Source organism: Psittacula echo, assembly GCF_963264785.1.
Source record: "Psittacula echo genome assembly, chromosome: 15".
In the NCBI taxonomy this organism is placed as follows: domain Eukaryota; kingdom Metazoa; phylum Chordata; class Aves; order Psittaciformes; family Psittacidae; genus Psittacula; species Psittacula echo.
In genome coordinates, this window is record NC_137751.1 from 4,340,991 (window position 1) to 4,472,285 (window position 131,295).

At 52.0% G+C, this 131,295-nt stretch overlaps 6 protein-coding genes across 18 annotated transcripts; 5 read left to right on the top strand and 1 right to left on the bottom strand.

Moving 5' to 3' along the window:
* Window positions 1–8,996: 8,996 nt before the first annotated feature.
* On the top strand, window positions 8,997–11,165 carry FZD9 (frizzled class receptor 9; the record flags this gene model as incomplete). The annotated part of the gene is made up of 1 exon (XM_080629902.1): window positions 8,997–11,165. One exon carries the CDS (start codon window positions 8,997–8,999, stop codon window positions 10,746–10,748), a length of 1,752 nt encoding a protein of 583 aa, XP_080486028.1. The 3' UTR covers window positions 10,749–11,165.
* A 3,764-nt stretch (window positions 11,166–14,929) lies between these two features.
* On the bottom strand, window positions 14,930–63,746 carry BAZ1B (bromodomain adjacent to zinc finger domain 1B). 10 transcript variants are annotated; one of them, XM_080629833.1, is made up of 20 exons: window positions 60,028–63,377; window positions 57,527–57,634; window positions 56,515–56,631; window positions 54,298–54,442; window positions 53,229–53,427; window positions 49,314–49,435; window positions 48,324–48,521; window positions 45,270–46,965; window positions 40,821–40,959; window positions 39,690–39,820; window positions 38,037–38,148; window positions 30,088–30,186; window positions 29,480–29,657; window positions 28,266–28,451; window positions 25,440–25,587; window positions 23,757–23,904; window positions 21,860–21,981; window positions 19,395–19,546; window positions 17,667–17,770; window positions 14,930–17,083 (listed from the first exon to the last, which is right to left on the bottom strand). In XM_080629833.1, exons 4-20 carry the CDS (start codon window positions 54,334–54,336, stop codon window positions 16,717–16,719), a joined length of 4,140 nt encoding a protein of 1,379 aa, XP_080485959.1. In that variant the 5' UTR covers window positions 54,337–54,442; window positions 56,515–56,631; window positions 57,527–57,634; window positions 60,028–63,377; the 3' UTR covers window positions 14,930–16,716. The 10 variants fall into 10 exon arrangements, 8 of the variants coding, with proteins under 8 accessions (XP_080485959.1, XP_080485957.1, XP_080485954.1 ...); XM_080629831.1 differs by lacking the exons at window positions 57,527–57,634; window positions 60,028–63,377 and adding an exon at window positions 63,409–63,746; XM_080629828.1 differs by having other exon boundaries at window positions 56,515–57,634; window positions 60,028–63,378.
* A 14,213-nt stretch (window positions 63,747–77,959) lies between these two features.
* On the top strand, window positions 77,960–98,181 carry MLXIPL (MLX interacting protein like; the record flags this gene model as incomplete). Its single annotated transcript, XM_080630264.1, is given in 17 exon segments — window positions 77,960–78,255; window positions 85,879–85,985; window positions 86,099–86,181; window positions 86,376–86,465; window positions 87,209–87,253; window positions 87,545–87,743; window positions 88,422–88,499; window positions 92,609–92,822; window positions 92,824–93,443; window positions 93,983–94,056; window positions 94,482–94,656; window positions 95,318–95,430; window positions 95,607–95,726; window positions 96,031–96,158; window positions 96,515–96,638; window positions 97,534–97,663; window positions 98,063–98,181. Coding segments are annotated over 17 exon segments (2,715 nt in total).
* Window positions 98,182–98,753: 572 nt separating this feature from the next.
* TBL2 (transducin beta like 2) lies at window positions 98,754–104,769 on the top strand. Its single transcript, XM_080630337.1, has 7 exons — window positions 98,754–98,887; window positions 98,982–99,112; window positions 99,205–99,389; window positions 100,417–100,568; window positions 102,978–103,104; window positions 103,807–103,959; window positions 104,284–104,769. Exons 1-7 carry the CDS (start codon window positions 98,755–98,757, stop codon window positions 104,738–104,740), a joined length of 1,338 nt encoding a protein of 445 aa, XP_080486463.1. The 5' UTR covers window position 98,754; the 3' UTR covers window positions 104,741–104,769.
* A 553-nt stretch (window positions 104,770–105,322) lies between these two features.
* On the top strand, window positions 105,323–109,307 carry BCL7B (BAF chromatin remodeling complex subunit BCL7B). 2 transcript variants are annotated; one of them, XM_080629796.1, is made up of 6 exons: window positions 105,323–105,481; window positions 105,840–105,915; window positions 106,551–106,647; window positions 107,566–107,751; window positions 107,966–108,045; window positions 108,514–109,307. In XM_080629796.1, the coding sequence occupies exons 1-6, from the start codon at window positions 105,390–105,392 to the stop codon at window positions 108,604–108,606; spliced, it is 624 nt and encodes a 207-aa protein (XP_080485922.1). In that variant the 5' UTR covers window positions 105,323–105,389; the 3' UTR covers window positions 108,607–109,307. The 2 variants fall into 2 exon arrangements, with proteins under 2 accessions (XP_080485922.1, XP_080485923.1); XM_080629797.1 differs by having other exon boundaries at window positions 107,581–107,751.
* A 7,395-nt stretch (window positions 109,308–116,702) lies between these two features.
* Window positions 116,703–130,986, top strand: MKS1 (MKS transition zone complex subunit 1). Of its 3 annotated transcripts, XM_080630312.1 has the most exons (18): window positions 116,703–116,785; window positions 116,861–116,964; window positions 117,037–117,104; window positions 117,436–117,591; window positions 118,006–118,103; window positions 118,300–118,428; window positions 118,741–118,845; window positions 119,285–119,393; window positions 120,709–120,765; window positions 121,620–121,662; window positions 122,182–122,244; window positions 123,055–123,125; window positions 123,996–124,065; window positions 125,225–125,332; window positions 125,890–126,023; window positions 126,744–126,826; window positions 126,904–127,001; window positions 127,459–130,986. In XM_080630312.1, exons 1-18 carry the CDS (start codon window positions 116,712–116,714, stop codon window positions 127,563–127,565), a joined length of 1,677 nt encoding a protein of 558 aa, XP_080486438.1. In that variant the 5' UTR covers window positions 116,703–116,711; the 3' UTR covers window positions 127,566–130,986. The 3 variants fall into 3 exon arrangements, 2 of the variants coding, with proteins under 2 accessions (XP_080486438.1, XP_080486439.1); XR_013958096.1 differs by lacking the exon at window positions 125,890–126,023 and having other exon boundaries at window positions 127,459–127,502; XM_080630313.1 differs by lacking the exons at window positions 116,703–116,785; window positions 116,861–116,964; window positions 117,037–117,104 and having other exon boundaries at window positions 117,454–117,591; window positions 117,940–118,103.
* Window positions 130,987–131,295: the final 309 nt, after the last annotated feature.

Here is a 131,295-nt window from a genome sequence, read left to right on the forward strand (position 1 = left end):
TGGTGCTGCTGGCCTGACTTGCAGGCAGACGCGGCAGCATGGTGGAATGGGGCATTTTCTCATGCCCGTCTCTGCTGGAGGAATGTTTGTTTTGCAGTGCTGGTGTTTGGAAGTTTGGAGAGCTGACAGTGCCTGCGGGCTCTGCCTGCCCGTTGGACAGGGCAAAATGATGAGGGATGGAGAAGGAAAAGATAACAGGGGTACTCCAGGGCAAGGCAAAGGGCAAGAACAGGCAGGTAAAACATCAAAGGAAGACTGAGTTCACTTTTCATCCTCTGCAGATACTTAGATGGACTCCTCTTGCCAAGTCTTTCCTCTTTCAGCAACTTGAGGGATTGCTTTCTCTTGAACCCTTTCATTCCTTCCTCTTCTCTTATGTCTCATCCTCACAGCCATCTCCATCCCTTCCCTCCCACAGAGCTGGGGTCCCAGCTGGGTATCAGCTATCCTGCCTTCCCCACGTCCAGCAGAAGCATTTCATGATGTCTTGAGGAGATCCACCAGCACCCAAGGAGCTGGGACCCATGGTCTAGCACTGCTCTCGGAGGAGCTGTTATCTCCAGATATTGACCTTCCTGATGGCAGCCATCGAGCCTCCACCCTTCCCCATCTCCTCCAGTGATCTGTCACATGCCCCGAGGGTTCGTGCCATTTGCTGAGGCAGGAGAGGGGCTAGGGCCAGGGCCAGGGATGGAGCAGAGTCCCGCAGCCCACCCCTGGCACTGCTCGGGGACACCAGGGCATGGGTGACCCCCTCACAGGTGTGGTGACACATCAAAAAAGCACCTTTCCTTAGCTCAGGACTGATGCTCACATGTCAGGGGCTGCCAGTGGGGGGAAAGTGCCTGACATTTAAGGAAAGGCGGTAGGAGAGGTGGAGGGAGCAGAAATCCTGAAAGATTATTTGTTTCTCACAAACTATATTTAGGCACCATTGGGAAAACTTAGAAGTGCTGAGTTCTGCTGAATAAATACAGGAGCTTTGTGGTTCTTTCTCCCAGAGGAGAACAGGATTAGTAAGTTAACGGTAAATTGTATTTTGGTTTGACATACCTGAGGGTTTCCATTCCAAGTTGAGCTCTTGATGCCATGATGACGATGATGGACCTAAGGCAGCACTGCCCCATTTTGTGAAAAGGGAAGGTGGCAGCTGACCCCTCCGCCATGGCACTGCTTGGGCTTAGGGTTTGGGCTCAACTTTGCGTTCTGGAGTATTTTCATAAATGTTTGCATATTAGGATGTTTTCCAGCTAGAAGTAGGGTGAAGCTGGTGCTGCTCCCGTACCAAAGTCCTTCCGTAGTGGGATGCACAGCCCCAGGCTCCCTGTTCCCCCAATGTCATAAAAATTCCATGTGCCTCAAGCTGGCTCCACTGGGACGTCAGCATCTGTCTGGTAGAAATAAGGCACTGGAGTAATTCAGGCCCTTACTGCAGCAGCTCATTCACTGTAGCTCTCCTCCAGAGAGGCCCAAGTGGAGGCTTTGATGGAAATCATTGCACAACAGCAGCACCCTGATAAACAGATTAGAGACACAGCTGAAGAACTGTCTGGAGCTGCTCCTCTGAGCAGGTTAGAGATGATGGAGTCGTAGCATGCTCCACATGGAGAAGAGAAGATGAGAGAGGTACTCAAGGAGGATTCAGTTCAGGAAGAAGGCTGCTGGTACCAGATGGTTTGTCAAGAGGAAGAAGTGACCCAGCCTTGGGTAAGAGCCATCAGAAAGAGGGCAGTGACATGAACATGGACTGATTTGGGGCCTGGGAAGGAAAGAAGAAATTCAACACAGTGTTTCCCAGCACTGATAAATTCTGTCCAGTAGCAGGGATTAAAACAGTCGCAGGTGTGTGCCAGGGGCTGCAAACATGGGAGCCAGGTCTGGCCTGCTCCAGCCTGCTCACTACTGAGCTTTGCTGGAGGAGCTGAAACCAACACAACCCAAAAGCACTGCAGGTGCCAAACTGCCTCCCAGACCACTCTGATGAGTTCGTGGGGCTTGCAGGGTGCGTCTGCATCCAGCTGCCACAGCAGTGCTGGAGCTCCCAGCAAGCACAAGGCAGAGTTCAACCACAGCACTGATGGTGTTGCCAGCAAGTGGAGGCTGGCAAAAGGCCACCCATGCTATGGGGCACCCAAGGGAGGTTGCCAGGTGACATCTACTGGGGTTGCACTGGAGATCTTTGGTTTGACACAGGTTGAACTGGTGCAGATAAGCTTGGCCCATGGCACATTCAGAGGTGTCAGAGCAACGTGTGAGCCATGCGCAAGAGCAAGATGGGGATGCAGGAGCTTCCTGGAGCTTTCTGCTGGGCCATGGACATGTGCAGCTCTGGCTTTGGAGGGACAGGGCTTGAGGATTCTCCAATGCTTCCCAAATTACGTCACCTGTCAGTGTGCGCTTGAGCCCAGAACCCCCCCGTGTGCTGGGCTGCACCCCCAGAGCGTGAGCAGCAGCTCAGGGAGGAGATCCTGCCCCTCTGCTGTGCTCTGGGCGGACTGAGATGAGCTCTTAGGCAGCAGCTCTTCCCTGTGAGGGTGCTGAGGCGCTGGCACAGGGTGCCCAGAGAAGCTGTGGCTGCCCCATCCCTGGCAGTGTTCAAGGCCAGGTTGGACACAGGGGCTTGGAGCAAGCTGCTCCAGTGGAAGGGGTCCCTGCCCGTGGCAGGGGTTGGAGCTGGAGGAGCTTTAAGGTCCCTTCCAACCCAAACCGGTCTGGGGTTCCATGATTCTATGTTTCTATGATATGATTCTCTTCCAGCCCAGTAGCAGTGCAAGTGGCCAGGGTCCCTGCCTTGCTGAGCACTTGCAGCACCCCAGGTCTGCAAAGCTGCCTCCTGGATTGCATTTGCTGGGATTTCAGCTGCTCCTTGGAGAGACACAAGGAATTGGCACAGACCTGGGGAGCATGGACATCACGTGGGGCTCAGCTGCCATGGGACCCCATCCCCTGGTGCTGTGGGGCTCAGCCCCAGCCCATGTCCTGCCTGGCTTCAGGCTGCCCCATCGTTCTCCTCCTCCTCTGGATCATATTTATTTATTTATACGGTGAATGTAATAAAACTCCACCAGGAAACGGAGGCGATTCCCTGCCATTCCATGCAAGCCAGCCCTGGGCTGGGGCGAACAAGGAGGCTCATTGTGCGATACAGCCCTGCCTGCCAGAACCGAGCCACATGTGGGGCCAAGGGGTGAAGAAAGGGCTGTTGTGTGTCTGTGCCTGCACCAGGGTCCTGGGCTGGCAGTGGTGGCTTGGCGGGATGGGGAGTCCTGGGGAAGAAGCTGCATTTCGGGGGCAAGCAGGGCCAGGGATGAAAGGGCTCCTGTGCTGGCTTGGGACGTCATCAGGGAGCCCCACATGGCTTCTCCCAGCACAACGTGCCTCCTCTGCCCATCCTTGTCTGCCAGGAAACAGGGCTGGGCACTGCAGGTCAGCTGGGGGGCAGACAGTCACCCCATGGCTTGGGCTGGCATCCCTATGATCTGCTCTTCCCAGGGCTGAGCCAGCTGGGAGGCAGCTCCAGCCCTTCACCTACCTCCATCAGGAAGCTGCTGTAAACTGCAGATGCTGCCATCAGTAGGGTTCAGAGTGAATGCCTGCTGCCAAAGCTCGCATGAGTCCTGAACTTCCCCAGGGGGCCTGTATGGGTGAGTGATGTGGCTGGGAGCAGGACATGGTTCAGTTCAGCTTCTCCTTTAGTGAGAGAGGGTTCTCCATGGCCAGGGCCACGCATCCCAGCCCCAAGGAAGGCTGTAAGCAGTCTGTTGTGCTGCCAGCTGCACTGCCAGCATCACTGACAGCTCAGACACTGTCCCCTGCCCCTTGCTAGCCAGCTTCCCACTGTGCTCCGAGTGGCAGGTACCTCAGGCACCCCACTGCCCTCCTGCCCCATCGCTCAAGGCCCATGGCTGCATGTGATCCCCACCCGTGTGCTGGTCTCTCAGGGCTCCTGGGGGTGGAACATGCCCTGTGCTGTGACTCTCCTGACTGCTTCATGCCAACACTGCGTTGAGGGGGGTGTTGTGGCCCAGGGACCCTGTGGCCATTGTCCCCGGGGCCAGCCCCAGTACTATCCCTCTGTGCCAACCCCACCTGTGCCAGACACAGGGTGCCCACGGCTTCACAGGTGATGGGGTGACCAGGCTGCAGCAAGCACCCCTGAGGACCTTTTGACACCTCATGTCCCTGAGCCCGGGCCACAGTCTCCCTGCACCATGGGCTGGGGCTGTCATCGCACACACACGCAGAGGACTCAAGGCTAAGAGGTGACCAGGGGCCTGGAGACCCTGCCTGCTGCCTGCAGCTGCCTGCCCCTGCTCTGGGGTGGCTGGGTGACAATGGGGCGGTGGGGGGGGTGGGTGTTGAGCACAGCATATACCCCCTGTGGCTCCAGCAGCTTCCACTACCTGCAGCCACTCAACTGCCCGTTCAGGCAGGGAAGGTGATGTGGGCAATGGCCTCCATGGCTCCTGCGGGTACCAACACAGCACGCACAAGGGAAAGGCATGAAAACCTCCCAGCTCCCGTGGGAATGCTTCTGCAGGCCCCTCAGTGCGGTGCAGGGCCAGGCGCTGCTGCCTGGGCAGGCTGTGCCAGGACAGTCGGGTCAGCAGCGGTGTTAGCGAGGGGCACTGGGGGCTTTGGGAAGAGCTTTCCTTCACCAGGATAAGTGTACTGGATCAGGCCCTAGCCTGGATAGGAGGACAGTGGGGGGGGGCTGCAGCCCCTCAGGAACCCTGCAGAGGCTTTGGCATGGCTTGGGAGTGTTCCAACCGGGACACCAGGAGCAGCGGTGTGAGAAAAGGAGAGGACAGTCCTGTCCTGCAGGAGATACGTGCTAGTGTCCGAGTGCCTCAGCAGCAAGTGCCAGGGTATCAGCACCCAGCTGGGAGCCAGTGGAGACTTCCAGGATACAGGGCTGGGGTGCTGGGTGCTCCGTGCTTTGCACTACCGCTGCCCGTGCCCAGGGTGCCCTTCCAGGAGTGGGTTGCCTGTCTGGTGGCACAAGCTGTGGAGTTCTGTGAAGCCACCACAGTTGCTGTAGTTGGATGTACAGTGAATGGGGCTGGTTGGTAACTTCCCCGCACTGAGCGTCTTAATGATGTAATTAATGCCAGCATTAGGGAAGGGATGAGGTTTTCCCCTTCTGTTGGCAGTGGCTGGGGTTGGGCAGGATTTGTGCCCCATGTTCACCCATCTTCACCCACCCATTTGTTTAGTGTCTGTCCCCCAGAATCCTTATCTTCCCACCTGCTGCCTCCTGCCCATGGCAGGGGCTCTGGCAGGTCACTCACAGGGCCTGTGGGGCACAAATCATCCCTTGCCCCATGCTGTTCATGGGGCTGGCACACACGTGTGCATCTGCATCACACAGGACTGTGCCTGGGGATAGGAAGGGTTCAGGCTGGAGGATGGCTCCTGCAGAGACACAAGGGGGTGTCCCCAGGGCAGCTGCCCCCACAGGCAGGGCAGTGCCAGCCTGCAGCCCCCCAGGTGCCCGGCATCGGGTGGTCCCAGGACAGATCCCTCCACCTGCTCCCCAGCCCATCCGGCCCCAGCACTGGCATCCCTTTGAAATGGAAGCCACTGGCCTTTCGCGCTAGCTATTCCTGTGAAATTCTTCAGGAAGGGAATACCATCCCCCTGGATCACTGTGCGGCTCCTTGTGGGCTGGCAGGGAGAGCACGGGCTGCACTGAAGCCCAAGCTGGTCCCTGCACATGGCCCGTGGCCTCCCCTCCCTCTTTGGGTTTTCCCTCCCTGCCCCAGCCCCTGCCTGCAGACCTGCTCAGGGGCCAATCTGGGACCACCAGGGGGATGGGGTGAGGGTAGGACAGTGGGACCCTCAGCACCCCACAGCAGGTCCTGCCTGCTGCAGACAAGGTGAGGCAGGACAGCGCCCAAGGCCCCCTCCACAGCTCCATCATCCACTCCACAGCTCCATCACCCCCTCCCCAAATCCATCACCCTATCCCCTGCCCTATTGCCCTCTCCCCACTTCTAGCACTTCCTCCCCAGCTCCACTTCCCACTCCCTGGCTCCATCGCCTCCTTCACAGCTCTGTCACCTCCTCCTCTACCTCACTGCTCCCTCTCTGCCTCCACCATCCTCTCCCCTCCTCCATCACCCCTGCCCAGCTCTGTCACCCACTGCCCAGCTTACACAAGTGCTGTGCCCATCACTGGTGCTGAGGGGGATCTCCCAAACCCCGGGAACACCCCTCCATGGCTGGGCAGGATGGGCACTGCTGCAGACTCTTTGTACCCTGGATTGGCAGTGGGAGATTTTTCTCCACCCGTGTCCCTTCCTGCTCTCTTTCCTGCTCCCCTCACTGAGGCTCTTGCTGAGGTTTGCAAGGGCTGTTGATGGGAAGAAAGGAAATGGGGCAAAGCTGCTGCCAGGAACCACAGGCTCCTGGGCTCCTGCGATACGGCCCCGCTCCGCCAGCCTGGCTGCTTCCCGGGCAGGAATTCTGTGCAGCCTCTGTGAGCCCTTTCTTCCAGCTATTGATATTGGATTCCCAGCCCAGGGCCACTTCCAAGGCCGTAAATCTGCTGTGTTGCTCTACCTGGTGTTCGTGTTTTCACTGCGAGGCTTCCAGACCTGCTGGAGATCTCAGCTTCCGTGCGTGGCTGTGTCCCTCCCAGGCCGCTGCTGTGGTGCTGTGCCCTCCCCGGCTGCTGCACCCCTGGTGTGTGGGCATGGATGGGCAGGCAAATATCCCTGTACAAGGAAAGGGTGAATTCAGCCAACGCTGGTGGCGGCGGCCCCAGATACCCCTGCTCAGCACCACGTGTGGGATGAAGCTCCGGGAAGGGTCCTTTGCTGTCCCCATGCCGGTCCCTGAGGCTTGGGCATCCCATGGAGCACCCAAGGAGGGTGCTGGGGTGAGGGAGGAGCACCCCTGGGGTGAGGGACATCCGCTCTTCTGTGTGAAAAGAGCCCCTTGACTCTAAACCCCCACATATTGCTCTTGGCTGGGCTGCAGCACCTCCTGCCAAGAGCAACAGTTTTACATATTAAAGCAAAATTAAATTAAAAGACATTTGTTTGTGCTTTTGGCCCCTCCTTCCCCCATTAACCCTTTGCCACCCCGGCGGCAGGGCCAGGAGGTACAAGGGCACCCTTGGGGGTGAGTGGGGATGGTGGGACTGGCACCATCTGTCTGTTGCCTGAGCCGGGTCCTGAGACCTTTGGGTGTCTCCAGGTGATGAGTCCAAGTTTTCATAGCAAATGGCTTCCTAAAGGGAATCCTCGGTGGCAGGAGCTGGGCTCTAGGGTGCCCTGGAGCAGTGGCAGTGACACCATTGGGTCCCTTACCCCACACAGGATGTGAATCCTGGGGCTGGGGGGTGGGTGGGATGTGGGACCCTGCAGGGGTGCTGCCAGCTCCTCTGTGGTTGACAATTTGCCCCCAGAGATGGACTGTAGCACAAAATACCCCAAACCCACTCATTTCCGAGAGCATGAGAAGAGGAGTATTGCCTCAGCTGTGGCGTGAAGTCCCTTGATGCCGGCTGCTGCTCCATCACCTGGGCACATGGGATGGTGCTCCCTGGGATCCTCCCCGGAGCTGGTGGCCAAGGGGACAAAGCCCCATCCAGCATCCTAAATGTCCCAAATAACCCTTTTCCCAGGGCCCCAGAGCCGGGGTGAGCAGTCGCCCCGTGCGAGAGGGAAATTTTGTGGCGACAGCTTATCTCCCGTACCGTTAGAATAACCGATAAGTGGCTCCCATGGAATTTCCTTACAGCACTGGATCAGGGATGTTTGAATAACGCATGGCCGGGTGTCAGCGTGTGGCTGGCGATTAGGAGCCGCGTTGACAGGTTGTTATGTTGTTACTAAAGGAATTGCAGGGCTGCGGGGAATGCCTGGGAACGGCGCGGCACCCGGACCCCCAGGCGCCAGCCTGTGCCCACACCACCGCCAGCACAGCCAGCGCCCGGCATGGCACCCAAGCTGCCCCGGCGGGGCTGAGCTGCCCGTCCTCACAAGTGGGTGCTGGGCTGACACAGAGCACCCTGCACTAGCACACAAAAGCCAAATGGGTGGTCATCAGCTTCTGGACATGGGAGGCAGCTGGTGGCATCCTGTGATAATGTCACATCCGTGGCTTTAGTGCTGGCCCAAGCGCCCATGGCTCCTGCCAGCTTCTCCTTGCTGCCGGCGAGACCGGGTGGAACACTGGATTCTCGGGGACGGCAGCCCCAGCTGAGCCATGCTGACTTGCGTCCCCACCCTGGCCTACACCAGTGCCGGTGGCATTGCTGTCCCCAGCCCATGGGCACGGGCACCAATGTGTGCATGTGTGCGTGTGATGTGGGCTGGAGGATCTGTGCTCGTGCCAGCAGCGGGGAAGGAGGAGAAGATGCAGGTGGGGGTGAAGTGACCCCGCGAGCACTGTGCTGGGGTGTTCACCCGTGGATGCCCCGCGGCGGGGGGGATACAGCCTCTGCAAGGGGTGTGGCTGACGCTGCGGCTGTGAGTCCCGCTACCAGCCCCGGTACGGGTGCGGGTCCCGGTGCGCGCTGCTGGGCAGGTCCCGGTCGCGGTCCCGGTGCGGCCCTTATGCGGGTCCCGATGCTGGTCCCGGTCCCGGTGGTGGTCCTGGAGCGGGTTCTTATCCGGGTCTCTGTTCCGCGCGCGGGCCCCGCCCCGTCCCTCCCCGTGCCGCCCCGCTCCTCCCCGTAGAGGCGCGTCCATCCCTGTCCCCGCCCCGGGGGCGCGTCCCCGCGGAGGGGCGGGGAGGGCCGGTCCCTGCCCGCGGGCGCTGGAGGGGATCGCGGGGCGCTCGGCGGGGCCGCCGCATGGCGCGCGGGGCCGGGGCCGCGGTCGGGGAGCGCCGCCCCGGCGCGGCGCCGCCGCCGCCGCAGCAGCAGCAGGAGCCGGAGCAGCGGCGGGAGCAGCGGCAGCAGCGAGCGGCCGTCCCGGGGCGGCGGGGCCGGTGGGGCCGGGCGATGGAGGTGCTGTAGCCGGGGCCGGGGCCGGGGCCGGGCGATGGCGGCTCTGCGGCTGCGGCTGGCCCTGTCCGTGCTGTGGCAGTTGGCGGCGGCCGGGCGCGGACTGGAGCTTCCGGGGCTGGAGGGGCCGCGGGGCCGGGCGGCGCGGTGCCAGCCCGTGGACATCCCGATGTGCCGCGGCATCGGGTACAACCTGACCCGCATGCCCAACCTGCTGGGCCACGACAGCCAGCGCGAGGCCGCCCTGAAGCTGCACGAGTTCGCGCCGCTGGTGGAGTACGGCTGCCACGTCCATCTGCGCTTCTTCCTCTGCTCGCTCTACGCACCCATGTGCACTGACCAGGTGAGCGCCAGCATCCCCGCCTGCCGCCCCATGTGCGAGCAGGCCCGGCACAAGTGCGTCCCCATCATGGAGCAGTTCAATTTCGGCTGGCCCGAGTCACTTGACTGTGGCAAGCTGCCTACGAAGAACGACCCCAATGCCCTCTGCATGGAGGCCCCTGAAAATGCCTCGGCCACGGAGCCCCACAAGGGCCAGGGCATGCTGCCCGTGGCACCCCGGCCATGGCCACCAGGCACTGCCGAGGGACGGGGCCCCAACGGTCTGGAGGCCTGTGACAACCCTGAGAAGTTCCAGTATGTGGAGAAGAGCCTTTCCTGCGCTCCTCGGTGCTCCCCTGGGGTGGACGTCTACTGGTCTCGGGAGGACAAGGACTTTGCCTTCATCTGGATGGCCATCTGGTCCACGCTCTGCTTTGTCTCCACTGCCTTCACCGTTCTCACCTTCCTGCTCGACCCCCACCGTTTCCAGTACCCCGAGAGGCCCATCATCTTCCTCTCCATGTGCTACAACGTCTACTCCGTGGCCTTCCTCATCCGCTCAGTGGCAGGGGCCGAGAACATCGCCTGCGACAGGGAGAATGGTGAGCTCTATATCATCCAGGAGGGGCTGGAGAGCACAGGCTGCACCATTGTCTTTCTCATCCTCTACTACTTCGGTATGGCCAGCTCGCTCTGGTGGGTCATCCTTACCCTCACCTGGTTCCTGGCTGCTGGGAAGAAGTGGGGACATGAGGCCATAGAGGCCCACAGCAGCTACTTCCACATGGCTGCCTGGGGCATCCCAGCCATGAAAACCATCATCATCCTCACCATGCGGAAGGTGGCAGGGGACGAGCTCACGGGGCTGTGCTACGTGGGGAGTATGGATGTCAGCGCTCTGACTGGCTTTGTCCTCATCCCCCTTTCCTGCTACCTGGTCATCGGCACCTCCTTCATCCTCACAGGCTTCGTCGCCCTCTTCCACATCAGGAAGATCATGAAGACGGGCGGCACCAACACGGAGAAGCTGGAGAAGCTGATGGTGAAGATTGGGGTCTTCTCCATTCTCTACACCGTCCCAGCCACCTGCGTCATCGTCTGCTACTTCTACGAACGGCTGAACATGGATTACTGGAACCTCAGGGCCCTCGAGCGCGGCTGCCTGCACCTCCCTGGCCGCCGCGCCGCCAACTGCTCCTTGGAGGCCTCAGTGCCCACCGTGGCCGTCTTTATGCTAAAGATTTTCATGTCACTGGTGGTGGGCATCACCAGCGGGGTGTGGGTGTGGAGCTCCAAGACGCTGCAGACCTGGCAGAGCCTGTGCAACAGGAAGCTGGGCGTGAGGACGCGGGGCAAGCCCTGCAGCGGGGTGAGCTGTGGTGGGGGGCACTGCCACTACAAAGCCCCCACGGTCATGCTGCACATGACCAAGACGGACCCGTACCTGGACAACCCGACGCATGTCTAGAGCAGGGCTGCTCACGCCCCGGGACAGCGCGCTGGGGAAAGCGGCCTCACGGGTAAGGGGCGAGGGGATGCCGAGGCGGGCTGGTGGCATGGGGGACACACTGGTTTGGGGTGGCAAGGCCTGCGGGACCCCAGCACCCCTTGACCTGACAAGGAGCTGCTTTTTCCTAGAGATTGTTTTGTTGTTGTTGCTGTTGCCAAATCCAGTGACTTTTCTAACGCTTTCTTTGGGGGGGCAGCGGGGATGGGGCAGGGAGGGGAATAATCCAGTCTGTGTTTATTTAATTCTGTAATTTATTTTAGATTTTTTTTTTTTAATCATTAGCTGCGAGGAATGGAAAAAACAATAAACTCTGGATGTGTTATTTCAACTGAGCCTGGTGCTGTTCGCAGGAATTCGAGGGGGCCCGGAGCAGCCCCATGGGATGCCCCAGCCCAGTGGGTCCCTGTGTGGGTGCATGTGGGGCAGGGAGCTCTCTTGCCAGTGGCAGGAGGTGTGTGCTGTGCTGGCGAGAGCATGGTGCTGGAGGCAACCTGCGTCCATGCCCCCCCGTGACGTGGCGGTTGTGGTGCCCGCTGCCTGCCTCCCAGCGAGAAGGAGGAGGGTTTCCTGTGCTGTCACACTCATGAATCATCTTTTCCACACAGTGCTCCGTAGGTGATTTGTGTCAGTGCCATCCAGGCAAGGGGGGCTCAGCATGGCAGGCCAGGAGCTGGGTGATGGGCTGGGGGCTCAGAACCTTGGCATGGAGAGGGCTCAGCTTTGATGTCCCACGCAGAAGCCCGAGGTGTGGGTAATGGAAACTTACGGGCAGCTTTATTTATCCCCTGCTCTGGTTACAATCCCCGCTTTGCCTTCCCCATTGTCCAGAGGGAAATTCAAGCCTCAGCTGGTGTTGCCGGGGGAGCCGGCTAAGAGGTGGACAGCAGGGGCTTGGCTGCTGGTTTGCCCCAGTGCCAAGGGGTAGAGATGGGCTCTGCTCTGGCCCCATGGCAAGTAAGGGGCTGTGGGCAGGGACATGGGCAGCGTGGGACCTGTGGCAGGCAGGGAGCTGTAGCAGGGACACAGGCAGCCCTGGTGATGCTCAGACTTGGCCATCATCAAATTGCCTGTTAATTAGCCAGTGTGCAGGCAGCAGCAGCGCTGAGCCCTAAGAAGGGTCTATGGGGACCCTGGATCTTTCCCAGGGAGCAACAAGCTAGCAAGGGAGCCCCTCTCCAGCACCCAACTTAGCACCAACAGCCCCTGGTGCTTGTCCCAGGCAGAGCCCTTGTAGCTCAGAGCCCCATGTCAGGGCCACAGCCAAGGGAGATGTCCAAGAGAACCCCCCAGCCCTGAGCAGGGGTTGGGTTTAGCGGCCCCTCTCCTGCTGCTGTGCTGCACCAGGGCTTTGTTCTGCTGTGACTGATGCGGTGAAGCACCTTTCATCTGACCCCCCCCAGGGGTGCCCAGACAGCGGGAGAAGTTGAGCAACTGATGTGAGGAAAGCCTTTGCCTCCCCTGGGAGCCCCCACTGCCTGTGCAATGCTGAGTACACACCAAGGGGCTCACACCCCATTTGGGGTGCTGGGGGGCAGATGTGCCCTTGGGTGGGCTGGGGGCACCCAGCCTCTTTCAGCTAGGGCAGGAACCCATGCCGCTGGGGGGCTGCAGCCTCATAGGCTGCCCCGGCTGCACGCAGGGGGGTTTGTTTGGGCAGCCACAAGGGCCATGACCCGGGGCAGGAGAGTCAATACTGGCTGCAGGACAGGCTCCAAAGTCCAGTGCGGGCAGCCGGGCACGGCACAGGGTGGGGGGGCTTGCAGGGCCTTGTCCCTGTGTGGGGCACATCCTGTGTGCTGGACCCGCTGCCCCAGGCTGTGTGCAGGCAGCCCCACAGCACTGAGCTCTGAGCCAGCTCGTGGCACCTTTGGCTCGGCGATGGCCCCGGGGTGTGAGGGTGTCCTGGCAGGGACAGGCTGCTCTTGCCCTGGCACTTGCCAAGTAACCGGCTGCCTCCCAAGCGCCCATCCCAGTAAGAGGCCCCTGTTAGCAGCAGCAGTGGGGGCTGCTGGTGCCCAGTCAACCACTCACTATCAGCCCCGCAGCCCAACCAGCTCTGGATGCAGCCACCAAGGTGCTGGGCATGGCCAGCCCCGCTGGGGAGACAGAGCTATCCCACAGGGCCTGCCCCAAAGCAGGGCTGCCCCTTGGAAGGGCTCAGCGTTGGGACAGCAGCTGCCCCCTTGTCACAGCCACTTTCAGCCCTGTCCTGGGGAGGCTCAGCCTTCCTGCATAGTCCCCACCATCATCCCTGCATCCACTCCTCATCCTACCTGGAGAAGACCCAAAGGCAGCCAAACACCCAGTGCTGGCAGGGTGGGGGCTGCTGCAACAAGGCTCAGCACCCCTGGATCAGGCACTGCTGCCATGGCTGCAGGCCCCAGTGCAGGCAGAAGGGGCTGAGCTGGGGCTGCCGCTGGGTTAGAGCGGGCACAGGACACCCCAAGGGCCTGGTGCAGCCAAGCACAGGATCATGGACTTGCAGAATGGTTTAGGTTGAAGGGACCTTAAAGCTCCTCCAGCTCCAACCCCTGCCACGGGCAGGGACCCCTTCCACTGGAGCAGCTTGCTCCAAGCCCCTGTGTCCAACCTGGCCTTGAACACTGCCAGGGATGGGGCAGCCACAGCTTCTCTGGGCACCCTGGGCCAGCGCCTCAGCACCCTCACAGGGAAAAGAAGCATGGAAGTCAAGCTGGGTGCCCCCACAGCACTTGCTGAGCTGTGGCCATTATACCTAGCAAGGCAGGATGTTCCCTTGCGGTTTGGAGTATCAGAAGGGACGTTGCCGTGCTCTGGGAACATGCTAAAAATCGTGAGTTACGCAGTCTCAACTGGTTGATATTCCTGATAAAACCATGAGGAAGCCAAGCTCCAGGCTCCTCACCCACTGCACCCCATGGCCTCCTCCTGGGGCCTGATCACTGGAAGCACAGTGACCCCAGGGTTTGGCACAGGCCAGCCCCGGTGAGGTGGTGGGGAACAGGGCTGGCAACTGTCCCCCTGGCTGCAGGGCCATGGCTGCCAGGATGGGCACAGCTATTTATGGCCCCCGCACAGGACACTCGTGCCATGCAGGGGCTGCTATAAAAAGCAAGTCTCTGAAAAGGTCTCAGAGCAGATGCTGGTGAGAGGTCTCCATGCCAAGGCCTGGAAACATCCCAGCTGGAGTCACACAGGTTCGCCCCTGTCTTGTTGCATGCCCAGCAAAGCAAAACCTCTTGTGCAGGGTGGATGAGGCTTCTCAAGCCTGTCCATCACTGAGAGCTTTCGATGCTCCAACCCACCCCTAGGGCAGGGATTTCCTCTGTCCTGGCTGCTGCGCTCCCTGAAGACACCCAGGAACCCATCACTCCCTTGAGGTACAGCACTGGCACAAAAGCAGGCAGAGGGCGGAACACTGGGGTCACAGCTGACGGGGGCTACATCAGCTTGGGTTCATTGCCTCCCTGGGCCATGCTGCCTCAGAAGCTCACTCCAGGAGTCTGGGACAGCAGCTGGAGCCGTCCCTTTGGACACAGCCCAGCTCCAAGCCACAGCTCCCAGAGCTGCAGCTGCAGAACGTGTGAACGGAAGAGGGGAAGCATCCCCATCACATCCCTCTGGCAGTGCCAACTCTTCAACTGCCCCATCACCTGCATGCACTCCCTTCAGAACAGCAACCCGGCGCCACCCTGGGCACTGTGGCAGGATGAGTGTGACTGGCAGCCTGCAGGAGACAAGGGACCAAAGCGGAGTGCCAGCTCCCATACCCTGGTGCAGTGGCAGGAAGGGCACAGCCCCATCCCTCTCCTCTAAGGAGGAGGACAAAGGGGGTCAGCTTGGAGCACACAGCACGTTAGCTCTGCCTGGCACAGCTCAGGGCACAGGGTGGTCACAGCCCTGCACGGGGGACATGGCCCAACCTGGCTGCAATACCCAAGGGCTGCTATAACCAAAGCAGGCACTGGCAGATGGTGCTTCAGAGCTCTGAGCCGACCTGGCCCAGCCTTGCTGGTCCCTCCACCCCTTGCTCTGTGGCTCCATTTTCCCTCCTGAAGGCAAGAGACATCACATGTGGTGGGGGCTCTGGGGAAGGCCCCCTGACACTTCCACACAAACACAGGGCGCCCACAAAGGACTCACCGCACACTGGCTTTACAAACACAAGTACATAATGTTTATTTTTAAGTTCCCAATTTATTACAAGTACAGCCCTTGGCAGAAACCCCCTCCCCCCAGACATTTATGTTTAAAAAACGTACAGTTCCAAAGGTTTCACCATGTAGGACCTGCAGAAAATGTTCTCTATGACCAGGACAAAACCAAGCCTCTGGAGGAGATGTGCGAGATACAAACTTCAGTGCTAGTCTGAGGGGCAGGGAGCTGAGGCTGGGGAGACGGAAGTGGCTGGAAACCTGCCTGATCTCCACAGCCAGGGACAGCCCAGAACTGAAACAAATACCTGTTAAAAAACCCCAACAAACAAAGGTAAAACGTTCATAAAACCAATCTGCATTTTTTAATTAATGATTCTTTTCGTCTCAAATCACAGGAGCTGCAGCAGCTGCTTCTGCTTTTGTTACAAAACCCGTCTAGAGCAGCCCTGGGTCTGGTTTGTGCCAAATCAGAGTTCTGTAACAAAAAGTTTGAGCCCGAATTGTATGATCAAAACCTGTCATGGTGGAGAGGGAAAGGTGAGGAACAAACACATCCTTTCCTTAGAGAAAGGCGGCGCCGAGCGCAGGACAGGCCACGACAGAGCAGCCTCTGGCAGCACCGGGCTGGTCCCTCTGCGCAGGGCAAGGAAGGCCAGTGAGGGAAGGTGGCACTACAAAACATGGTGAGAGTGTGGCTACGGAGGGACTGGGAGACCCCCCCCCAACAAGTCCCCTGATACAACTCCAGCTACTGGTAGGAAAATGAGTTTTAAAGAGTGGCGGGCAAATATAAAGCAAACATGATTTCATATAAACTGTACATGTGCCAAAGCAAGACAATGGTATCTTACAGGTGTTCTTTGTACAAGATCACAGCTAGAAACAAGCCCCTTTTAACTAGAAAATTGATTTTAAGTGTTACACAGAACATGTTTCCTCTGCCCCCTTGCCCTGGAGCTCCCTGCAGGGGGTGCAGAAAACCACGTTCTTGGGTATGCTTCTGGCACTCGTTCATCCCAGGGGCTGCGTGCTGCTCAGGGGGAGCCAGCTGCCTCCTCTTCATGTGTGTGAGCTGAGCTCAGAACCACCCTCCGCCGGCGCTCAACCTCCAGAGATCACTCCCCGGGAAGAGAGAGGGGAGAAGCAGGAGCACCTCAAAGCCAGTGGTGTTAGGATGCTGGTGAAAGCCGGATCTCCATATATGTAAGTGCTTGCTTGCCCTATGCAGCCCTTCACTAGGGGCTCAGAATTAACACCATATAAATATATACATACAAGAACTAGCAGCCCATTGGCCTGATGGCACCCAGTCCTTCCATGAAGCAACATGATCCCCCCCTGCACCAGCCCCAGGCTGGTTTCACATCACAGGCAGCAGAGGCAGAAGGTCCCACCGCGCTCCAGCACCAGCTGCTCGTGGAGGGGAGGAAGCGGCTCATCCCAGGGAAGCCAGCAGCATCTGAGCTGGAGACAGCTTCATGCTCCTCCGCCTAGCCAGGCTTGGCCAGACCCTTCCTGTGCTCTCCAACCTTCCCCTCCTCGCAGGACAGGCTTGCCAAGAGCGTTGTGGATTTTGCAGGAAGCAGGATGGTCACCTCTGCTCACTCAACGGATGACTGAATACATGAGGAAATTGCAGAAAAGTTAGAACTAGGACAGGCCAAAGGGAAGGCTGGATTCATAGAGAAGTGCCTGCTGCTTCCCAGCTCCCTCCAGACAACCCATTCTGCTGCCCGGCAGCACCAGGAGGCCTGCTCCAGCTCTGGCTCTCCCCCATGTCTCCCCATCCCTCATTTCTTCCTTTTCCGCCCCCGGGAATGTTCAAGGGGCTCTGACTCACTGTCCCCTTCCTGCTCCTCCAGTCCCTGGCACCTGGCAGAGAGCATCCTGCGTTTCCTGCGTGCATACGTGTGGCCAGGCAAGTGTTTGTGCACCATGTCAATCAAACACTGTTCCGTCTTCTCCAGGCAGGACAGTACGTGACTCCCGTTCTGGTTGTAGCACTCGGCATTCGAGAACACCTGCTTGATGTCAGAGAGGAACTCCTGCACCGAGCGGTAATTGCCACAAGAGCACTTGCTCTGTATAGTTTGAAAGTCCATGGGGTTGCTGATGACCTCAAAGTAATCTTCAGCTTCCTCCGTGGTCACTGGCTCCCTGCCGAATGAAGAGCCACAACGATAGGAGGACAATGACGGCGCCGGCCACAAGCAGTGCAGGCTGTTGAGGAGAACCACAACCACCCCATCCCCTTCATTTGGGCAGCAGCCCTGACCCACAACCTGCCATGCCCTAACAAGCCCACACAGCACCTCGACAGCGCTCAACATGTCAGTCGTACATACAGCTGTGATGACAGGAAGGACAGCAGCATGTCCTGCTGCCCAGGGAGCTGGTCTGGGCACAGGGACTGGCACGTGGCAGTCACCTTCTCTGTTCCACTGCCTGCAGTGCGCCCTGCACACCCCAGGGGCTGCAGAGAGCTTCCTCTCTTTAGCCCACAGTGAACCACCCTCTGCTACACCACCTCAGAAGCGCTCCACGTCTTCAGTCCAGCACAGGACTGAGAGAGCAAAGGGGTTTCTTCTGCAGCAGCTTCACTCCCTTTTTTCCCCACCCATAACTTGTTTTTGAAACCCCAGTCTTGTAGCCCGCAAGAGGCTCTGTCAGGACCTCAGCATGGCCAACTTCCCCTGCCTGCAGCAGCCCTGTGCCCATGCAGGGGGCCACCCGCCCTCACCTGAAGGGCCAGCTAAAGCGGTACTTGATCAGCTTGCTGAGGATTTCCTCACACTTCTGCAACTCGAGGCTCTGGCGACGTGCCGTCTTCCTTGTTTGAAGGACCTGCCCACAGAAAGGATGCTGTTAAAAGAAGGGAACTGCTGTGGGCTTTAGTGTTCAGCAAACAGTTTTGAGCTGGCTTTTAGCAGTTTTCTTTTCGATCCCCTCATGAGCTAGTGTCTCAAGGGTTGGGGACATGTAGTACTGCTGCAGAAGCAGAGTTCAAGTCTTTAAAACACAGCCATCTTCCACAATAATCAAGAGGCAAAAAGCTCTGCTGCAGGACCTTTGATGGCAACAGCCAAGACATGCAGTGGCAACTTGAGTTACAGAACAGGAGCCCCATCCAGAAACTCTGGTGGGAATAACTCACCAGCAGCCTGTCTTTTTCTCCGGGGGCAGCAAAGCGTTTTCAAGATAGGTTCAAAGACAACATGGTCAAAACAACCAGCTAAAGAATAAATGACAGCAAATGGAGAGCCATGAGTTCCCTCCCTGCCTCCTCCAAGCCCCTTGGGGACAGCATGAGAGGCAAAGCACTTGTGCTGCTGTACTGACACTGCAGAGCCAACCATGCGCTTTAAATACCAAAGAGCAGCTGATGCCTCCAACACTGGCACAGGCTGAACACAAGGTCATTTGCCTGAGTCAGCCACCAGCACAGGGACATCCCCTTGGCTCCAGGTGCACAGCTTGCCAGGCACTGCTGCTTAGGGCATGTCAGACGATGGGAAGGCTTCACACACAGGACACTATTCCTCACCCAGCTTCAGTCTCTTCCCAGGACAAACAGCTAAGTGCAAGAGCCCCAGCAGAGTCCTCTTCCCCAAGTTAAGTGTTTTGTCAGCTGAACAAGTAAGACTTTCCTCACTTGAACATCCCTCTAAGCTGGCTGTGGCAGCCCACGCGGGGCTTGCCAATTTGGTTGCCCTCCAATCTGTAGCACAGAGCAGCTAAAACGACACTGCAGATCCAGCAGCCAGGCCACCCATACACAGTGTGAAGCAGTGAGACCAAAGACCATCAAAACCACTCCAGAAGTGTGTCAGGACACACCAGCACTACTAGCTCTGGTCAGTGAACAGATGGCAGATCTAACAGAGGCTCATGACACGGCCTGTGGGGCTTGCATATCCTCATGTATCCCCTGCAGTGTGTCCCTCCCCAGGACAACCAGCACATTACACTGCAGCTCCACCCCACCCAGCACACATACAGAGCACTGCTCTGTTCAGGAGCAGACAGTTTTATTCTTTAAATGTCAAGTGAAACCTAAACCAGCCAAATTATGTCCTGGAGGTCAGGGAGTGACCATATAGACAACAACTGTTAAGAAAATGGCCAAGGCTGGGGAGCAAGGGTCCAGCATTGCTGGCATTCTCTGCCTAGCCAGGACCCCCACCTCTCCGCAGAGACATTTGGATACTATTTAAAACCTTTTAACAAGCTGCAGGCTGCCTGCTACTCAAGGGGACAATGTATGAAAACGGCTGGGGAAGGATGCCTGGCATAGCTGTGCTCTGTTTGCACCGGGCCCTTAGGGATGCGCATCCTTTGTCAGCCCTCCCCCAGCAGGGGCGTCATGGTAGGATTCAGGGCATTTCTTCGGGAAGGGGAGGAAGCATGACACCTGCTTTGTTTATAACTCGTGATGGGAGCAGCCTCTGGGGAGCAGTTTGGCTCTTACCAGCTCATCAATGTCTGCGCCATTGACAGGTGCCGCCCGCTGCCTGGGTCCCCTGGCAGGGAGCAGCGATTGCTTCTTCCTTTGGTGCCTTCCCTGCCTCGAGGAGTACATGGCTGTGCTCTGCTTGCCCCGAGCTGTTCTCCTGGGTCTCACTGAAACATACAAGCCATGGCCTTAGAGGAACAGGTTAACCTGGAAGCAGAGACCACAAGCCCTTTGCCCAGCCACATGCCAGGCAGAGCCCTGCTCCCAGAGCAGGGAAGCTGGTGAACCCCTGGATGGCTGCACTGATCCAGCTCCAGTCCTCACGTGGCACATGCTGCTGTCAGCTGTGCTCTTGATACCCTCTCCAGATGAGATACATGGGTAATCACCTCCAGTCCAAAGAGAGGCCACTGCTATCTGGCATCAGCCTCCTGCTCAAGGGTGGTCATGCACAGCAGCCGGATGGCAAGACTCTCCAGCCCCAACCCGAGACCAGGGAGCTTCCAGCACCTCTGCCACAGGCGAGGCCCTGGGCTGCAACAGCCCCTCTGTCCATGGAACAAGTGCTGAGTGAGACAGTGCAAGGAATGGAGGAGAGGCAGTCGTCCTGCATAAAACCGTAACATCCCTTCTGAAAGCACTGGGAGCAGAAACTTGGGGTTTCTCTGGTTTCCTGCTGTCCCCCTGCTCCTCACTGTTTCAGGGATGGGTGCTTTTCCAAGCAAAAACACAGTGGGACAAGCCAGTTGCTGAGCTCCCATGAAAACTAAACTGCACGCAGAGGGACTGTTGAGTTACTGCACCAGGGAGCTGCTCCGCACTGCAAGCGGGCCACAGTGGGATTTTATTCCCCAAAACTGCTGCATTATATCCCACAGAAAAGCACTTGCCCATTTGTTAGTTGGCCTGTCAGAGCTTCACATTGATGGAAATGCAAGCGTGCTGGTGCACTCCCTTGTCTTAAGTTTCCCCCATGACCCCTTTGTAGCAGGGGAATGTGTTGGTCAGCTTCCCCAACTAAGCTCCTTCCACCTGGTCCCTATGGCCTAAGCAAGCTGTATCCAGCACACTGCAGCACTTGATGTGCAGTCCCTAATCCAGCCCTGCCCCATAAATCATCTTGCCGGGCCCCCTGCACAAGCAGTGTGTTGGGGCCACGGGACGTCTGCCTGCTGTCACTCTGCTTGTGTGTCAAGCGTGCAGCACGTGTCAAATTTCTGGCAATCCAGCATTCTAGGTTCTATCGCTCAGGATAAACGCCATGGGGATTAATGGGACTTCTCTATTAAAACAAAAGTTTTCCACCGTGACCTTTCCATGTTAATGCTCTTTAAAACTTTGCATTTAGCACTTTATTTTTAGTGACTGCAACCCTCTTTGCTATTGTTTGGAAACCTTGGCTCAGCTCCTGACTTGGCCTTGCAACACAGGCTGAATACGCTCCAAGTGTGGACATGGATACACCACAGAACAAGAAGCAGTGAACGTAGCCAGGGAATCAGTGAACATCCCTGAAACCAGAATAAAGCAAACAAATCAAGACTGATAGACCTGAATGGAAAACCCTCAGAAGAACATGGGGATAACCTTTTGGGTCCCAGTCTGCAGGTTTCACCATCTGCCCGGGTTAAATCAATCTGAAGTTAATTTTATGTCAGTCAAAGGCATTTTGACGAAGCACAGACTGCCAGTGTGCCATTCCAAGATTGATCTTTTCACCGCATCACATTGCTCAAATAAGACCAAGTCAAAGTCCCCTAAAACCCAAGTGGATACACTTACTAAAAAGTGGTGAACTGGAGAAGCAGTCAGTGAGAAGTCTAGAAAATCCTCTTTTATTCCACTCAGCTGCCCAGGAATGTACTAGTTGTGCACCCTTGACTGCTGTCTATGTGCAATCAAAGGGTGCTGGCGCTCCAAGCCACACCACACCTCAAGTACTGTGCCTTCCCACAGGAACAGGCAGAGGAAGCGCTAGTCCTGCTATCTGAAAATGTCTCCTTGCCGAATCACTAGGAATCCCGCACTTACTAGGTTATGAGCTGGTGAGAGGGGAAAAAGCAAGGAGGAAGGGTTGTGGTTAAAGCTCCATAAGCACCTATTGACAGCATCCAGTTTACCAACCAACTCTGTAGGTGCAGAGGCTGCCAACGCCAATAACTGATGATGCTGCAGCCTCCACTGCCCTTGCAGTGCTCTTCATGGTCTGGGCAGCGTTCCCAGGGTGGTGAGTGCGAGCTCAACATATCTTCCATTTCTGCTAACACTGATCCTTATCATAAGGGACAAGGGTTCCCTCCAGCTCCTCAGGTAATGCACAGCACCACCACAGCCTCCCCCCGTGACATCTCCCACCACTTACAAGCAAGACCCTGTTCAGTGTGAGGAAAAGCACAAGTTCCAAACAGGATTAATACTTTTGATACTGAAGGCAGAGTCTTAATATTTTCTGTTTCTTTCCTGCACGGTCAAAGCCTTACATTTCAGACCAGCAACTTCATAATCTTCTTCCTCCTCCTCTTCCTCCTCAGCATCCTCAGCTTCCTCTGATACGTCCTCACCTTCCTCACCTTCATCTTCAGCAGAATCCTCTGCATAGTTCCTACAGTAAGGCAGATAAACATATTTGTTGTACCACAGTGTGGGCACCAGAAGCTTTGGGCCCTCTACTGTGTGTTCACAGGCAGAGACTTGCTGACCACCTGGACAGCAAATAACCACCAGCCCCACACTGAAGCAGCTGACTATTTCAGAAAGTAGCAAGTTGCAGCTACAGCTAAAAGGGCATTTCCCAGGCTGTTGTCTGAACATCTGAGCTGAAAATCCCCAACAGCTGAACCTAGATATTTTTTGCTGGTTTAGGCACCTTAATAATGGATTTTAAGACTGCAATTGCTGTGCAATTACTCCTCCCTGAGAAGATGTCCTGCCCAGGTCTGTAGGCCAGGCCTAAGGAGTTTCAAGAGTGGGGCTCTTTGGTTTCTGCTGGAATATTTTCCATTTTATTCCTTCCCCTGTCATGCCACTTGCATTGCACTACAGGAAACAGCCCTCGTTCAGTAATATTCACAGCTAAGCTTGTATTTATCAGTGAGCAGAGTGTCAGGCTTCTTGTGTGCTGGTTTCAGAAACCACAGAGTCTCCCTGCCCAAGACAGTTCTGAGTTCTCACAGATGTCTGTTAAAGCATTCAAGCCATTACAAAAACAGGAAAACAAACAAACCAGCACACTTAGGCAAAAGGGGACAAAGGCAAAGCTGTTGTGGGAGTCTCAGTCCTCTGGAGAAAGAGGATCTTGAGCAGTAAAAGGAGTAAGAATACATTCCCACAGTACAGGGGGGCAAAAGCACTCCCAGGACAACATTTTTTTCCTGCCTCAGGTAGGAAGACAATAGCAGCAAGCAGGTAACCAGGCAGGTGATACCCCTCCTGATGGCTCTTGTCCAGGAGCCAGCTTGCAGGTGACTGCCACATCAAAGTGATGATGATCTCAGGCTAAAACAGCTGCATTGCAGCCCTGTCATTTTTGTACAAGCCTGATGAACCCTTAAATTGTGCCCAGGAAGTAAGTAATACTTGTAAGGTCATACACCACCTGCATGCTCCGAGGCAGTACACCTCTTATTGTGCTGCCACTCTGGAAGGGAGATCTGTTGGCTGCTTCTGTTTCAGGTGCCATTCGATAGCCTGACAAGCAGGTAGGTGCAGCACAGTCACAGTCAGCAGAGGACATAGATTGTGAACAGAAAAATACATCTTGCATACATTGAATTTCCAGCTTGCAATTCAAAAACTAATTTACCACCTTGCCCTCAAGAAGAAACTACTAATTTCTCCTGCATAGAACAACTTTGATTCAAATCATGTTCTCTCTGTAGCCCTACAAAGTTCCTGCCTTGTTAAGCTTTATCATGTCCAGAAAACCACGTAGACTGATTTTCAGTAGCACAGTAGGGGCTGAGCTGTAGCCTGGAGTAATGTCTGCTCTAACTTGACAAGAACACAATAGAACTCAGCCCACTGGACCACACTGCTGCAGCACTACCAACTGCTCTCCATGAAAAAGCCACCCAGCTTTCAGTTGAAGAAACAACAGCCCTCAGCACACCTGATCTCAGTCAATGATTAGTGCATGGCCCTGCCAAATGTAAGTTATTTATTAAAATTCCTGAGTTGTCATGGGTCAGTACAACACAGGTGTGCTGAACTTTCAGCCTGGAAAAAAGGCTTTCCTATTGTTCCAGTACCAGGGAGTTAACCAGGCTATCAAGAACCTGTTTTAAAGGGGCTCTGTTTCACACTGGTTTGGTTGTGCTGTGGAAGCACGGCCAGAACTGTGCATGGGTGGGAAGGCAAAGTGAAGAGGGAGGTACTCACCGGCCCCGCAAGCTGCGCCGGGCAGTGGAAGGCTGGCACGCTGGGCACTGCCATTCGCCATCTGGGATCTCGTAAAGTGCTGGTCTCAGGCAGAACAGGTGGAAGGCTTTGTTACACTCGTCACACAGGATCAGCTTGTCATCCTCACCTAGGAGAGTGCAACACGCTTGTAACAAGCATGACAGCCTTGCTCAACCTGAAGAGCAGAAGCTGCCACAATGCTGGAGGTTAGGACAAAGCAGGATAAAGATGCAGAGTACTCGTTGATGGCAAGGCCCCTTCCTTCTTGGTTCCACCACCGCAGTGGAAACCAGCAGCACTGAAAAACAAAACAATGCAGAGTCCCTTGCCTTGCTAAGCTTTCAGCTGAGGCAGAGGTAGAAACCTGCCAAATAGGTTCCACCCAGGCTAGATCTCAAACCAAACACAGGGAAAGAGAAATTTGCTGCTGATGTGCCCAAGAGCCCAGCAAGAAGTTATAATTGCAGGTATTCTTATTATACCCTCAATCTGGTTAACCTGCACAGCATCTTCTTTCAAATTAAGGCAGCAAGCCTACAAAGAAAATCAGTATGCAGCAGAACTAGCCTCTCTGTGCTTCTCACTAATGCAGGAAAACAGGGAGACAGTCCTGAGCCAGCTATTTCGTTTACTGAAGAAGGAAAAAAAGAAAGTACAGAGAGCATGCCAGCACCTCCCTTTTCTCTAACATCCCAGTTCTTAAATTCTGTGAAACTATGATCTGTTAGACTCAGGTAAGCCGCCTCCTTACATCTGCCCAGAATCCCCTCTCAACAGCAGATTGTACAGTTTTTGCATTGGCTTGGAATATCCCTGAGGCTCCACGGTGAAGGACATTGCCCCAATACAGCCATTATTTCTTTGAGGAGGTGGATGGCACAGCCTTTTGGTAAGCACAAGTGGTCCAGCATTCCTGCCTGCCCTCATTTCCCACTAATGTTTCAGCAAATAGAAAGTGAGACAAAAAGCACATGATGAGGCAGAATGTACTACCAAGCTCTTTTCTCCAGGCTTCCATCCAAAAGGAGAGGTTATGGCAGAACAAATACTAGCAGTCTTGTGGTGACACCCCTTTGACTCTCCCCTCCACCTGCAACACTGAAGCCCTGCACACTATAGAGTGTACAGAGAAGGCAGACCCTTGTCACTTACTTGGTTACTTCCCCAGCTGATAAGGCTTCCAGCCCACCAGCAATTCTGCTCCCACCCTGGCCTCAAAGTAGCATCATCCCACCTCACTCTCTCCCAAAGGATAACAACCTTCCCAACCTCTCCTTATTCATTCCTTCTGTAAGAGATGGGATTAACTGAAAAGGTTCAGAAACCCAAAGACCATTCCAACTGAAAAATGAAACCAGGAAATGGACAGTGGCACAAGTGCTTTCAGGGCGATTGCTGACGACTTGTGCTCAAGTACCCCAAGTACCCAGGGGGCAGCAACTCTGCAATGTTCTGTAAGACTGTGTACTAGTTTCGTAAGAACAGTTTATTGGAGTCAGGGTCAAATGCTTCTGTAAGATCAATGCTTCTGACTGCAAATCCTGATGTTCAAAACTCAAAATACAGCCAAAGACACTGACAGACTACAAGGGCGTATTGCCTAAGCAGGGCATGGAGACGTGACAGCGTCCAACTGTTAGGCAGGCGTGCGGCAGGAATTACCTTTCTTGCGACACACTTTGCATCTGGCATTCTCTGCTGACATATCCCACTTGATACAGGCATCCAGCATCCCGAGCAGCACATGCATACGAGAGAAGGTCTGGGCCTCACGGATTGCTGTCTTCCACTTCTCCATGGCTGAAGCAACCTGCAGACAGACCTAACAACTTACAACAAAGCACACAGACATAGCTCGCTACAGTCTGAAGACATTTTTATATCCTTTAGCTGAGGCCCTTAGTAACCAAAGCACAACTCTCTGTTTCTTTCCTTCTATACAGACTCAGCAGTCCTATTTGTGGTTTATTCATAACCAGCCTCACTGGATGGGACAGCTTGTTCGTAACAGTAGAGCCCTTTCGCATTTCACGGCCAGTCTGAAACAACCTACGTGAACTCCAATGAATTCTTGCTCTGAAAGTCTAACCCAAATAATCATTTGGCTAAGAAAATAAGAGGCAGAAATCTAGCACTGTAAAATGCTGGATGGAAGTTAGGAGACAGCTGGCAGCACAGTTCAGCATGGTGGAGTGGAGCAGCCTGTGCTGCCCTCCCGTGGGTACTGCAGAGGTAATCCAGACCAGCAGCAAGACCCACCACAGGCCTGGTCCTGCACGCTGGGCAAAGGGGACCAGGACATTGGCTACCATCAGGTTTGTCAAGCAGAGCATGTGGAGCTCGAGACAGGAAATCAGTCACTGTCTTGAGACAAGATGAGTTTGGGGCACGTGAAACTCCAGAATTAGCTGCAAGATGGGATGAAAGCATTAAACCTGAGATTGGTACCAAGGCAACTGTCGGAGCCTGCATATGTCAAGTCACATGTGGCATCTCACACTCAACTCTGAAGCTTAGAAACAACACTGTGGTAAATCGGAAAGGCACCAGAACAGAGATCCAGAGCCGCTTTGCTTTACAACAATGAGGTGATGGCCTAGACATGACAGGGACATAATAGGACTCAAGTTAATGATCTTCTACCCCAGGAAAGTGAAAAAAACAAACAGTGAAGTGTCAGATGGGAAAATCTAAACTCTGCAGCTGACAGCAGTTTGGGAGCCAAACAAAACCCAGGGTTTTTGCAGAGTTGCACATTCTCCTCTGACTGAATTTGAGGAAGCACAGCATATATTAGATGCTTGGAAAAACACACAAACTATTATAAAATGCCAACATCCTTGCTGCCATTGCTAGTGTGGAACCTGGAGTCCGAGACATTCAAGACAAACGGAAACCTGCACAGCCTCCTGCGGCAGATCACACAGCCCTGAGCTATTTGCAGAACATTGTTGAGGTGCTTCACATACTGTGCAATTGATTTTCCAAGTAACTGTTCCTGGGTTTTGCTGTTAATATACTGGGTAACTGCTGGGCCAAAATAAATCTGCACAAGCTGTTGGCAAGTTTTGCTTAGATTTTTCTCCCCAAGCCTGAGGAATTTAGCAGATTTTTAGTCTTGCTTCCCAAGCATCATGAGACTGTGGCATTTTAGCAGTACCATTATCAAGGGAGTTCAGACTGCCAACTAGGCAAACAGGAGACTGAGTTACTTAAATACCCTCCTGACTGGAGAGGAGCAATCTAGCAGGGAAAACAAAAAATACCCCACAAAAATCCCAAAGGAGAAGTCCTCAGTCACATTTCAACTTCAGTGACAGAAATCACCTTGGGTAAAGGTGGACAAACCTCCAGCTAGAAAGGTTCTCCCCCAGTATCCTAGGCAGATGTGGAGCTGCTCTTTGAGGTCTGCAGGTGAGGACTGACCGACCCCTTCTAGGCTTTCCCTTTGCCATCAAAAAGGCCATTGAAAGCCAGTAGCAGCTGCCCATGCCCATGCAGTTGTGCTGCAATGTCACACTTCAAAAAGGTCACATCTCCTGTCCTGCCCTGGGACAGCCCAGGGTGCTGCTGCCACTAAAGTGGGAACATTTTCACAGGCACAGTGGCACCAGGAACAGCCACAAGCTCAGGCTGCGCTGCAACCTTGAGCTCAGCCAGCAGGAACCCTTGGTACAGACATGTCAGCAAACAGGGGCCTACTGAGCCATGACTTGTTTTTCACATGGAAAAATGAGAAAATAACCACACCACAGGGCTGCAGTTTCACTCCTATGGTCTGTGAGTCTATTAAGTGTGTTTCTCCAGTACAGCTATGCTTTATTTTACCTGCTATGGACTCACAGCTCAAGTCTGGCTCTAAAAGACTTTGCAATTCCTGACCTATGCAGGAGGTTTGTCTTTAAAAGCCTAACAGTCAGGTTTTTTCATTGGAAAACTGTACCTATGATCTAGGCTGCTCTTTCAAGTCATCTATAAAGGTTTTCTGCTTTGGCAAAAAAGAAAGCTCAATCCAGATAAACGGAAGGAAAACAAAACAAAAACCCCAACTAGAAACCAGCCCCAAAACTCAACAAAATAAGATGAACATTGCTTGTACCATCACAAGTGTCTAGAAAATTCTGAGCCTGACAAAGAGAGCATTGCCTAAATAAATGCTCCAGCCCCACTGGCACAAGACAATGCTCCATAATACGCTTTTATTAAAGTACCCAACTTGTGTGAGGAACTTCACAAAGGAACTCAGGTATTTGACTTCACCCAATTCCTGTTCACAGAGAGGAAATTAACTGTAATTCCTCAGTATGATATTAATTTTGCCAATGCCTTTACTCTTCAAAATAAACGGGGAACACCTGGCCCCATCACCTACACTCCAAACTTGGAATGGGGAAAAGCCACTCCGGATTTAGTACCCAATAAGATATACTGTCCCTGCTCAAAGAGGTACATCACAAGACAAAAACAAAGCCCTGAAGTGAACAATACCTTTGCTTCTTCTGCCATTTTCTTGTCTTCATCAATCTCCTCAGCCTTGGCAACATAGTCCTCTCCTTGATGCTTCCTTCTCTTCTGCTTGGGGGCCATGAAACCTTGCAGAAACTTCTTAACAACACCAGCTTGGAGTGCAATCACACACTCTCCAAAATCCTTCAGGCTCTCTAGTGAGTATACCTGTTAGGAAGAGGATATGGTCATGTAACAGCTGATGTTACTCTCCCTTCTGTTTTAGGTAGGTCTGTCCTGCAAATGGATACATGGGATTCTTAATGCAATGCCATTATCTACCACACTTGGTTGTGGAATCAGCGTATTGCTGCTGCTTCTGCTAGAGTTCAGATACAGCTGATCGCGCATAATACTGGTCAGAAAAAAGCATCATGCTTTGAAAAAACAAACAAACAAACCAACCAAACACACCAGAATTCCCCAAAACCTCAAATCCACGATGACCAAGCACTAAGCCATTCTTCCACTCCTTTAGTGACTTAACTTTTCCCCTCCTTTTAACACTTATGGTCTCATCTACAAGCGGAAGTCTCTACAGTGACTCAGGATGTAGCCTCACCACAACTTTCACTATTTCAAGCCAACATCATTTGGCAGGAGGAGCACACACTAACCACGGGAGTGTGTACTCTACCCACACCAGGCAGATCTACCCCCTCCTACAGACACTCAGTGCACCAGTAATTTTCACATGAGTTCAGCTGAACTAGCCAGACCACCAAGATTTCATGCTTCAGTTCACTGCACAGTAACTTTCTCATGCTGATATACCCATGAAAAGAACATCCTTTAGGTCCTGGAACTGGGACATAATCATCATTCAAGGCTAAAGTGGTCTGAATTTGCAAAAAAAACCCCAAACCTCCAAACTGGAAAACTGCTCTCACCAAGATACGCTGGATCTGATGCAGAAGCTAAAAAAATCAGCTATAAAGAGGTCTGCCAATGCTTCATAAAGAAGTTCACTACTACATGAAGGAGATAGGACAAGTTAACAGCTGTGCAGACACCTAGCTCCCACTTACACCAAACAGGCCTCAAGCCAGCAGCTGCGTAATCTTGAAATAAAGAGTTTAAAAAGAAAGGGCACAAGGAAACTGCTTGTCCTGATCTTCTTGTCTGAGGAGAACAAGAGTCAAGACCCTCTACACAAAGTGCTGGTGCTTGTCTTGCTCAGTACTATTTTCACTCACTCTTGCTTCATATTCTGGTGTCACGTCAACATATCCCAAGCCTCCTTTCTGCAGACGAGTCGCAACCTCAATTAGATCACTTCGGAGGTAGTTCAGCAGTTCCTGGTTGCCATCACAGGATTTCAGGCCCAAGTTCTGCTTCCGAGCCAAATGGATAGAATGTGTGATGTCCTGATACCTGGAAAATCAAAACCAACCTTTGAATACACACAGGCTCCTGCCCTGTGAGCTGTGGGGGCACTGGAGCAAGAATGGTATCCCCTGTGATCTCCAGGCTCCACCAGTGCATAACGTTCTTTGAAAGATACTGGAAAGCATGTGGCGGTTCTGGCTCTGCATGAGAAAGCTCTGCCTTTGTTTCCAGCTCCAAGGAAGAGTTTCAAGACTGACAGGACCTCTTCAGAGTTTAGAGCATTGGTTATCAACAACCTGCAGTTACTGCCCAAGAAAACCAGCAATTTCTCATCCTCAGTATCCTCCCCTCTTCAGCACAGGCACAATCAAGACAAAGTGTAGAATGCTGCTGCAGGAATGAAAATGCTTGCTATGAGAAGGACACGCTTTGACTTGGAGGAGGCACACAGAAGATAAAAAAGGAGCAGGCTCACCTTTTCTCCAGACGCTCCTTGAGCTGGCTCTCTCTTACTCCTTGTGGGTGCAGGCAATCCAGCAGCTCATCCAAATCCTTCTGATTGTCACAGAGAAACCTGAAAGACAGAACATGCACCAGCATCAGCCAGTGTGTCTCTGTGGCAAGACAACTCCTCCTTCTAAATGGTGCACAAGTATTAGAGGGCAGGGATGACAAGTAACCTATATCCCAACCCCATGGAGCAAGGTGAAATGCTTCCAGTAATGCTGGCATAAGAGCTTCCTGACTCAGACTGGCCTCATTTCCAGGTCCCCAAATGTACTGAAATCCAGGATAAGAAAAATAAAATCAAAATAAATACAGAACTGATTTCCTAGATTTTTCCCTGTATAATTTATTGAAACACTGGCATTTGAATTCAGTCATCTACCCCAGGAGTTAGACTCACTAAGTTGCAGTCTGTTTAAGTAATCTGAAACATCATTTCAGAAATACGAGGGAAGACGAACATGCCATACACTGCACAGCACAGCAATTCAATTGCTCTTTATGCAGACCCTTTTAACTTCTGTTCACACAAGAAGTCCCTATATTACCACAGGGTATGTCCTGACTCATACCATGCCTGCACATGATGAGGATTTGTGACTGTGAAGGCCATGCTCTCTACAAGTACAGAAGTCCTTGTTGCTAAGAAGCTTGCCTTAACTTGAAACCTCAAATGCAGTAAATGAAATCCACACTCATTAGCTTTAGACCTCTTTGCTAAGGAGAGGTCCTTGAGGCCCGCAGCAGTAATCCAGCAGTTAGCTGGATCTAAAAAAGGAAAGCTTTTGCAACTATCTACATGAGGCACCCTCTCTGCAATTCCAGAGCACAATCAATTCTTAATGCTGGGCTGTAGCTTTAAGCTAACTTTCAGACAGCCTGAATTTCTGCTCTTTTCCTCTTTTTTCCCCCCCAGCTCCACCCTAGGATGCCATAGAGCCTCCTCACCTGGTGGGGGCCAAAGCCTACCTGAGCTGTAGAGCTCATGTACAGCAAATGAGACTGACCACATCTCCCAGAACAGAACTGCCCCTTAGAAGAGGGAAGTGAGGGAGCAGCAACATCAACCTTTTATGGAAACAACTGCAATGGACCACTATGCCATCCTCACCAGACGCAAAGAGGACTCCAGATCTAAATTCTCTTCTTAGGCACAAACTCAGATGAGCCAAGCAACAACTAGAGAAAGTTGTTCTGGCTCCTCCTGGAATAACAGCGTCCACAATGCTTATTTTTCTGGCAGAAATACTTACTAAATATCATACCTGAAAAGAAAACATTTCAGAGCTTTCATACACTCCTACTAGGGGAATGGCTTCACAAACTGCACTCAGTTAGAAAACTAATTACTGTAATAAAACACAGCATTCATTGTTTAAAAATGGAGGAAAAATAGTTTCTTGCCAGTCACCTGCTTCAGTACACTCCAGCCCTCTTTTAGTACACTCCATCCTCACTTTGCACACTGGGATCAAATCTGTTGGCCATCACTACCCTCCACATACCCTCCCTGTGAGAAGCAGGACAGAACGGCTCTAGGTCTCTCACCCACTAGAGTCTACCACAGGCACTTCAAATGTTGCAGCCATGAGATCTGACAGGCAATTCCCAGATTCACTGGAAGGTCTTCCAACAGACCACTGCAAGGACTTCTGTTTCTAAGTCTACTGGACTTCTGCTAAATAAAAGAGAAATTTCCTAGAATATTTGCTATCAAAACCAAACAAACCCAAACCATCCTATGAAACTGCTTCCATTCACTTGAGGCAGACCTTGGGATTGGTCCTAAGCCGTATTTCAGTATGAAGAATCTGTCATGATACAGGAATAGCATGAACCAAGCATCAAAAGAGTTGCCCTGCAGATACCCAGCAAAGGACTATTCCTTGGGCATGCTGAGAAGGTTGCCTAGGACATGATGAAACAACACGAGTCGCTGCTGGCGATACACCACTGGATCCAGCTGGAAAAACATCCAAAATGACCATGCCTGAGCTTTCTCAGCTTCCCCCCACAGCTGCAACACTAAGGGGGAAATCCTCTGCACTGTTGTTACTGTAAAAATGAAAGGGCCCTGGAAGCAGTCAGCACATGGCACTTGGATTCTCCAGGGTTATGTGGCTTGGGGAAAGACAGCACAGGCTGTCAACAGTGTGAAAAAGCAGCTATCATCCTCCCACTGTAGAGCTAAGACCTAGCACGACTTTGTTCCTGCTGAAAAGGAAACAAGGCAGGGAAACAGAACATCTGCAACTGGTACCTGAGTCTTTCCAATTCGCCCTGAGAGCTGGAACTGGAATTTCTGGAACACAGAACTGTTCTATAGCAGCTTGAACTCCAACATGCAAAATACAAACATATCAAAGAGGCACCTGTGTTGGTTTGAGTGGTGACACCTTGCTGCTCTGTGCAGCCACAGCTCCTGGTTCTCAACTCAGCTCCATGCTCTCCATCCTACCTGAAGAAACCACCTGCACCTCCAACTAGGGCTCAGCCAGCACAAGGCCAGGAGCATGGATACAGTAGGGCAGGGCTTGCATTTTAAACATGGGAGACAACAGGGCTATGAGCTTGTGGATCTTGTTAAGAAGGAGGGGAAGCCAACTGGTGCCCTCCATGTGGTCTGACACAGAATTTACTAACACAACCTAGAGTGATGGGAAAGATGCCTTTGGGAGAGTCAAGACCACATAGACGTCTTCAGACTTATCAGTATACACGTTAGGTTGAATAGTCCGACATGTTCTCAGGCTACAAGGGACAGAAAAAGGTCTAAAACCTGGACTGAAGACTAGGGAATGAAGAAATCAAGAGGACAACACCTAGAGTAGCCCAGAATCAGTACCTGCTCTGAAGGGTTGGTAGAAACAGGGAAACTCCATCTGTAGAATATAGGCTTGAGAATGGAGTCTGTCAGCACCCACTCATGGTTAACTCACACTGTCTGCGGAGGGGACCTGCCATATCATGGTGTATTCCTGATAGATGAAGAACAATGGGAGTTACTCTGCAGAGATGCCACTGTTGCCAAAATTCAGCTGCGTTCTGATCAGGATGAGCAAGAGATCTCCTGCACACTGATACACTGTGATCAATCTGTGGCTTTTGCAGGGAAGCCCAGTCCATACAGAGCTCCCCAGGACAGAAAGAGACATTTCCAGGGACCACATGGCCAGAAGTTTTAAATGGGGAGATTTTTTTAATAAGCATCAATATCAGTGGAAGTGGCGAACATTGTTAGAAATGGGACCAGTGCATCTGTCTGGAGAGGACAGAAGTAACCAAGTTTTTATGATTCTGAATGAGAACAATGATTCAGCCTCTGCACTTTTAGGACAGAACACTGAGCCCTCTTCTTTTGGGGGACAAATTACTGAAAGCAGAAACCACTTGCATGAGATACTGTTTCTGTAACTCTTGGCAGAAGTATGGAATTTATTTCTCCCTTTATCAACAACCTACCAGCTCCCATTCTCAAGGAGCAAAGGAGCAGTTTCTGTGAAATCCAACCATTCACAGTATTAATTTGGTGTTAACTTTAAAGTCTCATCACTCTAGAGCTTAAAAGGGTAAAGCTAAAGATGCTGTATGTGCACTGTGAGGCTACTCTCAATCCCATGTTAGATGTATGACTAGGACAGAGACACGTGGCAGGAGGTAAAGCAGAACACAAGAAACTAGACTTATGCAGCACATGCTAACATCACGAGTTACAGCTCAGCAAGTCCTTGTACCTAAACCAGAGGGAATGGAGGTATCCAAGGACCTTAGCGGTCTCAAGGATTCTCAGGGTGCACAAGGACAGTGTGCAAAGAGCAGCCAAGGAAGAGACTCTTCCATACCCATCCATGCTCATGGCAGTCCTTGACACTGGAGAGATCAATGGTCAAGGTGAAGATGAAGTAATAGGAATCTGGATTTCCTCAGAGGGCAGTTGCAGTTACTGTCTATCCCTGAAATAACAGCTCTTAGGTTGGCACTTGCCTTTTTGTAGAAGCTGACCTGTAAATAGTGACAGCTGTCAGACAGGTACTTAACAAATCTAACTATCCGCTCTTTGCAGTTCCAGAGCTTTAAATAGAAGTCTTTCAGCTGAGGCAGCTTCCTGCTTGTCTGTGGAAATGCCTTTAGGTTGTCCTGTCACTTAGGAGAAAGCCATGCAGACAGCACAGAAGAATGTGTAGCTAGAATTGGTTATATTTCCTTTGAAAAGCTGCAGCTGTGCCCCCTGCTCACTTGAAGGGGTGAAGGCCTGCATCTGTCACAGATCTTCCAAGCGCACTGCTCTATCCATCAACATCCTGACACTGCCAACTTGCCTGGCAGAACACCACACGCAGGCATGATCCTCTCAGTGAAGAGCCAGCACATGCTGGGACTCTTAAAAGTTCTTCCCAGCAGGTACCAAAAAGGACAGAAATCAAAGCCACTGGGACAAAAAAACCAAACAAACAAAAAAATCAACCTAGCTCAGCCTCTTATTTCTGAGTGAAGAAAGGGCAGAGCAGGGATGCAGTGACATTTCTTTGATCTGCCCCTACAGATTTCAGCATCTGTAGGTTTGAGGACCTATTTGGGCGCCAAGACAAGAATCTTTGTGCTTAACACTCCCCAATAAGCTCCTCTTGCAGCAATTTGTCCAATAGGTGCTTTGAACAGGGATGGACTTGGAGATTCCCAGCAGCTGGTAGCAGCTGCAAGATCTGAAGTGGCACTTGCTTCTCTATTTCAAACCTGCCATTTGCTAGTTTAATTTCCTGATCCTTTTGTTCTGTATCAAAAGGAAATCCTCTTTCTTTAGGAGACTTCCCTGTTCTGCTCCAGCAGCACTCCCCACCTCCCTGCTGAACGTACAAATTAGAGTATTTCTGTAATTTGTTTCATAGTACTTAGGCAATTATTGACTCATGAGAAGAACTTCCCTCTTATCCTAAAACAGGCCCAGGAACAACAGATACTGGGAAGCAAGACTGTTCCCCAAGGAAAGGAACAAAATTAATTTTTTCACTCTTAGTCTGTACTGTATCACCCTTTTTATTTCCTTAATTCAAACCCATGTAAATCTCTCTGAAAGCACTTCAGGCTTCTGGTTGCCATATTAAGCTTTTTATTTTTTTTATTTATTCTAAACAGTTCTTAATTCTTTTCGTTGCCTTTAAAAAAAAAAAAAAAAGAAAAAAAAGAAAGGAGAACCCACATATTATGGTCACTTCAGACAAAGCAGCTCTTTGTAACAGAATCTAACTCCGTCCTGAGAGCATATAGGACCTGGTTCCAGGAGCTTCTGCTCCTGGGATGGATGCCTGGTTGCTCTGTAAAGCACTCCCAACCTCTGTAACCACTCTGATCTCTCCCAGCGTGTCACCGACAGCTGCCAACCTAACCTAGCAAGTCAGCACTGTCATGTAAAACACTGTTTTCTCAAGTTCAGCCTGGAATTACAAGTTACAGGGATTCTGTGCCACTTAACTCATCCAGTTTAGCTGTATCTTGACTTCAGTTCATAGCAACATGAACTATTAATTTAAGCTACTGTTTTCCTTATATAATTTATTCTACTGGAACACATCTGCTAAATGAAGATCAAGTATTACAAGAGGCAGTTCGCAGAGAGGACTTGCCTGTGGTTCATATAGTTCTCTACAACTTCCTATTTAGCACCCTAGGAAAGCCCAACTGCTTGATATATGCTGTTGTGACAAGATGTACACAGAGTTGTTCAGCCTGGAGAACACAAAGCTCCCGGGAGACCTTACTGTGGCCTTTCAGTACCTTAAGGAGGCCTACAAGAAATCTGGAGAGGGAGCTCTGACAAGGGCCTGTAGGAACAGGACAAAGGGAATGGCTTTAACCTGCCAGAGGGGAGACTGAGATGAGCTCTTAGGCAGAAGCTCTTCCCTGTGAGGGTGCTGAGGCACTGGCACAGGGTGCCCAGAGAAGCTGTGGCTGCCCCATCCCTGGCAGTGTTCAAGGCCAGGTTGGACACAGGGGCTTGGAGCAAGCTGCTCCAGTGGAAGGTGTTCCTGCCTATGGCAAGGGTTTGGAACTGGATGAGCTTTAAGGTTCCTTCCAACCTAAACTATTCTCTGATTCTGTGATGACTAGACCGAGAAAGGGAGGAGAGATTTGTCATGGCAATACTGACAGACTGAAAGTGCACAGGAAACACCGCTCTCTCCTACAGCCTGCCAGCAGTGAAAGAGAAGGGGCAGAGAACTACAGAGAGTGAGTACTCAGTACTGATGGTTTAAACCAATGAAAGTATCTACCCATTTCAGTCTCTTTGACAGTTTCTGGGTGTCGTGGTTTAAGCCAGTTGGCAAGTCAGCCACACAGTTTCTACTCCCCCCGCCCCCCGAGGGATGGGGAGGAGAATCGAAAGAATGTAACTCCCACGGGTTGAGATAAAAACAGTCCAGTAACTCAGGTATAACACAAATCACTACTGCTACCACCAATAATAATAATGATAAGAGAAATAACAAGGGAAGAGAATACAATACCACCCGCCGGAAATGAGCCTGACAGAGAAGAGAACGTGCCCTTCCGGGAAACTCCCAGTTACATCCTGGGCATGACGTGCTGTGGTATGGAATACCTCTTTGGCTAGTTTGGGTCAGGTGTCCTGTCCCTGCTTCCTCCCGGCTTCTCCTCCTCCCTGGCAGAGCATGAGACTCACAAAGTCCTTGGTCAGGGTAAACATTCTGACCAGCAACTGAAAACATCGGCTTTATCAGTATTATTCCCAGGCCGAAAGTCAAAACCACAGCGCTGCACCAGCTACTAAGTAGAAAGACTGACTGCTGCTGCTGAACCCAGGACACTGGGAGGGCCAAGAACATCTCTAGTAAAGTAGTTCTGACTCACAGCAGTGAAACTATGCTTTGGAGCTGGTGGTACTTATCAAAGATCAAGTAACTCCACTTTGTGGGTCAAAAGTAGAAAACTAGGGAAAAGCCACTGTTACCTAGAAAAATGCAGAGTCCTTCGCAAGCAGTTTAGTAGATGAAGGTGTAGTCCTAGCCTGGAGACACCACTTATCAGTCCTTAGCACATAGAGCAACAGTTAACACTGGGGATTTTCTTCAAAGATACAAGACATTGCTAGGGCAAATTACTGGAACAAGTCACAATCACCCATGCTCAAAGTCAGAGGTTTAGATCTGATTCACTTAGAAGACACAGGTAGCTTTGCTTGGCTTTGGGAAGCATTGAAGGGTAACAGGCTATCAACATGGCAGAATGATTTTGCTAAACTATAATTATCACTAGCAACAAAAATCAAGTTGATATGGTGCTACAGGAGAACAAACAGACACCACTACAGTTTGCTGCGAAGACACTGACAAGGAGCTGGGGGATGGCTCTGCATGTCTCACCTCGTGCAAGAACATGCAGGATACAGGCCTGTCTCCAAAGATCTCAATGAAGACTTTAATTTCACGTGCTTAAGGACCCCATGTGCCACAATTCAGGTCTGCTGAGATGAACCATGAAAGAAAACCCAGATACACTTAGCTAGGCCACTGCTCCCCTCCTCTGTTCTGGGTGTTTTGGTTCTGTTCACTTCCCAGTACTGAAAGAAGTGCACAGTAATTTTTTTAAATTAATATTTCTCCTGAATAGGAAGTATTTTAAAAGCAATATATCTAAATAGCATTTTACCAGCTTAATTCATACTGGCTCTGATTGATGAGATTGATTACAACAGTTCCACTGGCTCTTGGGACTGGCTGCCCTATTAGCCACTCACTACTAGTGCTAATACCAGTAACAGCCTGGGGAGCTGCTGAAGTGATCCAGCTGTTGAGTATTGAAAGAGTGGCGGTGGTATAGAGTAGCATCTATCAAAAGAAATGGGTCTTGTTTCCTGATCTCTGCCCTGTGAGTCCCTGGCAGCTACCAAAGCTTTGTTACCATAAGTTCTGTCCCTGCTTGGGCACAGTGGTCTCCGTGGGCAGGTCTGTGGTGTGCATGGGCCTGTGCACTTTGCTCACTCTGCCATCAGCAGCTGTGCTCTTCCGCTTGTCTGCAAGAGAAAAACACAAACTTGAGTGGCTTCTTCTCCTTCCCCCCAGCAACCATGTGTGATCTGCACAAACTAACCTACCTCCGGGGCAGGGTCTATATCCAGCATCTACATGTCTGGGAGGGAAAACTAATCCAGTATTACCTCACGGGATATGCATTTATAAACATTAACAGAAAATTGTAATGGAATCTCAAAGAAAATACTGCATCTAAAAGCACACACATGAAATTCAGAAAAGCATTCCTGCTATTTTAAACACATAAAACTGGTTTTGCTTTTTAGCTATACACTGACAAAATACATTTAGAACTGAGTTATAAACAACACGTATTTGTATTTCGGAGCATCTTAGATAACAGCCTGACATGAATTTTATCACCTTTGCTTATTTAAGCCTTTGCTTGTTAAGCTTTAAAAGGAACATGCTAAAATCCTGCACGGTAGCTGGGTAAATATTCAGGTAGCAGGTAAGAAATGGAAGCAGGCTGGTGTACAGGGGTAGTGTTGGTTTATAGTTGGAAGAGTTCACGTAAGAAATTACACCCATCTGGGACCACTGAGTGGTACCACCTCCAGCTTGACAAGCCACAGACAGCTAGGTTTGTCACTGTAGGTTTGTCCTGACCCATTCTTCTGTAGATGCCTACTCTGCCAATGCCCAAAGCACTACTACTGGAGCTCTGATATAACCCAGTGCACCCATCACATGCAGTGTCATTGCAGGTGGACTCAATGCCAGCTTATGACGCTTCAAAAGCAAGAAGCGAGCAGGACTGAAAGGACTGAAACTGCACTGGAGTCAGATTACAGCATGCTCTTCTCTACCAAGAACTATTTCCACAGGAAAGCATTGCTCCCCTCCCCACAGGTTGATTTTTGTGCATGCCCAAGCTCTGCCTGCAAGGCTCCACCTCACAGGCTCCAGGCACAACTACAGAAGGAGCACCAGAACTTCAGCCACCCACTGCACCTCACCTGCACATTCAGTACAAGAGGAACAGTAGGCTGAGAGGACGTGCAAGAGGGCTGTTCGCGCAAATGGTCTCCATCAGCAAAGCTATTGCTATGTAGGAGATGCCTACAGCTCAATACTATTTCGCAGGTTAATTTGGGGCTCTTCGCACTGGTGAGACATTACCACAATGATGGATGCCCTCACACTCTGCAAAACACAACTGATCACCTATAAAAGAAGTTTGGCACACTGCAACTCAGCAGGTTCAGAGTAAATGAGAGGGATTAGTCCACAACTGACATCAACCTCACTGCTTTTAAGAGAGGTGGTTGTATCCCGTGGCCCTCATGTGGTACATTGTGGGCAGTCCCAAGACCTGCAGCAGCAGGACTGATGCTGGTCATGATGACCAGCATCATGAGCAGACTTTCTTGTGTATAGGCTTCTAGGGTTTAAAGAAGGCTTAAATCAGAGCATCCCCATGAAAACACTCAGACTACACAGTTCTTTCACATCCACAAATCCATTCAGACAGTCCAACAGCAACAAAGGAAGCACCTACAGAGAGGCAAGCTGATCATACCTCCTGGGCTGTAGTCCTTTTTAAAATCTTCTTTTTTCTGATGGGGAAGGATGAACCTGTAGTCTATACTGTCATGTACCCAGCCCTTCTCAATGAACAAGCCAGGAACTTCATCCGAGAACAGCCAATACCTGTAGGAAACACACATATTAACAAGTCCTGTCTCCTCTCCTGGCTAGGTACATACATCTGCTTTTATGGGCATAGAAAAGCATCTACGTGCTTGAGTCAAAGACTGGATGCATGTATATCTTTATATTAGCACAGCTGAGAAACATCGAATGCTTTCATTAGAATCCATTCTAAGAGCATTCCTGCACAACAAACATGAAAAACAAGAAGATAGTAAGAAAAAAACCCAAGAAGATAGGGACACCTTCCACTACAGCAGCTTGCTCCAAGCCCCTGTGTCCAACCTGGCCTTGAACACTGCCAGGGATGGGGCAGCCACAGCTTCTCTGGGCACCCTGTGCCAGCGCCTCAGCACCCTCACAGGGAAGAACTTCTGCCTAAGAGCTCATCTCAGTCTCCCCTCAGGCAGGTTAAAGCCATTCTCACTTGGCCTATCCCTACAGGCCCTTGTCCAAAGCCCCTCTCCAGCTTTCCTGTAGCCCCTTTAGGCACTGGAGCTGCTCTAAGGTCTCCCCCTTAAGGAGCCTTCTCTTCTCCAGGCTGAACCAGCCCAGCTCTCTCAGCCTGGCTCCAGAGCAGAGCTGCTCCAGCTTTCACAGTGTCTCCATGGCCTCCTCTGGACTTGCTCCAACAGCTCCACGTCCCTCTTGTGCTGTTGCCCCACACATGCCCTCCTGAGCTCTATCAGGACTGCAGGGGGGTCTCACCACAGTGGAGTAGAGGGGCAGATTCCTGCTTGTCACACCCCTTTTAATGCAAGCATGCAGAGCTCCACTAGGTGGACCCTGACCCCCACAGGAAGCCCTCAACAAGCTGCCAGCACAATCCAGTGAAGGCTGTTACACCCTATATACACAAAGCTGTCCCTTCTGCTCTCCTGCATGGTTCAATACACAGGGAGTTCTCAACACTCTTATCAACCACTTCTTGGGGGCTCCTGTCTAATGAAGCTCCTCCCAGAGGGCAGAGCTGGCAGCTCCGGATCTTCTCCTTTCCCACCTGTTATGATTGCGATCAGTGCCCACCGGGGTCCTGCGCATCACCAGCTTTGCTTTGGCAATCCCATCCTGGAACGTTTTCTCAGCTGCAGCTTTATGCTTCCGGATTCTTTCTTCCTCTGCTTCTCTCTCCATCCTCACTGTTGGAATTAGTACAGAGAAGTAGTAACTTTCTTCTATTGTATCCAGACATCAATATTCTCTTTTATTTGACCACACCATGGGGGTAAACCCAATAAATTATTGCTGACTTTGGTTAATATTCTTTCAGCATAGGCACTCACCCTTCATCTTGCTTTCCACCCACCATTCTAGAAAAAGAATCAAGAACTGTTAATAAGTAAAGGTACAAGGATTAACTGGGCTGAGAAAAGTGGAAAGTCTGGATAAAACATGCTCGTTATCATTCCTCATTCTATATCAACAGTGGCATCCACTGCTGTGCAATCCCATGTAACAGGGCCAATGATCTTTAGGTACAGCACAAAATACAAGAGCTGCCCAAGGAGTCCAAGCGTTGGCAGTGGTGCAGCTGTCACACTGGAGGCCAGCATGGCTCATGGATGTCTGGACATCTACAGCCACAGCTACAGGGACCGTTGCTCCCGCAACCTCACCTACTGGAACCCCAGACCTGGCACTGTCTCGCAATAGCAACCATATTACAGCTCCTCACACTTTACGCTTTCCCATATAGTCTATAATTTGAAGAACATGAAAATAGAAACCTTAGGTTTCCAACTCATGACAATATTGGGATTTCAGTAGCTGTCAATATCCACACCTGCTGACAAAAAAGACGGGAAAGAAAAATATGAAGTGGCCTAAATTCTGGCATCACAGGGTCCTGAGCCTGGTCACAGGGTCTTACAGAACAAAACATGTCCTTTCACATCTTTAGGTAAGGAGCAAGCTTCTGCCAAGAGACAGAACATTAAGGTCAACAGGATTTACACCTCTCATGATGGTTCAAGAGTCTCTCTCCACTTCTGCCTGTCTGAAGAATAGATGTACTTTCACCAGGACAAAAAGGAACAAAACATCCAACTGAGTCACACTGGCTCTCCAGAGCCTGATTTCAGCCTGACAAAGACATCACCCCTTCATAACTTGTGCAAAAAGCTGTGGGCAACATTCCTGTGTCCTGAGAAAACGCAATTTAAAAACACCGAAAGGAATGAAGAAATGAAGACTTCAGAGGTCAAAGCAAGTGTATGGAGCTTGTACACTGGCTGCTGGCCCAGGGAGAAAGCCAGCTTCTTGCTAGGACTTTTCCCAGGGCTACTACCTACTCTCTCACAGTCATTTTCTGTATCCAGACAGGTTTGATAACAGTTGATCACCAAACAGTTGACTCACCAAACGGTAAGTCTTTGAAGTTCTGCCACTGTCATCAATCCTGACTGATAAGAGGAGACATGCTGAGAAACACACCCTTGCATTTGTTACACCAACTCGCTCTATCAGCTTTTATATAACAACATACCAGCAGTATACCAACTTACACTAACTGCAGCATGGCAAAACCATCCTGTGAATCTACGCCTGCCAGACACAAGCAGCTGCACAACCCACATCACAGAATCCTAGAATAGTTTGGGTTGGAAGGGACCTTAAAGCTCATTCAGTTCCAACCCCTGCCATGGGCAGGGACACCTTCACTAGTGCAGGTTGCTCCAAGCCCCATCCAATCTGAGCCACTGCCTCACCACCCTCATAGTACGTCTGTAAACACCAACTCCTCCCTAAACCTTATGACTGCTTCCCTATGTTGAAGTCCTGAAATCAGAATACGGGACAACAGTCACTCTCGTGGTACGAAATGATTTGTGTCAGCTAAATCTGAGTCTCACAAACCATATCACGAGACCCATACTACAGGAAGTACCATCCTCACCTTCCACTAGAAAGAGATGGAAGTGACAGCATTTCTCCAAGAATTTCTCCCCCAGACACCTTCTCAAGACCTGCTGCCGTGCCTGATGCTAGCATAAGGGACACGAGGGACATCTCCTCCTCAGAACCCTCCCCTCAAGAGCCAAGACTACAACCAAAACCAGCCATGCTGCCAGCAAACTCCTCAATGCTTACAACCTGGGATACCCTGGGCACTACGAGACAGGTATTTTTTTCTATCTAACCCAGTTGCAGCATGTATCATCAAGTGCCAGAATAAAGAAGAGACAAGGAAAGAAGAGAAACTCAGATTTATTTATATGCCAAAACTATTCAATCAAAATGACACCAACTAGACACCAAACACCAAATTAGACACCAAACTAGTAGGTTCCTCCCTGTACCTCACTTTCAGTTGTGATGGCAAGCTACTCTCAGTTGGTATTTCCTCTAGCAGGATTCATTAGCTGCATAAACTTCCAGCTTTGCTCTCCTCCAACAGACTGTACAGGAGCTGCTGCTTCATGGAGTGATAAGGCAAAGAACAATTAGTGCTGCAGTAACACAGAAACGAAAGCAACTTGACTTTTACTATCAAGAACATACAGATATTAATCATGTTATTTCAACAGGAAGTTCTATACTGACTTCTTCTGAAGTCAAGAAAGAACAAAAAAGGCCCATTTATGCTTTCTTACACTGGGCTCTTTTTTGAGCTGAGACTAGAGAGGCAGCACTAGCCTCAACAGTGATCAGTTTTAACTAGAAAGAGGTTGGTGCTCTCCGTATTACAGATGCTACCAGAGCAGTGAAAAAGAAACCTCTATGAGATATATATCTCTAGATATGTAAAGAGCAGCTGATGACAAAACGCTATTGTGCATTGGTCCATATATATGTATATGAATATAGAACCACTGCGCAATAGTGTTTTCTCAGTAACTCCTTTTACTTCCCCCAGAGACACTAACATTATTAAAACCAAATGCAACTGAAGTGCTGTGAAAGCCAGTACGCTGAAAGAGCCTGCAGAGAGCCTGGGCGGCAGCGGGAGCACCCTGATGGAGCTCTCACCGTGGTTACAAATATTTTTCACACTCTGAAGCCACACCAGCCCCCAGGCCTGAAGTCCTGAGCAGACTACCCCTGAGCTGCTAACCCTGCAGCCCTAACTGGTGCCCACCAACACTAACCACAGTCGTTACCCCAAAAGGCTACCTCTGGGCCTGAAGCAACTACTTACTGGGTAAAAGCAGCCCTGGATGCCTGAAATGTTGGGGTTTGCTTTGTGGAAAGGAAGCAAGATGAATTCAAACCATAATGAAAGGCTTAATCCTTCCTTCCCTGCCAGAGGGACACAGTTTTCCTTGGGGAGTGAATGAATGAATTAGATGAATGAAGAATGGATTAAACTTCCTCAGCACACAAGTCAAATTATTCTTATCTCCATCAATGTAATCTTGCTTTTCCTCACATATAACTAACACAAAGCATCAAGTGAGAGCTACAAGAAGTATCAAAAGAAGCAATGTCCAAAATGTATCAAGTTTTGCAGTAAAATCTTATAATGAATTTGAACTTGTGGTCAAGCAACTGGAACCCTACAAAACCTGGGGCCGCAGCCCTTCAGCTACAGGCTGTAGCTCTTTGGCATTCTGTTTCTCTGGAGAAGCAGGACAGCACCCCAGAACTTCAGCGGTTTATTGGCACTTCTGAGACTCACAGTTCTTAAAAGGTGGTCTGAAAAATCTGTTTACTGCCAGCGTGAGGCCAGTGCCCATCCTTAGAAGCCTCAGGGTATTACACGCTATTCACCTATTCCTGGTCTCTAAAACAGACACTCCCAGATCCCAGCCAAGGCACAGAAATCATGCTCCATGTGGGACTGTTTCAGAAGGGAACTAACAACCCAGATGAGCTAGGCTGTCTAGTACCCATATCTGCAACCAAAAAAATCCCTGACGTGTAATTCCAGAGTATTCTGCTCTTCGTACTCCACTGTAGCAAAACGCACTACTTCCCCAGAGGCATATGGAGTCTGGCACTGAAGCTTGTGTTTTACAGAGGTCTGAGCAGACAGCTTATGCAACTCCATAACTACTTAAAATGAGAAACTGTAAACTGAAATGTGTTGCCCAAGTCCTTATCTGGGAGGTGGGCTGCTAGCATCAGCTTGACAATGTGCATGGCAGCAAGACCAGCAGCAGCTGCACGAAATAGGTTTTGGACAGGAAGTATCCCCTCTGCACATAAAAGTCAGAAGGTATTTGGACGCAGACCAACACTTATTGTTGTTTTCTGTTCTCCAATTCTCCTGGGCCTGACAGAATTAGAAAGGTACTGAACACTGCTCTAGAAGCAGTTACTGCTTTTTGTGAACACTCCAGATTTTGAACTGCAATAGGAACCACAGCAGCTGAATCACAATTCTCCAGTGAGGAAATTCCTTAAAAGTAGGTAATGCTTTTGAGAACAGGCTGTAGATTTTGCCATTAACTTATTCACCTCTACTCCACAACACACAAGTGCTCTAATCTCCTGGTATTTTTCTTACCTCTCATTTGTATTTCTTGTTGCTCCCTCTCTTTCTTGGCTTGGATGGCAAGAAGGCGCCTGCTCTTCACAGCACTGATCATATCATCAGCTTCTATTTCAACCCTGTGCTCCATTTTCATCATCTCATTTTTTTTCTTTTCGTTTCTTCCCATCATGTTCTCATCTTTCCCATTCTCCTTGCTCTTGGCCACCATTTCTTTTCGCTTCTGTTTTTCTGCTCTCTTCTTGTCATTTTCCTCCTTCAAGATAGCAAGGCGCTCCTTCCACAGCTCAGCCGACGTCTGCTGCTTGGCCTCCACATGGTCCTGCACCGAGTATGTCATCAGAATCCGGTGGCACAGGGCTCCAAGTATCTGCAATTTCTCTTCAGGAGTCAACTCAAAGAACTCAGATGTCTCCAGTTTCTCCAGAAACTCATCCTGTACTTCATTATCTTCAAAAGCTGCTGAATCCTTGCTTTCATCTATGTTATCTGAGACCTCACTTTCCTCTTGCACATCCGACTTGCGCAGGCACAGGCGAACCAACTCAGAAGCAGAGTGCAAAGTCAGTGGTATTTCAGAAAGCTTCATTCCCAGCTCAGCATAATCTTCAGCAATTTCATCCTGCAGCAGGGTCTGCAAAAGAATGACCAGTACTCGGTTCAAATACAGGAAGCCTCCCTTTTCTGCACAAAGCGCTTCCATCAGGGAAACTGCTGTGATAGGATATTGAGCATCCGGCATCAATAACCCTGAGTAACAGCTCAGGAACTCCACTACCATGGCAACGTCCCCGAAGAGTGTATTAGGAAGTCCTTCTGGGGTATCAACCAGTTTAAAAGTAGGCAAGCTCTTCCCTTTCAGATCTTGGTCCTCGTATCTTTTCTGTTTTTCCAGTTTTTCCTTCATCTCCTTCTCCTTTCTCTCCTTCGCTCTCTCCTTCAGTTTCTCTTTCAGCTTTTCCCTTTTCTTCTTCATGTACTCCTTTCGCTGCTCCTCCGTCATGGTGGCCCATTTCTTCCTGTGCTCTAGAAGCTCATAGCGTTTCTGTACTAAGCCTCGCAAATCCTCTGGGAGACGGGCACGATCCTCATTGGAGAGTAACCGAGCTGTTTTGGAGATGATGCAAGAAAGAGCACTTTTTTTGTCTTCCCGGTCTTTGTTTTCTTTGTAATACGCAATGAGATGGAGTGCTGCAGGAGGCAGATGTTTCTGTGGTTTGCTGGAAGATCTAGGGGTGCCTCCTGAATTCCTGGGAGCCCTGGACACCTTAGTGGTACCTTTAGCCATGTCCAGTAGTGTCATTTGTTTCATTTTCATCTTAGGGGTCTTCAAGCCTTTCCTTGGAGACTTTGATTTCCCTGATGACTTCTGCCCATTCAGAACCCTTTTGCCTCTTTGCTTTTTGTCCAAGGATTTGTTGCTGCCCTTTCCCAGTCGGCTCCTCTTTGGAATGTGAAAGTTCGAACCAAGTTTAGCCGGTGACACAATTTTCATCACTTCTTCCAGCTCCTCTTTAGGAGATTTTGAATTCTTAGAGTTTTTCATCTTTAGTGGAGAGCCAATAATAGATTTCTCCAAATGCACGTGGCACCACAGTGTAGGACTCAGTGGCTGGCCCAGGGATGATCCATCAGCTTTGGACTTCTTAGGCGGCTTTCTGTCAGGTGATCGAGAGCTCTTTCTCTTGGTTGAGGGGTTGAGAGTCATATACTAAAATTAAAGAAAGAATTCATTTATATTAACATTTAAAGGTAACTAAAAGTATCCTTTCCTGTCAACTACTTTTGCCTATTTTCACTTTTGATGTACTTTTCCAATGAACAGGGGGTACTCAGTACAGGAAGGGTAACAGGCTTCTGCAATAGCTTTCAACATTCTGCACTGTGGTCACTACGTGGGTTCAGGAGTCATCAGCTCACTCTGGAAAGTTCCCATTTAACTTCAGAAACTGAAACACTACAAAGAACTTTTAAACATTCCCAACTACATTACAGAAAACCCGAACAAGTTGTGTGGAGGGGTTTGCCTGGAAAATGCCGACATTCATTGCAGAAACAAGTCCTCTGATGAGAGACTTCCTCATGAATCATGGGGGATTCAGGCCTGGATCCCACCCTGCTCACTGCCCAGAGGAAAAGCAAAGGAGCATCTATGGGAGACAGCGGTTCAGAGGCTGGTTTCTGAACTGCATGAAAGCACCCAGAATGAAGGGGGGGGCAGGATTTGGTTCTGACGAAGGATTCTGTTCTGAAGCAACGCAACTGAACAGTGACTGGTTTTAAGCTGCTGAAATCACCTACCTGATAGGGCACTTTTAGCACAGAGCAGTTTAACCCAGAGCCAAAGAGAGACTGATTTCAGAACTCTCCCAGCATCTCAATTTCAGTTTCAGAATGCACCCAGAATACTAACGTATCCAAGAGGCAAAAAATAAAATACATGGATGTAACCTTTATGTGCTAAAAAACTGAGATTCCTTAGCAATAAAACACCTCCACTGTAATAAGCACAGCAAAAGGCACAAACATCTAAGCAACAATTATTTCAGAACAGACATACAGAAACACTATCAAGTTACGACTGCCATAGGAACACTCAGATTTTCTGACTCAGGGATGGTCACTCTTGAAGGCATTGTTTAAGAGCTCTCATTAGCCACCAGAGAAGTTTTTACTGAAGACTGCACAACCATCAAATCCGGTGTCTGCATTAACTTCATTCTACAGAAATTGTTTTGAATTCTTTGCTAAAGACAGTTACCTCAGCCAAAAGCATCCAGCATCAATATGAATCATAATGACAAATTTACAAATATTAGACCTAAAACTTATACTGGAGGGGGAGCCAAAAAAAGAAAGTTCCACCTTCAGCTGTGTCACCTCTCACCACCTTCAGCTGTGTCACCTCTCAAAGGGTCAGCCTGCAAGAGTGGACCTTCCTGCTCTGCAGCTCACTAAGCTGATGTACACTTTGGAGCTTACCCAACTGCCACATGAAGTCTCTGCCAAGACTGTCTAACAGTGGGGAAAGGGTGAGAAAGCAAAGGAGGTACTTTTAGGCACTCTTACCTTATGTGGGTCAAGCAAGAAGTCACTAAATTTACTGGGCAGAGCATATTTCTTCACTAACTCATCCTCCACGACCCACGGAGCATTCTCACATGTGCCAGCCCGGAGGGCGTTATGTCGGATGAAGTACCTTAGGATCTCCTTGTTGGGAGGACGCTCCGTGCGGACTAAACTATCTGCTGGTACGTTGCTGATGATCTTGGAGATAACAGACAGACTGTTAACACTTAACTTCTAACCACATTATAAATACATATCACGTGGCTAAAAGGAGGCAGGACTATTGTAGTGCTTCATGCTCACAAACTTCTCACTCCTTAAAGCTCTTGTGAAGGCTCAAACCAAAGGAAACTTGCAGAACTGACATGCACAACAGAGACTGGCATGAGATTGTTAGCCAAAAAAATAAAAAATATTAGTTTATGTTGCAAATTTCTTGCCAAAGCTTCACCTCTAACCTTCCTCTGGCTGTGCTTGCTTGTAACTTAGAAGATTTTACATGTTAACGTTCACTTTGTCTTGATTTTTTTTTTTTCTGAGACCAGAGCTGTGAGTGGTGCTGTACTCTGTGAGGGATGCTCACTAAATCGAGGTCTGCTCTGCCTTCTATGTTAAATTAGCAAGCAGATGACAGAAAGCACCCAGCAGTGCTGCAGCTACATGGAGCTTCCCAAAGCCCAGATACCTATAACTCTCCGAGGTGCTCGGTTAGAACAAGAGCAGCCTCTGCTGCTCACAATTTAACTAGTCTAACTGACCAAATTTTATTAACTGCCTGACCAGAGATTATCCAGTTAACAGCAATCCCTCTAAGGCTACTGGCAGCACCACGACTCAGTGTGTGGTACTAGGGAATTATCAGGTGTTACCATGCACAAAACCCAATTACATGTAGAAATAGTCGACAGTCTGTTACTGTACAGACACAATGACAGTGATTAATCAAACTTGTATATTCGTAATTAGAAATGATACAAACAGAGAACTCACCTTATCTTCATTTTTCAGTTTGACATCATATTTGTGTGGAAGGAATTTAGGTGGAACCCACTTCCGTTCTTCCTTCTTCAAAGAAGTGGGAAGCTTCCGAGGAGACCTACGTGCTCGGTCATCTGGTAAAGCGAGGGAAGAGATTCAGTGTCTTAGTACTGGAGGCAAAAAAAAAAAAAGAATCCAGAGCATCACCAGAGGGGGCACCTCACCCCCTGCGCACCCAGTGTTTGGTTAAACTAGAAACCAAATCAGGTTTCAGAATCCCAGACTGGTTTGGGTTGGAAGGGACCTTAAAGCTCATCCAGTTCCAACCCCTGCCACGGACAGGGACACCTTCCACTGGAGCAGCTTGCTCCAAGCCCCTGTGTCCAACCTGGCCTTGAACACTGCCAGGGATGGGGCAGCCACAGCTTCTCTGGGCACCCTGTGCCAGTGCCTCAGCACCCTCACAGGGAAGAGCTTCTGCCTAAGAGCTCATCTCAGTCTCTCCTCAGATTTTATAAATTTGGCGTTTTAAAAGTATCCTAAAGATGTAGGCTACAGAGTCCCTAAACAGCTCCAAAGGAAGAGGTAAAACCCATCTTTAAGGAGTACAAAGGACCACTTGGAATATTTAAACCGATCTCTCTACAGCTGGTAAGCTGCAAGTACCTAGGGAGAAAATGGTAGAAAGGGAGAAAATGTCTATAAAATTCATTAAGGGGAGAGAGGTTTCATAACCTAATCACAAACCTGTCCAGGGAGCTGCTGCTGAGTCCTACCTGCCTTTGCGATGCCATACTGGAAATAACTCTACTGCAGGAATTACTGGCTCTAAATTAAAGTAACTTTTAAAAGCATTTAACTTCGGCGGCCATGAAAAGTTTTCCAGTTCTGAGCCCCATGTGTACAGGCTCATTTAGCTTGAGATTTTAAGCATACTCATACAACCAGTCTCTTTATTCTCAAGAGAGATGTAACTGAAGGACATCACCTCACCAGCTGGTGTTCAGTCTATTATTTCTATATTCAGGTTGCAAATGTTAATCATTCCAGACAAAAATCCAAGCTTACTGAAGGAAGCAATCCCCAAATGTTTCTCTGTTTGTGGCTATGACACAAAGAGAACACTAAAGCAAGCATGCGAGATGAGAACAATTATCTACTAAGTACATGCAGAATATATGTAGATGGTAGACCAAAGTCAGGCTTTAAAATAAATAAATAAAAATTTGTCACATTCTAGGCCTGACAGCACTTAAGCTTCAGCAGCATTATAGCTTTCATGGTATAAAACCAAGTTCTGCCCCCTGCCTTCCAGAATCAGTCACCTCAGTTAAGAAACCGATCACAGATGTCACATAAATGTGCAGGTACTTTCCCCATTAGTGTTGCATTTCAGATAATGCAAAGTGGAACTCTCTGCTCCAAGCGTCACTCATTTTGGAAGTCTTCCCACTCATTAGAGTAGTTTTTCTTTAAGATACCCCCCCTGGATTTTCTAACAGTGATAGTACATGTGAAAGGAGATGAATCCTCTCATCACAAGGAGGCTGAGGAGTAACTTCTGCCTGCTTTGGTTCCCCATTTGTATTAAAAAGTCTTGGTAAATTCACAATCACTGAACTATGTTTCTCTGCTCAACGGCACAACAGAAGTTGCATAAAGGATACTTGAAGCTCTGTCAAAGTCCTACTTTCAGAGATCTGCCTCCACGTCTTCTAAGTGGCTGAACCTGATCTTCACTGGATGCACGTGCTATGCATAAGCAAGTTCCTGTCACAGGCCTGTGCATGACCTCTCCTGCAATTTACTTTCTAGATTCTAGAAATAGGGGTGACATCAAATCACATCAAACAGCACCTGGACATTCAGAGGTGGGGAAGAAGAAAGCACTGCATGCTTCTTTCTGCAGTTATCTCACAGAAAGTGTACTGTACTTCATTTGCTGTTGAATTCCACTGCAATAAAACTTACAGTCACTACACTATGGGAACCTCAGAAAGCATCCATGAGCTGGAGTCTCCTATTTTCCACTTATTCAGGATTTTTCCAAGGCAGTATTAGCTCCAACTACAGCTCAAGCTGCAGAACCTGCCTTCAGTAGCTCATTTCTGCCCATTTCCCGGAGTTTACTCCCTAAGCAGCTGAAAATACAAAGCCACTTCAGACTGCACATATGATGCAATGAAGCTGGTATAAAGCCTTATTTTGGGCTTCTGAAGCACAGCAGACTCCTAACCAGAATGAAGAGCTGAAGCTTGCTCTGTTCCTTTTTTCTCCTCCCACAAAACCAGCCAATTTGACACCAGTGTTAGCAGAAATGCTCAGGGCAGCCCTGCCCCCTTGTGTGTGCACAGGAGAACACAGCTCCTACACAGAGCCCGTGCAGCAAAACTCTTGCATGGTGACCTCAACCCATATGACCAGTGGTCACTGCTTTTACTGACCATGTTATGACCTTTCTGGCACCCCTGATCTGAAAACATAGAGGTTCATCTTTAATGGCAAGGGCAGGACAGTCCGAGTTTACAGACGTGACAAAAAACACAGGTCAGATCATCAGCTGAGCCAGAAACTGCAAAGAACAAAGGAATCCCCAATCCTGTGGGATTCTTTCCCTCTCCAATCACTCCAATGGCACTGCCAGCAAGAACCCAGCTGAACACAGCTCCTCACAACAGGCACACCAACAGACGAAATATTATGGTAGACTTAACTCCCAAGCCCCAAAATGCTGCTGTAAATTTGGTCAACAATCATTTTTAAAGTAAAAGGTACTTCCCAGGCCTTTAATGAGGTAGTACAAGAGAACAGCTCAGATTAGCCCTCCCACCCACAAGCCCTACTGCTATTTTAAAGGATAAGTATAAGACCAGATTGCTTCTGCAACATCTGTTTTTCCCCTTCCTGGTTATACAGAGGACTGCAGTGAAATCAGAACAGCTCAAAACTTCTTCCAGCACCCATCGGCAACAGCTGACAATTATTAAGCTTGGCAGAACTTGTCTTCCACTCCTGACTCTGCTATGAGCTTGCTGGGCTATTTCTGAATTTCCTCTTCTGTGTATCAGAGAAGGTTATGTGCACCTTCCCCAGATGCAGAAGTGGCCGTTGAATGGTTTATTACACAAGTAAATGGTTTATTACACAAGTAATAAAAAGGACTTCAAATAAAAAGACATCAAAAGGACTGCAATCTGTTTGAAAGCAGTTTTTGAAATGTCTTCTACAGAATCTTATTACTCCATCTTTGAAAAATTATGCAGGACATGAAAATTTTTTTCTCTCCTCTCTCAACAGTTCCTTCTCAGAGTTGAGAAAAGCTTTGGCTATCCAGTGTTTGGACACCCAGTGCTTCCACTGCAAGGAGGAACAGATATGAAAGAAGGGGACAATGTTTCAAAACATGCTTTATTTTGAACCCTTAGAAAAAAATTCATGTAGAAAAATGGAGATTTTTTTGTCTCAGTAGCTGAAAATTGGAAAGGGGATAAACCAAAAGTAAAACCACTTTTTTTGGTCAGCTGGGGACATGAAAGGGAATTAGAGCTTGTCTCCGCAGAGCAACAGGCTTCTGAACTGGAGGGTGTCTGTTCTGAGAATGATCATCATAGAATCAGACTGGTTTGAGTTGGAAGGGACCTTAAAAACCACCTATTTCCCCACCTAATCACCACCCTCACATAGATTTCAGTATTACACCCTAGAATGACAGCACATTTTCTGCTTCAAAACAGGCAAGAACAGCTGAGAGCTAACAGCACTGATGCCACCAAAGCTGCACCATCATTAGTGACAATCACAGAATTTTTCGACACATAACACTGCTTAAACATCCCAGATAATGTTCACAGCCCAGACCCAGGACGTACATAAGTTCAAATACTCACTTCTAGGTGCTATCTACTGGCATGGTATCTTACTACTTACTCATACTTTCCCTCCTGTTGTCATCCTCCTTCAAGATAGCTTCCTTCTGGTTGTCCTGTGCTGCCTGGCTGGAGTTCTCCTTGTCACTGGATGGGGAATCACAGGCACCATCAGATTTCTTTTCTGAGGCCTCTTCATCAACCTTCTCCAGGGGATGTATTTTCACAACTTTCACAGGCAGCATTTTCTCCTTACCAACCTGCAAGGCAATAGTGATGAAAACTGAACCTGAGCAAAACACATGAACTAATAAGCTTTAAACACTCCAAGGAAGGAAATATGCAGCCAGGACTACCTACAAGCCATAATTTGGCAAAACAATTGCCATCCTTCCTGAGGAAGGATGATCCTTCCCATGAAGCAATTACAGGGTTTCTTTCTACTACTCCTACCTGGAAGTTCTGTACAAATTGTTAAGAAAGAGAGAACTGCCAACCCTCAAGTTCTTCCAGTGTTTAATGATGCTACTTTCTCAGCCTGAGGAAAGAGTATGTCCACAGTGGAAGCTTGCTCTCTCAGCAGCCCCAGTTGAGAGTATGTCCCAGACAGATTGCAAGCACTTTATACCTTTCCCTTATTTTTAACAGGTTTGAGTTTTCCCCACCATTCCCAGTTCCAGAGGGAATTTTCCAACTGTTAGGGCATAGAGACTTGCAAGCAGTTGACTTCAAGATACATTACTTTAGGACTATTACTCCTCCTGGGAACACATTAGAGAGGGTCATGGCAGGTGATAATTTTTCACTTTTTCTAATTACATATTTATGTATATTTAAATATGTACAAAGACCATCACACATTTAAGCAGTATAATAAATATATCTCTATTTCCCTACACACACGGATCAGTCATTTTCTTCTTGTCATCAGTATAGGTCATCCACTTGCTTCTGCTTATAGAACCATTCTGCATTCAAAAGCAGGTGCTGTCACGGGGATTCTACAGAAAAGAAACTCTCACCATCTTTCTGATGATGTGACTAACACATCCTTCCCATCTCCTGCTTTTAGATATCCAAAAGGAGCTCTGTGCAAAAAGCATGGGATAAAATAGAAAACGGATCCTTACCTCAAAGTCACACTCTTCTCCCACTGCAAATTTGGTCATGATCTCCAGCCAAGCAGCATCCACCAGCTTCTCCAAAGATACAGTGTTGTGGTGGACTATTTCCAGTACCAGTTTCTCATACCAGATGGGGAACTCCTCCTTCAAGCTGAGCAAGCACAGAAATTTTCATTATTCCAGGAATAAAAGCCAAACTGCAGAGTCACCTCCCATTTCGCAATCCGGGAACATTAACAGCCAGGACAATGTTGGAGGCAGATGCCACATTAGCATGCAAACATCCCTGGGCTTTTGCTGCCCTTCCCCAGCACCTCCCCACAATGTTAACTCGTATAACAATACAAATTGCACTCTTCCTCCCAGAAGGAACACCAGAAAGTGTTCTGGAAGAGCAGCACTGATGGTGAACTCCTTCCTGCCGGTCACTAACTGCCTCTCTACCACGTTTTAAATATACACCAAGATCACGCAGTGTTTCTGGGGCTTGTTACTTTAAGATTTTTGCTTCCAACCAACACCACCATGATGCTGATGAAGATCTGGCATTTCTTTCTTTCCGAACAGACTGCTAACTCAGGGAACAAGATAGAGGCAGGTTAACACAATCCAATTATCCTTCCAGAGAAGGATGTTTTGCGTGTTTCACCACAAGATGATCTTCAAATGTTTTCACATAGAGAAAAGAAAGGACTTCTACAAATTGACCTGAATGATTTTCTTTCTAGAAGATCAGGTCTCTGCTGACAGAAGACTATGAAATCCATTGCATAAAGCTTTCTGGCTAAAAAGTCCATTTCAAGTTACTTTAAGGAGGAACAAAATACTCCATTTTTCCAAAGCCCTTTTAGCTTTCCAGGCTCCAGGATGCAGGGCTGACAATCCTCAGCTCTATCTGCTGTTCAACTGTCACTAGCAAATTTACCCCTTTAGCAAACTGCTAAATGAACTTTTTTTATTCAGACTAGTATCAGGTATTCAGCAACCAGCAAACTGCCTGAGAAGCTTTCCATCCCATTTCAAAGGGACAAAGCTAAAAATCTCATTCCACAGCCTTTTTTCCCCCCCTCCATATTTAGAGAGGCTATAGCTAAATTTGCTATTGAGAATCTGCCATTTATCCTTCATTTACATTTCTCTGTGCTTTCAGAAGTGGCCAATCAACCCACCACTGTTAACCAAAACTAGGTGACACCAGACCAGTAGGCTTGGTCTCAGGATTTTAAACTAACGTAACTAGCTCTGCACCCTCCTCTTAAAGGAGAATGTTCAGGAGGAAAGACTGACTGATGACAGTAGTACTTTAGCCCTCATGGGAATTAGGACTATCAGCAAACAGGTTTCTTATTTGTTGCCTTTAAGGATGCGATTAACCTCAAATGATGGGAAATTTCTCCTTATGCTAAGGCTAATGAGTAGACTCTTCAAAGAGGCAGTAGAACGTTTCATCCTTAGGCACTACCACTGCCCATCTCCTCAGTTTAAACCCAGGGAAAAGCAGTCACAGAAGTCCAAGCCACCAGTTCACTATTTGTTTGGCATCACTTCTACAACGTGGTGATCACACAGCAAGTTACAGACCTTGTCTGAGCCAAGGCCTTGCACCTTTACAGAAAATTCACTTCTATGGCATGAGTGACGCTGGATCTCAACCAGGGCTTTGTGGCCAGTGTTGTGTGCTAGAAGGGAAGGTCAGGGCCATGGTAGCACTGGAACACTGGTGGGCTGAACAGAGCAATGATTTCCGCTGGTTTTCCTTTGTTCTTTATGGTTTCAAGTAGAGCAGATCCCAAAAAGAGCATCCCAAAATATTTTTTTTATTTAGTACAACAATTGGTTCCAACGCAGATCTGGAAACCCAAATTATAGCTGTGGCCCTGGCTGATGGAATACTTTAACAGCATCTTTTTACTGCATTTTTACTTTAGCTCCTTCAAGATTTACCTTTTTCCCCCCCCTCTGTAAAATTCCCATTACTCAAGGGACTTTAAAATAAGCCAAGCATCACATGCTGAACTATTTTGGTTTAGTAATACAGTACTAAATAAGTACATTACTCAACTGCATTAGTGATGGCATCAAATTTGGACTTAAGTTGCTTTCACCTCCAGAATCTAGTTACAGCCAGTAAAAAGCTTCCTACCTCACCTCCTAAGCCAGCAATCACATATCATTCCTAAGCTCACGATTCTGCAACTTACCAATTTATTCTTTGGTACTTACAGCTCAGCAACTTCCTGCTCCTCCTCCCAAGCCTCTTTGTGCGTCAGCTGGCTGCTTCCTGTGCTCTTGCATGTCCATATGCGTTCACTGTACCTCTCCAAACGTGCTTCGTACTCTCTGTAGAAGTGGCAGCTCAGGAAAACAGACTTATGCAGTGGAGAACATGACCACAACACAGGAAAACCAAATTCCATAAACCCCCAATACTGGACTACACCAAGGCTGAAGACTGCTGTCATACAGTTTGACCCTGTGTCTACCACCAAGAAGCTGCTCACATCAGACAGGTTTTCAGACCAGGATGCCCTAAAGCTCTCAGCACTGAAATGTCCACCCTGTTCATCAAGCATACAGAAGGTAACACACCGTCGTCAGTTCAGCTGAACTGCACAAGAGGAATACACGTCTGAATGTCCTGTGGCATTGCTGTTACTTCTCAGTTTTCCAGGCTGATTGATCAGAAAAAGCACAAACTGTATCAGAGGCACGTGCAGGAGTCATGGCACCAACTGCTGCTAAATGCCTGACAATAACAGGAAACTACTACTACTAATGCCTGAGGGCAGCGTCCACTGTACCCAGCACACACAATCCTTTGAGGAAAAAACCCAAGGGCTTTGTAACTGAAATCACATGGAAGTTCACCTTTCCTTTGGCTTCCAACAAGAGCAGCCTCCTGCACCAGCACAACATGAGGACCTTTCTCACCAGCTACATGACCTGCTGCCCATACCACAGCAGCCTCAAGGCTGAGTTACTCTGGCCATTCAGATTAATACCCATTCATGCAGACAGCACTGTGAATGACAGCAGTAGCTACTGTGCTGTGTCTGGAGCTATGCTCTGCCCATTCCACCAAAGCAGTAATTAACTGGGAGTGTAAACAGATACAAGCTACTTCATACTTTCTATGAATAGCACATGTACAGGCACAGTTATCAGAAAAACCAGCACAGTATAAATCCACACCAATTTACCCAGCAGCATTCTACTCAAGTCACCATATGCTTACCAAGAGTAACTGAAGTGGAGAAATCATGGGAGAAGTAAGAGCAGCATCCTTCCCCTCTCTTGCAGTGCACTCACCAGCAGAGAAGCAGGCACGGTGCACAAAGCATGCCTGTAACAGAGCAGCAGCTCAGCCCGGCACAGCACAAGTGCTAATTATGAGTCTTTGTGAGAATGAGCAGATTGCTCCACGCTCCTGTGAAGGCAGAGCCACAGCAAACTGCTCACTGTGTCTCACATATAGAATCATAGAATGGCTTGGGCTGTAAAGGACCTTAGGATCATACAGTTCCAATCCCTCTGCCACGGGCAGAGACACCTCACACTAAACCGTGTCACCCAAGACTCTGTCCAACCTGGCCTTGAACACTGCCAGGGATGGAGCATTTACCACTTATCCGGGCAACCTGTGCCAATGTCTCGCCACCCTCACAGTAAAGAACTTCCTCCCTATATCCAACCTGAACTTCCCCTGTTTCAGTTTGAACCCATCACCCCTTGTCCTATCACTACAGTCCCTAATGAAGAGTCCCTCTCCAGCACCCTTGTAGCCCCCTTCAGACACTGGAAGCTGCTCTGAGGTCTCCACGCAGCTACTCCAGGCTGAACAGCCCCAACTTTCTCAGCCTGTCTTCATATGGGAGCTGCTCCAGCCCCCTGATCATCCTCATGGCTTCCTCTGGACTTGCTCCAACAGCTCCATGTCCTTCTTATGTTGAGGACACCAGAACTGCACACAGTGCCCCAAGTGGGGTTGCAAGACTGCAGAGTAGAGGGCCAGGATCACCTATGTCTTTCAAGAAATTAAAAAATCCCAACAAAATTGGTTGCACTAAGATTCCTATTTGGAAATTACAACTCCAACAAAACCAATTTTCCTTGATATTTCTTCACAGCCCCACAGGAAAGCACAGTAAGGTGCAGAAGCTATACTGTGGACCTTGATATACAGGTATCTTCACAGCAACTGCTGCTACACAAGACTGTGAGCCAGGAGCAGACCCACCTCCAGAGGAGGCTGTACTGATGGAGCATTCCCTCATCCTGGAACAGGTCTTAAAACCAAGGAGAAACCCAGCAGTTCCCCAGCCTACTCTGCTTGTGGAGTGTCCTGCTCATCAGCAACCTGACAAGTCATCTCCCACAAAGCCTCGAGCTCTCTGGCCAATCCTTACCCCTCCCGGTGCTTTCAAAGATGCTTAAAGTCTCCCTAGAAACACCCTAGAGGTGCTGCAGGGCAGGAAGCACATCATGGTGGTGGGGTGATGGCAAGGAGTAACCACAGCTCAGACAGGAACCCATCTGCACAGCGCCACTGATCAGAATAGAGGTGTGTTTTTAACCAATCTCTGTGGCAAGACTGAAAGAGGAGGCAAAATAAATAAACAAATATCCAACAAAAAAAATGGGGTCTCCCCCTGTAATTACAGCAATTAACCACTTTCATAATGGCTAAAGTGCAACCATAATGCTGCTCCTTCCTATGACTTGCCCACAAAAAGAAGAGTTAAAAGCAAATTCAATCCTCACAGCAAACAGGAGCCTAAACACACAGAGACAGGTGGTCTTCATCCTTTAGCCCCACCTCACCCTCAGGCTTCCCTTCTGCATGTCTGGAGACACCACCAATCCAGAGGGCTCACAGCTGCTGCAACACGAGTGCAGGGGGAAAGACACTTCCTCAGAGCTTGGGATGCTGCTGCCTTCACAGACTTGCAGTAGCCTTAACTACAAACAAATATTTGAGATACGGCTGGGAAATAAAACTATGGTCTACTTCTCTTTTACTAGTTCATCAACTTTCTTCTCTCTAGATCTGTGAAGAAATCCCTTTCCTTCTAGCAAGGAGAGCCAATAAATGCTGATCTCCAGCTGGAAAGGAACTGAAAGATACACTTCTTCCTAACATCACTTCCCAAACTGACAGAACTTTCCCCTCCTTGTGCACACCTCTGAGAACAAGCTTAACCACACTATACCAGGGCCCATGTTTGAGTTTCAACACCAAACTCAAAAAAGCCTCAGGTACAGCAACTTCCCTTTCCAGCTCAGCTCTTCCTCTCACATGCAATTCAATTCCACCTACAGCTGGTCAGCTGGTCTGACACTGACCCTGGACACATTCCTTGCCCAAGCTCCAGAGTCACGCCTACAGTGCCCACCCCGCTCTGGGCTCTGCCATGAGCTCCCAACGCCAGGTTCTGCTCCGAAACCCTGGGGAAGCACAAAGCCAAAAGGCAGGAGGATGCTTTTGCAAAGTTTATTCTCACTCAAACTTTCCACTCCACATGTGCTGTTTGTCCTTTCCACTTGGATTGAAAACAAACCCCAGAATGTTCAGACTGTTCAGCAGGTCTGACCCAGTACTACGGCTGGTGTGCCACAACCAACCCATCTCCACACACATTTGGAGCTGCCATTGCCACAGGGTCCCAACACAGTAATAAATAACAAACCCTGGACACCAGCTTGTGAATGTTCCCCCAAAAGCCATCAGTAACTCACATGTTAAATTAAACAGCTGACTACCCACTGCATAACAGTTAACACATCACATCTGTTTGCATCACACTGAAGATCATTTAATGCTGAAAGGCAGAAAACAAAGAATAAAAACAAGGGACGCTTTTAGGGGAAAAAAGTCATGTTTAAAAGTAAACAAGCCAGCCACACACAAGCAGCTATGAAGCAGATCTGAAGTTTACTTCTTCCTGGGTAACTGATCCTCTCCCAGAAATGACTGTCAACTCCAAAATAGCTTTAGAGCATCTCAATTGTTTCCACCTTACCTAAGGCAGCAAACCTACCCAGAAGGCCAGCACTGTTCTAAGAAACCACTCCGTGGGGGGAGAGCAAAGCTTTTCTAGAAGTGCAGAGCTTTGGTGCTGTCATCTTTCAGCCAGAGTTTAACTGGCTGGTACCACAACAGCCTTGAACCTATAGGCCACAAGCAGCCAAATTCCTTATGTTCTCCATGCTGCTTATCACACAGAACACTAAAGGCAGACGGCAAGCTTTTGTCTGAGGAGGAAAGCAGGACAGCTTCCCCAGACGACGCTGACGGCTGAAGGAAAGCTTTGCCTGGTACAGTCCCTTCTTGCTCCTCCAGGCTGGTTTGCTCTCAGAACCAAGTGTCTCCCTTGAGCTGGCAGCACTGTCTTCCAAATCACATCCAATACAGAATACACACACTGCTGCAGCCCCACACTGTTCACTACGGAACTAATGCGGTCTCTGGCAGGCATCAGATGCTCAGTACATGTGCCACAGCCAGGCTGCAGAGATGACATGAACCTGACAAGGCCATACCCTGCATGAAGCATTTGCCTGACACCTCACCTACCACAGAGAAGGCCTACAGAGCTCCTACAAGAATGAGTCCACCTCCAGCCACCCAGAGACCCATCTGTCCACAGCCACACAACCAACAGTGCTTGCACCAAGTCCAACCTGATAGGCCAAAGGCTCCACCAGGACACAGTGGGCTCTACACAAGAAGGGTTCCCAGTTTTTCGGAGGATTTGGCAAAGGAAGCCACAGGAAGCTACAAATACGAAACTGAAATAAACACCTGAACTCTCATGACCATGTTATCCCAGAATCCCAGACTGCTTTGGGTTGGAAGGGCTTAAAACTCATCCAGTTCCAACCCCTGCCACGGGCAGGGACACCTTCCACTAGAGCAGCTTGCTCCAAGCCCCTGTGTCCAACCTGGCCTTGAACACTGCCAGGGATGGGGCAGCCACAGCTTCTCTGGGCACCCTGTGCCAGCGCCTCAGCACCCTCACAGGGAAGAATTATCCATCTGTTCACTGCTGCTGGACATGCTCCTGATACATGCCCATGGAGCATGCCTCCTCACATGCAATACCCCAATCTTAATTTTTGGTTCAACCTAAACTACAGCTGCAAATCCTAACCAAAAAACAAACAAACAAACAAAGGTCCTCAAAACTTTTAATGTCTTCCAAATCCCTCATTTGTAGCTGCAGGGTAAGGATGGACACATCCTTTGGAGGAAGAGCCGATCAACCACTTTTCAAGGTGGAAAATCAAACGTTCAGGAGACTCTATTTTTCAAGGCCTTTGCACAAATGGCACAAGCATGGTGAGGACTCGTGTACCTTTCTGCAGGCTGTTCCCATCACCAACATTCCTTCCGCGCTATCAAGGACAGACAGAAGTGACCAAAAACCCCTCCAAGTCTTCTTTAGGTAACATGTCCCTTCAACTGACTCACTTGCAATTTTCTGTTCCACTTTTTGCCTGGCATATATTATATACAGCAAACAAAGCAAGACAGAAACCCAACATTACTTAGTTTCTCTTTTTTAGCTTCATGTCTACCTACCACAATGAACTTTCTAGAACATGCTAGGCTGCCCGCCTCCCACAGCGCTATGAAGTACTTTCTCCAAGCAAAGAGCATCTCTCTAGAACAGCAGTGCTTGCACTGGTTCCCTCTGACCCTGCAGCTAATGCCAGTCCCTCTGAGATAAGAAACCACCCCTTTCTTCCCTTAATATTAATACCATGTAAGTGTCTGCAGAAACACAAGTCCTCCTCCACCTACTCATGGATCCACAAGAGCCATACCACCGGGCCAGCGCTTTCAGGAAGTGCCCTACAACTCCTCTGTGCTGCCCCTACAAGACAGACAAACCTCAAAGCCACACTTTCTTTCACAAAAGTAGTAATCAGGTTTAATCTGCGTCTCTTTGATCAGTGATCACTCTTCAGAGGGAAAGGCAGAGCACAGGTTTTGTCCTGGTCACATGGATGATCAAGGTGCTTGCAGTTTGCACACACCACGATAGCAGGCTTTGGAGTTACAGACAGAAAGCTTTAATTTCAAATACTACTGAAAAGCAAGTGTCTAACCCTGTACCCAAGAGCATTTTATTGGGCTGAATGCACTAGCGATGCTTATCTGCGTTAAGAGGTGCGTTTATTCTTCCAAAGCTCCCTAAACCTTCCTAGGGGCTTCCACCAGCTGTTGTCCATCTGAAGGAACAAGACACTCTCCAGCACAAGGCCTTGTGTAAGTTCTGAAGCCCCTTTGTCTTCTGCACCGCCAAGACCTCCGAGGTACGTCCCTATTTAGGTTCATGCATTTCTCCCGCTCCCACTCCTTCAGATTTAGGTCCCACCACAACCCCTGACCAGGCTGCTCACACAGTGATCTGCGGGGACCTAGACTGTGACTCTGCCTCCGCAGGTGCTCAACGCCTGCACCGCTACCGGCCAGGCCCAAGGCTGCTTCCCGCCGCTGTCACACGCCAACTCGCGTCGAACCGTGAAGAAAGGTAATAACTAAAGATGGGTTTCATGTAAAAGCGTGCAAGAGGGAGAGACTCCGTCCGGAGCGAAACCCTGGTCTCTTCACAGACGAACTGCCCCTCGCTGCGTCCCTCTGTTCCTTAGGGGAGTACGATACCGATCCCCACCACCCGGGTGCACCGCCGGAACCGGTTCCGGCGTTAACTGCGTTAAGGAGCCCCTTCCCACTGGTGCCCGCTGCACACGCCGGAGCCCCCGCTTCCCGGCAGCCGTTACCGCTTCGTCGCCCTCCACGGCCGCCCCAGAGCGCCCCGGCGCCGCTGTCCCCGCCTGGAGCCTTGTCCTGAGCCGAGGCAGAAACTTGCCACGGAACAACCGCCTCGCCGCCGCTCGGGCTCCCGCCCGCCGCCATCCCCCAGCGCTCAGCGCCCCCCGGCCACGGGAGGATCGGGTGCGCTGCAGAGCCTGGCTCCGCACCCGGCACCGGCGAGTCCGCTCGGCCCGGGGGCTGCCGCCGCAGCCGATGACAGCGACGCGGCCGGAGCTCTGCAACCTCCACCCCCCGCGCCTGCCGCCCCGTCCCCGTTCCCCGCGCCGGGCGGATACTCGCGAGTGCGGAAGGCCTCCTGCGTGTGGGGGATGACGAACCGCTCCCCGGGCTCCCCCGGCGGCAACGGCCTGGCCAGCGGGAAGGGTTTGCGGCCCAGCAGCGGCGCCATGGCGGGGCCCGGCCGCAGCCGCCGAATTCGCGCGACGACCCCGACAGCGGCGGAGCCCAGGCGGGACGATTGAAAAATGGCGGGAGATTCCCCTCCCCCCGCGGCGGGCGGCGGGACGGGCCTAGCAGCGCGCACCCCAAACTGCTCCCGCCCCGCAGGGCCCGCCCCGCCGCCGCCGACCCGCGAGCCTATTGGCGGGCCTCCAGCGCTGCCGGCTCTCGATTGGCTGCACCGCCTGCCAATCGCTGCGGGTCGCCCCGCCCGCTGGCGCAGCAAGCTGGCCTGCACCGCGCGCGAGGTGAGAGGTCGCGTTATGTAAGCGGCAGAAAGCGCGGCGCCATTTTGTGTCCCCATTACCCGCCCGCCCCCCCTTCCCACGGCGGCCAATCAGCGCGCAGCCACGCCTCCCCGCCCATCCGGGTACCTCGGCAAGGCCGCGCGCCTAGCTTTGTCCTCCGCGGCACGCTCGTGCTGCTACCGCCTCTTAAAGGGGCAGCGGCGCGCGGGGTATTGTGGGCCGGCGGCGGGTCCGCGGCGGGCGGGGCGGGTCCGCTCCGGTCCCAGAGCCCGCGGGGCAGTGGAGCGGCAGTGGCGGCGTGGGTCCGGTGCGGTGGCGGGTGTGCGGGCAGCGGGGGCTGTCCCGTGTGCCCAGCGGCGGCTGCGGCTCCTCGGAGCGCTGCTGGGTGGTTCGGTGCCGGGCCGGCGCTGGCTCCAGTGCTCCTTGTCCGAAGCAGGCCGGGCGCAGGGGTCGGAGGCCCCGGCTGCTCCTGCGGAAGGAGAGAGGACAGACTGCCGCGAGTTATGTGCAGAGGTGCCTCTTTGATCGGTTGTAAATAGACAGCCGCTCTCTTCGAGGCTGTGTCTCACGAGTGTTGGTTGTGGGTCGGGGGCAGCAGCTCGGGCCCTCGCAGCCGTACAAGCCTGGTGCGTCTCTCTAACCCCTTCTCGGTGACAGGAGGGCAGCTCTGTCTATGTGAATTGTATCAATCCTGGATGGCTGCTGATGCTCTATGCACCGGGGAGCAGCTCGGATGAGCAGCAGCAGCCGTGGCAAGCTGGTTAGAACTGTGCAGGGTGAATTTAGCTCCGCAAAGGACCTGTGAAGTTAGGCACAGCCGTGGTACGACCTGGAGTGGAGGTGTTAGATACTCCCATGATGAATATGCACTGAAAAAGCATAACTTTTGCATAAATGTTGCATAAACAATGCTAACATAGGCATTTCCTGATTGATCCCAAAGGCTTCATCTAGGACTGGAGATAGTGGGAATAACAGCAAATGTCTCACTCTGTGCTGCCAGCCTTTGGTGTGAGCACACAGAGCTGAACCTGCTCCCCGCTGGAGCTCCATCAGGACCTGAGGTGCAGGACTGGCACCAAGTTGCCATTCTTGGCCTGACAAAAGCCAAAAGGTTTTGCTTTTTGTTACACACAGGAGCGCCATGTGGGAAACTGCGCTGTGACCTGAGGGTCACAGAGCCCATAGTAATCATGTATCCTGAAAAGGCCCCCACTTTGGTGGACTGAGTCTGTGTGCCTTTTTGGAGCTAGTGGCACCCACTGAGCGATGTGGGTTCTCCTCCCTTGCTCAGAGATAACTTTATGCCAGCTCAGCAGTGTCAGCCACAAACTAGCCAGGAAAGGGGGCAGAGCTTGACACGCAGAAGCATATTCAGGGTTGTCAGTGACTTGTGTTCTCGTTCTCCGTTCCTGGGAGCCCTGAACAGGCTCACTCTGGTGTCCTCCTGAGTGGCATCCCTGTGTTGCTGAGTTTCTGCTGCCAGAGCAGCTTTGGGAAGTACCTGTGGCAGGGCAGGAATTGCACTTTACTACAGCCCTGCCGTGTGGACAAAGGCAGGGTTTGTGCTGTCTGTACTATTGCTTCCCAGGAGAGGTGTCCTACAGCCCTGCCAAGCTCACTGCATTTCTCTTCCTATTCTTACGCTGCGTGGTGCAGCTCCGTGCTGGCTGGAGGCACTCAGCACCCATCACGCCGGTACCTGGCACTTGGGCTGGTGCTTTTCTGAGCTCTGGCATTTTTTGCATTGACACAGTGAGGCGCTCCCCAGGCCCATCCCCAGGAGAGCAGGTCCTGCTCCCGCCCAGTCTCCAGTGTGCCAGGGCTGGCCTGTGCTGCTGATGCTCTGCAGTCTTGCAGCCAGTGCCATTAATGTGCAGGTCTCCAAGCTCTTGACCGCTATTGAGTTAATGAAAGTTTGCACTCTCCCTTTGGGCTGAATGAACTAAACCCCATTTTGGTTTGATGGAGTTCTGCTCTGCTCAGTGGTGCTCACTTACAGCCTGGTTCTCAGGAACGTGGAGGCCTTTTCACATCACTTTAATGGTATGAAAGGACCCCAGAGTGCATGTAGCTAACCACTACCATCCCTGGGCTAATGCAGAAGATGATTAATCAGATATTTTACTGTTTTCAACTGCTGTGGGTACTCATTGAGTTTTCCCATCTCTCCTCATGCTGTGTCCCCTGGCCTCAGCTGTCACACAAGATACCAGATGTCAATTTTATGTTCCTACAAATATGTATAATACATAAGACTTTATCACTTTTAAAATATAAATACGCAGCTTTTCTGTTTAACAAGTCTTCATATGTCTGTGGAAAATATCTCTGCTGGGCAACAGGAGCAGCGCTCGTCTGATTTTGGTATTTTCCTGCCTTTCCCAGTCACTTTTGGTCCTCAGTGAACCCTTTTATGTATAAATTCTGTACTGTTTAAATCCTAAAGCTGTCCCAAAATGGGGTAAAAGCTTATTAAGAACTACCATTTACTGCAGTATGAGTTAGAACAGCTCACAAGAGCCATCCCAAGGCACAGCTTGGGTGTCTGTCCCATCTCTAGCCCTGGGAGCTGCGGTCCACCCTGAAGTCCCCTTCTTGTCCGTGTCACACCTCCAGCCCCTGTTCCCCTGCTCCTCCTGCTCCTTGCTGTCTGCAAAGTCCACGTACACTCACGATCCTCACTCACACTTGGTGCTGTTTGCCCCAGAGGGGTTACCATGAGTGGGGGGATCTGCATCTCGCACTGAGAATTTACCAGATTATTGTGTATTTACCGCTTTACTTTATTAGAAGAAGGATCACATCATTTCTGTTGATGGAGCAATAAAACCATTGCATTTCGTAGGACAATTTTTTGTTTGAGATGTTTGTAATCTTGGAACAGAGTGGTTTGTGCTTCAAGTATCCCTGTAACACACCAGTTAAGGCGCAGAACATGGTGTCTGTGGGCATGCAGAAATCAGTGGTGTTTTACACAGCATTTTAAATGATTGTTTAACAGGCAGGAGATAGTGGTCAATACTGTAACACAGAGAGAAAGTTAATTGACAGAATAGAAGTGCCTACCAATGGATGCAGCTACAAATGCAACCCTTTGTCTAGAGGGTGCAATGTGTGGATCCAGCAGTATGCTTGAAGAGAGAAGACAACAAAAATCAACTGCACACTGAATGAACTAAAGTTAGGCTTGTTCTTCTTACATGAAAAGCCACATTGGTGTCCTGCTGTGCTTGGCTCAGTCTAAGCTCAGTCACCTCCAAGTTCATCCACACAATGCAAGCCTCCTTATCTGCTCCCACGTGCATTCCCTGCTTGGCTTTATCCCAGCAAATGCCTTTCTTTGACCCTTGTTTCTCAAGTAGCTCCTGTGTCCTGCCATGATGCTGCCAAAACCGCCTGTGCCCATCCTGCCTGGAATGTGGGCAGGGGCAGGACACACTGGTGACCCAGCTCCCTGCTGCCATCCTACCACACCAAGTAAACAGGGATGTGAGGAGCACCTGGATGTCTGAAATGATTCCTTGGGAGCGCTGCTAACACCTCCACAGTTTTTCTATTCCAAGTGTTTCTATTCCGCTAATTTCTACACACATACATAGACCATAAAATTAATGCTGAGGTATCTAAGGCTTTATTATGGGCACATTTGTTATTGCTAACTGCTGCTAACAGAACAGAGATTTAATGGCATAAATTGAGTGGCAAGTTTAAGAACGGCTGTAGAAGATTCCTATTGCTTCTGTAAGGAGCTGTAGGAGTTACATTGAAAGCACAGCAGCTCACAGTCAGCGAAGAAGGGTTGCGTGGTGCTTCCCATAAAGCTTGGCTTCATTAAGCCTCATTTTGTCAGACCTTAAACTGCCTAGGCTGAAATTCCTAGTAGCTTGTGGCTGCCTGTCTGGGCTGCTGGGGAAGGTGGGGAGGAGAAGGAGAGCTGGAGTAATGAAAAGAGGAAGGATTTGGGATCTGAGGGGTAGGCACAGACTTGAGGAGCAGGTGCTTTGCTGCAAGGCAGGGGTGGGTGAGCACAGCCCTGCTGCAGGCTCAGGCACTGTGGCTACATGGGGGGCTCAGCCTTAGGTGGTGCTTGGGCAGGGAATAGCCCCAGGGGCAAGGCAGGGCAGGGGGCTAGGAGAGGCACAGGGAGGGACAGGAGAGTGAGCTGCCTCTCCCCCCTGTGCTCAGCACGGCGCCAAGTGCATGTTCCTCCATAGCAAACTGCTGGGCTCCAAGGCTCTGGCATAGATGCAGGAGCACCTGGTGAAGGTCTGGTTTCACCTATGTGGTTTTCAGGTTGGGGAAGGGTGTGTGCGCTCAGTGGTGAGAATCGTGCTCTGCTTAGTTAAACGCTAGGTTAGTTAGACTTTATTAAACAAGGATTAAACACTCTGGTCACGGAGCTGACCAGCCCTGGAGCTCCTACTGCCACTGCTTTTGAAGTACCCAGTGACTGAGTTTCTCTTCATGGCCAGCACCCACCATCGCAGTGGCAGAGGGCAAGCGGCCTGAGCTGTTCGAGGTCGGTGTTCTGGGGCTGTTCTCACCTGGCTCCCCGCTGCCCAGGAGATGACGGTCCTGCGTTTTGACAGTGCGTGCAACCGGTCCCCACACCGCAGCAGAGGTTTCCTGGAGAGCGGGTTGTGCTTGCAGGAAAACTCAAGAGAAGGCTGTGCTCAGCTCTGCTGGGGAAGAAGGGTACGTCTGCAGGGCCTGTCCTGTTCTGTGAGATACTGAAACAGGGGTGCTGAGCCATGAGCAGTGAGTACAGTCTGTGCTCAGCAGGCAAGTGTCCCTGGGCACCTATTAATGGTGCACCCTAAGCAATGGAACAGTGTCACTCAAGGAGTTATCACCATAGATGATCTGGTGCAAAGTCCATGCAGCTTTACCTCCTCCAGGTTTGAAGGCTTTAATCACAGCCAGATGAAAGGATCAAGCCCACTATAATGGTGCCTGACCATCATGTGCCTCTTCCAAAGTAGAGCCATGGCTGGTGCCTTAAGCATTCAAGCAGCGAGTGTGTGATGGGAACCATCGTCACTGACACTCTCTGACCCCAGCAGGACCCCCATCTGTCCTCCTGCTCCTCGCTTACAGTCCTCAGCTGCTGCTATCCTTCCCCTCTGTTCCCATCCTCTCCTGCCTTCACCAGCATCCCCAGATCACCCTTGTCCTGCCCATCAGTCAATGCCACCTCCTTGGGCTGCTGTGCCTCACTTCCCAGGTGCTTGTCCTGGGCTGCAGCTTCAATATTCTTCCACCTCTTGCTGTTCTGGAAAGACAGTCACTGTGTTGGTGTTAGTGATGTGGTGCTGCACAGAGCACCTGCAAAGAGAACACCACTGAGTGTTCCTGCAGGAAAACCCCGGCCCCATCACATGCCAAGGAGCACAGAGTGCTGCTGGGGATGTCCCCACACTACACCAGTGTCACCAACCCCCTCCCTGTGTGGCAGTGAGTGCTGCCCAGCCCCTAGCACATGTGGTAGATGTAGATCCCATGGATGCTCTTTCTCTCTGCTGCTAGTGGCAAGGCACCCCTCAGATGTGCCTGTGTCACCCCTGCTTTTCTGGATCAGCCTGCAGTTAATCCAGCTCCACTACTGGAGACTGAGATGAGCTCTTAGGCAGAAGTTCTTCCCTGTGAGGGTGCTGAGGCACTGACACAGGGCGCCCAGTATGGCTGAACATCAAGGGGGCATAACAGCCTGTGCCATGGGAACTGCAAAGCTTCTGCCATCCTCACCAAACCAGCTTCCTGCTACTGATCGCATTTTAATTTCCTTTCTGTCCAACCTTAGGCTAATTCTGGCTCTGCAAAGAGACGGAAAAAGGCAAAAACGTGTCACAGCCAAGTCTAGTGTCTTAGGGGGTCTTTGCTGAGGTTGGTGGATATAACCTACTGAAGTAAATAAGGCATTTTCCCCTTTCTCCTCCTTCTATAGATTCCCTCTACTCCTCAGGCATACCTTTATCCTTTTGTTCAGAGTCTGATCATTTTAATTATATTAATAATCACTGCAGTCTCTTGCAAAATCAGGAGTTTCCAGATCTGTAGCGAGCTTCGTATGAAATGTGAAATGACCAAACCAGTGGACCTATATAGCTTTGTCAGTTAACTTACATCCTTAACTTCAGGTAAACTATGTAATTTTCGCTTGCTCAAGATCCTGCTCAAGATATTCAGGTGCACACTCAAATTCCCACTGTCTACATTTCAGGCTTAATAGTTGTTAAATATTCAAATACACCTGTATCCAAAACCTGCCTGAGGTGTAAAAATCTATTTCAAACCTTTGAAGTGCTCCCAGAGGTTCATGTGGTAGAAGATTTCCACTGCTGAAGCTCAGCTTTCCTGTAAGACAGGCCTTGGGGATTGCAGGGCAAAAGCAGCGTGAAAAGGAAACTTGAAATGCTCCATGCAGACTTCCCATTTGCAGTTCTGTCTAAGCACAGGAAATGCCTTTTCACTTCTCTCAGCAGCAGTAAGGTTTAAGTTTTGTAGTCTACACAACTCACGTCCCTAAGCGCAGTGTGGAGTCTCCTGAGCCAAGGATGTGATGACTTCTGCCAGCGTCAGGCCTATGGACACTATAAATCCGTCATTTAGATCATCAACCCACCAAGGCAAAGCATCATTTCCCCAAAAAATCACGGTTTTCATGATTTGAAAGGATCAATATGCTCTCTTCTTTGAGGGAAGAAGCACCTCAGCAGATGCCATCCATTTCAGCTTCCAGCCACTGTGGTATTGATGTGCTAAAAGTGCCTACAATGGCATGTGAATTCCAGAGTGCCTTTGGCTCAGTGCAATGAGAGCTGTCTTCCTCATAAATAAACATGGGCTAGCAAATAAAAACTGGTGAAAACAGATCTTTTATTATCTCATTATGTTTGTGGGGGAATTTTTTACACTCTGGTTTCACTGGGTCTGCATGGCTGCCTTTCCAAGTGATATTTCTCTCCCCGGCTCCTACCACCTCCTGTTCAGGCTCCCTTTGCTGTGAGTCATGAGGTGCATGACAGGCAAGAGGAGGCAGCTGCCAGCTCAGAACGAAGCCTATGCTCAGTGTAGGAGATAATAACCTAAATAAAATCTTCTCAGCTGTCAAACTGCAGAATTTCTTGTTGCATTTAGATTTGGCTTTTTTTCCCTGGCCTTGAGATGGGTGTTTCTGCTAATGCGATCCCCTCCAGGACCCCATGGTTGTGAAGCCGCTGTGCTCCCATCAGCACCTTCCACTTCCACAACTGGAAGAACAATACTGTCAGGTACTGTCCTCCTTGGTACTGCCAGGTATCCCATCCTTGAGGAAGTCTCCTTAGCTAGATGCTGAAAAATCTCTTTCATACCAAGTACTCTTGTTAGAATCATAGAATAGAATAGTTCGGGTTGGAAAGGACCTTAAGATCATCCAGTTCCAACCCCCTTGCCATGTGCAGGGACACCTCCCACTAAACTATGCCACCCAAGGCTCCGTCCAACCTGGCCTTGAACACTGCCAGGGATGGAGCATTCACAACCTCCCTGGGCAAGTTCCTTCCCTTGTTATCCCTAAAGAGTGTGACTTTCATCGAGTGATAACTTGCTTTTTTCTATCGTTGTGAATGAAGTTCAGTTTGCTGAATTCCTTTAACCGAGTTCTTTTGACTGACTGGTCTTGCTTAGCATGAGTTGTCGGTTAGCATGGATACCTGAAGCTGCTGGAGCCTCAGGCCACACCAGCCTGGGCTGTTATGCAAATGAAAGCCTCGAGGCCAATGCAAATTGGAAAATAAAGGAGATGTGTGCTTAGCAAGGAGCAACTACTGGAGAAAGAAAAAGGAATTTACAGCCCACCTCCAGACCATGAAAGAACCCATTGACAGACCAGGAGACCCTAGATCGAATTTCACTGTTGGACCATTCACCATTTCTTTGTCCTGGGTCCCTCCCTAGAGGCACCAGCTCCAGTTGCTCCTAATTCTGTACCACTCTGTTCTGAAATGATTTTTCTAAGACTCTGATGTCTGTGGCCCTGCTGCGGGAACCCAGGGCAAACTCTATCTGTGCATCCTGAGGTCTCTTCCGCTTTCTCCAGGGAGGCTCAGACACCTTGGCTGGTAGTACCAGAAGCCGTGTGACAAGCTCGCCCTCTCCAGCAGGGTCCTCCTCTGGGCAAGTTCGCACCCACTGCTGTCATGAAAAGCACTTAAAAGCAAATTCAGTGTGAAAAGAAGTGGTTTGAGAAATATAAAGTCTCACTGCTTACCTTTCTCTTGGTCCCCAGAGGGTGCTCTCACCCCAGTGTGAAGCAAGTCTTCGCAGGCAAGGAGAGCCCAGAAATATTGCCTGAGAAGCCCAACTGCAGGCTGCTATTTTCTCTTCCACGTTTGTTGCTCTGTCCTAGTGCTTCAAGGAGAGCTGAGAGCCCATCAGCACGGGCTGTACACATGGAGATTGTGAGCAAAGCCATCTGAGGAAGGAAGCACCAAGAATCTCATTGCATGGATATAGAGCAGAAAATTTCCTTCCAGGCAGAGGGAATCAGCTTTCTCTGAACTAGGGTTTCCCAGCCTTTTCCGAAGGATTTAATTATTTGGAATGCCACCATATTGTTTGGAGAAGAACCTGATATTCTAGCTTCCCCAAAAAGCGTTTGCTACTTTCCCTTAGCTGTTACCTTGTGATGTGACCCGCTTCCACCCTGCACTTGGCACTTCCCATCCCTGCCAGCACACCCTTGCCCTGGTTCCTCCCAAGGCTATGTCAAGTGATGTCTGTGTGAAGCTGGGCTCTTAGCACCCATTTGAGCAGAGTGAGGCACAGCATGGTGTGAGGCACAGCATGGTGTGATGCAAATGCTCTGTGCTATGTGTCCACCTGTGTCTGCCATAGTGCTCTGGCACACAGGGACTTCATCCCTGGGGTCTCCTCCTGTAGGCTTGCAGGAGGACCCAGGCTCCTTGGCTGCTCCCTTTGCTCTGTGCCTCTCTGCCTCCTGGGAAGCGCCTGCTCTATTGAGCTGTGTTTCCAGTTCCTCAGTTTGCCTCTTGTGGGTTGTTCCTCTCCTTCATTTCACAGCAACCTGCTCAAATCCTGCCCAGATCAATAAATCAAAAAACACTGGCACAGGGTGCCCAGAGAAGCTGTGGCTGCCCCATCCCTGGCAGTGTTCAAGGCCAGGTTGGACACAGGGGCTTGGAGCAACCTGCTCCAGTGGAAGGTGTCCCTGCCCATGGCAGGGGTTGGAACTGGATGAACTTTAAGGTCCCTACCAACACAAACCATTCTATGATGATTCTATGAAATCCTGCCCCATGGGCACCCACACTTAGGGCAAGCAAAGGCCAGCCCCATTAACAGGCAGAGGAAGCAGAGAAGTGATGTGCTGTAAGCATGATATGGCAGCACTGCCACAGTTGAGACTGTCACAGCTGTGACATATGGCAGCCCTCCCAGAGGAAAGAGCACTTCTGGCAACAGATAGAGCTGGAAGAAGGGCTGTGTCCCCATGGTGAGTCACACATCATCACATTTTAAGAGCAAAAGCCACCAGTGATGCTGAGAAAGCTGCTAGTACTAGCTGCCTGCTAGTTCTCATTAAGACTATATTTCACTTTCACTGCTCATAATTATGAGCTCTTTGCTTCTAGCCAGAATGCTGTGCTTCATCTGGGCCCTACAGCCATGCATTTCCCAGGCAGTCCCCAGGGTCCTTTCTGATGATGTGCAAAGATCATGTGAGGTGACCTTCTCATGTATGTGGTACTTGGCCACACCAAAGGAGAGATTGCCTTGGCACCTGCACCTTTCAGTTACTTTGGAAAGCGTCATAAGATTAAAGCCTTAAATCTGATCCCTGTAACACAGCACCGAGCCAACAGGCTGCAGTCGTAGGTGGCAAAACTGCACCAGTACCTAGTGCTTCCACCTCCTCCAATCTCTGCTAAATGAGCTCTGGGATGATAATGGCTTCTGGGATAGTTGTTGACATTTTATTACAGAAAATCATAGAATCATAGAATCCCAGACTGGTTTGGGTTGGAAGGGGCCTTAAAGCTCATCCAGTTCCAACCCCCTGCCACGGGCAGGGACACCTTCCACTACAGCAGCTTGCTCCAAGCCCCTGTGTCCAACCTGGCCTTGAAAAAATCCTGACAGGCAACAACAGGCACATTGTATCTGGCTCTGAGTCCTTTGGGGTGCAATGGTTTCTGCTGCAGCAATCTGGAGATCCAGCCTTCCCAAATGAACATTTTTGCTGCAAGATTGCAAATGACTGCCATGATGACTGCCATGGCACTGGAACTTGCTGTGACTCAGGGGTCCTCAGCCTCCACGATGGGGCTGCATCTTTTTGAGGATTTCATTCCTGCCGCCACTGTGGCCTCATGCAGCAGTGCTGGGGAGGGCTTGGGTGTTCCTTGTGAAGGACCTCAGCTCCAGAGGGAAGTGGGTACAGTGAGCCCATGGCAAGAGTCTTCCATCTCCTCCTCCATTCTTCAACTACCTGTTGAAGACCAGTGGCCCCATGGGAAATCTGACAAGACCAGCAGCATGGCACCATCTCCTTCATCCACCCCTGCAAAGCAGGAACCACTGCAGGCACTGCTAGTGAGACTGCATCCACCTGGCAGCATCCTGCAGTCCAGTTCTCGAGCTTTAATCCAGTCCTCTCCGTTGGTCACCATTTGGTGTCTGGGATGGAGCCTCCCTACAGGAATTTCATCTGCTTCCTCATAGAAAATGTGGTCCTCAGAGCTGTCCTCCAGGAAATGTGGTGAGCTTGCACAAGCAGGGATTATGGGGTTCAGGAATACATCTTGAGATGAACTTGCCAGACATTGCTTTGCCTGGTGCCCCTAGTTCCTGTGCTGTGAAAAGTGCTGAATAACTATTCTCTAACCACATTCCTGCTGCATCACTATCTACACCCCTAGTGTGTTCCACTTCATTCACCTCTCTTCTAACACAGGCAGCCCTCATCTATTCAGCCTTTTCTTTTAGGGATGCCATTCCTACCTCTGATCACTCAGCTTCCTCATCTCAGTGGCCTTTTCAGTTCTTCTATTTCTGTTCTGAGCTGGGCACCACAACTACACACAGCTGCGAGCACCCTCCGGTTTATGCAGGGGCAAGCGATGCTTTGTGCTCCAAGTCTGCTCCTTCCCTTACAATTCTGAAGCCTTTTTATGTTTTAGTTGTTCCTGAGCCTTCAGCTGATGTTTTCAGAGAATTGCCTACAACTGCCCTCAGATCTGCCTCTTGAATGGTAATCGCTAATTTCAAGCTCCCCACTGTGTACAGTACAGTTAGGGGTGCACTTCCTTTATTAACATTGAATTTCTTTTGCCACTTCATCACCGGCTCCCTCTGCAGCCTGAAACCTTCTGAAACTTCCTACAGACACTTTTGCGTGACTGTCCTGAATTATTTTCGGCACCAGAAGCTGTTGTCACTGTGCTATTTACTGCCTTTTCTGAAAAACCCAGCCCCAGCAGAGATACTTGCAGCATCCAATAGGCTACATTGTGAATATTAACCAGTTACTCTTATTGTTGCTTTCCAGCATTGCAAGCTATTGATCCGTTACAGCTCAGTGTCTTTGAGACTCTATGATGCACCTTCTCAAAAGGTTTTTGGATTACACGATGTTGACCAGATCACTGTTGTTCACATACAACACCTCTCCTTCCAACAACCGTAACGGATTCCTGAGCCACAACTTTCCTCTAAAAGGCTATATTGACTCTTCCTCAGGTTATTGTATTTATCCACAAGGTCCCACAAATTCCATGTTCATTACAATTCCCACCACTTGGTACAGAAATGAGACCTCTAACACTGGAGATCCCTAGATGGGTGACCAAGCCTTCCAAAAGTGCACACTGTTTGCGCCACCTCCATTCCCTTGGTAGGCAAGTAACAGGTCACAGCGGCTGTCACCAGATCTGAAGTGTTCTGGTGCAGCTTGGTGAGGGCTCCTGGGACCTCTCTGTCCCAACACTGTTCTCCTCCCAGACACAGAGGCGGTTTCTCCCTGCTGATGGTGTTGGGGTCATTTTGGAGTGTTGCTGTGGGGACTGTGACCTCTAACCTCCCATGTGGCAGTGCCCATTTTGGGACACCTCTGAGACATTCACCTTGTGTTGCACTCAGCTCTACAACTCCCTTGCCACACTCTCCAAGACTGTGTTGCATCCATAGGTCTGTACCAGGCATTGCACATATTAGGATCCAAACAGCCAGTTACAAAATCCCTTGGTGCTGCAGCCTGCCCATTCCTCTGTGGGATCCCTGCTCTGGTCCATTGTTTGATGGGCAATGTCCTTCTGAGGGAACCATCAACTCCTTCCCCAGGATGAGTGCCTTTCACCCAAGAGATTTCCCTCCTCTGCAGCACAAGGGCTGCTGGACCAGGGACGAGGGGGTTATGATGTCCCTAAAAGCCTCACTGATGTATTTCTCTGCTTCCCTCAGACATATGCTGTCCCAGAGGATCAAAGTCTGCCTTCAGTGGTAAACAGATGGTAAATGATCCTGGGACAAAACCTGGAAAATAACTTTTGCACAGCATTGCTCTGCAGTAGGAGTGCTCCCAGAAACCCTGCGCATCTCCGGTACCTTTGTTTCTCTTCTGCCTTGCCTAGTTCTTAGTTTCCCAGGACACCCACATGCCAATCATCGCTCTACAATGTCTGCACACAATAGTCTTAAAATGACTTATCTCTTCATTACCTTGACAGGCAGCTCTGGATGGGCTGAAGTGGTGGCGCTGAATCACAGAGCAGGGAAAGAGCTATGGAGCAGCACAGATCTGGCTGAAAAGCAAAGAATCACTTTCTAAGTGGGGTTTGCACCCATCAGTGTGAAAATACCCAAACCAGCTCTTTGTACATGTGCTTCTTACAGCTCTGAAAAAGACCCTGGATGGGAGCTCACTCCTCTGGAGCAGCAAAAGGCCCCACCAGTGTGCTACGGAGGGTGGTCTGCTATACCTGTAAGCTGGATTAAAGCTCAGATGCTATGTTAGTTTTATGCCACTGTTTATGCCATGTTTTCATAGAGGTACCCAAAATCTGTCCTGGGTGCTCTCCAGGCGTGTGTGCTTGTGCCAGGTTTTGGAGCTAGGAAAGAAGTAGCCAGAAACTAGAAAGAAAAAGAAGTGATTTAAGCCTGAAATTACATCCACTGTGTCTCTCTGTGGCTCTGGTCAATGAGGAGATGCTTGTGACGTAAGTCTGACTGGCATGGCACATGCAGTGGCATATAGGCCATATAGTAGGCAATAGATCTCGGTATTTATCAAAGAAGAGCATTGGAGGGGGCTGATGCATCCAGCCCTGCCTGTCAGCATCTCTCAGGACACCTCAGAGGCGAAGGCAACCCATTTGAAGGACTGCATGACTACAAGGTATGTAAATCTCACCACACCTGAGCTCACTGTTGTCATCTCTTGCATTCAGCTTTTGCATCCCCTTTCTTGCCAGGTCACTCCTTGGAGCAGACTTTTGCCTGGTTTGTTTCTCAGCACATGGCTCAGTAACTCCACATTCCTTGTGCTGAGCTGGGTGCCCGTTGCTATAATTTCACCTGTTTGTGTCCCTTAATCTGTATTTGTTCCCTTGGAAGTGCAGGGAGATACATTAGGGCAGAGGCACTAGGTAAATACTGCCAGCGCGCCGGGAGCAGTGATTAACCCAGGTAAACAGAGCTGACTGCCGCGCACCGACGGCCGCTGGAGAGGAGGGGACAGGGACCCGCAGCCCTCCGCCTCGGCTGTGCAGGGCAAATAAAAGCCGGGGCCATCGGGCACATTGGCAGGAGCAGGAGTGGAGCTGAAGCTCGTGTGGCAGAAGGCCGGTGGCCGGGCGCTGTGTTCTGGCCAGCAGCGTGCCATGGGCGGGATCAGCTGCCACCACTATAAATAGGGCTGGTGACGAGCTGCTCTGCAAAGCGAAAGCTGACCCTTGGAGCGTGGAGGAGGCAGCGTGGTCCGGGGAAGGGAGAGCGGAGCCGAGGAGGAGGTGTGGTGTGGTGTGGGTGTCCTGAGCTGGGGAGCCCAGCGGCACGGGCTCATTGCCAACACAGCATCCACAGGGCTTTGGCACTTCCAGGACATGGACCCCAGTACTGGGGCAGGCTGCTGAAGGTGATGGCAGGAGCTCAGGTGGGGCTCCCGGGACACTTCCCGGAGCCCCCGGTTGGGCCATGCCCCATGTCTGACTCTGACTCAGACTCTGAGGACACGGCTGTGGGTGGCACAGGAGCTGGTGCCAGGGTGCAGAACCCCTCTCAAGTCATCCACAGTGGTCACTTCATGGTGTCGTCCCCGCACAGCGACTCACTGCCCCGACGGCGCCATCACCCCACTGAGCCCGAAGCAGCTGATCCCCGGAGCATCGACCCGACCCTCACCCGGCTCTTCGAGTGCATGAGCCTGGAGTACAGGTGAGTCCCAGAGACCCTTCGCTGGCATGTGTCTCACGGACCCCCCTTGCTCTTTGAAAGCGTGAGGCTGGCTGAGCCCTACTGCCCATCCAGAAACTCATTGCAAACTGACATCTTCCTCTCCTTCTCCATTGGACTATGATGTGCAATGTGCTCAAAACCCACCATCCTGGGAGAGCTGGGGGACAAACAGCTGGTGCTGGGTTCTTGGCTGTGGAGCCAGATGAGAAGTTCTTTCTCTCTTCACATGTGGCTTAACCCTTCTCCAGCTTCCCATGAGATCTGGAGTTGCTGCACCCAGCTGTGGCACCCTCATGGCCAGATCCTGCACTCTGTAGAGCAGCAATAACCCTGTGGGCAGCCAACACTCAGTCTTTGGCAATCCAGCCCAGAGCAGCAGTCCTGCCTTCCCGTCCTTGACTCTGCCCACATGTCCCGAGGTTATTCTAGGGCATGCAGCAGCACATGGGGCTGGATGGCTGCACAGGGCTTTGTCCAGGGCCTTTGAAAGCATCCCTCCTTCTCTCCTGCAAAATGGGATTGGTGACAGCATCATTCCCCCAACCACACAAATCAGCCAAAGCCAGGATGGTAGGGACCTGCTCATCCCACAGCCTCTCAGTGACAACAGCAGAGCCTGCATCATGCCTCTTAGTGCCTTGGTCCACCCTCTTGGAGGCAGCTCCCCTCTTTTGCCAAGGCCCTGAGGTTTTGAGTTCTCTCAAGCATAACATCAGAGTGACTTGCTCTACTGGTGTCAGCACAAAACTGCTTACATAGCTTTCTCAAAATGCCCAGGTGAAAACCTGGAATGACAATGTCCATGCGAAAACAAAACCTCAGCAAAACAGGCTTCAGGAGTTGTCTATTGCCTTGTTTCACACAGGGTCTCATTCAGTTGCTGACCTTTTAGCTATGCATTGAAGACCTTGAGTGCTGAACATGATGGAATATGTGGTCATATTCCAGAGCAGCCCTGGTGACATGGGGTACCGGGACAGCATTCCAAGGGTACTCATTGCCACATAGCTGTGTACACCTGGCCCATGGCCACATTGCAGATTGCAGGGTTTGCTCATGGCCAGCATGGCACAGCCTCCTCCAAGGTGCTGGTGAAGCTGGCACTCTGTGGGAGCATGGTGAGCCTCAGCATGGGGGGACAAGTCAGGGGCAAGTCACCCCTGAGTGCTACACACAGGGGACGTTCAGGCACTGTTGGCCACACTCCTTCAATCTCCCAGCCCCACACTTCTTGTGTTCTGACCCTTGCAGCTTGGGGCTGGAGGAGCAGACAATACTCCACCCCAAGTGCTCAAGCTCTTGGCTCCTGAGATGCACCACAGCCTCTGGATGCCCCCGAGCTCTGGCGCTCCCTGGGCAGAGGGGAAAGGGGCAGGGTATAGGTGCCTTGGCAGTGGAGCAGACCACAGCAGCTGGACACCAGCCTTGGTTGGCCATGACGTTGCAGACAGGGCTCCATCCCTCCAGCTCTCTTCACCCTCTCTTCTTCAGGCTGAACACATACATCAGTCACCCTCCTCTTCTGTCATGTACATTAGTCCGTAACCATCTTAGCACCCTGCTGCAACATCACTCCAGTTTGTGAGCGTCCCTCTTCTGTCAGGGGCACCAGTCTGGACACAATACCCAAACCTGTCCTTACCAGTGCTGCATGGAGAGAACTATCACTTCTCCTGAGCTGCTGGCTGAGCCATGACTGCTGCAGCCGCCCATCCCTTGGTGCCCAGGCTCACACAATTTCAAAGGCAATTCACTAAACTCTCTCTAAACAGTATCATTTTCCATGGCTGTAGCTCAACTTTCATAGAATCAGAATCACAGAACGGTTTGGGTTGGAAAGGACCTTAGGATCATCTAGTTCCAACCCTCCAGATTCATGTGGGCAGCTGTAATTCCTCCCCTCTCCAACGTTCCTCCATGGCACTTCACAGATGTTTTTGGCAGTTCTGTCTCAGCCTGAGGAATCGCCCTGAGGATCTGATGTATTATCCCTTCAGGGGCTGGGCTGAGCGTCATCCCCTTCCTGGAAAAGGAGCCCTCTCTTCACATCAAGGCTGGCTTCTGGCAGTAACTTGTTTCTTCAGATCTCTCAAAGACAGGCAACCACCGTCCTCCTCCTCCTCCACCAGGTCTTCCTCCTGGTGCTGGGATGAAGCAGTTCCCAGGCCCTTTTTCCCAGTACCCATTTTCCAGGACACTTCCAGCAGCTCTCCTGCCAAAGACTAAATGAAAGTCTTCCACTCCTTCTCCTGCAATGTGCTGCATTTCTGAATCCCTTCTGAATCCCTCCCTTAGGCTGTTGTTTTTCCATGGGTTCACCACCCTGCAGCCCACTTGCCTTCATTCCCCCAAAAAGGTGAGCACGTGGAGCTGAGCTCCTTCAGGATCTCTTCACACTTTGGCCTTAGCATGGTCTCCCCACCCAAGCAAGCTCTTTCTCCCCGTGACTGCAGTGGGACTCCCCGTGTCCCACCTTGCAGAGCAGGTCTCCTTTGTTCACACACCTTCCTGTGACCCACTGCAGGGAGTCACTGGATGCCTGACCTGGGGAACTGTCCTCCTGAAGGGGGAAAAGCTGGGTGCAGATGGGCACTGCAAACTGCAGCTGCTCATGGTGTTATCTTGCATGTGCCTGTCTTGTGCTTCAGAAGCCTTCTGTAGCTGTTCTTAGGGTGGGATACAGATTTAACCTCCTCTGCTCCCCCACAGATACGGAGAGGGGAGATTTAGCAGACAGGGACATCAGGATGTTAAACCACCTGGAGTATTAACTCTGCCCCTTTTCTGATTTAAAACGAGGCAGGCTTCAATTACACTCTCACACTCCCTATGAATCCATCCTCCTGGCAAGCTGATAGCAGGCTCTGAGGCTTTCCTAGCAGTGGAATTGCTCATACAGCTTTGCCATACTCTGTCATTGATTCTCTAATCCACAGTGCCTTAAACACACATGCACCAAGGCAGAAAGCACCCAGGCAGAGATCACAGTGATACATACACTGAGCTGCCCTCGCCCCATTTCCTTCTCTCCAGATTATCCTGAATTTCCCTTTGCCCTCCCAGCAAATCACTCACCTCAGTCTCCCACAGTTCACCAGCACTCGCCCGCAGCCCTGTGCTTTAGCTCAGATCAGCTGGAAGTGCCTTGCACTGACGGGCCCACACCCTGAAATTGCTGGGTCCATCCCCACCATCTAAGGAGGCTTTAGACTCACCCAGACCTCAGACCACCTGGGTGCTGCCTGTGCCCTGGCTGGACAGCGGCGGGAGCTGAGGGGGGGCAGAGCTCAGTGCCGGTGGCAGAGGAACCCTTAGGGCCTTTGCCGTGAGTCAGGCTGCTTCTGCTATGAATTATCCACACGATGGGCAATAGCGGGTCAGGGGAAAGGAAAGGCTTGGCCTGAACCCATCCATGCTGAGCATGTTGTTCTGGCATTAGTGGTAGGGAGCTGTGTGCCTTTTCTCTGTCAATTTCCAAGGATTTGGGGCTGATCCTATCCAAGCAGTGTGCAGAGGAGCTGGCTGGTATTCAAGTCTGTTCCCACCTTAATGCACATGGGGGTCATATCTCCAGGGATCGCCAAGATGCCCAGCTTGGTTTGCAGCTATCCAGCTTCCTGGACAACTATTTGCAAGAGGACTTTAAATCATAGAATCCCAGACTGGTTTGGGTTGGAAGGGACTTTAAAGCTCATCCAGTTCCAACCCCCTGCCACGGGCAGGGACCCCTTCCACTGGAGCAGCTTGCTCCAAGCTCCTGTGTCCAACCTGGCCTTGAACACTGCCAGGGATGGGGCAGCCACAGCTTCTCTGGGCACCCTGGGCCAGCGCCTCAGCACCCTCACAGGGAAGAGCTTCTGCCCAAGAGCTCATCTCAGTCTCCCCTCTGGCAGGTTAAAGCCATTCCCCTTGGCCTGTCCCTACAGGCCCTTGTCCCAAGCCCCTCTCCAGGTTTCCTGCAGCCCCTTTAGGCACTGGAGCTGCTCTAAGGTCTCCCCTTCAGGAGCCTTCTCTTCTCCAGGCTGCCTCAGCCCAGCTCTCTCAGCCTGGCTCCAGAGCAGAGCTGCTCCAGCCCTCGCAGCATCTCCGTGGCCTCCTCTGGACTCACTCAGGCAGGTCCAACTTAAAGGACTTCCCTTCTCATCTGGGGCACTCCATGCTTGCTCTGCAGGAAGGAAGATGGCCGCTCAGGAGGCATTGCTCTGAGGGTAGTAGCACTCCAATCTGGGAGTAAATACACAAAGCGGGTCCCTATCTAATCCACAGTACACCCTATTAACACCTTTGTTACAACACTGCCCTCGATGAGTGGCCAAGCTGGAGCAGCAGCCTCTCCATCAGCACAATGCGGTGAAGGAAAAAAGCTCATTTAGATAGTAGAGATACGAAGCTGGATTTGAACACAGTTAGTTTTTCACTTGGGGGCACTTTTCAGGAAAATTGTGGTTAGATTTTTAGCTTTCCTTTTTCAGACTCTTCATTTTAAAGCATAAAAATTCAAGGAAAAAGCATTATTTTAGGAGCAAAAGCTGTGACAAATGGAACACGAGCAGTCAGGACTTGCAGAGAATGCTGTCCTCTTTCAGCCACCCTGGGGCACGCTGCATCCCAACAGCCCTGCATCTACACCAGATTATTCCTCCCCTCTCCTCTTGCTGTTGATGCAGAGCAGATTACTCACTTTGCCGTGAAGGCAAGGGCTGCAACACCTTAAACTTCTGGACAGGCTGAATGAACCATGGAGCAAACCCAGGAGCTACTGGACAAAACAGTCAGTGCTGACCCACACCAAGCTTGGTCTCAGGCTGAACCCTGCTCCCACCTCACCCCACGCCCCCTTAGACAGCGGTGGCACCTGCGTCCCCATTCCTCTGCAGCATGGGGCAGTCTGGGACATCCCAAACCTTTCTCCTGTCTCAGCATGGGGTTTGCATTCACCTCCCCGGGAAGGGTGGGGCCATTTCCAAGGCAAACCAGGGAGCAAAGATCAGCCTGATAAGCCCCAAAACTGAAAGGATTGTTAATGGGCGAAAAAGGCAGTTATGGCAAAGCCCAAAGGCATCTCCCATCCGCCCCAGGACCCGCAGCAGCTCCATGGCCACAACCCCACCAGCCCCAAGCGTGGCTGAGGTGCACATCCATGGGCTGCGGTCCTGCGCTCGTGCTGCCGCCCTTGCCCTGGCTGTCGGTGGGTGGCACCAGTGAGGGTGGCTGGGTAGCCTTGACCGGCAGGATATGGCCACGTGCCCAGGAAACCCTTCCCTTCCATTGGCTCCTCTGCTTGGCACCACCTCGCTGTTTGCCTTGTGCCACGGGGGAAAGATCAAACTCCTGGTGATAGCAGAGTGGCCACTGCACAGCCACGTCCTTAACTCTCTGCAGGCTGGAGCCACGGGGACACAGGTCCTTCCCCAGCCCCTGGGGCCGTGGGGTGGGCTGGGTCTGCCTGGGGAGACCATCTCCATCCACCTGTGGGTGGGAGCACCTGCTCCCAGACACATCCCTGCATCAGGCCCTGGAGCCGAAGAGGTCACCATCTTTGTCCCCTGCAGTGAGATGGCACAGCATCGCTCTCCTCTCCCCTCCACCCTGGCATGGTTCCTCCAGCCACAGAGCTGCGAAGGACCAGCACAGGGCTCTTTCTGCCTGCACTGCTGCCTGTTCAGGCCCTAACCTTGGGAACAGCAGCCTGTTTGCAATCCAGCTCCTTGCTGGTACCGCTGCTGAGGGCTGTGCTGTGCCAAAGGGGCAGATTTCAAACGCAGGTTAATGCAGAATAGGCTGATCTTTGTTCAAGGGTGCTCTGAGGTTTCACAAGCTTGAGTGAACAAGCGTGCGGCTACTTAAAGCATTACCCAGGCACTGCTCTCATCCTTAACACCTCCCTGGGGACATGGCCTGACAGCATCTTGAGGGACCCAAGAGATGCCAGCAACGAGGGATACAGCATCCCTAAACCCAGCCCAGCATCTACCCTCCCTCCTCCGTGCATGTGCCCAGCATAAGTAGGACCCAAAATAGCATCGAGCTCTTTAAGGGACAAACTCTCAGCATGGACTTCCTGGGGAGGGATGCTGTGCAGCCTCCAGCCTGCCCAGAAGGGCCCCTCCATGCAGCCGACATTGCCCCGAGGCCATGCCCACATGGGTGGGAGAGCCACGGAGAACCTGCTGAACTCACAGGCAGAGGAGAAAAGCACTCCAGAGTAAGGCAGAGAGACCCCAGCATCCCCACGGAGCTCCTGGGGCAGCAGGACCCTCAGGACCTCCCTGGTCTGTGCACACCAGGTCATCTCCCCTCAGCTGGAAGGAAACAAGGCAATTAGTGAAATGAGGCTGCCTGCACTGTGGGCCCCATTAGGGACATCGGCACCACAGAGAGCTACAGAACAAACACAGCTGCTGCTGGGAGCTGGGAAACAGGAAGGAGGGAGGGCTGGGGGCTGTGATGGGGGGCACAGGTTTGTAGGGCATGAGTGTGGAGAAGAGCTCAGGGCAGTGCTGGGCTGAGGGCAGGGCCGCTTTGTGCCTGTCCTGGGGGCACAAGTGAGTGTCCCTTAATGTCTGTAACATACTCCAGTTTGCTCTCTTGCCTTCCCAGACCCATGCAGATGCCTGTCCTTCTGCCTGCCCCTGCCCCCAGCTGAAGGGAGATTTTCCAAGCCTTGCCTGGCATTAAAAGGACGGTCAGAAATAGAACCATAGAATCCCAGACTGGTTTGGGTTGGAAGGGACCTTAAAGCCCATCCAGCTCCAACCCCTGCCACGGGCAGGGACACCTTCCACTGGAGCAGCTTGCTCCAAGCCCCTGTGTCCAACCTGGCCTTGAACACTGCCAGGGATGGGGCAGCCACAGCTTCTCTGGGCACCCTGTGCCAGCGCCTCAGCACCCTCACAGGGAAGAGCTTCTGCCTAAGAGCTCATCTCAGTCTCCCCTCGGGCAGGTTAAAGCCATTCCCCTTGGCCTGTCCCTACAGGCCCTTGTCCAAAGCCCCTCTCCAGGTTTCCTGCAGCCCCTTTAGGCACTGGAGCTGCTCTAAGGTCTCCCCTTCAGGAGCTTTCTCGGCTCCAGAGCAGAGCTGCTCCAGCCCTCGCAGCATCTCCATGGCCTCCTCTGGCCTCACTCCAGCAGCTCCATGTCCCTCCTGTGCTGTTGCCCCAGAGCTGGATCAGGACTGCAGGGGAGTCTCCCCAGAGCAGAGGGGGAGATGCTGCAGTGAGGCAAAAGCCACAACACCACATCTCCCCAGGCAGGAAACTTTCTTTGCATCCCCTGGGGCCAGGATGGAGAAGTGCTGGTGGGGGGCAGTGGAGTCTCTCCTTGGTGCTGAGTTTGAAGCCTCATGTGGGTCTGTGAAGCTCATGGTTTAGGTCTGTGCTGCTCCCAAGGTGAACGTGAGCTCAGGGTGCTCTCATGGGGGCTCCCACAGGTGCCTGGCTAACAGCCTGCAGCACGGCCACATGGCTGCTCCTGCTTCTGCTCCAGACTTGACACCAGACTGGTGGCCTGGTCCCCTCTCGAGGCACCTCCCTTTTGTGAGACCCTGAACTGGGCAGGCTCCGGGATGGTGCCCTTCAGCCTCTCCTTTGCTTGGTATCTTAGTGGGAAGCTGGTGTCTCCAAAGTGGAAGAATTTCAAGGGGCTGCGGCTGCTTTGCCGGGACAAAATTCGCCTCAACAATGCTATCTGGAGAGCATGGTACATCCAGTGTGAGTACAGAGCCAGACCCCTCATGCCTGCTGAGTGCAGGTGATGCCAGGTGGGATGGGGCTGCCCAGGGATGGACCCATGGTTAAAGCCAGCTGTGTGCTCCCCTGTGCAGATGTGGAGCGGAGGAAGAACCCTGTGTGTGGCTTCATCACCCCGCTCGAGGGTTCGGAGGCTGATGAGCACCGAAAACCAGAGGTAGGGCATGGTCACTTGCAGGAAACAGGTCTGCGCAGCACAGGGGGAGCTGGGGACACACGGGGCAGAGCTTGCTGTATGTCACTGATCTGCTGGAAAAGGGGTTTCTGATGTGGTACAAGTAAACCAGCTCTGGCTGTGGGGGTTTGGGGGCTGGGGGGATCAGCCCTCACCCCCCTGTCCTGCCCCACCAGGCTGTTGTGCTGGAGGGCAACTACTGGAAACGCCGCATTGAGGTGGTGATGAGGGAGTACCACAAGTGGAGGATCTACTACAAGAAGCGAGTGAGTGGCTCTGCCCATGATGCTGCCTGTCCCATGGTGGTGCCAGTGGTGGGGCAGGACATCAGCATACCCAGCATGGAACCATGGCTGACCGGGAGCAGGATGTGGACAGCTCTTGCCAGCATGGGAGGCTGCTCGCATTGTCCTGGTGGGGTGGAGTTCAATGGGGACCCCACCCCATGCTGTCTGCAGTGCTCCGTGTGCCCTGGCTGACTGTTCCCTGCCTTTTGCACCGCCTGGGGCTGGGTTTGGCAGCGCATCCACAGCACACGTGTTGGGGTGGGTCGAGCAGGGCCAGCACTGGGGCTGGGCTGGGATTTGCAGGCATGCTGCTGGCAGCCACATCTCACCCTGCCAGCACGTGCTGCCAGGCAGGCTGGGTGGCTCCATGCTGCTCTGGTTGCCTGCTCTGCTCAGGCTGGCACCACAACCTTGGCCTCCCGCCACACGGGGTGGAGCATGGTCCAGCCTCACCCCTAGCTACTCGCTCGGGACCCGTAAAGGCTGGGGTGACACAGGCAGGCAGGGTGCTGGCAGTCGCACACAGCACCGGTCCCACAACCACCGCAGCTGCTCAGCCCAAACCCTGTGGAGTAAAGGCAGATGTGAGCTCATGGCAGCCACACTGAGCCCTCCAGAGACCTCCATCCTAAGTATTGCGCCCCTCCGCCCTGCCCCTGGCCCTGCCCCACACTGTGCCTGCCTCAGCTGGGAGGTGACATGGGGCTATCTTCACCTTCCAGCTCCGAAAGACCACTCGGGAGGAAGAGGTCTCCAGTCCAAAGCAGGTGAGTCTGGTGGTGAAGGGTGGGGAGGGGGCGTTAGGGGTCACAATGCAAACCCCTGCACTGGGCAGCTTGGGAGAAGGGCAGGCAAAACCAGCAAGGCATGGCAAGCCTTATGGGATGGAATGCCAAGCCATTAGGATGCCTCACTCACACTTCTGGAAGCATCAATGTGCCAGGTGTGAAGCTCTGGAGTGATAAATGCTGTAGGGAGCATGGGAGCTGCCAGGGAGCACAGCTGGGGAGCCAGCCATGGACCCTTCCCACTCGGCTCCTTCGCTCCATCTCATGCAGGATGAAGATCTCTGGAAGCCAATGGAGAAATGGTGCAACCAGCTCTTCTGCAACGTGGTGCCCATGCTGCTTGGGGATGAGGAAGAGGAGCCAGGGGGTAGGCAGCACTTTGACTTGGATACCTTCCTCTCGGACATCTCTGACACCCTCTTCACCATGACACAGACGCCCAGTGCCCATCAAGCACTCCCTGAAGACGGTAGGTGTTCCAGACCATGCTCTAGCAGGATGTGGATGAGGAGGTCCAGGTGGGCAGCACACACAGTAGCACCTTGCTGCCTCTTGGCCTTGACCCTGGCAGCTGCTGCCTGTGTGTTTTGAGCAGAGAGGATCCCCTGGCATCCTTCCTGCTGGGGCAGGAGGGGGGGGTGCTACAAAGTGAGAGCTCCATTTGGGAAGGGTGGGAGCATCCCCTCCTTGGGTGGCTCCCTACAGACTGCCTCAGGTGGGATGTGCTGAGTTGCCCAGGCAGCACTAGACCCATGAGGGACCTTGCACCAGACTCCAGGGCAGCGCTGCCTGTGCTGGGTGAGGAGCAGACAGGTCCTGCCTTCCATGGTCACCCTCTGCTGTCCCTGCCTGGCCAGGTCCTGCAGCACCAGGTGCCAAGGATCATCTTTTCCCTGGAGTTCTTGGGCACTGGATGAGGTCCCAGGGGCACTGGTGGGCAGGATGGTGGGGATGGGATGGTCCTGGGTCTCCACAGAGTGAGCACCCACCTCCCTGCCAGTGCAAGGAGCAGCAACACTGGGTGACTCTGGGATGCCATGAGGGGTCGCAGGCAGCCAAGTATGAGGGCAGGGGTGGGATGAACTCTGAAGGGGGTATTGAGGGTGCTGTGCCTGGGCCGCAGCATAGCAGCTCTGCCCTCTTCCAGCGTATGTTGGGAATGCTGACATGATACAGCCGGACTTGGCGCCCCTGCAGCCCAGCCTGGACGATATGGAGATCTCAGGTAAGAGCCAGCCACATCCCACACAACCCAGCATGGTCTGCATCCCATGGCAGCCCAAAACTGGCCAGGCAGCAGCAGGAGCTGCAGACATGCACTGGCATGGAAAAAGCAGCATGCACGGGCAGGGTGCTGTGGCAGGCTGTGGGGCAGGGGCTCGGCTGCCTGCCTGCACCCGGGCAGAAACTCAGCGGCTCCTGGTGGTTCCCAGGGTGCCAAACCACCTCCCTTTGGCTGCAGCCAGAGGACAAGTGTCCTCTGCAAGAGAGGGGAAACCTCTGGAGAGCAGGTTCTGTGCTGCTGTGTCCCCCTCCTCAGCCCCCTGCCCAGCCATTGCCAGGCTGAGCAGCCCCGGGGGCTGGCTTAGAAGTGGGTCCCCGTGCTGGGTGGTGCTCTATCCCCTGCCAGGGACAGTGACAAACCTAGCACTGATGGACACCTGGGGCAAGGAGGCTGCTGAGGGGACACCAGGAAGTGAGCAATAGCAGCCTCCTCCCATGGGGCTGCCACCAGCACTACCATGCAGGCTCTGAGCTGTGCCCGTGAGTGCCATGGGGTCAGCTGGGACATGTCCTGGTCCCCAGTGTCCCCATATGCCAGGGCAAGGCGCTGCTGGTACACGCTGCACTGGGGACCAGCTCTGCTCTCAAACATGCCAGAGCTTGGTGGCCTGGGAATGCTTTTCAGGGTGGAAGCCAGCGTGGGTTGGTTATTGCAGCCTTCCCAGGTAGCTGGTGACCTTTGGCAGCACCAGCATCTCTGGACCCCTCTGTGCATCTATCAGCACCCTGTGAGCTCCACAGCCATTTCCAGATCCTTTGGCAGGAGGAAACAGGAGTGCACCACACGGCCATGGCGTGATGCAAGATAAGATGCTGTCAGGGACTAGGCTGGGACACTCTGATGTGCTGGGACAGGTCGGGGGATACCCCAGGGAAGGATGTGATGGGAACGCTCTTGCCAGCATCTTCTTGGCTCCTTCGTTCCAGAGGTCCCATCAGTGTGAGATCCTTTCTGGAAAGAGTGTCTGTTCCCACTGCTGGCCCTTTGCCTCCTGTCCCCAGGTGCCCCAAGTGGATGCCAGTCACTGGTAGGTGGGAGAGCTCCAAATGGCTCTCAGTGACACGTGACAAGTGTCCCTTGCGCTGAGAGCCCCTGCACAGTGCTGACAGCCTGCACTACCCTCTCAAGCAGCACCTCATCACATCAGTGTCACAGTAGCAGGCCCAGAACCTCTATTTGTAGCCCCAGCTGACATTTGTGCCACCACCATGGCACAGCCTCATGCTCAGCAGGAGATGGCAAGGGCAGGGGGTCACCCATCTGAACCAATACATTTCTATTAGCAGCCAAGTTGTCTTTTGTTTCCTGGGGAAAAGGCCAGCATTTTGCTCAAGGGTGCTGCATGGAAATGGGACAGATCTTAGTGCAAGCCACTTCATTGCAGGAGAGCATCTCTTCCAAGAATGTTTAAGGCCAGGTTCGACGGGGCCTGGAGCGATCTGCTCTATTGGAAGGTGACCCTGCCCACAGCAGGGGGTTGGAACTGGATGAGCTTTAAGGTCCCTTTAACCCAAACCATTATAGGATTCTATAATTCATGTTTTGCCCAAACCCTGGAGATCCACATGGAGGGACTGCTGGGGATGGGGAGGGTCTCAAGTCCAGCTGGGGTCAGAGACAGCATCCCAGGTATGGCTTGTGTGCCCCAGGGCTTTTGTGCTCCCATGAGTGGGAGTCTTGTCCCAGACATGGCATTTGCTGGGATGCTGCGTAGAGCAGCCCTGCTGACAGTCCTGTGACAGCGATGTGGGAGGGGGGTGTGCGCTGCGCAGTGGGGGTGTGTGCGGCAGGGGTGTAGGAGCAGAGGCGTTCACACCCCATGTGATGGGCAGTGCCAGGTCATGAACCCACAGGGCTGTGGGATGACTGGGGAAAGGAGATGGGGGCTGAATGCTGGGTGCAGGCTGCCAGAGCCAACCTAATCGTGTCCTTAAGGCCACTTTTCTAGCAGGGTGTGTGCAGGGAGCCTCGCACAGAGCACCACGGGGCACACGTGCAGGGTGGGCACTGCAGCGGTCAGCACAGGGCTCACAGGGTCACAGGGCTGCCACTGTGTCTGGTGGCGGTGGCAGAGCTCAGCGCCTGTCAGTCAGCACGGGCAAACCAATCCCCAAAGGAGGAAGCTCCTCGTGTTCGTGGCGGGTGCCGGAGCACGGTGTGGGGCAGATGGAGAAGTCCTGATGGCAGATGCAAGGGAGCAGCGGGGCCCCAGGCCCTGCTGGCACTGCACTCCAGGTAGGACACACACAGGGCACTGGGGTGCAGGGGGCAGCGCTGACATCCCAGGGGGTGGCATCACCCCACCATGCTGCAGGGTTCACCCGGGGCCTGGGGCCAATGATGGAGTGTTCTTGGTTTAGGAATGGGTTCTGTATCCCCAATCCCAGCCCTGGGTTCGAATGGGATGCCAAAGGTGTGGTGTGCCATCCACACAGGCTCTTCTCCCGTGAGCAGTGATGTGCCCTGGCCACATTGTACTGCTGGGGGGAAGTCAGGGTGATGCAATGGTGGAGGGGAGTGTGGGCAAGAGCTGTGGGGTGGGGAAGAGATAAGGAGAAAGTGGGGACAGGGCTCCTAGGGGCTGCCAGCCACCTTCCATCCCTGCAGCAGAGCAAGAGGCACAAGAGGAATTGAATCTGCAGAGCTGGGCACCAGAAATGCCTATAAATACCCGCAGAGCTTCAGTGTGCTGTGTGGGCATGACGAAGAGCGGGGGGCAATGTGGAGTTGGGTGCTGCACCCTCGGGAGATTGGGACCCTGCCTGGCAGCACCCCAGCCCACAACCAGTGGAACGGCAGGGATGGCTTTGCCATGCTCCCTGGCATTCACCGTATCCTTGCTAGGGGGAAGGGGCAGGCTGAGGGCTGAGTGGGGCAGCTCAGGGGTGGCACTGAACTGTCTTGCACTGGGGTTACCCTTGTCTGCCAGCACATGGCACTGCTGGAGTCATCACCATGATCAGCTCCATGGCATCCCACTCTGCTGGCATGTTTGCTTCTGTGATGGAGATTCAGAAGGGTCTCAGACCTTTGCAGGTCCCAGCCAGGGCACCCTGGGTGCCGGAGGCTGCGCCTCACTGGAGGCAGAGCAGAGTCCTGGGACACAGCTACGCATGTGGGCACCAGGGACAGCATGTGGACTGAGCTGGGCTCTGAAGGAAGCGAGATGGAGCCTGGGGCAGTGATGGTTATGTCAGCCAAGGGGTTGGGAGCATGGCTGGGTGCTCCCCAGAGGGGATGCCAGGGTGGCTGCTCAGGCACTGAGTCTGTGCCAGTCTGCAAACCCAGCCAGCACTCCTGCTCCATCCTACTGGGAAGCATCCAGCAGCCCCATCCCCAGCTCAGAGTCATCCTCTCCAGGGAAAACCCTCCTGGTGGTGCTGCCTGAGCCAGCACTGGCACAGGCAGCCACAGCGCCAGCACCAAGCCGAGGTATGCATGGGGCTGCCATGCCTGGGGAGCTCATTTCCCCAAGGAGGTGGCCCAAAGCATCAGGCCAGCCCTTTGCACCACAGCGTCTGGGCCTGCAGAAGGAGCAGGGTTGTGGGAAGGAGAGAGGAAGGGAGACGGAGTCGCAGCAGGGTCACGGGGCTCAGCTTCGGGAAGGCCATCGGATGTGGTTAGCCACAGGCTGCACGCACGGCACTGCTGGGGGAGGTAGGCGCTAGCCATGACTCCAGGGGAACGTCCCCCATGGCTGGGGGATGCTGTGAGCTGTGCCTTCAAGCCCGCCAGCTGTGGCTGCCCCACAGCCTGGGGGCCACAGTGCCTGCCCCAGACTGGGGCTAGTTCAGGAGGGGCTGTACAGCCACGTAGCCCTGGGAGCAGCCCTGGAGCAGGAGGTGCCTGGCTGGGTGTCAGGATGGGGTCCCCTCCCTTGGGTGGCACCCTTGGGCGGGTGCTCCTATTCCCTTGATGTGGCAAGGCTGGCCAGGGGTACAAACCTCTGGCAGTGCTGGTAATGGGGTACAGCTTGACCCAGTGTGCCCTGGGGCTTGACTTCTGCTCTCTGGGAAGGTTTGCTGATGCCCACCACTCTGTCTCCACAGATATCTTCACCAGCCACCGACCACTGCCATCACAAATGCAACCAGGCTACCAGGAGCCACCCTGCTTCATGCCCATGGCCGAGCCCCTGTTCAGTGATGGGGGGTGCCTGATGGGTGTTCGGGGGCTGCCCGCAAGTCCTGAGGCCCCGCTCTCACCCGGCTCCCTCCTCCAGGTGAGCAGGACCACAGCCCACGGCCCGCGGCCGCAGTGCCCCGGCCACCCCTCTGACCATCCTGTGTCTCCTGCAGCCCGGCGGTGCCTCCCAGCTTGGCCTCCACGGCGCTTTCCTGAGCCCCGAGCTCCCCCCAGCCCTGCTGCCCCCCAACACCCCCACCACAGTGCCCAGAGACCTCAGCCCCCAGCTCCAACACAAGCCCCTGCTGCAGTACGGGCCCCCCAGCGTGGAGCCACCAGGACCCCGCTACCCTTCTCCCAGCCTGTCCCCCGGGACATCAGTGCTGAGCCCAGACCCCCTGTGCTCCACCATCTCAGCACCTCGCTGCAAGTTCCCCTACCCCAGCTCTCCCAGCCCCTCGCTCCTCATCCATCCCACATCCCCCCTCTCAGCACCCTGCTTCACCTCCCACTCCCCGGAGCTGGGCTATGCTGTAGGCATGGTGCCCCCGGGGTACCCCGGCCCAGCTGCCCCCGAGCTCCTGCCTCCCACCCTGCTGGGCGACCCCAGGTTTGCCCCCCCCAAGGGGCTGCCCCAGGGCAGGAGCGGGCAGCTGAAGACAAAACCCAACGGCACCAAGGCAAAGAGGCTGCCGGGACCCCCCCCACCAACACCCGTGGCCGTGCCCAACCCCTGCCTGAGCCAGCTCCTGACCACAGGTAAGGGGGCCCGGAGCCAGCCACTGGTAGGGGGAGATGCTGTGGGGGGATCGGAGGTGGGACCCCGCTACCTCCCTGGGGCCTGATGCTGGGGATGCTGGGCAGGGCATGTGGCTGTCCCCACGGTGAGGCAGCCCCAAAGCCGGGGAGAAGCCATGCCCAGCAAGGTCTCTCTGCAGGGCTTGGCCACGGGTACCACTGCCAAGTCCCTGTGTCCCCAGCCTGGTCTCCTGTTGGCACAGATGGGCTGAGGGGTCCTGCCCAACCTGCTGCCCCTACATGAGATGGGACAGGTCTCACGGGGGCTGTCATGGATGTCTGGGGCGGGTTGGGGGTCCCTGCCTGCACCAAGCCTCCTGAAGATATCCCTGCTGTAAGGAGCAAAGACAGCTCCCTCTCTAGGGGCTGCTTCACCCTTCTCTGGGGCAAACAGGCAGCAATGCCTGTGCTGGGGGCTGGTCATCCTGGGGGGCAGGAAAGGTCCCCAAGGCCTCAGCACCCTCACAAAGCAGTTCCCTTCTGCTCCCTGCCCTCTGCAGCCAAGCAGGAGCCAGTCCTGGATGCCCCAAGCCCAATAGGTGAAGGAGTCGTGCCCACATTCCCTGTTTCGCCGGTAAGCACCTGCCTAGCCCTGTGTTGGGAAATGCCTTCCCAGGTCAGACACTGCCTTCTTCTGGTTGCTGGGCAGGGATAGAGCTAGGGCAAAGGAGGAGATGGGGCTCTGTGGAGTCACCCTCTGCAATATGGAGCTGGACAGGCACAAGGATAAGGAGGCGGCATGTGGGGCAGGAATCACCTGTAAAGAAACAGGGTGGAGGTGGGAAGCACCCCCTTGCAAGGCCCCTCTCCTGGGGCAATGGGGCTGGGGCTGCCCTGCAGATGGTGGGAAGGAGTTGCATGTCCCCTTTCCCTGTCCCCCCCCAGATATTCTGATGTCAGTGCCTGGGCACCGACCAACCCAAAGGGAAGGTCTGGTCCCCGACGCACGTGGGGCACTGGGTCCCCAACCTCCCCCTTCCCTCTGCCTTCTCCCCACAGCAGAGCGCTGTCCCCGACGTCCCCGCCACCTTCCTCTCCAGAATGGCCCAGCTGAGCCCAGGGCTGGCTCCTGGCTCCAGCCCTTCCCAGGTGGTGCCGGTGCCGCTGGCAGGCACCCAGCCAGGCCCACTGCTGGTGCCCAAGGCAGAGCGCCTGTCCCCCACATCGGCTTGCGGTGAGTCTGGGGCACACCAGGGAGCTCCCCAGGACACTGCATCCCCTGCAGGGAGCCTGCACCAAACGTTGTGGGGATGTTTCAGATTTACTTCAATCCCAGATATTTACATTTACCCGGCTGAGCATGGAGGAGTTCTTTGTGTGTAGGAGGGAGGGCATAGTCCCTTCACCTGCCTCCTTCTACAGGGACAAAAGCAGAAACAGGAAAAGACAAAAAGGAGCAAAACGTCGGGCTGTGGTTTTGAGAACCCAGAGCTTGGTTTCTGAGCAGGAAGTGCCCTGCTTTCACCCACAGAAACCAGAGCGGTGGCTGGAAACCAGGCTCTGGTCTCACCCTCTGTTTCAGTTTGGTGCTGCAGAGCACAACCTTACTGCCTTCAGTCCGCTCTCCTGGCAAATTCCACCACAAGAAACACTGGGAACTTCAAATGTCACATTCCAGATGTTCCCATTTCTGAGCTGTTGTAAAAAATTAGTGGGATTTGGGAAAAAAAAAAACGGATAAGGTTTGGTTGGATGTTGGGGCAGATGCCCTGGGACCAGGGTAGTGCTGCAGGCTGCTCTTCTCTGCCCATCCCAGCATGGGGGACCCTGATGTCAGCCCATCATGAGGGGCTGCTGCTGCCTCTCTCCCCAGAGCATCACTTTCCCTTTTCTAGGCATTGACTGGCCCAAGCCTGGCCAGGCTTCCCCAGGACCCACTGCGGGGCTGGGCACCGGCATCCCTCTGCACCATCCCGTGTTATGTCGGGGCAGGCCTGAGCCCAGCAAGGTACACCAGGAGCTACAGGAGGCACCAATTCCATGTGCACCCCCCTTTCCTGCTGCCCTCCAAGCTTCCCCCATACCCTCAATACAAACTTTGGGCAAGCCCAGCCCCACTGGGGCTGGTGGCCTGGGGCTGTCTCTGCTGCCAGGAGGTGCCTGATGGCACTTCTCCACTGGCAGGTGGAGAGCCGCCGCATCACACACATCTCCGCTGAGCAGAAGAGGCGCTTCAACATCAAGCTGGGCTTCAACACCCTGCACAGCCTGGTGAGCACGCTGAACGCCCAGCCCAGCATCAAGGTGAGTGCCCAGCGCTGCATGGACCGGCCAGCCCTGAGCATGGAGGGACAAGGTGTGTCCCCTGGAGATGCTGCATCCCCAGCCTGCCCCAGTGCAGGGAGCTCCTGTCCTGTGCCCCAGCCCTTGGGGCAGGAGGCTGCAAGCCTGCAGCAGGCACATGGAGACCCATATGGTGCAGCTGTGCCAGGGTGGTCTGGGCACTGGAGCAGGGCACCTCTTGCATTGCCAGCCCTGCTGCACTGGGTGCCCCACACCCTGCCAGTCGCAGCAGCTCCCTGCGTTGTCTCACCCTGCTGCCCTTCAGGTCAGCAAGGCCACCACCTTGCAGAAGACAGCTGAGTACATCTGCAAGCTGCAGCAGGAGCGGGCAGCCCTGCAGGATGAGGCACAGCGGCTGCGGGAGCAGATCGAGGAGCTCAATGGCTCCATCAAGTAAGGGGGGCATGGCTGGGGCAGGCAGGAGGGAGCCACTGCCTGCATCAGGGTATCCAGGCAGGGCAAGTGCTGGGGAGGCAGCAGGACACAGCAGGTCTCCTGAGCATCTCCCAGGACCTGCGCTTGACTCTGCCTCACCTAAAACCCTGTTTGGAGGAGGGATGATGCTCAAGAGGCAGTGCCCATGTGGGAGCAGCGCATGGGGCCATGCCCCACAGCTGCCCTGGGAGGGGGATGCTGCCTGCTCACCCCTGCTGAGAGCTCAGGTCCTGCTGGAGCCTCTCCCCACAGGGCAGCCCCTGTGGCTCCCAGTCTCCTAAACATGGACCCACAGCAGTGCTGGTGCCCCACAGCCTCTGCCAGGAGCAGCTGCCAGCCACAGGGGTGCCCATCACACGCCAGCGCTTCGACCAGATGCGCAGCATGTTTGACGAGTATGTCCGCTCCTCCACACTGCAGAACTGGAAGTTCTGGATCGTATCCTTTGGGGCCAGTGCCTGCAGCTTGCTCAGAATGCTCCACCAGACACCAGCTCCTCTGCTGCACCCACTGCTCCTGGGTCTGTGGGGTCCCTCCAGCTCAAGAGGCTCTGGTGGTCATGGGGAGATGTTTCCCAGCCAAGGGCACATGGTGGGACACGCTGAGATGCTGAGATTAGGAGGCACCTTCTGTCACAAGGGAGCAAACCCTGTAGGTGTAAATGGTCAGTCCTTGGGGAAGAGTCACTGGCAGAGCTGAGCTCGTGCAGGCAAGAGCTCCTGGTAATGTGGGAACTGGCTCTGGGAGGCAGCAGCCATCAACTAGAGATTAGGAAAGGTCCAGACACAAAGTTGGGGACATGATGGCTTGGTCTTGGTGGCCACGTGGCACACATTGGAAACCCACGTGTGTCCATACCTGGGACACAAGTCTGGGCTCCATGTGGTGGGAAGAATGGAGGAGACCAAGGGCCAGGGAATGGGTGGTCAAAGTGGTGCACAAAATCACCAGTCCCCAGTGGTGGTCCCAGCAGGGGAGTGCACTGGACATGCTGGTGTCATGCCCTGCTCCTGGTCACTCCAGAGGACACTGCGCTAGTAGTCTCCTTGAAGAGTTGTCTTGTGTCTAATCAACCATTTCTGGCAGCTTCAGTTGTGATGGGGATGACACAGCTCTCCCACTGCCTGCTGGGTGACACTCAGTTCCCCATCACCCCAGCAGTGATGCCCATCATGCCCAGCATGGTGCTGTGCTGAGAAAGGGACACAGCAGGTCGGCCCAGGTCTGGGCAGGGAGGTTTGTCCTGCTGCCTGTAGGAGAGTGCTGCCTGAACCTTACAGGCGCAATCCATGCTCTTGGCAAGGCTGGCCCTTAACTCCTCCGCTCCCATCAGTTCAGTATCATCATCCGGCCCCTCTTTGAGTCTTTCAATGGCATGGTCTCCACGGCCAGCATGGAGAGCCTCACGCAGACATCTCTGGCCTGGCTGGACCAGCACTGCTCCCTCCCAGCGCTTCGGCCAAGTAGGTGTCCCTGTGCCTGTCTGCAGCACCCTGAAGGAGCGGGGCTGACCCATGGCATGGACTGATGAGAAAGCAGAGGGGAAAAGGACACGGGTGTCCCGAGGGGCAGTGGGGCTGGTGCTGCACCACGCTGATGCTGCACGGGAGGGAAGCGCCCGCTGGAAGCTCTAGGGCTGCGTGCTCGGTGCTTTTCCATGTTCCTTTCACACCCATGCTCCAGCCTGCGGAGAGCCTGTGTCCTGGCTGGGCAGGGCTCGGAGCAGGGGTTTCCCTTCAACTTTTCTACTGTGGGCTGCGTCAGGCAGGTGTCAGAAGAGCCTTCTCCCCCAGGATGGGTTAATCCTTTCAGCCCTCAGGGCATGGGAGCAGCTCACATGTCCCACTTCTATCTCCCCGCAGCCGTCCTGAGCTCACTCCGGCAGCTGAGCGTTTCCACCTCCATCCTGAGTGACCCAGCCTGCATTCCCGAGCAGGCGACGAGGGCAGTGGCGGGGATGGGCCGTGGGGGCTCCTCGTAGCTGCTCCTGGCCCGGCTTTCCCAGCCTTGCCGAGACCCTCGGTGCTGAAGGACGAGCACCCACCAACGCCAGCAAGGAGCCGCCGGCAGCGCCACCATGGCCGGGCTGCTCGGGAAGGGGCATGGCTGGCAGCAGCCGGCTCCCCTCCCGTGGGAGTCCCTGCCTGCGCGGGGCAGAGGCTGCACCCGGAATCGGCCAGACGCCAGAGCGGCCCAGCGGCGTCCTGCCTGCCCGGGGCCGGGAGCCCGGGGCAGCGGGAGCTGTGGGGCGGCGGTGCCCGGCTGTTCTGACTGATAAAGAGCTCACTCTGCCCACAGGCCCCAGCGTGGTTCTTCCTGCGTGGGGTCTGATCTGCGGCAGGGCAGGGGCTGGGCAGGGTGAGGACAGGGGTTGAGCACGGCCAGGAGCACAGGCAGAGCCACAGCAGAGGCTGCGCAGAGGAACGGGCAGGGGCGAGCAGGTCCGGAGCGGGACGGTACCACGCACCGCCGCCAGGGGTCGCCCGGAGGGAGAGCGTGGTGCTGTGCGCATGGGCGCAGTGTCCCGCCCCGCTGAGGTGGCGGTGGCGGGAAGATGGAGGTGGCGGGTTTCGGTGGATTAGGGCTGCCCGGTGCTATCGCCCTGCTCCTCGTCCTCCTCCTCCTGCTGCTCGCGGCCGTGCTGCGCCGTGCCGGCCCGCGGGGGATGCCCGCCCCGTTCCCCCACGGTGAGTACAGCGGGGACGGCGGGGGAAGCGGGGCTGGGCTGGCCGGGCCTGGCGGCGCTGACCCGGGCCCACCCATACCCTCCGCGCCCCGCAGATTCTAGAGCGAACGGCGCCGCCGCCGTCAGGGCGGGGGAGCACAAGAAGGCGAAGCCGGCGGCGCGGGCCCGGAGGGACAAAGCGCAGCAGCACAGTTTCACCCACCGGCTGCTGGTCGCCGCCCTCAAGGTACCGTGTGTGTCCGGTGCCGGTGCCCCACCGTGCCCGGCGCCTCCTGCCCGTAGGGCCTCTGCCCTTCCGTCACTGCTCCTTCTCTGTAGGGCCACAGTGGCAATGTTTCCTGCCTGGACTTCAGCAGCAACGGGAAGTACCTGGCGTCTTGCGCCGATGACCGCACGGTCCGATTGTGGAGCACCCGCGACTTTGCGGCACGTGAGCACCACTGCCTGCGTGCCAACATGGGGCTGGAGCACGCCGAGCTCGTCCGCTTCAGCCCCGACTCACGGTACGGCCACACCTCATCCAGCCCTGGCACAGCAACCTCCTGGGGCATAGAGGCACCGGGACGTTATGGAATCATAGCATAGCCACAGACTGGTTTGGGTTGGAAGGGACCTTAAAGCTCATTGAGTTCCAACCCCTGCCACAGGCAGGGACACCTTCCACTAGAGCAGCTTGCTCCAAGCCCCTGTGTCCAACCTGGCCTTGAACACTGCCAGGGATGGGGCAGCCACAGCTTCTCTGGGCACCCTGTGCCAGCACCTCAGCAGCCTCACGGGGAAGAACTTGTGCCTAAGAGCTCACCTCAATCTCCCCTGTGGCACGTTAAAGCCATTCCCCCTTGTACTGTCCTTACAGGCACTTGTCAGAAGCTGCTCTCCAGCTATCTTGTTGGCCTCTTTAGGTACTGGTAAGACGCTCTTTAAGGTCTCCCTGGAGCTATTGCCACATCCTGTGTCTCCAGCCCTGTGAGCAGAGGTGCCAGTCAGAGAGTGCAAACCTTGCTTGCCATCAGTGATGTGTTCTCTGGGCTGCATGGAGGTGACCTCCCTCACAAGGACTCAATGATACTGCTTATTCGTATGGCCCTCTCATGAAAGCAGCTGGCACTTTAATGTGGTTCTCCAGGCAAATATTCTAGTGCCCAGCTTGCTGCACCCATGGAAGGGGTTTGTCAAGGTCCTTTCCGGCATCCTGCAGCTGGGCTAGGCTGCTGAGCCTCGCTTGGGCTGGGGAGAGAGTTGACTGGGAACACCAGTGGAAAAAGTATACCTTGGCATTTTGCAAGTGGCATTTCTCAGAGGAAGAGATCTCATTTCCAGATGTGGAGTAACAAGTCCTATTCTTTTCCATTTAGTGTTGTAGTTTTGCTCACACAGAGAGAGAATTGGTGCCCTTGTGAAGCACACAGCCTTTTATCTGCCAGTGCATCCTTTTCATCAGGTGCCAGTGAGTGATCCGGTAGCTTCCCTGCTGTAGCCAAGCTGAACTGAGGCACCTCTAAATAGTTCAGAGTGTCTGTCCTTCCACAGGGCATTTGTTGTCTGGCTGGCGAGCAGCGAGACAATTCGTGTCTATAAAATGACCAAGAAGGATGACGGCAACTTCACCTTCACTGCAGCTGCTGAGGACTTCCCAAAAAAGCACAAGGCTACCATCATCAACATAGGAGTTGCAGAGACAGGTACAGGAATGATCCACTCATTTTTGGGGGCTTGAGATAGAATCATAGAATAGTTCGGGTTGGAAAGGACTTTAAGATCATCCAGTTCCAACCCACATGCCATGGGCAGGGACACTCCACAGTAAACCAGGTCACCCAAGGCTCTGTCCAACCTGGCCTTGAACACTGCCAGGGATGGAGCATTCACAACTTCCCTGGGCAACCCATTCCAGTGCCTCACCACCCTCTCAGTAAAGAATTTCTTCCTTAGACCCAATCTAAACGTCCCCTGTTTAAGTTTGAACCCGTTACCCCTTGTCCTGTCACTACAGTCCCTGATGAAGAGTCCCTCCCCAGCATCCTTATAAGCCCCCTTCAGATACTGGAAGGCTGCTCTGAGGTCTCCACGCAGCCTTCTCTTCTCCAGGCTGAACAGCCCCAACTTTCTCAGCCTGTCTTCACACGGGAGGTGCTCCAGTCCCCTGATCACTCTCATGGCCCTCCTCTGCACTTGTTCCAACAGTTCCATGTCCTTTTTATGTTGAGGACACCAGAACTGCACACAATACTTCAAGTGAGGTCTCACAAGAGCAGAGTAGAGGGGCAGGATCACCTCCCTCACAGTATCACAGTATCACAGTATGTTAGAGATTGGAAGGGACCTCAAAAGATCATCTAGTCCAATCCCCCTGCCAGAGCAGGAACACCTAGATAAGGTTGCATAGGAATGTGTCCAGGCGGGTTTTGAATGTCTCCAGAGAAGGAGACTCCACAACCCCCCTGGGCAGCCTGTTCCAGTGTTCTGTCACCCTCACTGAGAAGAAGTTTCTTCTCAAGTTTAAGTGGAACCTCTTGTGTTCCAGTTTATACCCATTACCCCTTGTCTTATCATTGTTTGCCATTGAGAAGAGCCTGGCTCCATCCTCATGACACTCCCCCTTTATATATTTATATACACTAATAAGGCCCCCCCTCGACCTGCTGGTCACGCTCCTCTTGATGCAGCCCAGGATACGGTTGCTTTCTGGGCTGTGAGCTCACACTGCAGCCGGCTCATGTTCATTTTCTCATTGACCAACACCCCCAAGTCTTTCTCTGCAGGGCTGCTCTGAATCTCTTCTCTGCCCAACCTGTAGCTGTGCCTGGGATTGCTCCGACCCAGGTGTAGGACCTTGCACTTGGCATGGTTAAACTTCATGAGGTTGGCATCAGCCCACCTCACAAGCGTGTCGAGGTCCCTCTGGATGGCATCCCTTCCCTCCGGCGTATCAACCGAACCACACAGCTTGGTGTCATCGGCAAACTTGCTGAGGGCGCACTCAATCCCACTGTCCATGTCACTGACAAAGATGTTGAACAAGACTGGTCCCAACACTGATCCCTGAGGGGCCCCACTTGTTAATGGTCTCGAGCTGGACATTGAGCCATTGACCACAACTCAGCTTTTATGTTTCGTGTACAGCAAGAGTTGTTGGGTTGGAAGTGTTGGAGTTTTTGGCATTCTCAAGGCTCGTTTCTGCACCAGTACTTCATTCTCTGCAGTCTCTTAGGTGTCACTTTTTAGCCTTTATTTACTACCAGTTGACCTGAAAGATGTCCTTGGATAGATTGTATTCCTGAAAGCACAAAACTAGCACAGTGTGCCCAGTCTCTTGATTTACATTTTCAGGCACACTGTTGCAGAGAGGTCTGGTCTCAGTGTTGAGAGGCTCACTGTTCTCTGGACCACCAGTCTGTCTTTAACCAGTCAAAAAGCTCTCTAGTGAGTTCATATGGTCTATGTGAAACTTTTGGGATCTTCTAGAACAGGGTGGTGGAGAAGTATGTGTTAATGGTGAGGACCTGATGAGACGGTGGACAGTTAGAAGTGGGTGGATGTGAGTTCATCTCTGTAATAGCAGAGCAAAGAACAGGTTAACTGAGACCTTTGCTCAGCTGTGAGAGTGAAAATTGCACCTGCAAAACTAGCTGAAAGGTAAATCGGCAGCTCTCCATCCGGGAGAGAGGGAAAAGTGGAGACAAACAGAGGTCTAACTGCTGACCTGACCAGTAAATTTGGACAACAGCAGTGTGGTTGTAGTCACCTACCTGCTGCAACCCACGACTTGAAAGTTGCATATTAACCACCTGGGGAAGACCGAGCAGCGCATTTCTGCTGTGGAACCAGTGAAGTGCCAAGCTCTGTGGGTGCAGGGCGAGGAGCATGTAGGGTCTCTGCATGCCCAAGATGCTCCAAGGCATGACTGGGAGCCGAGGCTCTTTGCTTTGGCCTAGGGGATTGCCACTCCTTGACTTTTGGTGCTGGTTTTGGTTTTCTTGACTGGGTGTAGGGAGAGATCGCTTTGCTTGGGGACTGTCCTGAGCCTTTGGTGAGTCTGTGATGGCATCACGCCTGGGAGCTCTCCTGATGTTTGCCTTTTTTTCCCTCAGGAAAGTTCATCATGACAGCTTCCAATGACACTACCATCATGATCTGGAGCCCAAAGGGTGAAGTCCTGGCCAGCATTAACACTAACCAGATGAGCAATGCTTATGCCGCAGTGTCGCCCTGTGGGAGGTGAGGGGCAGTAGGTGTTCCAGGATGGGAATGGGAGGATGCCTGTTCAGCTCATTGGCACTTGGCTGCTATTTTAATGGGATTTTCTGAGGGCTCCACATTTTTCAAAGGGATTCCCAGCCCCTGGTAGCAGCCCTGCGGGAGCGTTGCCTCTCACCTGCGTAGCTCAGATGCTCAGTTGCCATTCTGCCTCAGTGCTGCTGTCCTGTTGACTATCTCCTGGGGAGCCAGAAGAGTAGCTCTCTCCTCAGAGAGCGGAGATGGGGCAACACAAACAGCATGCACAAAGCAAACAGCATTTCCAACTTGCCTGTAACCTTTTAAAGGTTAATTATAAAATTAAGATCTTTATTACTGGGAGATTTGTTTACTGGGAAGATCTTGTTCTTCACTCTGCCTCTAACTTGGTGCTGCAGGAGGACTTGCTGTGTTCTGAGCTCAGTGCATTTGGAGATCAGAACAATTTAGGTTCTTTAGTTTGGCCTGAGAAGTTGCTCTTGTTCCTGGGGACATTCCCTTTCCCAGCCTGCTGTCAGTGGGAAGCGTAAGCGTTTTCAGCTGATTCAAGCCATGGTTTGACTGTGGGCTCTGGCTGGTTTTGCCTCTATGGAGCCTTGACTGGTCACCTTGATGCACAGCCTACCCCTCAAGCCTGCCTTGCCTGGTAACGGATCCCGTGTCTCCACTTGTTTATTCATGCAGGTTTGTGGCATCCTGTGGCTTTACCCCCGATGTGAAGGTGTGGGAGGTGTGTTTTGGTAAGAACGGAGACTTCCGGCAGGTTGCCAGAGCTTTCGAGCTCAAAGGCCATGCTGCTGGCATACATTCCTTCTCCTTCTCCAATGACTCGAGGAGGTAAGGGCCTGTCACTGCTGCCTGAAGCAGCACGCTCTGCCCTTGGGACACATGAGCTCGCTGCTTCCACAACCTGTTAAGGGGGAGCAAAGCCCTGGGCACAGAACCCCAGAGGGCTTGTGCTGTCTGCCTCTTCCCCATGGATTTTCTCCTAGACGTGACTGCTCTCTGCTCTGGACAGAGGGCGAGGGCTGTGTGTGTGCCCAGACTCACACTTCCCAAAAGAGCCCTCTCTCCACAGAGGATTCCTGTTTGGCAGGCATGGCTGGGGTGGGGATGCTGCCAGACTTCCTGGTGCTCACTGTGCTCCTCTCCCGGCTGCAGGATGGCAACTCTTTCCAAGGATGGGACGTGGAAGTTTTGGGACACAGATGTGGAATATAAGAAGCAACAGGATCCCTACCTGCTGCTGACAGGGAAGTGTGAGGTGGCAGAGCCCTGCCGCATCGCCCTGTCCCCCAATGCTCATGTCGTTGCCATCTCCAGTGGCGCAGACATCGTGGTGTATAACACACGGAGAGGTGAGGAGGAGGAGCGCTTCATTGGTGTGCATGGGCAGTGCATCACGGACTTGGCTTTTGACACCAGCAACCGCTACCTGGTGTCGTGCGGGGACCGGGCCATCCGCGTCTTCCACAACACGGCTGGGCACCGAGCGGTGGTGGAAGAGATGGAGGCAATCCTGAAAAACACTGGGAACAAAGCCACGCGGGAGCGCCTGGAACAGCAGATCTCCAGTGCACGCCAGGCCCTGGCCGCCATCTATGGCAAGAAGCACTGAACCCTGCACACGGGCATCTGGCACCTCATGCTGCCTGCGGGGATTGGGGGTTTTGATAATGCTGAACAGGCTGTAATAAAGGAGCTTGGTCAGAGCCGGGTTGCCCCTCGTCTGCTTTCCTGCTGTACTGACGGGATGGGGAGTGAAGGCAAGGACCTCGGGATGCCACATGTGTTCCCTCTGCCACAGGCTTCTCCCGGTACACTTTCACCCTCATTGCACCGAAGTGAGGGGTCAGATGGGGCCAGGGAGGGTTTTCTGGGCTTAGGAAAGAGGGTTTGGAATTTATTTTGCTGCCCAAGCTCAAACGTTGATGCTATCAGTGGGGTGTCTGCTGCTGCCTGCATGCAGGCAGGGCTCCTGCAGCCCAGCCCGGTTAAGGGGATGCACGACCCCGGAATATCCGGTATCCCCGGTCCCGAGCTATCGCTGGGCGGGACGTACCGCAAAGCGAGGCACGAGCAAACGCTCAACCAGCACAGCGGCGTGGCGAGCCGCGCATGCGCACTTTACGTCACCGCGCTCCCTCCCCGCCCGTCCTTCGGGCGTGGCGAGGTGACGCAGCACGCACGGAGCGGGGCGGGTGCGCGCATGCGCGGCTGGCAGCGGCGGGCGCAGCGGAGCCGGGGCTGCCGGGGCTGCGGGCGCCATGTCGGGCCGCTCGGTGCGCGCCGAGACCCGCAGCCGCGCCAAGGATGACATCAAGAAAGTGATGGCGGCCATCGAGCGCGTCCGCAGATGGTGAGAGGCGGGGCCGCGGGGGTGGGGCCTGCCCGGCGCGCAGCCAATCACCGCGCCACACGGCTGCCGGCGGAGGCGCTCCGGCGGCAAGTGTCTAATCAGAGTGCTGCGTGGGTGAGCGGGCGGGGACAGCGAGGCGGCAGCCAATTAGTTCGTGCCGTCTGCTTGGGAGTTGGGGGGGGACCGGAAGCGCCGCTGATGGACGGGCATCAAGGCCAATCACAACGCGGTGTGTGGGGAGAGGGGGCGGGGGCGGTGCTGCTCTGGATTGGCGTTCCTCTGGGCCAATCGGAACGCTGTAGGCGGGGCTTGCCGCCATTCCGCGTGAAGCCGATGCCATTGCTGGCCTTTCCCGCAGGGAGAAGAAGTGGGTGACGGTGGGAGATACCTCATTGCGGATATTCAAGTGGGTGCCGGTGGCGGACAGCAAGGAGGTGGGTACCTCGGTCCGCTCCTCTGAGAAGACCTTAGAGCAGCTCCCGGTGCCTAAAGGAGCTACAGGAAACCTGGAGAGGGGCTTTGGGCAAGGGCCTGTAGGGACAGGCCGAGGGGAATGGCTTTAACCTGCCAGAGGGGAGACTGAGATGAGCTCTTAGGCAGAAGCTCTTCCCTGTGAGGGTGCTGAGGCGCTGGCACAGGGTGCCCAGAGAAGCTGTGGCTGCCCCATCCCTGGCAGTGTTCAAGGCCAGGTTGGACACAGGGGCTTGGAGCAAGCTGCTCCAGTGGAAGGTGTCCCTGCCCGTGGCAGGGGTTGGAACTCAATGAGCTTTAAGGTCCCTTCCAACCCAAACCATTCCATGGTTCCATGACTTGTTTTCATTTGGCGGTACTCTTGTACTGCTGTCAGCTTTTTCTTTCATTCCTGACTGTGAACGTTCACAGCTGGAGTTTTGCCACTCAGTTATGAAAGTATCTAAAATGGAATAGGCTGCACAGGCACATCCCTGCAGATTGCTGGGAAAGAGAGGGGGAAGCAGCTTCTTTGGAGCAGTTTATGCACCTCTGCATCCTCCTGCCAGCGATGGGCTCCTGTAACTTTGTGTTTCTGCTTTTCTTGTTTCTTCTCAAGAAAGAGAAATCCAAGTCAAGTAGCAGCAATGCCCGAGAGCCCAATGGCTTCCCAGCTGACACCTCTGCCAACTCCTCTCTTCTCCTGGAGTTCCAAGGTGAGTGTGGCAGTGCCCCATTGCAGCTGGGGACAGAGTTTAAGGCCTTGGAGAAGCTGAGGTTGTGCTGATCCACTTCTGTCCCTGCTGAGAAACTGTTAACTTTTGCTGTCAGAGGAAACTTTAACTAGCTGCTTCCCGTGGGAACCTTCATGGGGAACCAGAGGAATGGTGATTCGCGTTCCTGCTTTGCAGTCCTTATTGGAGAGAAGCCGGCAGCTGCCTGCCACTGAGCGGGCTGCTTCCAGCAGGACCTTAGAATGAAAAGGTGGAGGACCTGTGTCACCTTGCTTTTGATCCTGGAGCGCTGCAGCCAGCACAAGCAGGCAGGGCTCTGGTGGAGCCAAGCAAGGCTCACGCAGCACATGGACTCTGTGCTGGAGTGAAGTGTACACCTGAGCCTGCCCTTGCCCTCAGTGGTTAGTGTGACCAAGGAGAACTGTGGAGTGTGTTGGCACTTCCATTACATGGGCTGACAGGATTGGTGCTAGAGGTCTGCAGTTTGAGAACACTTGGCCTGGCAAAGGTGTATGCTAGGACTGCCTGCCCGATTGGAGGTGGGCGCTGAGCATTGCTCCCGGCTTTAGTTTGCACCTTGCAAACAGAAGCGGTACAAAGCCCTGGTGTGCAGGCAAGGGTTTCCTGCCATCAACTGCCTGAGGCCCTCGCAAGCTGCAGGTGTGAGATTGGGCAGTGCCCTTGTCAGAGGTACTCCCTGTGCCGTTGTCTTGTTGTGTATCTGGTGCTGGCTGTGCCGTGGTGAGAGTCCTGTGCTAGGCAGCCCTTCCACTGCTGGGTTGCAGTGAATCCTGTGTGTTCAAACTGCCTCTGACCATGCTCTTCCTTCTCCCCAAGACCCGGCTCTCGGTGCCATCCTAGCTGCCTGTGTCCCTGGGTCAAGGTGCTCTTCTTCACTAGGTGCTGTTTCTGCAGATGAGAACAGCAACCAGAGCTCGCTGTCAGATGTCTACCAGCTCAAGGTGGATAGCAGCCCCAACTCCAGCCCCAGCCCCCAGCAGAGCGAGTCCATGAGTCCTGCTCACACTTCCGACTTCCGCACGGATGACTCACAGCCACCGACGCTGGGGCAGGAGACTCTGGAAGGTGTGTGCTGGCCTGGGATAGGGGAAGAAGGGCAGCTGGGCCCGGGCAACATCCTGTAGGAGCCATTGCTTGTCCAGTGGGCAGCTGAGATGTGTCTGGATATGGATATGGATATGGACACGAGAATGGGGACGGAGGTCTCCTCTCCTGGCTTATGACATAGCTGGATCTGCTGTGCTCCTGGGCAGTGTCATTAACCCCCTTTTTTCTCCAGAGCCCTCCCTGCCTTCCTCGGAAGTTGCGGATGAGCCTCCCACTCTCACAAAGGAAGAGCCGGTCCCTCTTGAGACTCAGGTAAGGAAAGGGGCAGTGTAGCCATGTCTAAATACACACAGACCTGCTTTTGCCCTTTCACTGTCATTCCTGTCCTGTGTAGCAGAAACATCTGGATGGATGGATTTGCTCTGCAGTGCCCAGTGTCTTCTGGGAGCTCCCCAAATCTCCCGGTGTCCTGAGCCATCTCCTGGCTCGAGGCATAGAATTCTAGAGTGGTTTGGTTTGGAAAGGACCTAAAGCTCACCCAGTTCCAACCCCCTGCCATGGACAGCGACACCTTCCACTAGAGCAGGTTGGGTCAGGTGATAAAGCATGAAGAAAGGATGCAGTGGGGATGATAAAACAGTGGCTCCAGTTGGCTCCAGGGCTGAAGTGGGTTCACACTCCAGGTGCCCAAGAGCTTCCTGATGAATGAGTCTGGGATGTCCCTGCAGCGTGATGCAGCACAATGGGCAGCTGAGCCCCTGTGACCTCTGTCTCTTGCAGGTAACTGAAGAGGAGGAGGATTCTGGTGCACCGCCCCTGAAGAGATTTTGTGCTGATCAGAACTCTGTGTGCCACACGGCCTCGGAGAGCTAGCCTGCCCGGCCGGGAGAGCGCCTTCGCCAGCCCCTCGCAGAGCCGCCCAGCCCCGCCTGCCCTGCCCTCGCCTGCGCTCCCAGGGCCCTGCCAGCACCCGCAGATTTGCCTCTATTTATTGGCTCCCTCTCCCTGCACCGAGCTGCCCTGGAGCCTGGGGGCCTCGGCGGGTGGCTGCATGCAGGGCTGTCCTGGGGCTCCCTGCGGACCTGCCACACCGGTGGATGCTCTTTACCTGCTTGTGCCTCCCCCTTGCCCACCCTCCCCGGGGACTGGGGAGCCACCTCCTACCCGCCCGGAGCAATCGGGGAGGCTGGCCCCACTGGGACGCTGTGCAATAACCCGCTCGTTTAAGCCATTGGTGTCGGGGGAGGTGGGGGCGCCCCCCCCATGGGGTAGGTACAGGATTGCTGCCACTTTGCCCTGCCCCGCGGGACCACCTCTCCCTGGTGGGGCCTCCAGCTGCTCTCCCGTGCCCAGGGGACCCCGGTCCCGATATTCGCATCCCGGGCAGGGAAGGATGCCCAAGGTGCCCCGCACCCCCGCCACCTCCTGTCCGTCCCCCCCTTCCTCTGCCGCCACTGCATGTCCCGCCAAGTCTGTGATCGAGCCTGGTGAAGCCGAAGCGCGGCTGCGCGCGGAGTGAAACTTATTTTAGCACTGAATAGAATATTTTTAAAATTAAACTATTTGAAATAACAGTGCCCGGTGTCGGGGGGGGCAGGGCCCCGGGGGCCGTGCAGAGCTGCTGTGTTGCCTCCAGGAGGGCAGCATTGAGCATGGTGCCGTTGTCCCACTGAGCACTGCCCAGAGCCCTGCACAGGGCAGAGGTGGTTCTGCAGGTCTCAGCAGGAGCCCGTCTTTAAATCGGCAGCAGGTACGCAGGCAGGATCATGTCACAGAACCAGAGAGGGGAGTGGGTGTGAAGGGATCTTAAAGCTCATCCACTGCCAAACCCCTGCCACGGACAGGGACCCCTTCCACTAGAGCAGCTTGCTCCAAGCCCCTGTGTCCAACCTGGCCTTGAACACTGCCAGGGATGGGGCAGCCACAGCTTCTCTGGGCACCCTGTGCCAGCGCCTCAGCACCCTCACAGGGAAGAGCTTCTGCCTAAGAGCTCATCTCAGTCTCCCCTCTGGCAGGTTAAAGCCATTCCCCTTGGCCTGTCCCTACAGGCCCTTGTCCAAAGCCCCTCTCCAGGTTTCCTGTAGCCCCTTTAGGCACTGGAGCTGCTCTAAGGTCTCCCCTTCAGGAGCTTTCTCTTCAGGCTGAAGCAGCCCAGCTCTCTCAGCCTGGCTCTGTAGCAGAGCTGCTCCAGCATTTTGCATGTTGGGCTTCAATAGGTATCTAATGATAACTATTAAATGATAACAACATGCGAAAGAGCCAAATAAATCAGCTGAATTTACATTACTTTTGTGGGTGTCTGCAATAGTCCCAATTGCTTGTGTGTTGCAGATGATTTTTATGTTCTGGTTGGTTAAATTGAGCATGGAAGCCTCATCACAAGGTGTTTTGGTTTTCTTCCTCACACTGCCCTGTGTAATGGTGAAGTGTTCATAATCATGTGTTGCTTCAGGATCATGATGTGCAGGTGAGAAGGGCAGATGAGGGTTAATTTGAACACAAACTGGTCTGAAGTGGTGGTAGATAGTGGGAAAATGGTTTTAGGACAGAGATCTGGAAAAAAGATCTCTTGTGATCCAGGAAAGACAACGAAAGACGCTACTTTCAGGTTTTTCAAGAGGGACAAACTGATGGTTGGGAAGGTCCTGGATTTCAAAGAGACAATACATACTGAAGAACTCTGCAAGGAATATCAGTCATCATAGAATCGAAGACTGGTTTGAGATCAAAGGGACCTTAAATTTCATCTAGGTCCACTTCCCTGCAATGGGCAGGGACACTTTCCACTAGCGCAGGTTGCTCCAAGCCCCATCCAGTCTGGCCTTGAAATAAGTCTTCAGTAGTCTAATCAAAGAATTATTAGTCAAGATCTAGTTAGGATCATAGAATAGTTCGGGTTGGAAAGGACCTTAAGATCATCCAGTTCCAACCCCCCTGCCATGGGCAGGGACACTCCACGCTAAACCAGGTCACCCAAGGCTCTGTCCAACCTGGCCTTGAACACTGCCAAGAATGGAGCACTCACAACCTCTCTGGGCAACCCATTCCAGTGCCTCACCACCCTCTCAGTAAAGAATTTCTTCCTTAGATCCAATCTAAACGTCCCCTGTTTAAGTTTGAACCCATTACCCCTTGTCCTGTCACTACAGTCCCTGATGAAGAGTCCCTCCCCAGCATCCTTATAAGCCCCCTTCAGATACTGGAAGGCTGCTCTGAGGTCTCCACGCAGCCTTCTCTTCTCCAGGCTGAACAGCCCCAACTTTCTCAGCCTGTCTTCACACGGGAGGTGCTCCAGTCCCCTGATCACTCTCATGGCCCTCCTCTGCACTTGTTCCAACAGTTCCATGTCCTTTTTATGTTGAGGACACCAGAACTGCACACAATGCTCCAAGTGAGGTCTCACAAGAGCAGAGTAGAGGGGCAGGATCACCTCCTTCGACCTGCTGCTCACGCTCCTCTTGATGCAGCCCAGGATACGGTTGCTTTCTGGGCTGTGAGCGCACACTGCAGCCGGCTCACGTTCATTTTCTCATCAACCAACACCCCCAAGTCCTTCTCTTCAGGGCTGCTCTGAATCTCTTCTCTGCCCAACCTGTAGCTGTGCCTGGGATTGCTCCGATCCAGATGTAGGACCTTGCACTTGGCATGGTTAAACTTCATGAGGTTGGCATCAGCCCACCTCACAAGCGTGTCGAGGTCCCTCTGGATGGCATCCCTTCCCTCCGGCATATCAACCGAACCACACAGCTTGGTGTCATTGGCAAACTTGCTGAGGGCGCGCTCAATCCCACTGTCCATGTCACCGACAAAGATGTTGAACAAGACCGGTCCCAACACCGATCCCTGAGGGACACCACTTGTTACCGGTCTCCAGCCGGACATCGAGCCATTGACCACAACTCTTTGCGTGCGGCCATGCAGCCAGTTCTTTATCCACCAAGTGGTCCACCCATCAAATTGATGTCTCTCCAATTCAGAGACAAGGATGTCGTGTGGGACAGTGTCGAACACTCTGCACAAATCCAGGTAAATGACATCAGCTGCTCTACCCCTGTCCATCAGTTCCATAGCTGCATCATAGAAGGCCACCAGATTGGTCAGGCAGGATTTCCTGTAGTTAGTACAAGTAAAGAACAAGACACAGAATGAACACCACTGTGAAAAATTGATGAGCATCATAACAGCTACCTGCACATTTCTTGTATCCCCACCACTCAGGGTCCTGCTGTTTGGTGGCTCCACATCATGGTGTAAGCGCTGAACCCAGGACACTCCAGTCTGCTGGGGGTTGTTAGGGCAAGTCATCAGCATCCCTGGCTTTTTTCTTGGCAGTACATAGTTGGCACCTGCAGGGCTACACACCGAGGACGTGTCAGAGTCTGACTAGCACGTTGATCTCACCCAGGAAGTTAATGCTTGCACCTTGCTCAGGATGACAGGGGAGCTGCAGGCTGGGACACGGGGCAAAGGGAAGCTCAGCCCTGACTGCGCAGGAGGGGAGAGCCTGGCCTGGAGGTTATGTTTAGGTGAAAGACTTTGGTTATTTCAGAACCACTTGAGCTGTAAAAGCCACAGTGGTTGCTGAACAACAGATAACTCCCACATGCCAGGCCCTGAGAGACCAGGGAACAGCAGCAGCCAAGGGTAGTGGGAATTCTACAGTGTTCCTGTGGAGCTGGGCTGTGGCTGTAGGTCAAGCTCTGACACACATGGGAGAGGCATGGAATTCCAGGTCCTTGTACAGTACCAGAACCACTCCCATCTGTAGCAAACAGATGGTTTCTTATTAAACACAGCCCATGGATTATTTGTTTCCAAGTTCTGCCTTATGGGTGTCTGTGGGAATTGCTGATTTTTCTGTTCATTTTTATAATTTTGCTCTCTTTTCACATGTGTTTTCAGGGTCACTCCCAGATGATGGATTTCCTGATCGTGTTTGGTGCAGGATATCCAATTGCTTGATGAGAATGTGGTTTTCAAAAGGAAGGCTGCGGCACAGTCACTGTAAGAGGTGTATTAGGGTTTATCTGTGTGCTGGGGATGGGCAGAGCTGTCATCTGAAGCTGCACATTTGAGAGATGATTTGTGTTAATTTTGTTTTGAATTGCTGTTATTTGTTATTTTGGAGCAGCACCAGGTTTAGCTTTGAGATTAGATGTTTTCCCATACATAGACATCTATACATCACAAGACTAATGATGCTCCTAGGTGCCTTTTCCCTTGCTATATACGTTGTGCTTTACCAGTGAGGGGTACAGGAGATGCTGCAAGTGGGCTTCTCCATCTGGTCCAACCACTGGTCTCCCACTGTGGCAGCAACACACCTGTCATAGGAACACATAAATAATGAGCTTGTACCCAGTTCCCAGAGCATTCCATCCTCTTTACATACAGCACAAGCCCTGCCCATTTTGCATCTGTTTACAAATGCACAATAATCATCTCAAGAAAGTTGTTAATATTGAAAGTACCACTGAGCTGAGCTCTGGCCCAGATCCAGCATTCACTGTCTGCAGTGAGAATGCCATGGTCAGTGACTGCTGGATTGTGTTAGACCTTCCAAAGACAATGGCCTTAGTTTAACAGTCTATTAGGGCTGGTGCTGATCCCAAAACTACTGTCCTGGGTTCAGCAGCAGCAGTCAGTTTTTCTCCTTAGTAGCTGGTGCAGCGCTGTGGTTTTGACTTTCGGCCTGGGAATAATACTGATAAAGCCGATGTTTTCAGTTGCTGGTCAGAATGTTTACCCTGACCAAGGACTTTGTGAGTCTCATGCTCTGCCAGGGAGGAGGAGAAGCTGGGAGGAAGCAGGGACAGGACGCCTGACCCAAACTAGCCAAAGAGGTATTCCATACCACAGCACGTCATGCCCAGGATGTAACTGAAAGTACCCGGAACGGCTGGAACGCTGCAGGGTGGGGGTGAGGTACCGGTTGGTGAGCGGTTGTATTCTCTTCCTTGTTATTTCCTGTATCATTATTACTATTAGTGGTAGCAGTAGTGATTTGTGTTATACCTTAGTTATTAAACTGTTCTTATCTCAACCCGTGGGAGTTGCATTCCTTTGATTCTCCTCCCTGTCCCTCCAGGAGCGGAGGGAAGAAAGGTGGGGGAGGAAGTAGACTGCGTGGTTCTAATTTACGGCCTGGGCTTAAACCACGACAACTACCCACCAGCCTTTCTCTGTTGCTGCCTCAGTATTGTGTGCGCTGAGCCTGATGCAATCTATGCTGGGAACTGGACCTTGGACCGGGGCCATCGAGACAAGGAGAGCAGAAGCTAATACCCTTTGGGTAGAGGATTTCAGGCAGAGCAGATCCCCAGCCCTGCTCCTGCCATATTCCCACTTGTGTCAGCATGCAGGAGTCAGCCAGCCACCACAGGGACAGAGCACCTTGCATGTCAGAATCACAGCCTGGCGCAGTGCCCACGGAGCAGGTCCTGGCTGTGGCAGGCAGGACTGGGGAGAAAAGGGAACCCGTCCTTCCCATGGGAGATCAGCCCCTTCCCTGGTGGCAGGACACCCCTGGGAACCTTGCGAGGTTGGGTCCGAGTCTCCTCCTAGGCTAGAGTCTCCTCCAAAGGGTGGCGGGGGCTGCGCAGGAATGCCTGTGCACAGCCGGTCGTCAGAATCAGTGGTTCTACCAGGAAATCCTACGGCTGCACTGAGATAGGGGGGCTTGTGGTTTTAGCCAGTAAGCAGCAACAGCCTCCAAGCAAGAAACAGAAACAGAGAAACAGAAGGCAGCCACACAGATCTGTCTGCTCACATCTTCATTTTATTTCCCACGTGCTTTCGGGGGGATTGGTTTGGGTTGGTGGTTTGGTTTAGACATGGGAGCTGCCGATCTGTGACACGTGCTGCTTCTAAAGTGGGAACTTCCCAGAAGTGAAACCCTGTGGTTGAGGAAACTCAGAATTTTCACCCTGAACAAAACTGGCATGGATGTGCCTGGAGCCAGTCAGGAGAACAGGAGCATGTTCTGGGTCTTCCTGAATTTCCTCCAGTCCACTCACCCGAGAGACTTCGGTCTCGAGTTTTCAGAACCAAACCCTCAGAAGGTGTTGACCAGCATGGTCTGTAATGCCGAGCAAATATGTGATGGCATGTTTTATCTAATGGAGAAAATCCTCGGAGAGCATCACACAGATCACCTGTGAGATGCTGGAAGAGTTGTTTAAACAGGCTGAATGTGCCCATTCCTTGTCAGATAACTGCATGATAAAAGAAGATACAGGAACACTTGCAAGGGCAGAGTATGTGATCAGGCAGTGAAACAGCTACATCCAGCAAGGCACTGATGTCTGTGCAGCACAAAGCGGGCATCTCAGGTGTTGGAACTGGGGCTAAAGAGACAAGCAAAGAGAGGTTGGTCTTAGTGTAATGGAGAATGCTTCAGAAAACATCATTGCTCTGGACAGCATCCGATGCACAAGTGCTAGTGCTGGCATGAGGGGTGGCAGAAATGTGCTTCCTGGACAGAGACAGTGTGGGATTTCAGAGTGGCTGGAGGGACCTCTGGAGGTCATCTCATCCAACCCCTGCTAAGGCAGAGCCAGGACCATGGCCAGTTGGCTTTGGAATAACTCCATGGATGGAGACCCCACAACCTCTCTGGGTAACCCATGCCAGTGCTCGGTCACCCTCACAGGAAAATCTGCTTCCACATGCTGAGGGAACCTCCTGCATTTCAGTTGCGCCCATTGCCTCTGGTCCTGCATTGGGGACCACTGGAAAGAGCCTGCCTCCATCCTCTTTGCATGCCTCTTTTGGGTATTGATACACATCAGTCAGGCCTCCCTGTGCCTTCTCCATGTTCCAGTCCTCTCAGCCTTTCCTTATAGGATAGATGCTCCAGTCCCTTCATCTTCATAGCCCTTTTGATGGACTCTCTAGTATGTCCATGTCTGTCTTGCACTGTGGAGCCCAGAACTGGTTGGTGGTCACCAGTACTGAGTGCAGAGGCATGATTACCTCCCTTGACCTGCTGGCAATGCTCCTCTTAATGCAGCCCAGGATGACGGTAGTTTTCTTTGCTGCAAGGGCACATGGTTAGTTCAAGTTCACCTTGGTGTCCATGTGGTTGCTGCACAGTGGATACTGGTGCCTGGGGCTGTTCCTCCCCAGGGACAGGACTTTGCTGTTTTCCTTTTTGAACTTCCTAATGTTCCTGGCAGCCCATTTCTCCATCCTGTCCAGGTCTCTTATTGATGTCTCTCACCTGTGCTTCTCTCTTTTGATAGCTGCTCCCATTTGTACCCACTCAAGCTGTTTAGACATTGCAGTGGGCCAGTGATATTTTCTCACTCTAACTGGGACTACTGAAGTCAACAAGCTGCTGCAATACAGAGTGTGTGTGATAGCCCGATCCTTACTGTCACGTCAAATTTGACATAAGCAGTATGGGCTGTTTAAGCTCGGATTGTGCAAAAAACTGATGAGAATCTACCACATAGTTACACCTTTTCTTTCTGTCTCAGATGCCAGAGATGTGCCACATTTGCCTAATAACATAGGTCCCATTACCACTTACTGATACTAGATTTTAGAGAGCTGAACAGTGATGTTATGATGTTGTACTTGCCCAGGAGATATAGATGAAGATGTTTCTCTGTGACTTTTGTACAGCTGTATCAGGTGCCTGCTTTTCTGTAAGAAACGGCTTTTCCTGACTTTGGGATCTCCAGTGTCAGTGGCAGCGATATTCAGGACCTGGGAATGCCTCGTGATACCCATCAGGAAATGCCCACCGTAGCGAATGGTCCTGAGAAGATCTGACCCCCAGGGTTTGTACTGCGGCTGTTGCGTGCCGGGTTAACGCCACACCGCGCACTCACCGTCAGTGTGCCTCCTGCAGCGTTCCAACGGGAACGGACCAAAACGCTCCTGAGAGAGCGGCGGGGAGGCCATTCCTCCGGGCCGCAGGGAGGCGCTGTGCGCGCCGCTCCGTCTCCATGGCGAGGCGGCGGCCCCGGGCTATGGCGGCGGTATGCAGCCGCGCGGCCGGGGCCGTGTATCGGTCCCGCGACCCTGTGCGCAACCTGCGCCTCCGGTGAGCGGCCGTTCCCGGCCCCACGCCGGCCCCAGGCCCGCATAGGCCTCCGTCACGCTCCCTCCTTCCCCGCAGGGTCCGCCTTTGGCGGGGCACCTCGTCCGGGCCCTTCCTGCCTCAGGCCCCGCCGCCGCTCGCTGGCTCCGCGCTCCCGGGCCTACCCGACAGCGCCGGGACCGGTACGTGGGGCCCGAACAGGGAACGGGGAGCAAGGGGGAGCGGGCGGCCGGTAACCGAGCCGTGTCCCGCAGGTGCCCGGAGGCCCCCGGAGGAGGAGGAGGTGGCCGATGTGGGGTGGCAGGAGAAGCTCTTCAGCCAGGTGGGTCTGCAGCTGAGGCGGGCGGTGCTCCTGTTGTGCGCCCCGCGGGGTCCAGCTGCGGGGAGTTCCGGTTGCTGGGGGGGTTCCCGCTGCCGGGGGGTTCCAGCTGCCGGGAGGGTCGAGCTGCGGCGTGGTCCAGCAGCGGCGTGACCCGCGGTGCCCCAGGCGGGCACCCGGACAGTGCCGGAGCCGGACCTTGGGTTGTCTGCTGGTATTCCCAAAGGATCTTGTCTCTCTGTGTGATGGGTTTGGGAATCTCGGCTGGAAAGTGTTTGTGGCTGTGCTGTGCTGGGGAAGGGCAGCTTTGGTGCTTAACCTGCTGCGCTCTCAGTTTGAGGTGGATCTGTACCAGAATGAGTCTGCCTGCCAGACACCCCTGGACCGGCAGTACTGGGAGGAGATCCTCAAACTGGAGAAGGCTGGAGGCCGGAAGAACTGTCGCATCTTCACCTACACGGATCACGACCGATTCACCAACCTGGAGGAGGTACCAGTCTTAGTTACACATAATTTATACAGCAGTGTCTGTCAGAATCACTGGACCTGCCACAGAGGGAACATTTGTCAGGTCTTGGCCATGCAGCAGCAAGCCAGATCTCCTGTATGCAGGAGAGCATATTGCTTCTGCAGAGCAGCTTCACATGGTGCCTCAGACCTTGGATGAGATCTTGCTGGTTCAGAATGATGGTCTCTCAGCTTGGAGGGACTTGGCTTCGTAACATTGCTTTGTAGGTGACTTGCTGGGTGGAGTCTAGCTGTAGTTTACTACAAAACCAGCAAATAAAATCTTTTAGCACTTTGTCTCAGCATGTTGGTGTGCTGTTCTCTCCTCCAGAAGTGAAGCTGTGGGAAGGATGTCCTGTTACAATGAAGCTAGTGCCCATCTGTTTCTCTCCTCCAGCACTGCCAGAAGGTAACTGACTCAGAACATGAGGTGCCATCCTATCTGGCAGAGAGGATGGCCAGCGTGAGGAGGAGAAGACAAGACTGCAGGCCAACGTGAGTGCAAACGGGGGCTTGGAGCTTGCTAGTGCAGGTTTCCTGGGGCTGGTGCCCCATCTGCAGAGCAGCCTGGTCTGTGGAAGTTGAGCTGTGTCAGACTTGGAATCCAGCAGTTCCTTGTTATGGGGGAGTGGTGCTGCTTGTGCCAGGCTGCTGAGGTGAGCTGTGACTTGTGCTGTTCTGTTGTTGACAGAGACGCAAGTTCTCTGAAGTCGAAAATCATCACCTGGGAGCCCTCAGATGAATTTAAAAGGAACAATCATGTGATTAACACTCCTGTCCAGACCATGTACATCATGGGGGACTTGGGACCTTATGGGAAGTAAGTAAAATCCTGAAGTGACCAATATCCCAGAAGAAAACTTGTCTTCCCTCCTTACTCAAATCCTTGTTTCTTTCATTAGTTAAGGTGAGAGAATTCCTAGAGTTCAGTAACTCTGACTGCTATTTCTTTCTGCTTCTTCCCTCAGTTGGGAGGTAACTGAGTGTATCCCTCCAAAAGACTTTTTAAGCTAATGTAGGAAAGTATGGGTGTGTTTGTTTTCTTCTGTACCCCCATGGGCCTTTACCAGCTTGCTGTTCCAGAGCAAGAGAGTAGTCTCTATTTAGACTGTTTCCTGATGTCTTCCATTAGGCTTGGTCGCAGGGAGTATGAACATGTTCTTTGCACAATCAAGGTGAACGACAATGGAGTGATCACAGTGAAGCCGAACTTTACTGGCACCAAAGGAGCCTACCAGTGAGTGGGGCAGGGCTGGTATCTCCATGGGCTGATAGAGAGGGCTGAAATGGCTGTTTTCTGATCCTGCTTCAGGCAATGGATCAGCACTTAAATTGAGGGATGTTTTTAAACTTTATTCCATATTATTTAACTTTATTATTAACTTGTTCTAAGACAAGATTATTCTGTACTTGTGCTTGGCGTCACTGCATGTGGGATGTGTGGGGCTTTGGAGCCAGTCCCTAGGAATGGAGCTTATGCATATGCTGGACACAGGCAAGTCTCTGGTTTTGAGTCATTGATGCTAGCAGGCACTTGGGAATGAGGAAAGGGCTATTAGTGCCCTTGGTTGCTGCACAGGCCTGGTGGATGGAGGACTGCTAGCACAGTTGATGCTGTTGCTGCCTATTCTCTACTTAATGGGAGAATTTTGCCCATGTGTTTTGGGGCTCTGCAGGATTGAGGTGAATGGAGAGAAGCGCGAGGTGTGGAAATACACTATTGAGAATGCATCTGTCCAAATGCATCCAGAGGAGGAGGAGCGTGAGCAACGTGTGTTCAGAGATGTAAGAACCAGCCTCCACTGATCATGCTGACTAGTCCTTCTGATCTGACAAAGGGAGTTATAATTGTGCTGTGACCCTTATGGAGATGTAATTGTGCTGTAGACACGTAAAGGTGACAAAACGAGTATCACTCACAGACAGGCCCAGCAATTTGAAAACTCCAGCAAATACTCCAACTGCTGTATGTAGAGGCCTTGCCTGATACTAGTTATGTTGGCCTCTGCAGTGATGCAGTGACAAGTGATGCAAGAAACCACCTAAATTTGTGCTTTTCTCCCGTCACCTGCCAGTGGTTTTCCTTTGGTTTTGAGCAGCTGGCAGACACTTTCCTCGGTCTCCTTGCTTCCTATATACTTATTGAATGATTTCTTGTTATCCAGAATGTCCCAGGATATTTTGATCTCATGTACTGATCTTTCTGAATTGCCTTTTTGGCTGTGGCAGTTCATAAAGGTACTTAGAAGCATAGAATAGTTAGGTTTGGAAAAGACCTTAAGATCATCTTGCTTCAACCCCCTTGCCATGGGCAGGGACACCTCACGCTAAACCATGTCACCCAAGACTCTATCCAGCCTGGCCTTGAACACTGCCAGGGACGGAGCATTCACGACTTCCTTGAGCAATCTGTTCTAGTGCCTCATCACCCTTACAGTAGAGAACTTCCCTCCTTATATCCAGCCTGAACTTCCCCTGTTTAAGTTTTAACCTGTTACCCCTTGTCCTGTCACTACAGTCTCTAATTAAGAGTCCCTTTGCAGCATTCTTGTAGCCTCTTTCAGACACTGGAAGCTGCTCTGAGGTCTCCACGCAGCTTCTCTTCTCCAGGCTGAACAGCCCCAACTTTCTCAGCCTGTCTTCATACAGGAGGTGCTCCAGTCCCCTGATCATCCTCGTGGCCTCCTCTGGGCTTGCTCCAACAGCTCTGTGTCCTTCTTATGTTGAGGACTCCAGAACTGCACACAGTGGTGCAAGTGGGGTCTCATGAGAGCAGAGTAGAGGGGCAGGATCACCTCCTTTGACCTGCTGGTCACACTGCTTTTGATGCAGCCCAGCACCCGTGTGGCTTCTTTTTCCCTTAGAGTGGCCTTTGGTGAGGTGTTCTCTGAAGCTGAAGTTCCCGGCAATGTTAGCAGTTACACCTCTTTGTTCTCCTAGATTCCTGTTTCCCTACTTCTGCTATAACAGTTAAAACTCCTGTGTACTAAGCCTGTTGACAACTTAGATTGGGGTTAAGTTACATCCATTACAAATTTTGCAGTAAGGAAAAATATAATCAGAAAGACACTTTTCTAATGCGTTTGTTCTGTGGTTTCAGCTGTATGGGCGGTACAAGGAATACCTCAGTGGTCTCGTAGGTTCAGAGTTTGAAATGGTGAGTACCTGAAGCCCTGCTGCGTTTGGAGACTCTTGACCTGGTTAGCGTGGCTGCTGTTTGTACCAGACTCTTTCATTCTAGGGTGTTGACAGCCTTTACCGTTCAGTAGAGGTCCGAAGGGATGGGTTACAATGGATGTGAGCCCTGCAGAGAGCCCTCCTTGTTTCTGTCAGGCCAGCTGCAGCATGTGCTGAGCACTCCAGTCTCTGTGAGACCGCATGCTTTGTGTGAGGGCCTTTGACTGTAACACTTCAAGAGGAAATGATTTATATCTCTTGGGATAGTGATTGCCGTTAACTTCTTGAATGTCAAACATGTCCTCGTGCCACTTTGTTCAAGTAAATAGCCCTTCCCCCCCCCCGAATTCTTGCAGTTTTCCTTCTCACTGAATTACCCAGACTACAGTCTTTTTTTGCTCAAATTTTGTTTGTCAAAATGTGGAAGTTCTACTTTCTTGTACTTCAGTAGAGTGTCTCAGCTTGTCCTGTGCTTTCTTCTGCTTCCCCCACTTTGGGCAAGTGCAGGAACACCTCAGGAGAAACAGGACTATGATTTCTGCAGGTGGCTTAGTACATTTTATATCCATTTTGAAGTCTGTAAGAGACTGATTTACAGAACAGTAAACTCCTGCAGCCAAGGAATTTGGTCTCTCTAGAGAGCCTCTCTCCAGAGACACTGTTCACTTCCAGAAAGTGATATGAGAAGCCATGACTCCTGCCTGGTCAGCAGTCTGAATCATTCATGTACAAACATCTGTGACATACCGGTATGAGGACCTGCTGGGAGGAGATTGTTTGAGGTTCCACCAGTGGTCACTGAGCATTTTATCGTTTGTCTGCTCATTCTTACAGACCCTTCCTGGTACACTCCGGCTGTTTGTGAATGGAGAAATAGGTGAGTCCTTATTCTAAACAGTAACTACAGGGGCAGATGTGGATCTGCTGGGATGGCTGAGGCTTTGAAGGGGCCAAGGATTCTTGGATCACAGGCTGGTCCAGAGAAGGTGATTCTCGCCCTAGAATACTTCTCCTTCTCTCCTGTTTTTGCAGACTAAGGCCTTGAGTGGCATTTACAGATTGGAGGTTACAAATACTGCAGCTGTTCTAGGAAGACAAACATCTGAAAAAAGAGAGCAGATTGGGAAATTAATAGAGATTATAGCAAAGAAAGCAATCAAGTGTGTGACCTCCCTAATCTGATTAGTGATATGAGGACAGGACTAGTGTAGAGAAGTCTTCTCTGAGGGTCATATTTTGTTACTTTGAAGTCCCTGGCTTTTCCCAGCTTCCAGCAGTAACTGAGAAAACCTGAGAAAACCTGAGGTTATTGATGCTGGCTCTCCCAAAAGTCTGCAGTGAGTTCTGGAGGAGTTTGTGTGGAAGTGAGCAGCTGACATTCATTCTCTCTTCTCAGTTTCAGCTCAAGGCTATGAGTATGACAACCTCTACGTTCATTTCTTCGTGGAGCTGCCAGATCGTAAGTGTTCACATTTCCAGCCATATCAAAGCAGTTTAAGGAATGAAATGTGCTTCTGCTGGTCCATCAGATCAGCTCTGCTGAAAGTCAGTAAAAGTTAATGTTTGGGCTGGGATCTAGTCAGAGGTCTTCAGAGCTAAAATTGCATGACTTAAAAACTTTGGACTAAATTAATGTTTGGGAGAAAGTAGCATCTTCCTCTCTCACCTCTTCCAAATTAGGCTGGGACATAGAGGTCCATTGGCTTCTCAACCAGTGGTGATGGTGTCCAGCAGCCTGCCCAAAGTTCGTTCCTTATCCTGCAGAGAATAGTCTTACTATCTTTTCCATCTCAGCAGTGACCTTGACTGATTTCAGTGTTTGCCATCACGTTCCATGTTTTGTGCTGACACTAACACAAAATTGACTGATAAATAAGAATTTTGACTTACAAATAAGGCTCCAGCATTAACGGGCACATCCTGCTGCATGTTTAATTTCCCTGAAGCCATGGCTCTGGCTTCCCTCTCTGTTTACACCCTGACATTTGTCCAAAGAGGTAGTACGTTTGCTACTCAGTGCATTTAGGGAAGGTTGTACTTTTTTCTTAAGAAAGGGTTGGTGCTTTTCATCAACTGTTCAGGAGGTTGTGGGGAGCAGCCATTGCCTGGAACAGGACAGGGCAGGACATATCTAGGGGATATTCAGTGTGGGTGATGTCATCTGTTATCCCAGTCATCTGGGACTGACATTCTCCTTTGAGCTGCTCTGGTTTGTGAGTCCTCCCTGTCACCCAAAGTATTCACTGTTGTGCTCATGTTCTCCTCCCAGAGTGGTCGAGCCCGGCGTCCCAGCAGCTATCAGGAGTGACGCAGACCTGTGCCACCAAGGCATTAGGCTGGGTAAGGACACTTTCAGACCTGCAAAGCAGTTTGAACAGGCATTCTTTGAAGTGGAACAGGTGTAACAAGTTACAGATATATTTAGCAAAGGTCTTGACTTGAGAACTCCTTTCAAGGGCCCAGCATGTTTGGGATTCTCCTCATTCTAGTTATATTTGCCATTTCTCATAGTGCCACTGGTTCCAAATAAAACTAGATCAAATGAAACTGCTTCAAAGCAATTTCTGGAACCTCACTTTTTTTTTTCCTTCTAGCTGATCAATTGCCTTTGGGGCTTTGATTTTTGTGTTTAAAATTCGGAGTTTTGATTTTGTGTCTCAAATGTTCAGTTAACAGAGCATTATTTTGGCTGGCCTGGGGCAGGAATGCACAAAGTCAAAACTGATTTCTCAAAATGAACCCCTCCTCCTGTGTGGGAAGTTGGTTCCATTGCTGTCTCCAGCTCTTCTCTTAGAAAATTTGAATTTTATCAACTTTTAAATGGCTTTTATGTGAGCTAGTTTACATATCACAAAAATAATTACCATACAGCATTTCTGTCATACATTTTTTGAGGTATTTTACTTGGCTCATGCAAAGATTGTGGCAGTGTAGTACTTCCACAGTTGGCTGAATTGTCATTTGTGGGTGCTACTCTTTCCCCTTTTTCATTCTTTTTGACAGCCCATTCCATCCTCATGGTACTTAGGAGTGTACTCAGGAGGTGCTCTGTGCACTCGGGTGTTTGTCAGTGTGATGCGACTGATATTGTTTGGACATCATTACCTGTTTTACACCATTAGTTTTCTTCTTCCTTCTCTCTGTGCCCCCTGCAGTTCTGGTGATGAATTCTCTTGTCCAGGCACTTGATCTGTTTTGTTCCCTCTCTAGGAGAACGTGGCATACTTCAGCTACCCCTTCACTTTGGAGATGTTTTTCACCCAAGGAGCTGAATCAGAAGGTGGGGTTTTTTGGTTTTGCTCACTTCCACACAAATTTCCTCATTGCTCTGACGTGTAAAACTGAAATCTTTCGATGCAGTGTAGACCTGGTGCTGTCTGGCACTTTGCTGGCCCCTCACCAAGATGAAAGGACAGATTTAAATAAAGGGAACTGTTGATCTTTCAGCAATTGTTTACCCTGTCACCACGCAGCCTCTGGACACATACTGTATTTGCCCTGCCCAGCAGCACCTTAGCATTTGTATGTGTGCATTGATGTTGCTCTGCTTCCAAGCTGTAGTCAGCTATATCCAGTTGAAAAACATCTTGGATCCCTTTTCTGTCTCGGGTACCTAGCGTGCTGGGCAGTGTTGCCATGCCCCACATACTGCACAGAGCCCTGGGATACCACAGCAGAAAAAACAGGCAGATTTTTTGTGCACGACTGAAGCTCTGTGCTAAGCCTTACATTTGTAGACACACTCAGTGACCTGTCTAATCTTTGTGTAGTTTGTGTCACTCTGAAACTTCCAGCTCTGTTAAGCCGGGCTTTGCTGCCTGTTCCTGCTGCTTCACTGCGCAACTGCTGCTTCCTCACCAACCCTGTTTGCTCTTTGGATTGCAATTGCTAGCGGCAGCTTTGTGGCATGCCTTGCCACTTGAATCCAGTGCACGTGTTGGATTTGAGTATTCAAGCAGCACTAATGGATTTTCAGCCTAGTTGTTCTATGAGTTGTTTCACTGTGGAAAAAAGAAATGCTTGGAGACCCATAGGAGAATCCAACATAATAATCCCCCAATAACAGTGGGAAGGGTCAGAGATAAAGTTTTCTTTGTTTGGCATCAGATCAGTTACAAATTTTGTCTTGTCTGCTCAAAAGATAACCGAGGAACCAGCTTGGATTTGCTGTCAGAGCAAAGGATGTTCCCAAATTTTGAACATCAGTAATTCTGTTTTCATCCGCTGTTGTAGTTTAAATGCCAAAAGCAGGACATCCTCAAGCCTGAGGGTTCAACTATTCTGGGGGAAAATAATGACCAATATGTCTCAGGTAGTGGTTGTAGAAGAAATAAAGGAAGGATGTCCTGCTAGTGGAGTTGGGCATTTAGTCTTTTGGCTTTTTTTCTCTATGATAGTTTTTTCCTCACAAAGCTGTGATCTGCTTCCCTTCCTTGCAGAGAGTCTCCCTCAGTGGCCTGTTCTCTACTTTGAGGTCCTGTCCTTGGATTTCTGGCAGAGATACCGTGTGGAAGGATATGGTTCTCTGGTGCTGCCAGCATCTCCAGGTAAAACATACTTGGGCAGAATGAGTCTAGAAGAGTGGCAGAATGAGGGCAGAAGAGTGGTTCTCTTGGGGATGGATTCAGCTGGTCCTGGGGAGGCTTTGCAGGGTATAGTTAGCTGTCTGTGGGGCAGCAAAGAATGATTTGTTGCATCCTGCACCATTCTGCCTTGTGGAGACACATCAAGTATTGCTGTTCTTGCTACTTTGATGGTTCTGTCACCAAACCTTTTGTGATAAAGCTCCTGGGTGGTGCTGCATATCCATCTTTACCACAGCAGTAGAACTCTCTGTCCCATACAGAGTCTGAGGGTTGCAACTGTTCTGACACCCATGTGTAGTAAGGAGATGCTCTTCATGAGCAGGCGGTTCTTTCCACGCTGACTGCATGACTGATGGGGCTGACTCATTGGGAAGATGTTCTAGAGATACGGTGCACTGTTCCCGTTTTCAGCCTCCTGTGGTTTGAGTCAGCAGGTCTCCATCTACCATGCTGCCCTTAGTGACTCTGTGTAGGCTGCTGGTCATAGCTGCTAAGGCTGTCCTGTTGTCCTGGGTCAGGTGTCCATAACCTCACCATCCCTACCTGGCGCCCTGTGGAGCTGGGAACAGTTGCTGAACTGAGGAGATTTTTCATTGGAGGATCTCCTGAGCTGGAGGACATAACCTACGTCAGGACACCATCAACCTTCAAGGTGGGCTCAGTTGCCAGGGCACTGCTCTTGCTCGAAGATGATAGGTTAAGCTCTCTGCTTCAGATGTCTGTGGCTGTCCAGACAGCCTAGGTTGGGTTTGAACAAGGATAAGGTGGTGGCACACTCCCTCTGAGTAAAGAAATGTCTCCTCTGTGGGACTTATGGCCATGAACAGAGGAATGGGCAAACACTGAGGCAGAGCTTTCTGCCTTCTCAGGTATGTACAGGTTAGAGAAGTGAGGGAACGTGGACCAAAGCCTTGACTTACCCTGCCTGTGCTGGCCCTGTCTGAAAAGTGTCTGTCAGGTCAGCATTTGTTACCAGCTATAGACTTCTTTCTGTGTTTTGGTAAGGAATCTGAGCTGTACTGTGCCTGGAAGAGTTTCCTGAAGCAAGACACCGATGGGTGTATGGCAGGCAGAGATCTCATGTTCTTAAGAAAGCTGCAGAAGTGCTTGGTGGTGTAATGAGCAAGTTGGCCTTGGTAGCTTTGTGTGGGAGCAAACCCTGGTGCAGTTGTTGAAAGCTTCCTCCACTACACTTGTGTTTAGGACCTGCCCCAGCGCAGCCCTTCTTTCTAACCTCCCTTTCCATGTGCAGCAGGGAAGGGAGAGACTGTCCCCACAGGAGTGCATGCTGCTGGTGGGCAGTGCTCCTGGGCTCAGCTTGCTGCAGCCCGTTGCAGGCTGCAGTTTCTCTTAACTTGTGCTGCCTTTGCAGGGAGAGCGTCTGAGCCGCTTTGGTTTTCGCACAGAAACAACCGGGAGCGTCACATTCCGGCTTTACTGCCTGCAGCAGTCTAAGTAAGTGCAGCAGGGTACGAGCTCCATCTTGTGTGCTGTATTCTGGCAGCCCTAACCTAATCTGTACCTCTGTGCAGGGCCTTTCTGGAAACCAGTGCCAAGAGGCAGCGCATGCAGAGTGTCCTGGACCAACTTGGAGGCTTCAGCCAGCAGAGCTCTGTCTACAGTGTTTTGGGTAGGGCTTTCAGTGTCATTCTCCCTGGCGAGCCTTAGGTTCATTTGCCCGCTTTTTACAGAGAGGGCAAGATGTTTCAGGAGAATGTTACTGTGAGGATAATTGGTCCCTGCATCATGAGCTCTCTGATTCCATAGCAGAGATTAAATCTGAGCTGGAAACTGCAGCAGGCATGAGGGATAACCACTCCATGAGGACAAAGCCTACGCTGGGCACTGAGCATAGCTTGTGGCACAGATGCGAAGGCTCTGCCTCCGATTCCGTTATGCATGGAGCAAAGACAGTGCTAGAAATAAGTGAAGAGGGCTGCAAGGGCCAGGTGGTTTTTGGTGGCACCTAGAAATAGGAAGTGAGGCTCCAGGGCCAGGAGAGATGATGTTCACTAGAGAGAGTCACCCTTCCCCTTCCCTGGAACTGTCTGATGCAGTCTGGTTTGCTGTTACCTGCTGTGTTATAGAGGCTTTCCAGAGAGCACGACGCCGGATGCAGGAAGCACGCGAGAGCCTTCCTCAGGACCTCATCAGCACCTCTGCCTCCACTGTGCATCAGTCTCAGGAACCTTGATCGATCACCTCTGCTGCAGGGGAGTGTTTAACATCGCTCCAACACAAGCTCTCATTGTTCAGCAGGAGTCGCAGTGCTGGTACCAGGAGGCTTCTGAAGCCCTTCCTTTGTCATTTTCCCTGGGTGAGGGTAGGAGTCTGTAGCAGATCCCGAATAGCTGCATTTCCACAGGTAGCTATGGAATGAGCTCCATTTTCTCAAGGCATTTTGTTCTCAGGCCCTAACAATACAGCCAATTGTTCGCTTTTCTGCTGAGCAGACTAAAATAATGACATGGGACCTGCGAAGCCTTGAACGCCTTTTCAGGAATTAAGTAGTAAATGATAAGAATAAAGTCTGCGTGATGTGGTATATTTATTTTTCTTCTTCAAGAAGAGAAGATGTTGAAGGTCAGGGTGTAAATGCTGCTTGAGAGTTATTGAAATGAGTAGAGAACGTCAGAAGAATTTCTAATAGTTGTCACTATTTGTAGCTATAGGTCAGTCAATAGTAAAATGGATCTGTCCACTTGTGCCTTAAGATTGATTCATTCCTCTAGGGAGCTTTTTGCCACATGTAATATATGAAATCAAACTAAAGGAATGATGTTTGGCAGACGGAGAACTGGCGAAGAGGCTTAAATTCAGTGGTTCCTTGTATGTGCACATTTCTGACTCTGCAGTGATGATCAGGAGGATTCTTTTTGTTCAAAAATCCAGCTGAAAACATGCATTCCCATTAGTTCCCAGCAGAACTCCGGCTGGGTTGGAGGGGTTGCAGATAAGAGCAGATTCGAACATTTGCACAGCAGCTGAACTTTGAACTGTTGGAGCTGTTCATTTGGGCTGTGGTTCATTGTTCCATCTCTGGTTACAGGATGCTGCATTGCTTCCTGGGGAAGCATGTGTGTACCCAGTCTCTACCCACTTTCTTCTTTTCTCAGACTGGTTTCCCCCCGCTGCCATTTTTGTTCCTGTCTCAAGGCTACCTGCAGACTGACAGTGCTGTGTTGATCTGTGCACAAGTCACAATTCCATGTGTTCTCTGCTGCCAACACAAAGGATAGAAGAAAAATCTCAGGCTGAGATTATGCAGGTCTGACTGTTTCTGTTAAGTTAGAATTCACAGGCAGAATATAGAATAGGAATTGGCCTTCCTCCTTGTACTCTGCATGTTCCTCCTTTGCAGGGAACATGAGGGTCATGGTTGCATCTGTGTGTGATTGTTAAAACATTCTCCTCTTCCCTGGTTCTCTTTCTGTTCCTTTTCCGTTGTCTTCTGTCTTCCTTGCTCCGTTCTCGCTGTTTTGATCTTGTCCCAGCCTTCACTGGGAAAACCAAACTCCTGGGTTTGTTCCTCCTTGACCTTTGTTGTAAGTTCCACATCTGTCAGCTTGGAGGTCTGGCAGTTTCAATTACAACAGGATTTTTGCGCTCCCTCCTTGCCTGCTGCCCCTCCATTTTGATGGCAGAGGCTGCCAGCATGTATTAGATAGCATGGCCTGTTAAGCAGAGCAGAGTGTCCTTGGCCTCGAACTTGATGATGTGTCCTATGCATGAGTCAGGTCTCCACTTTTGATGTGGTGGCTGTGAAGGCACACGCCCGGTTTGGAGTGGCAGAATTGAGATGTGTGCTCATGATGGTCCTTAACAGTCACATTTTGCAGAGCTTGACCCACTCAGTGCCCCGGGGAGAAGCACTCAGGGAGAATGCAGCACCTCCTATCTCTTGTTTTTTGATCCTCATTCACATCATGGCCCTGTGTGTTTATTGCAGGCTATCTAAGCAATACTTGATTTCCCTCTGGGTGTTTCTGGTGTGCTTATATAGCTTATAAAAATAATTCAGCTTATAATAGCTGCATTGCATGTCTCAGAGACCCTTTTCAGGACTGAGTTACAAGGTTAAGAGAATATTCTTTTTATCAATAATGTAACAGAACACCTTGCTGACGGAGATCATGCCAATGGCAGAGCCTGTCACAGACTGGACTATACTGGTTAGAAGGTCACGCTCCTGACACATGCTTGTTGCTCAGTGCTTTTATGAGACAGGATTTGGTGTATTGAGTGTATTAGCTGTTAAGGTCACACAGAGATGCAGTAACATTTACATCATGGTAGGACTTTTGCCAGTTAAATAGTTAATTTTACACCTAAGAGTGTAAAATCTTACAGGAACTCAGGAGAGCAAAATTTAAGCAAACAGGCAATTCTTCCAAAGTAAGGCATTGTTAGCAGATTTTCACCTTTGTACTTGCAGCCTCCTTGGCCTGACAGAACAAAAGGGTGCGCATAAATGATGTTTTGGAGAAAGCCTTCAGCAAATGTTGTTTGAATATGCTTTCTCATAAATATAAACAGCACGTACATATACATGTATGGAAATGTCACTGATCTTTAAGTCAAAACTGGTTTTTGGTGCAGGGCTTGTGCTTTGAGCTTGCCAAGGAGCCCAGCCAGCTGGAAGCAGGGGTTGTGCATCCACCAGGTATGCACAGGTGAAGTAGGAGATGGCCCATGGGAACAGCAAGAGGCCTGTGACCTCCCTTTCAGCCCTGACAATTTCCCCTATACAGTGCCTTTGCAGTGAAATTCAGTGGGAGAAGGGAGAGGAAGAGAGTTTTGGGTGCACCAGAGCTTGGGACAGGAGAGCACTAGTTGATAGGATGGGAGCCTGGTAGGCTGGGGGATGCTGTGAGCTGAGGCTGGATCCAGCAGCCTTAACCCATGGTATGGTCTACATGGGGGCAGGAGCCTAAGGACCTTCTCGGCATCTCATTAAACTGGGCAAACAAAGGGTAATGCTGGCAGAAATGGTGGCTTGGTGGACGAAAAGGCTGTGGGCAGTTCGCAGGGCTTGTGCAATGTAAATCAGCAGCTATTAGAAATTCCAGTGTAAATGCAACAGAAGTAGGAAATGGAGAAATGAGTTGTTGAGGTGACTCGGGAGCAGCTTTCCGTTGATGAAGTCAAACCAAAGGAATGGTGTTTGCTCTCAGCTGAGGAAGACTTGGGCTTCAGACTACAGCCTTGCCAGCAAACCTCAACCGCTCCTTTGGCTTGGTCCCATCCCAGTGCTTGTGAGGGCCCTGGCCACAGCACTCCTCCCCTTATGGAACTGCCCTGGAGTAGAAGGAGCTGCAGCAGGCACGTATCCTGCAGAGATTCATTGCTGTGTAGCATGTGGGGAGGGAGAGGAGTGCTTCATCTGCACTGTACGCTTTCATTGCTTGTTATTAAACAATTACTGGTGGCTGCTTATTGTCTCAGTGTGTTTTAACCTTAGCCCCTGGGTTGGAGTGTCAGAGGAGAGCTCCCTGCAGGCGCTCTCCTGGCAGTGAAGTGAAGGATTGGGCTGCTTTGCCTTTCACCCCCAGCTGCCTTTTTATTACGCTTATTGTCTTCTCAGGGTGCAGCCTGTGTTCCTAAAGCTGATGTCAGTATTTCAATGCAAGGCAGAGTACAACTGACACGAGCAAAATCACACTCCATTGAATCAGTCAAAGAATAAAGTGTCTGTGGGGCCCTTTTCCTGCACTGAAATGATTGCTTTAGTTTGATTGAATTTTTCTCACTGCTTTGGTTTGCGCAGGTTTTGAAAGTGAACCCTAGTGCTGTGTAGACTGGAGGTGATTCCCTTTCTCATCTGTCAGGATTGTTTTTTAGAGTAACACAAAAAAAAATCAGAAAGAACTGATGGAATCAGACTTCTCTGTAATTTATTCACAAGTTCTTATACTTCAAAAAAA

Coding starts and splice junctions, on each gene's coding strand:
- BCL7B (XM_080629796.1), top strand. CDS start 105,390: ATGTCGGGCCGCTCGGTGCGCGCCGAGACCCGCAGCCGCGCCAAGGAT. Junction 105,916..106,550: donor CGGTGGCGGACAGCAAGGAG/GTGGGTACCTCG, acceptor TTTCTTCTCAAG/AAAGAGAAATCCAAGTCAAG. Junction 108,046..108,513: donor CGGTCCCTCTTGAGACTCAG/GTAAGGAAAGGG, acceptor TGTCTCTTGCAG/GTAACTGAAGAGGAGGAGGA.
- TBL2 (XM_080630337.1), top strand. CDS start 98,755: ATGGAGGTGGCGGGTTTCGGTGGATTAGGGCTGCCCGGTGCTATCGCC. Junction 98,888..98,981: donor GCCCGCCCCGTTCCCCCACG/GTGAGTACAGCG, acceptor CGCGCCCCGCAG/ATTCTAGAGCGAACGGCGCC. Junction 99,113..99,204: donor TGCTGGTCGCCGCCCTCAAG/GTACCGTGTGTG, acceptor CCTTCTCTGTAG/GGCCACAGTGGCAATGTTTC.
- MKS1 (XM_080630312.1), top strand. CDS start 116,712: ATGGCGGCGGTATGCAGCCGCGCGGCCGGGGCCGTGTATCGGTCCCGC. Junction 116,965..117,036: donor ACCCGACAGCGCCGGGACCG/GTACGTGGGGCC, acceptor CGTGTCCCGCAG/GTGCCCGGAGGCCCCCGGAG. Junction 122,245..123,054: donor CTTCGTGGAGCTGCCAGATC/GTAAGTGTTCAC, acceptor TTCTCCTCCCAG/AGTGGTCGAGCCCGGCGTCC.
- BAZ1B (XM_080629828.1), bottom strand. CDS start 56,864: ATGCTTGATGAACAGGGTGGACATTTCAGTGCTGAGAGCTTTAGGGCA. Junction 30,187..38,036: donor AAGCAGGGACAGAACTTATG/GTAACAAAGCTT, acceptor TCTGTCTTTCAG/GTTTCTCTGTGACAATCAGA. Junction 19,547..21,859: donor TGAAGTTGCTGGTCTGAAAT/GTAAGGCTTTGA, acceptor TGTATGTTTCAG/TGAGACCCAGGAGAACAGCT.